Here is a 144,179-nt window from a genome sequence, read left to right on the forward strand (position 1 = left end):
TCATTTTCAGAGCTCCTAGACCTTCCTATAAGAAGTTAGCCAAAAATTAGCTTCGAAAAACGCTTAGGTTAAGTTTCAGAGTGGCTTCTAATGTACCAAAGCGGGACTTAGACATAATTTCACTCTCACAACATTATGGCTGGTTGGAGACAGTCCGAACCACAATTACCGGGTCCATGGTTCTGGGCGTATATTGGGGGGACGGGGACGACTCCCATTAACCCCTGACTATACCGGGGATACGCTTATCACAATGCCTTTCTGGTCTGTGCTGAAGCAGGGCATTCTGGCAGCCAAGTGGCTTGACCTTTATTAGTGAGCCTGGTTACCCCCTCTCGGAACCACAGACTTAGAAATCGCCAGCTCATATACAGTGCATAAAATATATTTATATACATACCCTTATACACCATTTTAATAAAAAATATCACAAAATTCTTCTAAGTCCCTCGGGAAGAGTGAAAGACGCGCACGTTCATTTTTAGAGCTCCTAGACCTTCCTATAAGAAGTTAGCCAAAAGTAGCTTCGAAAAACGGTTAGATTAAGTTTCAGAGTTGCTTCTAATGTACCGTAGCTGGAATTAGACATAATTTCACTCTCACAACATTATGGCTGGTTGGAGACGGTCCGAACCACAAGTACTGGGTCCATGGTTCTGGGCGTATACTGGGGGGACGGGGACGACTCCCATTAACCCCTGACTATACCGGGGATACGCTTATCACAATGCCTTTCTGGTCTGTGCTGAAGCAGGGCATTCTGGCAGCCAATTGGCTTGACTTTTATTAGTGAGCCTGGTTACCCCCTCTCGGAACCACAGACTTAGAAATCGCCAGCTCATATACAGTGCATAAAATAAATTTATATATATATACCCTTATACACCATTTTAATAAAAAATATCAGAAAATTCTTCTAAGTCCCTCGGGAAGAGTGAAAGACGCGCACGTTCATTTTCAGAGCTCCTAGACCTTCCTATAAGAAGTTAGCCAAAAAGTAGCTTCGAAAAACGCTTAGGTTAAGTTTCAGAGTTGCTTCTAATGTACCAAAGCTGGACTTAGACATAATTTCACTCTCACAACATTATGGCTGGTTGGAGACAGTCCGAACCACAAGTACCGGGTCCATGGTTCTGGCCATATACTGGGGGGACGGGGACGACTCCCATTAACCCCTGACTATACCGGGGATACGCTTATCACAATGCCTTACTGGTTTGTGCTGAAGCAGGGCATTCTGGCAGCCAAGTGGCTTGACCTTTATTAGTGAGCATGGTTACCCCCTCTCGGTACCACAGACTTAGAAATCGCCAGCTCATATACAGTGCATAAAATAAATTTATATATATATACCCTTATACACCATTTTAATAAAAAATATCAGAAAATTCTTCTAAGTCCCTCGGGAAGAGTGAAAGACGCGCACATTCATTTTCAGAGCTCCTAGACGTTCCTATAAGAAGTTAGCCAAAAAGTAGCTTCGAAAAACGCTTAGGTTAAGTTTCAGAGTTGCTTCTAATGTACCAAAGCTGGACTTAGACATAATTTCACTCTCACAACATTATGGCTGGTTGGAGAAAGTCCGAACCACAAATACCGGGTCCATGGTTCTGGCCATATACTGGGGGGACGGGGGGGACTCCCATTAACCCCTGACTATACCGGGGATACGCGTATCACAATGCCTTACTGGTCTGTGCTGAAGCAGGGCATTCTGGCAGCCAAGTGGCTTGACCTTTATTAGTGAGCCTGGTTACCCCCTCTCGGAACCACAGACTTAGAAATCGCCAGCTCATATACAGTGCATAAAATATATTTATATACAGTATATACCCTTATACACCATTTAAATAAAAAATATCACAAAATTCTTCTAAGTCCCTCGGGAAGAGTGAAAGACGCCTACGTTCATTTTCAGAGCTCCTAGACCTTCCTATAAGAAGTTAGCCAAAAAGTAGCTTCGAAAAACGCTTAGGTTAAGTTTCAGAGTTGCTTCTAATGTACCAAAGCTGGACTTAGACATAATTTCACTCTCACAACATTATGGCTGGTTGGAGACAGTCCGAACCACAATTACCGGGTCCATGGTTCTGGGCGTATACTGGGGGGACGGGGACGACTCCCATTAACCCCTGACTATACCGGGGATACGCTTATCACAATGCCTTACTGGTCTGTGCTGAAGCAGGGCATTCTGGCAGCCAAGTTGCTTAACCTTTATTAGTTAGCCTGGTTACCCCCTCTCGGAACCACAGACTTAGAAATCGCCAGCTCATATACAGTGCATAAAATATATTTATATATATACCCTTATACACCATTTTAATAAAAAATATCACAAAATTCTTCTAAGTCCCTCGGGAAGAGTGAAAGACGCGCACGTTCATTTTCAGAGCTCCTAGACCTTCCTATAAGAAGTTAGCCAAAAAGTAGCTTCGAAAAATGGTTAGATTAAGTTTCAGAGTTGCTTCTAATGTACCGAAGCTGGAATTAGACATAATTTCACTCTCACAACATTATGGCTGGTTGGAGACAGTCCGAACCACAAGTACTGGGTCCATGGTTCTGGGCGTATACTGGGGGGACGGGGACGACTCCCATTAACCCCTGACTATACCGGGGATACGCTTATCACAATGCCTTACTGGTCTGTGCTGAAGCAGGGCATTCTGGCAGCCAAGTGGCTTGACCTTTATTAGTGAGCCTGGTTACCCCCTCTCGGAACCACAGACTTAGAAATCGCCAGCTCATATACAGTGCATAAAATAAATTTATATATATATACCCTTATACACCATTTTAATAAAAAATATCAGAAAATTCTTCTAAGTCCCTCGGGAAGAGTGAAAGACGCGCACGTTCATTTTCAGAGCTCCTAGACCTTCCTATAAGAAGTTAGCCAAAAAGTAGCTTCGAAAAACGCTTAGGTTAAGTTTCAGAGTGGCTTCTAATGTACCAAAGCGGGACTTAGACATAATTTCACTCTCACAACATTATGGCTGGTTGGAGACAGTCCGAACCACAATTACCGGGTCCATGGTTCTGGGCGTATACTGGGGGGACGGGGGGGACTCCCATTAACCCCTGACTATACCGGGGATACGCTTATCACAATGCCTTTCTGGTCTGTGCTGAAGCAGGGCATTCTGGCAGCCAAGTGGCTTGACCTTTATTAGTGAGCCTGGTTACCCCCTCTCGGAACCACAGACTTAGAAATCGCCAGCTCATATACAGTGCATAAAATATATTTATATATATACCCTTATACACCATTTTAATAAAAAATATCACAAAATTCTTCTAAGTCCCTCGGGAAGAGTGAAAGACGCGCACGTTCATTTTCAGAGCTCCTAGACCTTCCTATAAGAAGTTAGCCAAAAAGTAGCTTCGAAAAACGCTTAGGTTAAGTTTCAGAGTTGCTTCTAATGTACCAAAGCTGGACTTAGACATAATTTCACTCTCACAACATTATGGCTGGTTGGAGAAAGTCCGAACCACAAATACCGGGTCCATGGTTCTGGCCATATACTGGGGGGACGGGGGGGACTCCCATTAACCCCTGACTATACCGGGGATACGCGTATCACAATGCCTTACTGGTCTGTGCTGAAGCAGGGCATTCTGGCAGCCAAGTGGCTTGACCTTTATTAGTGAGCCTGGTTACCCCCTCTCGGAACCACAGACTTAGAAATCGCCAGCTCATATACAGTGCATAAAATATATTTATATACAGTATATACCCTTATACACCATTTAAATAAAAAATATCACAAAATTCTTCTAAGTCCCTCGGGAAGAGTGAAAGACGCCTACGTTCATTTTCAGAGCTCCTAGACCTTCCTATAAGAAGTTAGCCAAAAAGTAGCTTCGAAAAACGCTTAGGTTAAGTTTCAGAGTTGCTTCTAATGTACCAAAGCTGGACTTAGACATAATTTCACTCTCACAACATTATGGCTGGTTGGAGACAGTCCGAACCACAATTACCGGGTCCATGGTTCTGGGCGTATACTGGGGGGACGGGGACGACTCCCATTAACCCCTGACTATACCGGGGATACGCTTATCACAATGCCTTACTGGTCTGTGCTGAAGCAGGGCATTCTGGCAGCCAAGTTGCTTAACCTTTATTAGTTAGCCTGGTTACCCCCTCTCGGAACCACAGACTTAGAAATCGCCAGCTCATATACAGTGCATAAAATATATTTATATATATACCCTTATACACCATTTTAATAAAAAATATCACAAAATTCTTCTAAGTCCCTCGGGAAGAGTGAAAGACGCGCACGTTCATTTTCAGAGCTCCTAGACCTTCCTATAAGAAGTTAGCCAAAAAGTAGCTTCGAAAAATGGTTAGATTAAGTTTCAGAGTTGCTTCTAATGTACCGAAGCTGGAATTAGACATAATTTCACTCTCACAACATTATGGCTGGTTGGAGACAGTCCGAACCACAAGTACTGGGTCCATGGTTCTGGGCGTATACTGGGGGGACGGGGACGACTCCCATTAACCCCTGACTATACCGGGGATACGCTTATCACAATGCCTTACTGGTCTGTGCTGAAGCAGGGCATTCTGGCAGCCAAGTGGCTTGACCTTTATTAGTGAGCCTGGTTACCCCCTCTCGGAACCACAGACTTAGAAATCGCCAGCTCATATACAGTGCATAAAATAAATTTATATATATATACCCTTATACACCATTTTAATAAAAAATATCAGAAAATTCTTCTAAGTCCCTCGGGAAGAGTGAAAGACGCGCACGTTCATTTTCAGAGCTCCTAGACCTTCCTATAAGAAGTTAGCCAAAAAGTAGCTTCGAAAAACGCTTAGGTTAAGTTTCAGAGTGGCTTCTAATGTACCAAAGCGGGACTTAGACATAATTTCACTCTCACAACATTATGGCTGGTTGGAGACAGTCCGAACCACAATTACCGGGTCCATGGTTCTGGGCGTATACTGGGGGGACGGGGGGGACTCCCATTAACCCCTGACTATACCGGGGATACGCTTATCACAATGCCTTTCTGGTCTGTGCTGAAGCAGGGCATTCTGGCAGCCAAGTGGCTTGACCTTTATTAGTGAGCCTGGTTACCCCCTCTCGGAACCACAGACTTAGAAATCGCCAGCTCATATACAGTGCATAAAATATATTTATATATATACCCTTATACACCATTTTAATAAAAAATATCACAAAATTCTTCTAAGTCCCTCGGGAAGAGTGAAAGACGCGCACGTTCATTTTCAGAGCTCCTAGACCTTCCTATAAGAAGTTAGCCAAAAAGTAGCTTCGAAAAACGCTTAGGTTAAGTTTCAGAGTTGCTTCTAATGTACCAAAGCTGGACTTAGACATAATTTCACTCTCACAACATTATGGCTGGTTGGAGAAAGTCCGAACCACAAATACCGGGTCCATGGTTCTGGCCATATACTGGGGGGACGGGGGGGACTCCCATTAACCCCTGACTATACCGGGGATACGCGTATCACAATGCCTTACTGGTCTGTGCTGAAGCAGGGCATTCTGGCAGCCAAGTGGCTTGACCTTTATTAGTGAGCCTGGTTACCCCCTCTCGGAACCACAGACTTAGAAATCGCCAGCTCATATACAGTGCATAAAATATATTTATATACAGTATATACCCTTATACACCATTTAAATAAAAAATATCACAAAATTCTTCTAAGTCCCTCGGGAAGAGTGAAAGACGCCTACGTTCATTTTCAGAGCTCCTAGACCTTCCTATAAGAAGTTAGCCAAAAAGTAGCTTCGAAAAACGCTTAGGTTAAGTTTCAGAGTTGCTTCTAATGTACCAAAGCTGGACTTAGACATAATTTCACTCTCACAACATTATGGCTGGTTGGAGACAGTCCGAACCACAATTACCGGGTCCATGGTTCTGGGCGTATACTGGGGGGACGGGGACGACTCCCATTAACCCCTGACTATACCGGGGATACGCTTATCACAATGCCTTACTGGTCTGTGCTGAAGCAGGGCATTCTGGCAGCCAAGTTGCTTAACCTTTATTAGTTAGCCTGGTTACCCCCTCTCGGAACCACAGACTTAGAAATCGCCAGCTCATATACAGTGCATAAAATATATTTATATATATACCCTTATACACCATTTTAATAAAAAATATCACAAAATTCTTCTAAGTCCCTCGGGAAGAGTGAAAGACGCGCACGTTCATTTTCAGAGCTCCTAGACCTTCCTATAAGAAGTTAGCCAAAAAGTAGCTTCGAAAAATGGTTAGATTAAGTTTCAGAGTTGCTTCTAATGTACCGAAGCTGGAATTAGACATAATTTCACTCTCACAACATTATGGCTGGTTGGAGACAGTCCGAACCACAAGTACTGGGTCCATGGTTCTGGGCGTATACTGGGGGGACGGGGACGACTCCCATTAACCCCTGACTATACCGGGGATACGCTTATCACAATGCCTTACTGGTCTGTGCTGAAGCAGGGCATTCTGGCAGCCAAGTGGCTTGACCTTTATTAGTGAGCCTGGTTACCCCCTCTCGGAACCACAGACTTAGAAATCGCCAGCTCATATACAGTGCATAAAATAAATTTATATATATATACCCTTATACACCATTTTAATAAAAAATATCAGAAAATTCTTCTAAGTCCCTCGGGAAGAGTGAAAGACGCGCACGTTCATTTTCAGAGCTCCTAGACCTTCCTATAAGAAGTTAGCCAAAAAGTAGCTTCGAAAAACGCTTAGGTTAAGTTTCAGAGTGGCTTCTAATGTACCAAAGCGGGACTTAGACATAATTTCACTCTCACAACATTATGGCTGGTTGGAGACAGTCCGAACCACAATTACCGGGTCCATGGTTCTGGGCGTATACTGGGGGGACGGGGGGGACTCCCATTAACCCCTGACTATACCGGGGATACGCTTATCACAATGCCTTTCTGGTCTGTGCTGAAGCAGGGCATTCTGGCAGCCAAGTGGCTTGACCTTTATTAGTGAGCCTGGTTACCCCCTCTCGGAACCACAGACTTAGAAATCGCCAGCTCATATACAGTGCATAAAATATATTTATATATATACCCTTATACACCATTTTAATAAAAAATATCACAAAATTCTTCTAAGTCCCTCGGGAAGAGTGAAAGACGCGCACGTTCATTTTCAGAGCTCCTAGACCTTCCTATAAGAAGTTAGCCAAAAAGTAGCTTCGAAAAACGCTTAGGTTAAGTTTCAGAGTTGCTTCTAATGTACCAAAGCTGGACTTAGACATAATTTCACTCTCACAACATTATGGCTGGTTGGAGACAGTCCGAACCACAAGTACCGTGTCCATGGTTCTGGCCATATACTGGGGGGACGGGGACGACTCCCATTAACCCCTGACTATACCGGGGATACGCTTATCACAATGCCTTACTGGTCTGTGCTGAAGCAGGGCATTCTGGCAGCCAAGTGGCTTGACCTTTATTAGTGAGCATGGTTACCCCCTCTCGGAACCACAGACTTAGAAATCGCCAGCTCATATACAGTGCATAAAATAAATTTATATATATATACCCTTATACACCATTTTAATAAAAAATATCAGAAAATTCTTCTAAGTCCCTCGGGAAGAGTGAAAGACGCGCACATTCATTTTCAGAGCTCCTAGACGTTCCTATAAGAAGTTAGCCAAAAAGTAGCTTCGAAAAACGCTTAGGTTAAGTTTCAGAGTTGCTTCTAATGTACCAAAGCTGGACTTAGACATAATTTCACTCTCACAACATTATGGCTGGTTGGAGAAAGTCCGAACCACAAATACCGGGTCCATGGTTCTGGCCATATACTGGGGGGACGGGGGGGACTCCCATTAACCCCTGACTATACCGGGGATACGCGTATCACAATGCCTTACTGGTCTGTGCTGAAGCAGGGCATTCTGGCAGCCAAGTGGCTTGACCTTTATTAGTGAGCCTGGTTACCCCCTCTCGGAACCACAGACTTAGAAATCGCCAGCTCATATACAGTGCATAAAATATATTTATATACAGTATATACCCTTATACACCATTTAAATAAAAAATATCACAAAATTCTTCTAAGTCCCTCGGGAAGAGTGAAAGACGCGCACGTTCATTTTCAGAGCTCCTAGACCTTCCTATAAGAAGTTAGCCAAAAAGTAGCTTCGAAAAACGCTTAGGTTAAGTTTCAGAGTGGCTTCTAATGTACAAAAGCGGGACTTAGACATAATTTCACTCTCACAACATTATGGCTGGTTGGAGACAGTCCGAACCACAATTACCGGGTCCATGGTTCTGGGCGTATACTGGGGGGACGGGGACGACTCCCATTAACCCCTGACTATACCGGGGATACGCTTATCACAATGCCTTTCTGGTCTGTGCTGAAGCAGGGCATTCTGGCAGCCAAGTGGCTTGACCTTTATTAGTGAGCCTGGTTACCCCCTCTCGGAACCACAGACTTAGAAATCGCCAGCTCATATACAGTGCATAAAATATATTTATATATATACACTTATACACCATTTTAATAAAAAATATCACAAAATTCTTCTAAGTCCCTCGGGAAGAGTAAAAGACGCGCACGTTCATTTTCAGAGCTCCTAGACATTCCTATAAGAAGTTAGCCAAAAAGTAGCTTCGAAAAACGCTTAGGTTAAGTTTCAGAGTTGCTTCTAATGTACCAAAGCTGGACTTAGACATAATTTCACTCTCACAACATTATGGCTGGTTGGAGACAGTCCGAACCACAAGTACCGGGTCCATGGTTTTGGCCATATACTGGGGGGACGGGGACTACTCCCATTAACCCCTGACTATACCGGGGATACGCTTATCACAATGCCTTACTGGTCTGTGCTGAAGCAGGGCATTCTGGCAGCCAAGTGGCTTGACCTTTATTAGTGAGCATGGTTACCCCCTCTCGGTACCACAGACTTAGAAATCGCCAGCTCATATACAGTGCATAAAATAAATTTATATATATATACCCTTATACACCATTTTAATAAAAAATATCAGAAAATTCTTCTAAGTCCCTCGGGAAGAGTGAAAGACGCGCACATTCATTTTCAGAGCTCCTAGACGTTCCTATAAGAAGTTAGCCAAAAAGTAGCTTCGAAAAACGCTTAGGTTAAGTTTCAGAGTTGCTTCTAATGTACCAAAGCTGGACTTAGACATAATTTCACTCTCACAACATTATGGCTGGTTGGAGAAAGTCCGAACCACAAATACCGGGTCCATGGTTCTGGCCATATACTGGGGGGACGGGGGGGACTCCCATTAACCCCTGACTATACCGGGGATACGCGTATCACAATGCCTTACTGGTCTGTGCTGAAGCAGGGCATTCTGGCAGCCAAGTGGCTTGACCTTTATTAGTGAGCCTGGTTACCCCCTCTCGGAACCACAGACTTAGAAATCGCCAGCTCATATACAGTGCATAAAATATATTTATATACAGTATATACCCTTATACACCATTTAAATAAAAAATATCACAAAATTCTTCTAAGTCCCTCGGGAAGAGTGAAAGACGCCTACGTTCATTTTCAGAGCTCCTAGACCTTCCTATAAGAAGTTAGCCAAAAAGTAGCTTCGAAAAACGCTTAGGTTAAGTTTCAGAGTTGCTTCTAATGTACCAAAGCTGGACTTAGACATAATTTCACTCTCACAACATTATGGCTGGTTGGAGACAGTCCGAACCACAATTACCGGGTCCATGGTTCTGGGCGTATACTGGGGGGACGGGGACGACTCCCATTAACCCCTGACTATACCGGGGATACGCTTATCACAATGCCTTTCTGGTCTGTGCTGAAGCAGGGCATTCTGGCAGCCAATTGGCTTGACTTTTATTAGTGAGCCTGGTTACCCCCTCTCGTAACCACAGACTTAAAAATCGCCAGCTCATATACAGTGCATAAAATATATTTATATATATACCCTTATACACCATTTTAATAAAAAATATCACAAAATTCTTCTAAGTCCCTCGGGAAGAGTTAAAGACACGCACGTTCATTTTCAGAGCTCCTAGACCTTCCTATAAGAAGTTAGTCAAAAAGTAGCTTCGAAAAACGCTTAGGTTAAGTTTCAGAGTTGCATCTAATGTACCGAAGCTGGACTTAGACATAATTTCACTCTCACAACATTATGGCTGGTTGGAGACAGTCCGAACCACAAATACCGGGTCCATGGTTCTGGCCATATACTGGGGGGACGGGGGGGACTCCCATTAACCCCTGACTATACCGGGAATACGCTTATCACAATGCCTTACTGGTCTGTGCTGAAGCAGGGAATTCTGGCAGCCAAGTGGCTTGACCTTTATTAGTGAGCCTGGTTACCCCCTCTCGGAACCACAGACTTAGAAATCGCCAGCTCATATACAGTGCATAAAATAAATTTATATATATATACCCTTATACACCATTTTAATAAAAAATATCAGAAAATACTTCTAAGTCCCTCGGGAAGAGTGAAAGACGCGCACGTTCATTTTCAGAGCTCCTAGACCTTCCTATAAGAAGTTAGCCAAAAAGTAGCTTCGAAAAACGCTTAGCTTAAGTTTCAGAGTGGCTTCTAATGTACAAAAGCGGGACTTAGACATAATTTCACTCTCACAACATTATGGCTGGTTGGAGACAGTCCGAACCACAATTACCGGGTCCATGGTTCTGGGCGTATACTGGGGGGACGGGGACGACTCCCATTAACCCCTGACTATACCGGGGATACGCTTATCACAATGCCTTACTGGTCTGTGCTGAAGCAGGGCATTCTGGCAGCCAAGTGGCTTGACCTTTATTAGTGAGCATGGTTACCCCCTCTCGGTACCACAGACTTAGAAATCGCCAGCTCATATACAGTGCATAAAATAAATTTATATATATATACCCTTATACACCATTTTAATAAAAAATATCAGAAAATTCTTCTAAGTCCCTCGGGAAGAGTGAAAGACGCGCACATTCATTTTCAGAGCTCCTAGACGTTCCTATAAGAAGTTAGCCAAAAAGTAGCTTCGAAAAACGCTTAGGTTAAGTTTCAGAGTTGCTTCTAATGTACCAAAGCTGGACTTAGACATCATTTCACTCTCACAACATTATGGCTGGTTGGAGAAAGTCCGAACCACAAATACCGGGTCCATGGTTCTGGCCATATACTGGGGGGACGGGGGGGACTCCCATTAACCCCTGACTATACCGGGGATACGCGTATCACAATGCCTTACTGGTCTGTGCTGAAGCAGGGCATTCTGGCAGCCAAGTGGCTTGACCTTTATTAGTGAGCCTGGTTACCCCCTCTCGGAACCACAGACTTAGAAATCGCCAGCTCATATACAGTGCATAAAATATATTTATATACAGTATATACCCTTATACACCATTTAAATAAAAAATATCACAAAATTCTTCTAAGTCCCTCGGAAAGAGTGAAAGACGCCTACGTTCATTTTCAGAGCTCCTAGACCTTCCTATAAGAAGTTAGCCAAAAAGTAGCTTCGAAAAACGCTTAGGTTAAGTTTCAGAGTTGCTTCTAATGTACCAAAGCTGGACTTAGACATAATTTCACTCTCACAACATTATGGCTGGTTGGAGACAGTCCGAACCACAATTACCGGGTCCATGGTTCTGGGCGTATACTGGGGGGACGGGGACGACTCCCATTAACCCCTGACTATACCGGGGATACGCTTATCACAATGCCTTTCTGGTCTGTGCTGAAGCAGGGCATTCTGGCAGCCAATTGGCTTGACTTTTATTAGTGAGCCTGGTTACCCCCTCTCGTAACCACAGACTTAAAAATCGCCAGCTCATATACAGTGCATAAAATATATTTATATATATACCCTTATACACCATTTTAATAAAAAATATCACAAAATTCTTCTAAGTCCCTCGGGAAGAGTTAAAGACACGCACGTTCATTTTCAGAGCTCCTAGACCTTCCTATAAGAAGTTAGTCAAAAAGTAGCTTCGAAAAACGCTTAGGTTAAGTTTCAGAGTTGCATCTAATGTACCGAAGCTGGACTTAGACATAATTTCACTCTCACAACATTATGGCTGGTTGGAGACAGTCCGAACCACAAATACCGGGTCCATGGTTCTGGCCATATACTGGGGGGACGGGGACGACTCCCATTAACCCCTGACTATACCGGGAATACGCTTATCACAATGCCTTACTGGTCTGTGCTGAAGCAGGGAATTCTGGCAGCCAAGTGGCTTGACCTTTATTAGTGAGCCTGGTTACCCCCTCTCGGAACCACAGACTTAGAAATCGCCAGCTCATATACAGTGCATAAAATAAATTTATATATATATACCCTTATACACCATTTTAATAAAAAATATCAGAAAATACTTCTAAGTCCCTCGGGAAGAGTGAAAGACGCGCACGTTCATTTTCAGAGCTCCTAGACCTTCCTATAAGAAGTTAGCCAAAAAGTAGCTTCGAAAAACGCTTAGCTTAAGTTTCAGAGTGGCTTCTAATGTACAAAAGCGGGACTTAGACATAATTTCACTCTCACAACATTATGGCTGGTTGGAGACAGTCCGAACCACAATTACCGGGTCCATGGTTCTGGGCGTATACTGGGGGGACGGGGACGACTCCCATTAACCCCTGACTATACCGGGGATACGCTTATCACAATGCCTTTCTGGTCTGTGCTGAAGCAGGGCATTCTGGCAGCCAAGTGGCTTGACCTTTATTAGTGAGCCTGGTTACCCCCTCTCGGAACCACAGACTTAGAAATCGCCAGCTCATATACAGTGCATAAAATATATTTATATATATACACTTATACACCATTTTAATAAAAAATATCACAAAATTCTTCTAAGTCCCTCGGGAAGAGTTAAAGACACGCACGTTCATTTTCAGAGCTCCTAGACCTTCCTATAAGAAGTTAGTCAAAAAGTAGCTTCGAAAAACGCTTAGGTTAAGTTTCAGAGTTGCATCTAATGTACCGAAGCTGGACTTAGACATAATTTCACTCTCACAACATTATGGCTGGTTGGAGACAGTCCGAACCACAAATACCGGGTCCATGGTTCTGGCCATATACTGGGGGGACGGGGACGACTCCCATTAACCCCTGACTATACCGGGAATACGCTTATCACAATGCCTTACTGGTCTGTGCTGAAGCAGGGAATTCTGGCAGCCAAGTGGCTTGACCTTTATTAGTGAGCCTGGTTACCCCCTCTCGGAACCACAGACTTAGAAATCGCCAGCTCATATACAGTGCATAAAATAAATTTATATATATATACCCTTATACACCATTTTAATAAAAAATATCAGAAAATACTTCTAAGTCCCTCGGGAAGAGTGAAAGACGCGCACGTTCATTTTCAGAGCTCCTAGACCTTCCTATAAGAAGTTAGCCAAAAAGTAGCTTCGAAAAACGCTTAGCTTAAGTTTCAGAGTGGCTTCTAATGTACAAAAGCGGGACTTAGACATAATTTCACTCTCACAACATTATGGCTGGTTGGAGACAGTCCGAACCACAATTACCGGGTCCATGGTTCTGGGCGTATACTGGGGGGACGGGGACGACTCCCATTAACCCCTGACTATACCGGGGATACGCTTATCACAATGCCTTTCTGGTCTGTGCTGAAGCAGGGCATTCTGGCAGCCAAGTGGCTTGACCTTTATTAGTGAGCCTGGTTACCCCCTCTCGGAACCACAGACTTAGAAATCGCCAGCTCATATACAGTGCATAAAATATATTTATATATATACACTTATACACCATTTTAATAAAAAATATCACAAAATTCTTCTAAGTCCCTCGGGAAGAGTGAAAGACGCGCACGTTCATTTTTAGAGCTCCTAGACCTTCCTATAAGAAGTTAGCCAAAAAGTAGCTTCGAAAAACGGTTAGATTAAGTTTCAGAGTTGCTTCTAATGTACCGAAGCTGGAATTAGACATAATTTCACTCTCACAACATTATGGCTGGTTGGAAACAGTCCGAACCACAAGTACTGGGTCCATGGTTCTGGGCGTATACTGGGGGGACGGGGACGACTCCCATTAACCCCTGACTATACCGGGGATACGCTTATCACAATGCCTTACTGGTCTGTGCTGAAGCAGGGCATTCTGGCAGCCAAGTGGCTTGACCTTTATTAGTGAGCCTGGTTACCCCCTATCGGAACCACAGACTTAGAAATCGCCAGCTCATATACAGTGCATAAAATAAATTTATATATATATACCCTTATACACCATTTTAATAAAAAATATCAGAAAATTCTTCTAAGTCCCTCGGAAAGAGTGAAAGACGCGCACGTTCATTTTCAGAGCTCCTAGACCTTCCTATAAGAAGTTAGCCAAAAAGTAGCTTCGAAAAACGCTTAGGTTAAGTTTCAGAGTTGCTTCTAATGTACCAAAGCTGGACTTAGACATAATTTCACTCTCACAACATTATGGCTGGTTGGAGACAGTCCGAACCACAAGTACCGGGTCCATGGTTCTGGCCATATACTGGGGGGACGGGGACGACTCCCATTAACCCCTGACTATACCGGGGATACGCTTATCACAATGCCTTACTGGTCTGTGCTGAAGCAGGGCATTCTGGCAGCCAAGTGGCTTGACCTTTATTAGTGAGCATGGTTACCCCCTCTCGGTACCACAGACTTAGAAATCGCCAGCTCATATACAGTGCATAAAATAAATTTATATATATATACCCTTATACACCATTTTAATAAAAAATATCAGAAAATACTTCTAAGTCCCTCGGGAAGAGTGAAAGACGCGCACGTTCATTTTCAGAGCTCCTAGACCTTCCTATAAGAAGTTAGCCAAAAAGTAGCTTCGAAAAACGCTTAGCTTAAGTTTCAGAGTGGCTTCTAATGTACAAAAGCGGGACTTAGACATAATTTCACTCTCACAACATTATGGCTGGTTGGAGACAGTCCGAACCACAATTACCGGGTCCATGGTTCTGGGCGTATACTGGGGGGACGGGGACGACTCCCATTAACCCCTGACTATACCGGGGATACGCTTATCACAATGCCTTACTGGTCTGTGCTGAAGCAGGGCATTCTGGCAGCCAAGTGGCTTGACCTTTATTAGTGAGCATGGTTACCCCCTCTCGGTACCACAGACTTAGAAATCGCCAGCTCATATACAGTGCATAAAATAAATTTATATATATATACCCTTATACACCATTTTAATAAAAAATATCAGAAAATTCTTCTAAGTCCCTCGGGAAGAGTGAAAGACGCGCACATTCATTTTCAGAGCTCCTAGACGTTCCTATAAGAAGTTAGCCAAAAAGTAGCTTCGAAAAACGCTTAGGTTAAGTTTCAGAGTTGCTTCTAATGTACCAAAGCTGGACTTAGACATAATTTCACTCTCACAACATTATGGCTGGTTGGAGAAAGTCCGAACCACAAATACCGGGTCCATGGTTCTGGCCATATACTGGGGGGACGGGGGGGACTCCCATTAACCCCTGACTATACCGGGGATACGCGTATCACAATGCCTTACTGGTCTGTGCTGAAGCAGGGCATTCTGGCAGCCAAGTGGCTTGACCTTTATTAGTGAGCCTGGTTACCCCCTCTCGGAACCACAGACTTAGAAATCGCCAGCTCATATACAGTGCATAAAATATATTTATATACAGTATATACCCTTATACACCATTTAAATAAAAAATATCACAAAATTCTTCTAAGTCCCTCGGGAAGAGTGAAAGACGCCTACGTTCATTTTCAGAGCTCCTAGACCTTCCTATAAGAAGTTAGCCAAAAAGTAGCTTCGAAAAACGCTTAGGTTAAGTTTCAGAGTTGCTTCTAATGTACCAAAGCTGGACTTAGACATAATTTCACTCTCACAACATTATGGCTGGTTGGAGACAGTCCGAACCACAATTACCGGGTCCATGGTTCTGGGCGTATACTGGGGGGACGGGGACGACTCCCATTAACCCCTGACTATACCGGGGATACGCTTATCACAATGCCTTTCTGGTCTGTGCTGAAGCAGGGCATTCTGGCAGCCAATTGGCTTGACTTTTATTAGTGAGCCTGGTTACCCCCTCTCGTAACCACAGACTTAAAAATCGCCAGCTCATATACAGTGCATAAAATATATTTATATATATACCCTTATACACCATTTTAATAAAAAATATCACAAAATTCTTCTAAGTCCCTCGGGAAGAGTTAAAGACACGCACGTTCATTTTCAGAGCTCCTAGACCTTCCTATAAGAAGTTAGTCAAAAAGTAGCTTCGAAAAACGCTTAGGTTAAGTTTCAGAGTTGCATCTAATGTACCGAAGCTGGACTTAGACATAATTTCACTCTCACAACATTATGGCTGGTTGGAGACAGTCCGAACCACAAATACCGGGTCCATGGTTCTGGCCATATACTGGGGGGACGGGGACGACTCCCATTAACCCCTGACTATACCGGGAATACGCTTATCACAATGCCTTACTGGTCTGTGCTGAAGCAGGGAATTCTGGCAGCCAAGTGGCTTGACCTTTATTAGTGAGCCTGGTTACCCCCTCTCGGAACCACAGACTTAGAAATCGCCAGCTCATATACAGTGCATAAAATAAATTTATATATATATACCCTTATACACCATTTTAATAAAAAATATCAGAAAATACTTCTAAGTCCCTCGGGAAGAGTGAAAGACGCGCACGTTCATTTTCAGAGCTCCTAGACCTTCCTATAAGAAGTTAGCCAAAAAGTAGCTTCGAAAAACGCTTAGCTTAAGTTTCAGAGTGGCTTCTAATGTACAAAAGCGGGACTTAGACATAATTTCACTCTCACAACATTATGGCTGGTTGGAGACAGTCCGAACCACAATTACCGGGTCCATGGTTCTGGGCGTATACTGGGGGGACGGGGACGACTCCCATTAACCCCTGACTATACCGGGGATACGCTTATCACAATGCCTTACTGGTCTGTGCTGAAGCAGGGCATTCTGGCAGCCAAGTGGCTTGACCTTTATTAGTGAGCCTGGTTACCCCCTATCGGAACAACAGACTTAGAAATCGCCAGCTCATATACAGTGCATAAAATAAATTTATATATATATACCCTTATACACCATTTTAATAAAAAATATCAGAAAATTCTTCTAAGTCCCTCGGGAAGAGTAAAAGACGCGCACGTTTATTTTCAGAGCTCCTAGACATTCCTATAAGAAGTTAGCCAAAAAGTAGCTTCGAAAAACGCTTAGGTTAAGTTTCAGAGTTGCTTCTAATGTACCAAAGCTGGACTTAGACATAATTTCACTCTCACAACATTATGGCTGGTTGGAGACAGTCCGAACTAAAAGTACCGGGTCCCTGGTTCTGGCCATATACTGGGGGGACGGGGACTACTCCCATTAACCCCTGACTATACCGGGGATACGCTTATCACAATGCCTTACTGGTCTGTGCTGAAGCAGGGCATTCTGGCAGCCAAGTGGCTTGACCTTTATTAGTGAGCATGGTTACCCCCTCTCGGTACCACAGACTTAGAAATCGCCAGCTCATATACAGTGCATAAAATAAATTTATATATATATATACCCTTATACACCATTTTAATAAAAAATATCAGAAAATTCTTCTAAGTCCCTCGGGAAGAGTGAAAGACGCGCACATTCATTTTCAGAGCTCCTAGACGTTCCTATAAGAAGTTAGCCAAAAAGTAGCTTCGAAAAACGCTTAGGTTAAGTTTCAGAGTTGCTTCTAATGTACCAAAGCTGGACTTAGACATAATTTCACTCTCACAACATTATGGCTGTTTGGAGAAAGTCCGAACCACAAATACCGGGTCCATGGTTCTGGCCATATACTGGGGGGACGGGGGGGACTCCCATTAACCCCTGACTATACCGGGGATACGCGTATCACAATGCCTTACTGGTCTGTGCTGAAGCAGGGCATTCTGGCAGCCAAGTGGCTTGACCTTTATTAGTGAGCCTGGTTACCCCCTCTCGGAACCACAGACTTAGAAATCGCCAGCTCATATACAGTGCATAAAATATATTTATATACAGTATATACCCTTATACACCATTTAAATAAAAAATATCACAAAATTCTTCTAAGTCCCTCGGGAAGAGTGAAAGACGCCTACGTTCATTTTCAGAGCTCCTAGACCTTCCTATAAGAAGTTAGCCAAAAAGTAGCTTCGAAAAACGCTTAGGTTAAGTTTCAGAGTTGCTTCTAATGTACCAAAGCTGGACTTAGACATAATTTCACTCTCACAACATTATGGCTGGTTGGAGAAAGTCCGAACCACAAATACCGGGTCCATGGTTCTGGCCATATACTGGGGGGACGGGGGGGACTCCCATTAACCCCTGACTATACCGGGGATACGCGTATCACAATGCCTTACTGGTCTGTGCTGAAGCAGGGCATTCTGGCAGCCAAGTGGCTTGACCTTTATTAGTGAGCCTGGTTACCCCCTCTCGGAACCACAGACTTAGAAATCGCCAGCTCATATACAGTGCATAAAATATATTTATATACAGTATATACCCTTATACACCATTTAAATAAAAAATATCACAAAATTCTTCTAAGTCCCTCGGGAAGAGTGAAAGACGCCTACGTTCATTTTCAGAGCTCCTAGACCTTCCTATAAGAAGTTAGCCAAAAAGTAGCTTCGAAAAACGCTTAGGTTAAGTTTCAGAGTGGCTTCTAATGTACCAAAGCGGGACTTAGACATAATTTCACTCATACACAACATTATGGCTGGTTGGAGACAGTCCGAACCACAATTACCGGGTCCATGGTTCTGGGCGTATACTGGGGGGACGGGGACGACTCCCATTAACCCCTGACTATACCGGGGATACGCTTATCACAATGCCTTTCTGGTCTGTGCTGAAGCAGGGCATTCTGGCAGCCAATTGGCTTGACTTTTATTAGTGAGCCTGGTTACCCCCTCTCGGAACCACAGACTTAAAAATCGCCAGCTCATATACAGTGCATAAAATATATTTATATATATACCCTTATACACCATTTTAATAAAAAATATCACAAAATTCTTCTAAGTCCCTCGGGAAGAGTTAAAGACGCGCACGTTCATTTTCAGAGCTCCTAGACCTTCCTATAAGAAGTTAGCCAAAAAGTAGCTTCGAAAAACGCTTAGGTTAAGTTTCAGAGTTGCATCTAATGTACCGAAGCTGGACTTAGACATAATTTCACTCTCACAACATTATGGCTGGTTGGAGACAGTCCGAACCACAAATACCGGGTCCATGGTTCTGGCCATATACTGGGGGGACGGGGACGACTCCCATTAACCCCTGACTATACCGGGAATACGCTTATCACAATGCCTTACTGGTCTGTGCTGAAGCAGGGCATTCTGGCAGCCAAGTGGCTTGACCTTTATTAGTGAGCCTGGTTACCCCCTCTCGGAACCACAGACTTAGAAATCGCCAGCTCATATACAGTGCATAAAATAAATTTATATATATATACCCTTATACACCATTTTAATAAAAAATATCAGAAAATTCTTCTACGTCCCTCGGGAAGAGTGAAAGACGCGCACGTTTATTTTCAGAGCTCCTAGACCTTCCTATAAGAAGTTAGCCAAAAAGTAGCTTCGAAAAACGCTTAGGTTAAGTTTCAGAGTGGCTTCTAATGTACCAAAGCGGGACTTAGACATAATTTCACTCTCACAACATTATGGCTGGTTGGAGACAGTCCGAACCACAATTACCGGGTCCATGGTTCTGGGCGTATACTGGGGGGACGGGGACGACTCCCATTAACCCCTGACTATACCGGGGATACGCTTATCACAATGCCTTTCTGGTCTGTGCTGAAGCAGGGCATTCTGGCAGCCAAGTGGCTTGACCTTTATTAGTGAGCCTGGTTACCCCCTCTCGGAACCACAGACTTAGAAATCGCCAGCTCATATACAGTGCATAAAATATATTTATATATATATACCCTTATACACCATTTTAATAAAAAATATCACAAAATTCTTCTAAGTCCCTCGGGAAGAGTGAAAGACGCGCACGTTCATTTTTAGAGCTCCTAGACCTTCCTATAAGAAGTTAGCCAAAAAGTAGCTTCGAAAAACGGTTAGATTAAGTTTCAGAGTTGCTTCTAATGTACCGAAGCTGGAATTAGACATAATTTCACTCTCACAACATTATGGCTGGTTGGAAACAGTCCGAACCACAAGTACTGGGTCCATGGTTCTGGGCGTATACTGGGGGGACGGGGACGACTCCCATTAACCCCTGACTATACCGGGGATACGCTTATCACAATGCCTTTCTGGTCTGTGCTGAAGCAGGGCATTCTGGCAGCCAATTGGCTTGACTTTTATTAGTGAGCCTGGTTACCCCCTCTCGGAACCACAGACTTAGAAATCGCCAGCTCATATACAGTGCATACAATAAATTTATATATATATACCCTTATACACCATTTTAATAAAAAATATCAGAAAATTCTTCTAAGTCCCTTGGGAAGAGTGAAAGACGCGCACGTTCATTTTCAGAGCTCCTAGACCTTCCTATAAGAAGTTAGCCAAAAATTACAGTAGCTTCGAAAAACGCTTAGGTTAAGTTTCAGAGTTGCTTCTAATGTACCGAAGCTGGACTTAGACATAATTTCACTCTCACAACATTATGGCTGGTTGGAGACAGTCCGAACCACAAATACCGGGTCCATGGTTCTGGCCATATACTGGGGGGACGGGGACGACTCCCATTAACCCCTGACTATACCGGGGATATGCTTATCACAATGCCTTACTGGTCTGTGCTGAAGCAGGGCATTCTGGCAGCCAAGTGGCTTGACCTTTATTAGTGAGCCTGGTTACCCCCTCTCGGAACCACAGACTTAGAAATCGCCAGCTCATATACAGTGCATAAAATATATTTATATATATACCCTTATACACCATTTTAATAAAAAATATCACAAAATTCTTCTAAGTCCCTCGGGAAGAGTGAAAGACGCGCACGTTCATTTTCAGAGCTCATAGACCTTCCTATAAGAAGTTAGCCAAAAAGTAGCTTCGAAAAACGCTTAGGTTAAGTTTCAGAGTTGCATCTAATGTACCGAAGCTGGACTTAGACATAATTTCACTCTCACAACATTATGGCTGGTTGGAGACAGTCCGAACCACAAATACCGGGTCCATGGTTCTGGCCATATACTGGGGGGACGGGGACGACTCCCATTAACCCCTGACTATACCGGGGATATGCTTATCACAATGCCTTACTGGTCTGTGCTGAAGCAGGGCATTCTGGCAGCCAAGTGGCTTGACCTTTATTAGTGAGCCTGGTTACCCCCTCTCGGAACCACAGACTTAGAAATCGCCAGCTCATATACAGTGCATAAAATATATTTATATATATACCCTTATACACCATTTTAATAAAAAATATCACAAAATTCTTCTAAGTCCCTCGGGAAGAGTGAAAGACGCGCACGTTCATTTTCAGAGCTCCAAGACCTTCCTATAAGAAGTTAGCCAAAAAGTAGCTTCGAAAAACGCTTAGGTTAAGTTTCAGAGTTGCTTCTAATGTACCAAAGCTGGACTTAGACATAATTTCACTCTCACAACATTATGGCTGGTTGGAGACAGTCCGAACCACAAGTACCGGGTCCATGGTTCTGGCCATATACTGGGGGGACGGGGACGACTCCCATTAAGCCCTGACTATACCGGAGATACGCTTATCACAATGCCTTACTGGTCTGTGCTGAAGCAGGGCATTCTGGCAGCCAAGTGGCTTGACCTTTATTAGTGAGCCTGGTTACCCCCTCTCGGAACCACAGACTTAGAAATTGCCAGCTCATATACAGTGCATAAAATATATTTATATATATACCCTTATACACCATTTTAATAAAAAAATATCACAAAATTCTTCTAAGTCCCTCGGGAAGAGTGAAAGACGCGCACGTACATTTTCAGAGCTCCTAGACCTTTCTATAAGAAGTTAGCCAAAAAGTATCTTCGAAAAACGCTTAGGTTAAGTTTCAGAGTTGCTTCTAATGTACCAAAGCTGGACTTAGACATAATTTCACTCTCACAACATTATGGCTGGTTGGAGACAGTCCGAACCACAATTACCGGGTCCATGGTTCTGGGCGTATACTGGGGGGACGGGGACGACTCCCATTAACCCCTGACTATACCGGGGATACGCTTATCACAATGCCTTTCTGGTCTGTGCTGAAGCAGGGCATTCTGGCAGCCAATTGTCTTGACTTTTATTAGTGAGCCTGGTTACCCCCTCTCGGAACCACATACTTAGAAATCGCCAGCTCATATACAGTGCATAAAATATATTTATATATATACCCTTATACACCATTTTAATAAAAAATATCACAAAATTCTTCTAAGTCCCTCGGGAAGAGTGAAAGACGCGCACATTCATTTTCAGAGCTCCTAGACCTTCCTATAAGAAGTTAGCCAAAAAGTAGCTTCGAAAAACGCTTAGGTTAAGTTTCAGAGTTGTTTCTAATGTACTGAAGCTGGACTTAGACATAATTTCACTCTCACAACATTATGGCTGGTTGGAGACAGTCCGAACCACAAATACCGGGTCCATGGTTCTGGCCATATACTGGGGGGGGGGGACGACTCCCATTAACCCCTGACTATACCGGGGATACGCTTATCACAATGCCTTTCTGGTCTGTGCTGAAGCAGGGCATTCTTTCAGCCAATTGGCTTGACTTTTATTAGTGAGCCTGGTTACCCCCTCTCGGAACCACAGACTTAGAAATCGCCAGCTCATATACAGTGCATAAAATATATTTATATATATACCATTATACATCATTTTAATAAAAAATATCACAAAATTCTTCTAAGTCCCTCGGGAAGAGTGAAAGACGCGCACGTTCATTTTCAGAGCTCCTAGACCTTCCTATAAGAAGTTAGCCAAAAAGTAGCTTCGAAAAACGCTTAGGTTAAGTTTCAGAGTTGTTTCTAATGTACTGAAGCTGGACTTAGACATAATTTCACTCTCACAACATTATGGCTGGTTGGAGACAGTCCGAACCACAAATACCGGGGCCATGGTTCTGGCCATATACTGGGGGGGGGGACGACTCCCATTAACCCCTGACTATACCGGGGATACGCTTATCACAATGCCTTACTGGTCTGTGCTGAAGCAGGGCATTCTGGCAGCCAAGTGGCTTGACCTTTATTAGTGAGCCTGGTTACCCCCTCTCGGAACCACAGACTTAGAAATCGCCAGCTCATATACAGTGCATAAAATATATTTATATATATACCATTATACATCATTTTAATAAAAAATATCACAAAATTCTTCTAAGTCCCTCGGGAAGAGTGAAAGACGCGCACGTTCATTTTCAGAGCTCTTAGACCTTCCTATAAAAAGTTAGCCAAAAAGTAGCTTCGAAAAACGCTTAGGTTAAGTTTCAGAGTTGCTTCTAATGTACCAAAGCTGGACTTAGACATAATTTCACTCTCACAACATTATGGCTGGTTGGAGACAGTACGAACCACAAGTACCGGGTCCATGGTTCTGGCCATATACTGGGGGGGACGGGGACGACTCCCATTAACCCCTGACCATACCGGGGATACGCGTATCACAATGCCTTACTGGTCTGTGCTGAAACAGGGCATTCTGGCAGTCAAGTGGCTTGACCTTTATTAGTGAGCCTGGTTACCCCCTCTCGGAACCACAGACTTAGAAATCGCCAGCTCATATACAGTGCATAAAATATATTTATATATATACCCTTATACACCATTTTAATAAAAAATATCACAAAATTCTTCTAAGTCCCTCGGGAAGAGTGAAAGACGCGCACGTTCATTTTCAGAGCTCATAGACCTTCCTATAAGAAGTTAGCCAAAAAGTAGCTTCGAAAAACGCTTAGGTTAAGTTTCAGAGTTGCATCTAATGTACCGAAGCTGGACTTAGACATAATTTCACTCTCACAACATTATGGCTGGTTGGAGACAGTCCGAACCACAAATACCGGGTCCATGGTTCTGGCCATATACTGGGGGGACGGGGACGACTCCCATTAACCCCTGACTATACCGGGGATATGCTTATCACAATGCCTTACTGGTCTGTGCTGAAGCAGGGCATTCTGGCAGCCAAGTGGCTTGACCTTTATTAGTGAGCCTGGTTACCCCCTCTCGGAACCACAGACTTAGAAATCGCCAGCTCATATACAGTGCATAAAATATATTTATATATATACCCTTATACACCATTTTAATAAAAAATATCACAAAATTCTTCTAAGTCCCTCGGGAAGAGTGAAAGACGCGCACGTTCATTTTCAGAGCTCCAAGACCTTCCTATAAGAAGTTAGCCAAAAAGTAGCTTCGAAAAACGCTTAGGTTAAGTTTCAGAGTTGCTTCTAATGTACCAAAGCTGGACTTAGACATAATTTCACTCTCACAACATTATGGCTGGTTGGAGACAGTCCGAACCACAAGTACCGGGTCCATGGTTCTGGCCATATACTGGGGGGACGGGGACGACTCCCATTAAGCCCTGACTATACCGGAGATACGCTTATCACAATGCCTTACTGGTCTGTGCTGAAGCAGGGCATTCTGGCAGCCAAGTGGCTTGACCTTTATTAGTGAGCCTGGTTACCCCCTCTCGGAACCACAGACTTAGAAATTGCCAGCTCATATACAGTGCATAAAATATATTTATATATATACCCTTATACACCATTTTAATAAAAAAATATCACAAAATTCTTCTAAGTCCCTCGGGAAGAGTGAAAGACGCGCACGTACATTTTCAGAGCTCCTAGACCTTTCTATAAGAAGTTAGCCAAAAAGTATCTTCGAAAAACGCTTAGGTTAAGTTTCAGAGTTGCTTCTAATGTACCAAAGCTGGACTTAGACATAATTTCACTCTCACAACATTATGGCTGGTTGGAGACAGTCCGAACCACAATTACCGGGTCCATGGTTCTGGGCGTATACTGGGGGGACGGGGACGACTCCCATTAACCCCTGACTATACCGGGGATACGCTTATCACAATGCCTTTCTGGTCTGTGCTGAAGCAGGGCATTCTGGCAGCCAATTGTCTTGACTTTTATTAGTGAGCCTGGTTACCCCCTCTCGGAACCACATACTTAGAAATCGCCAGCTCATATACAGTGCATAAAATATATTTATATATATACCCTTATACACCATTTTAATAAAAAATATCACAAAATTCTTCTAAGTCCCTCGGGAAGAGTGAAAGACGCGCACATTCATTTTCAGAGCTCCTAGACCTTCCTATAAGAAGTTAGCCAAAAAGTAGCTTCGAAAAACGCTTAGGTTAAGTTTCAGAGTTGTTTCTAATGTACTGAAGCTGGACTTAGACATAATTTCACTCTCACAACATTATGGCTGGTTGGAGACAGTCCGAACCACAAATACCGGGTCCATGGTTCTGGCCATATACTGGGGGGGGGGGACGACTCCCATTAACCCCTGACTATACCGGGGATACGCTTATCACAATGCCTTTCTGGTCTGTGCTGAAGCAGGGCATTCTTTCAGCCAATTGGCTTGACTTTTATTAGTGAGCCTGGTTACCCCCTCTCGGAACCACAGACTTAGAAATCGCCAGCTCATATACAGTGCATAAAATATATTTATATATATACCATTATACATCATTTTAATAAAAAATATCACAAAATTCTTCTAAGTCCCTCGGGAAGAGTGAAAGACGCGCACGTTCATTTTCAGAGCTCCTAGACCTTCCTATAAGAAGTTAGCCAAAAAGTAGCTTCGAAAAACGCTTAGGTTAAGTTTCAGAGTTGTTTCTAATGTACTGAAGCTGGACTTAGACATAATTTCACTCTCACAACATTATGGCTGGTTGGAGACAGTCCGAACCACAAATACCGGGGCCATGGTTCTGGCCATATACTGGGGGGGGGGACGACTCCCATTAACCCCTGACTATACCGGGGATACGCTTATCACAATGCCTTACTGGTCTGTGCTGAAGCAGGGCATTCTGGCAGCCAAGTGGCTTGACCTTTATTAGTGAGCCTGGTTACCCCCTCTCGGAACCACAGACTTAGAAATCGCCAGCTCATATACAGTGCATAAAATATATTTATATATATACCATTATACATCATTTTAATAAAAAATATCACAAAATTCTTCTAAGTCCCTCGGGAAGAGTGAAAGACGCGCACGTTCATTTTCAGAGCTCTTAGACCTTCCTATAAAAAGTTAGCCAAAAAGTAGCTTCGAAAAACGCTTAGGTTAAGTTTCAGAGTTGCTTCTAATGTACCAAAGCTGGACTTAGACATAATTTCACTCTCACAACATTATGGCTGGTTGGAGACAGTACGAACCACAAGTACCGGGTCCATGGTTCTGGCCATATACTGGGGGGGACGGGGACGACTCCCATTAACCCCTGACCATACCGGGGATACGCGTATCACAATGCCTTACTGGTCTGTGCTGAAACAGGGCATTCTGGCAGTCAAGTGGCTTGACCTTTATTAGTGAGCCTGGTTACCCCCTCTCGGAACCACAGACTTAGAAATCGCCAGCTCATATACAGTGCATAAAATATATTTATATATATACCATTATACATCATTTTAATAAAAAATATCACAAAATTCTTCTAAGTCCCTCGGGAAGAGTGAAAGACGCGCACGTTCATTTTCAGAGCTCCTAGACCTTCCTATAAGAAGTTAGCCAAAAAGTAGCTTCGAAAAACGCTTAGGTTAAGTTTCAGAGTTGTTTCTAATGTACTGAAGCTGGACTTAGACATAATTTCACTCTCACAACATTATGGCTGGTTGGAGACAGTCCGAACCACAAATACCGGGTCCATGGTTCTGGCCATATACTGGGGGGGGGGGACGACTCCCATTAACCCCTGACTATACCGGGGATACGCTTATCACAATGCCTTTCTGGTCTGTGCTGAAGCAGGGCATTCTGGCAGCCAATTGGCTTGACTTTTATTAGTGAGCCTGGTTACCCCCTCTCGGAACCACAGACTTAGAAATCGCCAGCTCATATACAGTGCATAAAATATATTTATATATATACCCTTATACACCATTTTAATAAAAAATATCACAAAATTCTTCTAAGTCCCTCGGGAAGAGTGAAAGACGCGCACGTTCATTTTCAGAGCTCCTAGACCTTCCTATAAGAAGTTAGCCAAAAAGTAGCTTCGAAAAAAGCTTAGGTTAAGTTTCAGATTTGCATCTAATGTACCGAAGCTGGACTTAGACATAATTTCACTCTCACAACATTATGGCTGGTTGGAGACAGTCCGAACCACAAATACCGGGTCCATGGTTCTGGCCATATACTGGGGGGACGGGGACGACTCCCATTAACCCCTGACTATACCGGGGATACGCTTATCACAATGCCTTACTGGTCTGTGCTGAAGCAGGGCATTCTGGCAGCCAAGTGGCTTGACCTTTATTAGTGAGCCTGGTTACCCCCTCTCGGAACCACAGACTTAGAAATCGCCAGCTCATATACAGTGCATAAAATAAATTTATATATATATACCCTTATACTGTACACCATTTTAATAAAAAATATCACAAAATTCTTCTAAGTCCCTCGGGAAGAGTAAAAGACGCGCACGTTCATTTTCAGAGCTCTTAGACCTTCCTATAAGAAGTTAGCCAAAAAGTAGCTTCGAAAAACGCTTAGGTTAAGTTTCAGAGTTGCTTCTAATGTACCAAAGCTGGACTTAGACATAATTTCACTCTCACAACATTATGGCTGGTTGGAGACAGTCCGAACCACAAGTACAGGGTCCATGGTTCTGGCCATATACTGGGGGGACGGGGACGACTCCCATTAAGCCCTGACTATACCAGAGATACGCTTATCACAATGCCTTACTGGTCTGTGCTGAAGCAGGGCATTCTGGCAGCCAAGTGGCTTGACCTTTATTAGTGAGCCTGGTTACCCCCTCTCGGAACCACAGACTTAGAAATTGCCAGCTCATATACAGTGCATAAAATATATTTATATATATACCCTTATACACCATTTTAATAAAAAAATATCACAAAATTCTTCTAAGTCCCTCGGGAAGAGTGAAAGACGCGCACGTTCATTTTCAGAGCTCCTAGACCTTCCTATAAGAAGTTAGCCAAAAAGTAGCTTCGAAAAACGCTTAGGTTAAGTTTCAGAGTTGTTTCTAATGTACTGAAGCTGGACTTAGACATAATTTCACTCTCACAACATTATGGCTGGTTGGAGACAGTCCGAACCACAATTACCGGGTCCATGGTTCTGGCCATATACTGGGGGGGGGGGGGGACGACTCCCATTAACCCCTGACTATACCGGGGATACGCTTATCACAATGCCTTTCTGGTCTGTGCTGAAGCAGGGCATTCTTTCAGCCAATTGGCTTGACTTTTATTAGTGAGCCTGGTTACCCCCTCTCGGAACCACAGACTTAGAAATCGCCAGCTCATATACAGTGCATAAAATATATTTATATATATACCATTATACATCATTTTAATAAAAAATATCACAAAATTCTTCTAAGTCCCTCGGGAAGAGTGAAAGACGCGCACGTTCATTTTCAGAGCTCCTAGACCTTCCTATAAGAAGTTAGCCAAAAAGTTGCTTCGAAAAACGCTTAGGTTAAGTTTCAGAGTTGTTTCTAATGTACTGAAGCTGGACTTAGACATAATTTCACTCTCACAACATTATGGCTGGTTGGAGACAGTCCGAACCACAAATACCGGGTCCATGGTTCTGGCCATATACTGGGGGGGGGACGACGACTCCCATTAACCCCTGACTATACCGGGGATACGCTTATCACAATGCCTTTCTGGTCTGTGCTGAAGCAGGGCATTCTGGCAGCCAATTGGCTTGACTTTTATTAGTGAGCCTGGTTACCCCCTCTCGGAACCACAGACTTAGAAATCGCCGGCTCATATACAGTGCATAAAATATATTTATATATATACCCTTATACACCATTTTAATAAAAAATATCACAAAATTCTTCTAAGTCCCTCGGGAAGAGTGAAAGACGCGCACGTTCATTTTCAGAGCTCCTGGACCTTCCTATAAGAAGTTAGCCAAAAAGTAGCTTCGAAAAAAGCTTAGGTTAAGTTTCAGATTTGCATCTAATGTACCGAAGCTGGACTTACTGTAGACATAATTTCACTCTCACAACATTATGGCTGGTTGGAGACAGTCCGAACCACAAATACCGGGTCCATGGTTCTGGCCATATACTGGGGGGACGGGGACGACTCCCATTAACCCCTGACTATACCGGGGATACGCTTATCACAATGCCTTACTGGTCTGTGCTGAAGCAGGGCATTCTGGCAGCCAAGTGGCTTGACCTTTATTAGTGAGCCTGGTTACCCCCTCTCGGAACCACAGACTTAGAAATCGCCAGCTCATATACAGTGCATAAAATAAATTTATATATATATACCCTTATACTGTACACCATTTTAATAAAAAATATCACAAAATTCTTCTAAGTCCCTCGGGAAGAGTGAAAGACGCGCACGTTCATTTTCAGAGCTCTTAGACCTTCCTATAAGAAGTTAGCCAAAAAGTAGCTTCGAAAAACGCTTAGGTTAAGTTTCAGAGTTGCTTCTAATGTACCAAAGCTGGACTTAGACATAATTTCACTCTCACAACATTATGGCTGGTTGGAGACAGTCCGAACCACAAGTACCGGGTCCATGGTTCTGGCCATATACTGGGGGGACGGGGACGACTCCCATTAACCCCTGACTATACCGGAGATACGCTTATCACAATGCCTTACTGGTCTGTGCTGAAGCAGGGCATTCTGGCAGCCAAGTGGCTTGACCTTTATTAGTGAGCCTGGTTACCCCCTCTCGGAACCACAGACTTAGAAATCGCCAGCTCATATACAGTGCATAAAATATATTTATATATATACCCTTATACACCATTTTAATAAAAAATATCACAAAATTCTTCTAAGTCCCTCGGGATGAGAGAAAGACGCGCACGTTCATTTTCAGAGCTCCTAGACCTTCCTATAAGAAGTTAGCCAAAAAGTAGCTTCGAAAAAAGCTTAGGTTAAGTTTCAGATTTGCATCTAATGTACCGAAGCTGGACTTAGACATAATTTCACTCTCACAACATTATGGCTGGTTGGAGACAGTCCGAACCACAATTACCGGGTCCATGGTTCTGGGCGTATACTGGGGGGACGGGGACGACTCCCATTAACCCCTGACTATACCGGGGATACGCTTATCACAATGCCTTTCTGGTCTGTGCTGAAGCAGGGCATTCTGGCAGCCAATTGTCTTGACTTTTATTAGTGAGCCTGGTTACCCCCTCTCGGAACCACAGACTTAGAAATCGCCAGCTCATATACAGTGCATAAAATATATTTATATATATACCCTTATACACCATTTTAATAAAAAATATCACAAAATTCTTCTAAGTCCCTCGGGAAGAGTGAAAGACGCGCACATTCATTTTCAGAGCTCCTAGACCTTCCTATAAGAAGTTAGCCAAAAAGTAGCTTCGAAAAACGCTTAGGTTAAGTTTCAGAGTTGTTTCTAATGTACTGAAGCTGGACTTAGACATAATTTCACTCTCACAACATTATGGCTGGTTGGAGACAGTCCGAACCACAAATACCGGGTCCATGGTTCTGGCCATATACTGGGGGGGGGGGGACGACTCCCATTAACCCCTGACTATACCGGGGATACGCTTATCACAATGCCTTTCTGGTCTGTGCTGAAGCAGGGCATTCTTTCAGCCAATTGGCTTGACTTTTATTAGTGAGCCTGGTTACCCCCTCTCGGAACCACAGACTTAGAAATCGCCAGCTCATATACAGTGCATAAAATATATTTATATATATACCATTATACATCATTTTAATAAAAAATATCACAAAATTCTTCTAAGTCCCTCGGGAAGAGTGAAAGACGCGCACGTTCATTTTCAGAGCTCCTAGACCTTCCTATAAGAAGTTAGCCAAAAAGTAGCTTCGAAAACCGCTTAGGTTAAGTTTCAGAGTTGTTTCTAATGTACTGAAGCTGGACTTAGACATAATTTCACTCTCACAACATTATGGCTGGTTGGAGACAGTCCGAACCACAAATACCGGGGCCATGGTTCTGGCCATATACTGGGGGGGGGGGACGACTCCCATTAACCCCTGACTATACCGGGGATACGCTTATCACAATGCCTTACTGGTCTGTGCTGAAGCAGGGCATTCTGGCAGCCAAGTGGCTTGACCTTTATTAGTGAGCCTGGTTACCCCCTCTCGGAACCACAGACTTAGAAATCGCCAGCTCATATACAGTGCATAAAATATATTTATATATATACCATTATACATCATTTTAATAAAAAATATCACAAAATTCTTCTAAGTCCCTCGGGAAGAGTGAAAGACGCGCACGTTCATTTTCAGATCTCCTAGACCTTCCTATAAGAAGTTAGCCAAAAAGTAGCTTCGAAAAACGCTTAGGTTAAGTTTCAGAGTTGTTTCTAATGTACTGAAGCTGGACTTAGACATAATTTCACTCTCACAACATTATGGCTGGTTGGAGACAGTCCGAACCACAAATACCGGGTCCATGGTTCTGGACATATACTGGGGGGGGGGGACGACTCCCATTAACCCCTGACTATACCGGGGATACGCTTATCACAATGCCTTACTGGTCTGTGCTGAAGCAGGGCATTCTGGCAGCCAAGTGGCTTGACCTTTATTAGTGAGCCTGGTTACCCCCTCTCGGAACCACAGACTTAGAAATCGCCAGCTCATATACAGTGCATAAAATATATTTATATATATACCATTATACATCATTTTAATAAAAAATATCACAAAATTCTTCTAAGTCCCTCGGGAAGAGTGAAAGACGCGCACGTTCATTTTCAGAGCTCTTAGACCTTCCTATAAAAAGTTAGCCAAAAAGTAGCTTCGAAAAACGCTTAGGTTAAGTTTCAGAGTTGCTTCTAATGTACCAAAGCTGGACTTAGACATAATTTCACTCTCACAACATTATGGCTGGTTGGAGACAGTACGAACCACAAGTACCGGGTCCATGGTTCTGGCCATATACTGGGGGGGACGGGGACGACTCCCATTAACCCCTGACCATACCGGGGATACGCGTATCACAATGCCTTACTGGTCTGTGCTGAAACAGGGCATTCTGGCAGTCAAGTGGCTTGACCTTTATTAGTGAGCCTGGTTACCCCCTCTCGGAACCACAGACTTAGAAATCGCCAGCTCATATACAGTGCATAAAATATATTTATATATATACCATTATACATCATTTTAATAAAAAATATCACAAAATTCTTCTAAGTCCCTCGGGAAGAGTGAAAGACGCGCACGTTCATTTTCAGAGCTCCTAGACCTTCCTATAAGAAGTTAGCCAAAAAGTAGCTTCGAAAAACGCTTAGATTAAGTTTCAGAGTTGTTTCTAATGTACTGAAGCTGGACTTAGACATAATTTCACTCTCACAACATTATGGCTGGTTGGAGACAGTCCGAACCACAAATACCGGGTCCCTGGTTCTGGCCATATACTGGGGGGGGGGGACGACTCCCATTAACCCCTGACTATACCGGGGATACGCTTATCACAATGCCTTTCTGGTCTGTGCTGAAGCAGGGCATTCTGGCAGCCAATTGGCTTGACTTTTATTAGTGAGCCTGGTTACCCCCTCTCGGAACCACAGACTTAGAAATCGCCAGCTCATATACAGTGCATAAAATATATTTATATATATACCCTTATACACCATTTTAATAAAAAATATCACAAAATTCTTCTAAGTCCCTCGGGAAGAGTGAAAGACGCGCACGTTCATTTTCAGAGCTCCTAGACCTTCCTATAAGAAGTTAGCCAAAAAGTAGCTTCGAAAAAAGCTTAGGTTAAGTTTCAGATTTGCATCTAATGTACCGAAGCTGGACTTAGACATAATTTCACTCTCACAACATTATGGCTGGTTGGAGACAGTCCGAACCACAAATACCGGGTCCATGGTTCTGGCCATATACTGGGGGGACGGGGACGACTCCCATTAACCCCTGACTATACCGGGGATACGCTTATCACAATGCCTTACTGGTCTGTGCTGAAGCAGGGCATTCTGGCAGCCAAGTGGCTTGACCTTTATTAGTGAGCCTGGTTACCCCCTCTCGGAACCACAGACTTAGAAATCGCCAGCTCATATACAGTGCATAAAATAAATTTATATATATATACCCTTATACTGTACACCATTTTAATAAAAAATATCACAAAATTCTTCTAAGTCCCTCGGGAAGAGTAAAAGACGCGCACGTTCATTTTCAGAGCTCTTAGACCTTCCTATAAGAAGTTAGCCAAAAAGTAGCTTCGAAAAACGCTTAGGTTAAGTTTCAGAGTTGCTTCTAATGTACCAAAGCTGGACTTAGACATAATTTCACTCTCACAACATTATGGCTGGTTGGAGACAGTCCGAACCACAAGTACCGGGTCCATGGTTCTGGCCATATACTGGGGGGACGGGGACGACTCCCATTAAGCCCTGACTATACCGGAGATACGCTTATCACAATGCCTTACTGGTCTGTGCTGAAGCAGGGCATTCTGGCAGCCAAGTGGCTTGACCTTTATTAGTGAGCCTGGTTACCCCCTCTCGGAACCACAGACTTAGAAATTGCCAGCTCATATACAGTGCATAAAATATATTTATATATATACCCTTATACACCATTTTAATAAAAAAATATCACAAAATTCTTCTAAGTCCCTCGGGAAGAGTGAAAGACGCGCACGTTCATTTTCAGAGCTCCTAGACCTTCCTATAAGAAGTTAGCCAAAAAGTAGCTTCGAAAAACGCTTAGGTTAAGTTTCAGAGTTGTTTCTAATGTACTGAAGCTGGACTTAGACATAATTTCACTCTCACAACATTATGGCTGGTTGGAGACAGTCCGAACCACAATTACCGGGTCCATGGTTCTGGCCATATACTGGGGGGGGGGGGACGACTCCCATTAACCCCTGACTATACCGGGGATACGCTTATCACAATGCCTTTCTGGTCTGTGCTGAAGCAGGGCATTCTTTCAGCCAATTGGCTTGACTTTTATTAGTGAGCCTGGTTACCCCCTCTCGGAACCACAGACTTAGAAATCGCCAGCTCATATACAGTGCATAAAATATATTTATATATATACCATTATACATCATTTTAATAAAAAATATCACAAAATTCTTCTAAGTCCCTCGGGAAGAGTGAAAGACGCGCACGTTCATTTTCAGAGCTCCTAGACCTTCCTATAAGAAGTTAGCCAAAAAGTTGATTCGAAAAACGCTTAGGTTAAGTTTCAGAGTTGTTTCTAATGTACTGAAGCTGGACTTAGACATAATTTCACTCTCACAACATTATGGCTGGTTGGAGACAGTCCGAACCACAAATACCGGGTCCATGGTTCTGGCCATATACTGGGGGGGGGACGACGACTCCCATTAACCCCTGACTATACCGGGGATACGCTTATCACAATGCCTTTCTGGTCTGTGCTGAAGCAGGGCATTCTGGCAGCCAATTGGCTTGACTTTTATTAGTGAGCCTGGTTACCCCCTCTCGGAACCACAGACTTAGAAATCGCCGGCTCATATACAGTGCATAAAATATATTTATATATATACCCTTATACACCATTTTAATAAAAAATATCACAAAATTCTTCTAAGTCCCTCGGGAAGAGTGAAAGACGCGCACGTTCATTTTCAGAGCTCCTAGACCTTCCTATAAGAAGTTAGCCAAAAAGTAGCTTCGAAAAAAGCTTAGGTTAAGTTTCAGATTTGCATCTAATGTACCGAAGCTGGACTTACTGTAGACATAATTTCACTCTCACAACATTATGGCTGGTTGGAGACAGTCCGAACCACAAATACCGGGTCCATGGTTCTGGCCATATACTGGGGGGACGGGGACGACTCCCATTAACCCCTGACTATACCGGGGATACGCTTATCACAATGCCTTACTGGTCTGTGCTGAAGCAGGGCATTCTGGCAGCCAAGTGGCTTGACCTTTATTAGTGAGCCTGGTTACCCCCTCTCGGAACCACAGACTTAGAAATCGCCAGCTCATATACAGTGCATAAAATATATTTATATATATACCCTTATACACCATTTTAATAAAAAATATCACAAAATTCTTCTAAGTCCCTCGGGAAGAGAGAAAGACGCGCACGTTCATTTTCAGAGCTCCTAGACCTTCCTATAAGAAGTTAGCCAAAAAGTAGCTTCGAAAAAAGCTTAGGTTAAGTTTCAGATTTGCATCTAATGTACCGAAGCTGGACTTAGACATAATTTCACTCTCACAACATTATGGCTGGTTGGAGACAGTCCGAACCACAAATACCGGGTCCATGGTTCTGGCCATATACTGGGGGGACGGGGACGACTCCCATTAACCCCTGACTATACCGGGGATACGCTTATCACAATGCCTTACTGGTCTGTGCTGAAGCAGGGCATTCTGGCAGCCAAGTGGCTTGACCTTTATTAGTGAGCCTGGTTACCCCCTCTCGGAACCACAGACTTAGAAATCGCCAGCTCATATACAGTGCATAAAATAAATTTATATATATATACCCTTATACTGTACATCATTTTAATAAAAAATATCACAAAATTCTTCTAAGTCCCTCGGGAAGAGTGAAAGACGCGCACGTTCATTTTCAGAGCTCCTAGACCTTCCTATAAGAAGTTAGCCAAAAAGTAGCTTCGAAAAAAGCTTAGGTTAAGTTTCAGATTTGCATCTAATGTACCGAAGCTGGACTTACTGTAGACATAATTTCACTCTCACAACATTATGGCTGGTTGTAGACAGTACGAACCACAAGTACCGGGTCCATGGTTCTGGCCATATACTGTGGGGACGGGGACGACTCCCATTAAGCCCTGACTATACCGGAGATACGCTTATCACAATGCCTTACTGGTCTGTGCTGAAGCAGGGCATTCTGGCAGCCAAGTGGCTTGACCTTTATTAGTGAGCCTGGTTACCCCCTCTCGGAACCACAGACTTAGAAATTGCCAGCTCATATACAGTGCATAAAATATTTTTATATATATACCATTATACATCATTTTAATAAAAAATATCACAAAATTCTTCTAAGTCCCTCGGGAAGAGTGAAAGACGCGCACGTTCATTTTCAGAGCTCCTAGACCTTCCTATAAGAAGTTAGCCAAAAAGTAGCTTCGAAAAACGCTTAGGTTAAGTTTCAGAGTTGTTTCAAATGTACTGAAGCTGGACTTAGACATAATTTCACTCTCACAACATTATGGCTGGTTGGAGACAGTCCGAACCACAAATACCGGGTCCATGGTTCTGGCCATATACTTGGGGGGGGGGAACGACTCCCATTAACCCCTGACTATACCGGGGATACGCTTATCACAATGCCTTTCTGGTCTGTGCTGAAGCAGGGCATTCTGGCAGCCAATTGGCTTGACTTTTATTAGTGAGCCTGGTTACCCCCTCTCGGAACCACAGACTTAGAAATCGCCAGCTCATATACAGTGCATAAAATATATTTATATATATACCCTTATACACCATTTTAATAAAAAATATCACAAAATTCTTCTAAGTCCCTCGGGAAGAGTGAAAGACGCGCACGTTCATTTTCAGAGCTCCTAGACCTTCCTATAAGAAGTTAGCCAAAAAGTAGCTTCGAAAAAAGCTTAGGTTAAGTTTCAGATTTGCATCTAATGTACCGAAGCTGGACTTACTGTAGACATAATTTCAATCTCACAACATTATGGCTGGTTGGAGACAGTCCGAACCACAAATACCGGGTCCATGGTTCTGGCCATATACTGGGGGGACGGGGACGACTCCCTTTAATCCCTGACTATACCGGGGATACGCTTATCACAATGCCTTACTGGTCTGTGCTGAAGCAGGGCATTCTGGCAGCCAAGTGGCTTGACCTTTATTAGTGAGCCTGGTTACCCCCTCTCGGAACCACAGACTTAGAAATCGCCAGCTCATATACTGTACAGTGCATAAAATAAATTTATATATATATACCCTTATACTGTACACCATTTTAATAAAAAATATCACAAAATTCTTCTAAGTCCCTCGGGAAGAGTGAAAGACGCGCACGTTCATTTTCAGAGCTCTTAGACCTTCCTATAAGAAGTTAGCCAAAAAGTAGCTTCGAAAAACGCTTAGGTTAAGTTTCAGAGTTGCTTCTAATGTACCAAAGCTGGACTTAGACATAATTTCACTCTCACAACATTATGGCTGGTTGGAGACAGTCCGAACCACAAATACCGGGTCCATGGTTCTGGCCATATACTGGGGGGACGGGGACGACTCCCATTAACCCCTGACTATACCGGGGATACGCTTATCACAATGCCTTACTGGTCTGTGCTGAAGCAGGGCATTCTGGCAGCCAAGTGGCTTGACCTTTATTAGTGAGCCTGGTTACCCCCTCTCGGAACCACAGACTTAGAAATCGCCAGCTCATATACAGTGCATAAAATAAATTTATATATATATACCCTTATACTGTACATCATTTTAATAAAAAATATCACAAAATTCTTCTAAGTCCCTCGGGAAGAGTGAAAGACGCGCACGTTCATTTTCAGAGCTCCTAGACCTTCCTATAAGAAGTTAGCCAAAAAGTAGCTTCGAAAAAAGCTTAGTTTAAGTTTCAGATTTGCATCTAATGTACCGAAGCTGGACTTACTGTAGACATAATTTCACTCTCACAACATTATGGCTGGTTGTAGACAGTACGAACCACAAGTACCGGGTCCATGGTTCTGGCCATATACTGTTGGGACGGGGACGACTCCCATTAAGCCCTGACTATACCGGAGATACGCTTATCACAATGCCTTACTGGTCTGTGCTGAAGCAGGGCATTCTGGCAGCCAAGTGGCTTGACCTTTATTAGTGAGCCTGGTTACCCCCTCTCGGAACCACAGACTTAGAAATTGCCAGCTCATATACAGTGCATAAAATATTTTTATATATATACCATTATACATCATTTTAATAAAAAATATCACAAAATTCTTCTAAGTCCCTCGGGAAGAGTGAAAGACGCGCACGTTCATTTTCAGAGCTCCTAGACCTTCCTATAAGAAGTTAGCCAAAAAGTAGCTTCGAAAAACGCTTAGGTTAAGTTTCAGAGTTGTTTCAAATGTACTGAAGCTGGACTTAGACATAATTTCACTCTCACAACATTATGGCTGGTTGGAGACAGTCCGAACCACAAATACCGGGTCCATGGTTCTGGCCATATACTTGGGGGGGGGAACGACTCCCATTAACCCCTGACTATACCGGGGATACGCTTATCACAATGCCTTTCTGGTCTGTGCTGAAGCAGGGCATTCTGGCAGCCAATTGGCTTGACTTTTATTAGTGAGCCTGGTTACCCCCTCTCGGAACCACAGACTTAGAAATCGCCAGCTCATATACAGTGCATAAAATATATTTATATATATACCCTTATACACCATTTTAATAAAAAATATCACAAAATTCTTCTAAGTCCCTCGGGAAGAGTGAAAGACGCGCACGTTCATTTTCAGAGCTCCTAGACCTTCCTATAAGAAGTTAGCCAAAAAGTAGCTTCGAAAAAAGCTTAGGTTAAGTTTCAGATTTGCATCTAATGTACCGAAGCTGGACTTACTGTAGACATAATTTCAATCTCACAACATTATGGCTGGTTGGAGACAGTCCGAACCACAAATACCGGGTCCATGGTTCTGGCCATATACTGGGGGGACGGGGACGACTCCCTTTAATCCCTGACTATACCGGGGATACGCTTATCACAATGCCTTACTGGTCTGTGCTGAAGCAGGGCATTCTGGCAGCCAAGTGGCTTGACCTTTATTAGTGAGCCTGGTTACCCCCTCTCGGAACCACAGACTTAGAAATCGCCAGCTCATATACTGTACAGTGCATAAAATAAATTTATATATATATACCCTTATACTGTACACCATTTTAATAAAAAATATCACAAAATTCTTCTAAGTCCCTCGGGAAGAGTGAAAGACGCGCACGTTCATTTTCAGAGCTCTTAGACCTTCCTATAAGAAGTTAGCCAAAAAGTAGCTTCGAAAAACGCTTAGGTTAAGTTTCAGAGTTGCTTCTAATGTACCAAAGCTGGACTTAGACATAATTTCACTCTCACAACATTATGGCTGGTTGGAGACAGTCCAAACCACAAGTACCGGGTCCATGGTTCTGGCCATATACTGGGGGGACGGGGACGACTCCCATTAATCCCTGACTATACCGGAGATACGCTTATCACAATGCCTTACTGGTCTGTGCTGAAGCAGGGCATTCTGGCAGCCAAGTGGCTTGACCTTTATTAGTGAGCCTGGTTACCCCCTCTCGGAACCACAGACTTAGAAATCGCCAGCTCATATACAGTGCATAAAATATATTTATATATATACCCTTATACACCATTTTAATAAAAAATATCAGAAAATTCTTCTAAGTCCCTCGGGAAGAGTGAAAGACGCGCACGTTCATTTTCAGAGCTCCTAGACCTTCCTATAAGAAGTTAGCCAAAAAGTAGCTTCGAAAAAAGCTTAGGTTAAGTTTCAGATTTGCATCTAATGTACCGAAGCTGGACTTAGACATAATTTCACTCTCACAACATTATGGCTGGTTGGAGACAGTCCGAACCACAAATACCGGGTCCATGGTTCTGGCCATATACTGGGGGGACGGGGACGACTCCCATTAACCCCTGACTATACCGGGGATACGCTTATCACAATGCCTTACTGGTCTGTGCTGAAGCAGGGCATTCTGGCAGCCAAGTGGCTTGACCTTTATTAGTGAGCCTGGTTACCCCCTCTCGGAACCACAGACTTAGAAATCGCCAGCTCATATACAGTGCATAAAATAAATTTATATATATATACCCTTATACTGTACACCATTTTAATAAAAAATATCACAAAATTCTTCTAAGTCCCTCGGGAAGAGTGAAAGACGCGCACGTTCATTTTCAGAGCTCTTAGACCTTCCTATAAGAAGTTAGCCAAAAAGTAGCTTCGAAAAACACTTAGGTTAAGTTTCAGAGTTGCTTCTATTGTACCAAAGCTGGACTTAGACATAATTTCACTCTCACAACATTATGGCTGGTTGGAGACAGTCCGAACCACAAGTACCGGGTCCATGGTTCTGGCCATATACTGGGGGGACGGGGACGACTCCCATTAAGCCCTGACTATACCGGAGATACGCTTATCACAATGCCTTACTGGTCTGTGCTGAAGCAGGGCATTCTGGCAGCCAAGTGGCTTGACCTTTATTAGTGAGCCTGGTTACCCCCTCTCGGAACCACAGACTTAGAAATTGCCAGCTCATATACAGTGCATAAAATATATTTATATATATACCCTTATAAACCATTTTAATAAAAAATATCACAAAATTCTTCTAAGTCCCTCGGGAAGAGTGAAAGACGCGCACGTACATTTTCAGAGCTCCTAGACCTTTCTATAAGAAGTTAGCCAAAAAGTATCTTCGAAAAACGCTTAGGTTAAGTTTCAGAGTTGCTTCTAATGTACCGAAGCTGGACTTACTGTAGACATAATTTCACTCTCACAACATTATGGCTGGTTGGAGACAGTCCGAACCACAAATACCGGGTCCATGGTTCTGGCCATATACTGGGGGGACGGGGACGACTCCCATTAACCCCTGACTATACCGGGGATACGCTTATCACAATGCCTTACTGGTCTGTGCTGAAGCAGGGCATTCTGGCAGCCAAGTGGCTTGACCTTTATTAGTGAGCCTGGTTACCCCCTCTCGGAACCACAGACTTAGAAATTGCCAGCTCATATACAGTGCATAAAATATTTTTATATATATACCATTATACATCATTTTAATAAAAAATATCACAAAATTCTTCTAAGTCCCTCGGGAAGAGTGAAAGACGCGCACGTTCATTTTCAGAGCTCCTAGACCTTCCTATAAGAAGTTAGCCAAAAAGAAGCTTCGAAAAACGCTTAGGTTAAGTTTCAGAGTTGTTTCAAATGTACTGAAGCTGGACTTAGACATAATTTCACTCTCACAACATTATGGCTGGTTGGAGACAGTCCGAACCACAAATACCGGGTCCATGGTTCTGGCCATATACTTGGGGGGGGGGGAACGACTCCCATTAACCCCTGACTATACCGGGGATACGCTTATCACAATGCCTTTCTGGTCTGTGCTGAAGCAGGGCATTCTGGCAGCCAATTGGCTTGACTTTTATTAGTGAGCCTGGTTACCCCCTCTCGGAACCACAGACTTAGAAATCGCCAGCTCATATACAGTGCATAAAATATATTTATATATATACCCTTATACACCATTTTAATAAAAAATATCACAAAATTCTTCTAAGTCCCTCGGGAAGAGTGAAAGACGCGCACGTTCATTTTCAGAGCTCCTAGACCTTCCTATAAGAAGTTAGCCAAAAAGTAGCTTCGAAAAAAGCTTAGGTTAAGTTTCAGATTTGCATCTAATGTACCGAAGCTGGACTTACTGTAGACATAATTTCAATCTCACAACATTATGGCTGGTTGGAGACAGTCCGAACCACAAATACCGGGTCCATGGTTCTGGCCATATACTGGGGGGACGGGGACGACTCCCTTTAATCCCTGACTATACCGGGGATACGCTTATCACAATGCCTTACTGGTCTGTGCTGAAGCAGGGCATTCTGGCAGCCAAGTGGCTTGACCTTTATTAGTGAGCCTGGTTACCCCCTCTCGGAACCACAGACTTAGAAATCGCCAGCTCATATACAGTGCATAAAATATATTTATATATATACCCTTATACACCATTTTAATAAAAAATATCAGAAAATTCTTCTAAGTCCCTCGGGAAGAGTGAAAGACGCGCACTTCATTTTCAGAGCTCCTAGACCTTCCTATAAGAAGTTAGCCAAAAAGTAGCTTCGAAAAAAGCTTAGGTTAAGTTTCAGATTTGCATCTAATGTACCGAAGCTGGACTTAGACATAATTTCACTCTCACAACATTATGGCTGGTTGGAGACAGTCCGAACCACAAATACCGGGTCCATGGTTCTGGCCATATACTGGGGGGACGGGGACGACTCCCATTAACCCCTGACTATACCGGGGATACGCTTATCACAATGCCTTACTGGTCTGTGCTGAAGCAGGGCATTCTGGCAGCCAAGTGGCTTGACCTTTATTAGTGAGCCTGGTTACCCCCTCTCGGAACCACAGACTTAGAAATCGCCAGCTCATATACAGTGCATAAAATAAATTTATATATATATACCCTTATACTGTACACCATTTTAATAAAAAATATCACAAAATTCTTCTAAGTCCCTCGGGAAGAGTGAAAGACGCGCACGTTCATTTTCAGAGCTCTTAGACCTTCCTATAAGAAGTTAGCCAAAAAGTAGCTTCGAAAAACACTTAGGTTAAGTTTCAGAGTTGCTTCTAATGTACCAAAGCTGGACTTAGACATAATTTCACTCTCACAACATTATGGCTGGTTGGAGACAGTCCGAACCACAAGTACCGGGTCCATGGTTCTGGCCATATACTGGGGGGACGGGGACGACTCCCATTAATCCCTGACTATACCGGAGATACGCTTATCACAATGCCTTACTGGTCTGTGCTGAAGCAGGGCATTCTGGCAGCCAAGTGGCTTGACCTTTATTAGTGAGCCTGGTTACCCCCTCTCGGAACCACAGACTTAGAAATCGCCAGCTCATATACAGTGCATAAAATATATTTATATATATACCCTTATACACCATTTTAATAAAAAATATCAGAAAATTCTTCTAAGTCCCTCGGGAAGAGTGAAAGACGCGCACGTTCATTTTCAGAGCTCCTAGACCTTCCTATAAGAAGTTAGCCAAAAAGTAGCTTCGAAAAAAGCTTAGGTTAAGTTTCAGATTTGCATCTAATGTACCGAAGCTGGACTTAGACATAATTTCACTCTCACAACATTATGGCTGGTTGGAGACAGTCCGAACCACAAATACCGGGTCCATGGTTCTGGCCATATACTGGGGGGACGGGGACGACTCCCATTAACCCCTGACTATACCGGGGATACGCTTATCACAATGCCTTACTGGTCTGTGCTGAAGCAGGGCATTCTGGCAGCCAAGTGGCTTGACCTTTATTAGTGAGCCTGGTTACCCCCTCTCGGAACCACAGACTTAGAAATCGCCAGCTCATATACAGTGCATAAAATAAATTTATATATATATACCCTTATACTGTACACCATTTTAATAAAAAATATCACAAAATTCTTCTAAGTCCCTCGGGAAGAGTGAAAGACGCGCACGTTCATTTTCAGAGCTCTTAGACCTTCCTATAAGAAGTTAGCCAAAAAGTAGCTTCGAAAAACACTTAGGTTAAGTTTCAGAGTTGCTTCTATTGTACCAAAGCTGGACTTAGACATAATTTCACTCTCACAACATTATGGCTGGTTGGAGACAGTCCGAACCACAAGTACCGGGTCCATGGTTCTGGCCATATACTGGGGGGACGGGGACGACTCCCATTAAGCCCTGACTATACCGGAGATACGCTTATCACAATGCCTTACTGGTCTGTGCTGAAGCAGGGCATTCTGGCAGCCAAGTGGCTTGACCTTTATTAGTGAGCCTGGTTACCCCCTCTCGGAACCACAGACTTAGAAATTGCCAGCTCATATACAGTGCATAAAATATATTTATATATATACCCTTATACACCATTTTAATAAAAAATATCACAAAATTCTTCTAAGTCCCTCGGGAAGAGTGAAAGACGCGCACGTACATTTTCAGAGCTCCTAGACCTTTCTATAAGAAGTTAGCCAAAAAGTAGCTTCGAAAAACGCTTAGGTTAAGTTTCAGAGTTGCTTCTAATGTACCGAAGCTGGACTTACTGTAGACATAATTTCACTCTCACAACATTATGGCTGGTTGGAGACAGTCCGAACCACAAATACCGGGTCCATGGTTCTGGCCATATACTGGGGGGACGGGGACGACTCCCATTAACCCCTGACTATACCGGGGATACGCTTATCACAATGCCTTACTGGTCTGTGCTGAAGCAGGGCATTCTGGCAGCCAAGTGGCTTGACCTTTATTAGTGAGCCTGGTTACCCCCTCTCGGAACCACAGACTTAGAAATTGCCAGCTCATATACAGTGCATAAAATATTTTTATATATATACCATTATACATCATTTTAATAAAAAATATCACAAAATTCTTCTAAGTCCCTCGGGAAGAGTGAAAGACGCGCACGTTCATTTTCAGAGCTCCTAGACCTTCCTATAAGAAGTTAGCCAAAAAGTAGCTTCGAAAAACGCTTAGGTTAAGTTTCAGAGTTGTTTCAAATGTACTGAAGCTGGACTTAGACATAATTTCACTCTCACAACATTATGGCTGGTTGGAGACAGTCCGAACCACAAATACCGGGTCCATGGTTCTGGCCATATACTTGGGGGGGGGGAACGACTCCCATTAACCCCTGACTATACCGGGGATACGCTTATCACAATGCCTTTCTGGTCTGTGCTGAAGCAGGGCATTCTGGCAGCCAATTGGCTTGACTTTTATTAGTGAGCCTGGTTACCCCCTCTCGGAACCACAGACTTAGAAATCGCCAGCTCATATACAGTGCATAAAATATATTTATATATATACCCTTATACACCATTTTAATAAAAAATATCACAAAATTCTTCTAAGTCCCTCGGGAAGAGTGAAAGACGCGCACGTTCATTTTCAGAGCTCCTAGACCTTCCTATAAGAAGTTAGCCAAAAAGTAGCTTCGAAAAAAGCTTAGGTTAAGTTTCAGATTTGCATCTAATGTACCGAAGCTGGACTTACTGTAGACATAATTTCAATCTCACAACATTATGGCTGGTTGGAGACAGTCCGAACCACAAATACCGGTTCCATGGTTCTGGCCATATACTGGGGGGACGGGGACGACTCCCTTTAATCCCTGACTATACCGGGGATACGCTTATCACAATGCCTTACTGGTCTGTGCTGAAGCAGGGCATTCTGGCAGCCAAGTGGCTTGACCTTTATTAGTGAGCCTGGTTACCCCCTCTCGGAACCACAGACTTAGAAATCGCCAGCTCATATACTGTACAGTGCATAAAATAAATTTATATATATATACCCTTATACTGTACACCATTTTAATAAAAAATATCACAAAATTCTTCTAAGTCCCTCGGGAAGAGTGAAAGACGCGCACGTTCATTTTCAGAGCTCTTAGACCTTCCTATAAGAAGTTAGCCAAAAAGTAGCTTCGAAAAACGCTTAGGTTAAGTTTCAGAGTTGCTTCTAATGTACCAAAGCTGGACTTAGACATAATTTCACTCTCACAACATTATGGCTGGTTGGAGACAGTCCGAACCACAAGTACCGGGTCCATGGTTCTGGCCATATACTGGGGGGACGGGGACGACTCCCATTAATCCCTGACTATACCGGAGATACGCTTATCACAATGCCTTACTGGTCTGTGCTGAAGCAGGGCATTCTGGCAGCCAAGTGGCTTGACCTTTATTAGTGAGCCTGGTTACCCCCTCTCGGAACCACAGACTTAGAAATCGCCAGCTCATATACAGTGCATAAAATATATTTATATATATACCCTTATACACCATTTTAATAAAAAATATCAGAAAATTCTTCTAAGTCCCTCGGGAAGAGTGAAAGACGCGCACGTTCATTTTCAGAGCTCCTAGACCTTCCTATAAGAAGTTAGCCAAAAAGTAGCTTCGAAAAAAGCTTAGGTTAAGTTTCAGATTTGCATCTAATGTACCGAAGCTGGACTTAGACATAATTTCACTCTCACAACATTATGGCTGGTTGGAGACAGTCCGAACCACAAATACCGGGTCCATGGTTCTGGCCATATACTGGGGGGACGGGGACGACTCCCATTAACCCCTGACTATACCGGGGATACGCTTATCACAATGCCTTACTGGTCTGTGCTGAAGCAGGGCATTCTGGCAGCCAAGTGGCTTGACCTTTATTAGTGAGCCTGGTTACCCCCTCTCGGAACCACAGACTTAGAAATCGCCAGCTCATATACAGTGCATAAAATAAATTTATATATATATACCCTTATACTGTACACCATTTTAATAAAAAATATCACAAAATTCTTCTAAGTCCCTCGGGAAGAGTGAAAGACGCGCACGTTCATTTTCAGAGCTCTTAGACCTTCCTATAAGAAGTTAGCCAAAAAGTAGCATCGAAAAACACTTAGGTTAAGTTTCAGAGTTGCTTCTATTGTACCAAAGCTGGACTTAGACATAATTTCACTCTCACAACATTATGGCTGGTTGGAGACAGTCCGAACCACAAGTACCGGGTCCATGGTTCTGGCCATATACTGGGGGGACGGGGACGACTCCCATTAAGCCCTGACTATACCGGAGATACGCTTATCACAATGCCTTACTGGTCTGTGCTGAAGCAGGGCATTCTGGCAGCCAAGTGGCTTGACCTTTATTAGTGAGCCTGGTTACCCCCTCTCGGAACCACAGACTTAGAAATTGCCAGCTCATATACAGTGCATAAAATATATTTATATATATACCCTTATACACCATTTTAATAAAAAATATCACAAAATTCTTCTAAGTCCCTCGGGAAGAGTGAAAGACGCGCACGTACATTTTCAGAGCTCCTAGACCTTTCTATAAGAAGTTAGCCAAAAAGTATCTTCGAAAAACGCTTAGGTTAAGTTTCAGAGTTGCTTCTAATGTACCGAAGCTGGACTTACTGTAGACATAATTTCACTCTCACAACATTATGGCTGGTTGGAGACAGTCCGAACCACAAATACCGGGTCCATGGTTCTGGCCATATACTGGGGGGACGGGGACGACTCCCATTAACCCCTGACTATACCGGGGATACGCTTATCACAATGCCTTACTGGTCTGTGCTGAAGCAGGGCATTCTGGCAGCCAAGTGGCTTGACCTTTATTAGTGAGCCTGGTTACCCCCTCTCGGAACCACAGACTTAGAAATCGCAAGCTCCTATACAGTGCATAAAATAAATTTATATATATATACCCTTATACTGTACACCATTTTAATAAAAAATATCACAAAATTCCTCTAAGTCCCTCGGGAAGAGTGAAAGACGCGCACGTTCATTTTCTGAGCTCTTAGACCTTCCTATAAGAAGTTAGCCAAAAAGTAGCTTCGAAAAACGCTTAGGTTAAGTTTCAGAGTTGCTTCTAATGTACCAAAGCTGGACTTAGACATAATTTCACTCTCACAACATTATGGCTGGTTGGAGACAGTCCGAACCACAAGTACCGGGTCCATGGTTCTGGCCATATACTGGGGGGACGGGGACGACTCCCATTAACCCCTGACTATACCGGAGATACGCTTATCACAATGCCTTACTGGTCTGTGCTGAAGCAGGGCATTCTGGCAGCCAAGTGGCTTGACCTTTATTAGTGAGCCTGGTTACCCCCTCTCGGAACCACAGACTTAGAAATCGCCAGCTCATATACAGTGCATAAAATAAATTTATATATATATACCCTTATACTGTACACCATTTTAATAAAAAATATCACAAAATTCTTCTAAGTCCCTCGGGAAGAGTGAAAGACGCGCACGTACATTTTCAGAGCTCTTAGACCTTCCTATAAGAAGTTAGCCAAAAAGTAGCTTCGAAAAACACTTAGGTTAAGTTTCAGAGTTGCTTCTAATGTACCAAAGCTGGACTTAGACATAATTTCACTCTCACAACATTATGGCTGGTTGGAGACAGTCCGAACCACAAGTACCGGGTCCATGGTTCTGGCCATATACTGAGGGGACAAGGACGACTCCCATTAAGCCCTGACTATACCGGAGATACGCTTATCACAATGCCTTACTGGTCTGTGCTGAAGCAGGGCATTCTGGCAGCCAAGTGGCTTGACCTTTATTAGTGAGCCTGGTTACCCCCTCTCGGAACCACAGACTTAGAAATCGCCAAATCATATACAGTGCATAAAATATATTTATATATATACCCTTATACACCATTTTAATAAAAAATATCACAAAATTCTTCTAAGTCCCTCGGGAAGAGTGAAAGACGCGCACGTTCATTTTCAGAGCTCCTAGACCTTCCTATAAGAAGTTAGCCAAAAAGTAGCTTCGAAAAAAGCTTAGGTTAAGTTTCAGATTTGCATCTAATGTACCGAAGCTGGACTTACTGTAGACATAATTTCACTCTCACAACATTATGGCTGGTTGGAGACAGTCCGAACCACAAATACCGGGTCCATGGTTCTGGCCATATACTGGGGGGACGGGGACGACTCCCATTAACCCCTGACTATACCGGGGATACGCTTATCACAATGCCTTACTGGTCTGTGCTGAAGCAGGGCATTCTGGCAGCCAAGTGGCTTGACCTTTATTAGTGAGCCTGGTTACCCCCTCTCGGAACCACAGACTTAGAAATCGCCAGCTCATATACAGTGCATAAAATAAATTTATATATATATACCCTTATACTGTACACCATTTTAATAAAAAATATCACAAAATTCCTCTAAGTCCCTCGGGAAGAGTGAAAGACGCGCACGTTCATTTTCAGAGCTCTTAGACCTTCCTATAAGAAGTTAGCCAAAAAGTAGCTTCGAAAAACGCTTAGGTTAAGTTTCAGAGTTGCTTCTAATGTACCAAAGCTGGACTTAGACATAATTTCACTCTCACAACATTATGGCTGGTTGGAGACAGTCCGAACCACAAGTACCGGGTCCATGGTTCTGGCCATATACTGGGGGGACGGGGACGACTCCCATTAACCCCTGACTATACCGGAGATACGCTTATCACAATGCCTTACTGGTCTGTGCTGAAGCAGGGCATTCTGGCAGCCAAGTGGCTTGACCTTTATTAGTGAGCCTGGTTACCCCCTCTCGGAACCACAGACTTAGAAATCGCCAGCTCATATACAGTGCATAAAATATATTTATATATATACCCTTATACACCATTTTAATAAAAAATATCACAAAATTCTTCTAAGTCCCTCGGGAAGAGTGAAAGACGCGCACGTTCATTTTCAGAGCTCCTAGACCTTCCTATAAGAAGTTAGCCAAAAAGTAGCTTCGAAAAAAGCTTAGGTTAAGTTTCAGATTTGCTTCTAATGTACCAAAGCTGGACTTAGACATAATTTCACTCTCACAACATTATGGCTGGTTGGAGACAGTCCGAACCACAAGTACCGGGTCCATGGTTCTGGCCATATACTGAGGGGACAAGGACGACTCCCATTAAGCCCTGACTATACCGGAGATACGCTTATCACAATGCCTTACTGGTCTGTGCTGAAGCAGGGCATTCTGGCAGCCAAGTGGCTTGACCTTTATTAGTGAGCCTGGTTACCCCCTCTCGGAACCACAGACTTAGAAATTGCCAGCTCATATACAGTGCATAAAATATATTTATATATATACCATTATACATCATTTTAATAAAAAATATCACAAAATTCTTCTAAGTCCCTCGGGAAGAGTGAAAGACGCGCACGTTCATTTTCAGAGCTCCTAGACCTTCCTATAAGAAGTTAGCCAAAAAGTAGCTTCGAAAAACGCTTAGGTTAAGTTTCAGAGTTGTTTCTAATGTACTGAAGCTGGACTTAGACATAATTTCACTCTCACAACATTATGGCTGGTTGGAGACAGTCCGAACCACAAATACCGGGTCCATGGTTCTGGCCATATACTGGGGGGGGGGGGACGACTCCCATTAACCCCTGACTATACCGGGGATACGCTTATCACAATGCCTTTCTGGTCTGTGCTGAAGCAGGGCATTCTGGCAGCCAATTGGCTTGACTTTTATTAGTGAGCCTGGTTACCCCCTCTCGGAACCACAGACTTAGAAATCGCCAGCTCATATACAGTGCATAAAATATATTTATATATATACCCTTATACACCATTTTAATAAAAAATATCACAAAATTCTTCTAAGTCCCTCGGGAAGAGTGAAAGACGCGCACGTTCATTTTCAGAGCTCCTAGACCTTCCTATAAGAAGTTAGCCAAAAAGTAGCTTCGAAAAAAGCTTAGGTTAAGTTTCAGATTTGCATCTAATGTACCGAAGCTGGACTTACTGTAGACATAATTTCACTCTCACAACATTATGGCTGGTTGGAGACAGTCCGAACCACAAATACCGGGTCCATGGTTCTGGCCATATACTGGGGGGACGGGGACGACTCCCATTAATCCCTGACTATACCGGGGATACGCTTATCACAATGCCTTACTGGTCTGTGCTGAAGCAGGGCATTCTGGCAGCCAAGTGGCTTGACCTTTATTAGTGAGCCTGGTTACCCCCTCTCGGAACCACAGACTTAGAAATCGCCAGCTCATATACAGTGCATAAAATAAATTTATATATATATACCCTTATACTGTACACCATTTTAATAAAAAATATCACAAAATTCTTCTAAGTCCCTCGGGAAGAGTGAAAGACGCGCACGTTCATTTTCAGAGCTCTTAGACCTTCCTATAAGAAGTTAGCCAAAAAGTAGCTTCGAAAAACGCTTAGGTTAAGTTTCAGAGTTGCTTCTAATGTACCAAAGCTGGACTTAGACATAATTTCACTCTCACAACATTATGGCTGGTTGGAGACAGTCCGAACCACAAGTACCGGGTCCATGGTTCTGGCCATATACTGGGGGGACGGGGGGTCTCCCATTAACCCCTGACTATACCGGAGATACGCTTATCACAATGCCTTACTGGTCTGTGCTGAAGCAGGGCATTCTGGCAGCCAAGTGGCTTGACCTTTATTAGTGAGCCTGGTTACCCCCTCTCGGAACCACAGACTTAGAAATCGCCAGCTCATATACAGTGCATAAAATATATTTATATATATACCCTTATACACCATTTTAATAAAAAATATCACAAAATTCTTCTAAGTCCCTCGGGAAGAGTGAAAGACGCGCACGTTCATTTTCAGAGCTCTTAGACCTTCCTATAAGAAGTTAGCCAAAAAGTAGCTTCGAAAAACACTTAGGTTAAGTTTCAGAGTTGCTTCTAATGTACCAAAGCTGGACTTAGACATAATTTCACTCTCACAACATTATGGCTGGTTGGAGACAGTCCGAACCACAAGTACCGGGTCCATGGTTCTGGCCATATACTGGGGGGACGGGGACGACTCCCATTAAGCCCTGACTATACCGGAGATAAGCTTATCACAATGCCTTACTGGTCTGTGCTGAAGCAGGGCATTCTGGCAGCCAAGTGGCTTGACCTTTATTAGTGAGCCTGGTTACCCCCTCTCGGAACCACAGACTTAGAAATTGCCAGCTCATATACAGTGCATAAAATATATTTATATATATACCCTTATACACCATTTTAATAAAAAATATCACAAAATTCTTCTAAGTCCCTCGGGAAGAGTGAAAGACGCGCACGTACATTTTCAGAGCTCCTAGACCTTTCTATAAGAAGTTAGCCAAAAAGTATCTTCGAAAAACGCTTAGGTTAAGTTTCAGAGTTGCTTCTAATGTACCAAAGCTGGACTTAGACATAATTTCACTCTCACAACATTATGGCTGGTTGGAGACACTCCGAACCACAAATACCGGGTCCATGGTTCTGGCCATATACTGGGGGGACGGGGACGACTCCCATTAACCCCTGACTATACCGGGGATACGCTTATCACAATGCCTTACTGGTCTGTGCTGAAGCAGGGCATTCTGGCAGCCAAGTGGCTTGACCTTTATTAGTGAGCCTGGTTACCCCCACTCGGAACCACAGACTTAGAAATCGCCAGCTCATATACAGTGCATAAAATAAATTTATATATATATACCCTTATACTGTACACCATTTTAATAAAAAATATCACAAAATTCTTCTAAGTCCCTCGGGAAGAGTGAAAGACGCGCACGTTCATTTTCAGAGCTCTTAGACCTTCCTATAAGAAGTTAGCCAAAAAGTAGCTTCGAAAAACACTTAGGTTAAGTTTCAGAGTTGCTTCTAATGTACCAAAGCTGGACTTAGACATAATTTCACTCTCACAACATTATGGCTGGTTGGAGACAGTCCGAACCACAAGTACCGGGTCCATGGTTCTGGCCATATACTGGGGGGACGGGGACGACTCCCATTAAGCCCTGACTATACCGGAGATAAGCTTATCACAATGCCTTACTGGTCTGTGCTGAAGCAGGGCATTCTGGCAGCCAAGTGGCTTGACCTTTATTAGTGATCCTGGTTACCCCCTCTCGGAACCACAGACTTAGAAATTGCCAGCTCATATACAGTGCATAAAATATATTTATATATATACCCTTATACACCATTTTAATAAAAAATATCACAAAATTCTTCTAAGTCCCTCGGGAAGAGTGAAAGACGCGCACGTACATTTTCAGAGCTCCTAGACCTTTCTATAAGAAGTTAGCCAAAAAGTATCTTCGAAAAACGCTTAGGTTAAGTTTCAGAGTTGCTTCTAATGTACCAAAGCTGGACTTAGACATAATTTCACTCTCACAACATTATGGCTGGTTGGAGACAGTCCGAACCACAATTACCGGGTCCATGGTTCTGGGCGTATACTGGGGGGACGGGGACGACTCCCATTAACCCCTGACTATACCGGGGATATGCTTATCACAATGCCTTTCTGGTCTGTGCTGAAGCAGGGCATTCTGGCAGCCAATATCTTGACTTTTATTAGTGAGCCGGGTTACCCCCTCTCGGAACCACAGACTTAGAAATCGCCAGCTCATATACAGTGCATAAAATATATTTATATATATACCCTTATACACCATTTTAATAAAAAATATCACAAAATTCTTCTAAGTCCCTCGGGAAGAGTGAAAGACGCGCACGTTCATTTTCAGAGCTCCTAGACCTTCCTATAAGAAGTTAGCCAAAAAGTAGCTTCGAAAAAAGCTTAGGTTAAGTTTCAGATTTGCATCTAATGTACCGAAGCTGGACTTACTGTAGACATAATTTCACTCTCACAACATTATGGCTGGTTGGAGACAGTCCGAACCACAAATACCGGGTCCATGGTTCTGGCCATATACTGGGGGGACGGGGACGACTCCCATTAATCCCTGACTATACCGGGGATACGCTTATCACAATGCCTTACTGGTCTGTGCTGAAGCAGGGCATTCTGGCAGCCAAGTGGCTTGACCTTTATTAGTGAGCCTGGTTACCCCCTCTCGGAACCACAGACTTAGAAATCGCCAGCTCATATACAGTGCATAAAATAAATTTATATATATATACCCTTATACTGTACACCATTTTAATAAAAAATATCACAAAATTCTTCTAAGTCCCTCGGGAAGAGTGAAAGACGCGCACGTTCATTTTCAGAGCTCTTAGACCTTCCTATAAGAAGTTAGCCAAAAAGTAGCTTCGAAAAACGCTTAGGTTAAGTTTCAGAGTTGCTTCTAATGTACCAAAGCTGGACTTAGACATAATTTCACTCTCACAACATTATGGCTGGTTGGAGACAGTCCGAACCACAAGTACCGGGTCCATGGTTCTGGCCATATACTGGGGGGACGGGGGGGACTCCCATTAACCCCTGACTATACCGGAGATACGCTTATCACAATGCCTTACTGGTCTGTGCTGAAGCAGGGCATTCTGGCAGCCAAGTGGCTTGACCTTTATTAGTGAGCCTGGTTACCCCCTCTCGGAACCACAGACTTAGAAATCGCCAGCTCATATACAGTGCATAAAATATATTTATATATATACCCTTATACACCATTTTAATAAAAAATATCACAAAATTCTTCTAAGTCCCTCGGGAAGAGTGAAAGACGCGCACGTTCATTTTCAGAGCTCTTAGACCTTCCTATAAGAAGTTAGCCAAAAAGTATCTTCGAAAAACGCTTAGGTTAAGTTTCAGAGTTGCTTCTAATGTACCAAAGCTGGACTTAGACATAATTTCACTCTCACAACATTATGGCTGGTTGGAGACAGTCCGAACCACAAGTACCGGGTCCATGGTTCTGGCCATATACTGGGGGGACGGGGACGACTCCCATTAACCCCTGAATATACCGGAGATACGCTTATCACAATGCCTTACTGGTCTGTGCTGAAGCAGGGCATTCTGGCAGCCAAGTGGCTTGACCTTTATTAGTGAGCCTGGTTACCCCCTCTCGGAACCACAGACTTAGAAATCGCCAAATCATATACAGTGCATAAAATAAATTTATATATATATACCCTTATACTGTACACCATTTTAATAAAAAATATCACAAAATTCTTCTAAGTCCCTCGGGAAGAGTGAAAGACGCGCACGTTCATTTTCAGAGCTCTTAGACCTTCCTATAAGAAGTTAGCCAAAAAGTAGCTTCGAAAAACACTTAGGTTAAGTTTCAGAGTTGCTTCTAATGTACCAAAGCTGGACTTAGACATAATTTCACTCTCACAACATTATGGCTGGTTGGAGACAGTCCGAACCACAAGTACCGGGTCCATGGTTCTGGCCATATACTGGGGGGACGGGGACGACTCCCATTAAGCCCTGACTATACCGGAGATAAGCTTATCACAATGCCTTACTGGTCTGTGCTGAAGCAGGGCATTCTGGCAGCCAAGTGGCTTGACCTTTATTAGTGAGCCTGGTTACCCCCTCTCGGAACCACAGACTTAGAAATTGCCAGCTCATATACAGTGCATAAAATATATTTATATATATACCCTTATACACCATTTTAATAAAAAATATCACAAAATTCTTCTAAGTCCCTCGGGAAGAGTGAAAGACGCGCACGTACATTTTCAGAGCTCCTAGACCTTTCTATAAGAAGTTAGCCAAAAAGTATCTTCGAAAAACGCTTAGGTTAAGTTTCAGAGTTGCTTCTAATGTACCAAAGCTGGACTTAGACATAATTTCACTCTCACAACATTATGGCTGGTTGGAGACACTCCGAACCACAAATACCGGGTCCATGGTTCTGGCCATATACTGGGGGGACGGGGACGACTCCCATTAACCCCTGACTATACCGGGGATACGCTTATCACAATGCCTTACTGGTCTGTGCTGAAGCAGGGCATTCTGGCAGCCAAGTGGCTTGACCTTTATTAGTGAGCCTGGTTACCCCCACTCGGAACCACAGACTTAGAAATCGCCAGCTCATATACAGTGCATAAAATAAATTTATATATATATACCCTTATACTGTACACCATTTTAATAAAAAATATCACAAAATTCTTCTAAGTCCCTCGGGAAGAGTGAAAGACGCGCACGTTCATTTTCAGAGCTCTTAGACCTTCCTATAAGAAGTTAGCCAAAAAGTAGCTTCGAAAAACACTTAGGTTAAGTTTCAGAGTTGCTTCTAATGTACCAAAGCTGGACTTAGACATAATTTCACTCTCACAACATTATGGCTGGTTGGAGACAGTCCGAACCACAAGTACCGGGTCCATGGTTCTGGCCATATACTGGGGGGACGGGGACGACTCCCATTAAGCCCTGACTATACCGGAGATAAGCTTATCACAATGCCTTACTGGTCTGTGCTGAAGCAGGGCATTCTGGCAGCCAAGTGGCTTGACCTTTATTAGTGATCCTGGTTACCCCCTCTCGGAACCACAGACTTAGAAATTGCCAGCTCATATACAGTGCATAAAATATATTTATATATATACCCTTATACACCATTTTAATAAAAAATATCACAAAATTCTTCTAAGTCCCTCGGGAAGAGTGAAAGACGCGCACGTACATTTTCAGAGCTCCTAGACCTTTCTATAAGAAGTTAGCCAAAAAGTATCTTCGAAAAACGCTTAGGTTAAGTTTCAGAGTTGCTTCTAATGTACCAAAGCTGGACTTAGACATAATTTCACTCTCACAACATTATGGCTGGTTGGAGACAGTCCGAACCACAATTACCGGGTCCATGGTTCTGGGCGTATACTGGGGGGACGGGGACGACTCCCATTAACCCCTGACTATACCGGGGATATGCTTATCACAATGCCTTTCTGGTCTGTGCTGAAGCAGGGCATTCTGGCAGCCAATATCTTGACTTTTATTAGTGAGCCGGGTTACCCCCTCTCGGAACCACAGACTTAGAAATCGCCAGCTCATATACAGTGCATAAAATATATTTATATATATACCCTTATACACCATTTTAATAAAAAATATCACAAAATTCTTCTAAGTCCCTCGGGAAGAGTGAAAGACGCGCACGTTCATTTTCAGAGCTCCTAGACCTTCCTATAAGAAGTTAGCCAAAAAGTAGCTTCGAAAAACGCTTAGGTTAAGTTTCAGATTTGCCTCTAATGTACCGAAGCTGGACTTAGACATAATTTCACTCTCACAACATTATGGCTGGTTGGAGACAGTCCGAACCACAAATACCGGGTCCATGGTTCTGGCCATATACTGGGGGGACGGGGACGACTCCCATTAACCCCTGACTATACCGGGGATACGCTTATCACAATGCCTTACTGGTCTGTGCTGAAGCAGGGCATTCTGGCAGCCAAGTGGCTTGACCTTTATTAGTGAGCCTGGTTACCCCCTCTCGGAACCACAGACTTAGAAATCGCCAGCTCATATACAGTGCATAAAATAAATTTATATATATATACCCTTATACTGTACACCATTTTAATAAAAAATATCACAAAATTCTTCTAAGTCCCTCGGGAAGAGTGAAAGACGCGCACGTTCATTTTCAGAGCTCTTAGACCTTCCTATAAGAAGTTAGCCAAAAAGTAGCTTCGAAAAACGCTTAGGTTAAGTTTCAGAGTTGCTTCTAATGTACCAAAGCTGGACTTAGACATAATTTCACTCTCACAACATTATGGCTGGTTGGAGACAGTCCGAACCACAAGTACCGGGTCCATGGTTCTGGCCATATACTGGGGGGACGGGGGGGACTCCCATTAACCCCTGACTATACCGGAGATACGCTTATCACAATGCCTTACTGGTCTGTGCTGAAGCAGGGCATTCTGGCAGCCAAGTGGCTTGACCTTTATTAGTGAGCCTGGTTACCCCCTCTCGGAACCACAGACTTAGAAATCGCCAGCTCATATACAGTGCATAAAATATATTTATATATATACCCTTATACACCATTTTAATAAAAAATATCACAAAATTCTTCTAAGTCCCTCGGGAAGAGTGAAAGACGCGCACGTTCATTTTCAGAGCTCTTAGACCTTCCTATAAGAAGTTAGCCAAAAAGTATCTTCGAAAAACGCTTAGGTTAAGTTTCAGAGTTGCTTCTAATGTACCAAAGCTGGACTTAGACATAATTTCACTCTCACAACATTATGGCTGGTTGGAGACAGTCCGAACCACAAGTACCGGGTCCATGGTTCTGGCCATATACTGGGGGGACGGGGACGACTCCCATTAACCCCTGACTATACCGGAGATACGCTTATCACAATGCCTTACTGGTCTGTGCTGAAGCAGGGCATTCTGGCAGCCAAGTGGCTTGACCTTTATTAGTGAGCCTGGTTACCCCCTCTCGGAACCACAGACTTAGAAATCGCCAAATCATATACAGTGCATAAAATATATTTATATATATACCCTTATACACCATTTTAATAAAAAATATCACAAAATTCTTCTAAGTCCCTCGGGAAGAGTGAAAGACGCGCACGTACATTTTCAGAGCTCCTAGACCTTTCTATAAGAAGTTAGCCAAAAAGTATCTTCGAAAAACGCTTAGGTTAAGTTTCAGAGTTGCTTCTAATGTACCAAAGCTGGACTTAGACATAATTTCACTCTCACAACATTATGGCTGGTTGGAGACACTCCGAACCACAAATACCGGGTCCATGGTTCTGGCCATATACTGGGGGGACGGGGACGACTCCCATTAACCCCTGACTATACCGGGGATACGCTTATCACAATGCCTTACTGGTCTGTGCTGAAGCAGGGCATTCTGGCAGCCAAGTGGCTTGACCTTTATTAGTGAGCCTGGTTACCCCCACTCGGAACCACAGACTTAGAAATCGCCAGCTCATATACAGTGCATAAAATAAATTTATATATATATACCCTTATACTGTACACCATTTTAATAAAAAATATCACAAAATTCTTCTAAGTCCCTCGGGAAGAGTGAAAGACGCGCACGTTCATTTTCAGAGCTCTTAGACCTTCCTATAAGAAGTTAGCCAAAAAGTAGCTTCGAAAAACACTTAGGTTAAGTTTCAGAGTTGCTTCTAATGTACCAAAGCTGGACTTAGACATAATTTCACTCTCACAACATTATGGCTGGTTGGAGACAGTCCGAACCACAAGTACCGGGTCCATGGTTCTGGCCATATACTGGGGGGACGGGGACGACTCCCATTAAGCCCTGACTATACCGGAGATAAGCTTATCACAATGCCTTACTGGTCTGTGCTGAAGCAGGGCATTCTGGCAGCCAAGTGGCTTGACCTTTATTAGTGAGCCTGGTTACCCCCTCTCGGAACCACAGACTTAGAAATTGCCAGCTCATATACAGTGCATAAAATATATTTATATATATACCCTTATACACCATTTTAATAAAAAATATCACAAAATTCTTCTAAGTCCCTCGGGAAGAGTGAAAGACGCGCACGTACATTTTCAGAGCTCCTAGACCTTTCTATAAGAAGTTAGCCAAAAAGTATCTTCGAAAAACGCTTAGGTTAAGTTTCAGAGTTGCTTCTAATGTACCAAAGCTGGACTTAGACATAATTTCACTCTCACAACATTATGGCTGGTTGGAGACAGTCCGAACCACAATTACCGGGTCCATGGTTCTGGGCGTATACTGGGGGGACGGGGACGACTCCCATTAACCCCTGACTATACCGGGGATATGCTTATCACAATGCCTTTCTGGTCTGTGCTGAAGCAGGGCATTCTGGCAGCCAATTGTCTTGACTTTTATTAGTGAGCCGGGTTACCCCCTCTCGGAACCACAGACTTAGAAATCGCCAGCTCATATACAGTGCATAAAATATATTTATATATATACCCTTATACACCATTTTAATAAAAAATATCACAAAATTCTTCTAAGTCCCTCGGGAAGAGTGAAAGACGCGCACGTTCATTTTCAGAGCTCCTAGACCTTCCTATAAGAAGTTAGCCAAAAAGTAGCTTCGAAAAACGCTTAGGTTAAGTTTCAGATTTGCCTCTAATGTACCGAAGCTGGACTTAGACATAATTTCACTCTCACAACATTATGGCTGGTTGGAGACAGTCCGAACCACAAATACCGGGTCCATGGTTCTGGCCATATACTGGGGGGACGGGGACGACTCCCATTAACCCCTGACTATACCGGGGATACGCTTATCACAATGCCTTACTGGTCTGTGCTGAAGCAGGGCATTCTGGCAGCCAAGTGGCTTGACCTTTATTAGTGAGCCTGGTTACCCCCTCTCGGAACCACAGACTTAGAAATCGCCAGCTCATATACAGTGCATAAAATAAATTTATATATATATACCCTTATACTGTACACCATTTTAATAAAAAATATCACAAAATTCTTCTAAGTCCCTCGGGAAGAGTGAAAGACGCGCACGTTCATTTTCAGAGCTCTTAGACCTTCCTATAAGAAGTTAGCCAAAAAGTAGCTTCGAAAAACGCTTAGGTTAAGTTTCAGAGTTGCTTCTAATGTACCAAAGCTGGACTTAGACATAATTTCACTCTCACAACATTATGGCTGGTTGGAGACAGTCCGAACCACAAGTACCGGGTCCATGGTTCTGGCCATATACTGGGGGGACGGGGGGGACTCCCATTAACCCCTGACTATACCGGAGATACGCTTATCACAATGCCTTACTGGTCTGTGCTGAAGCAGGGCATTCTGGCAGCCAAGTGGCTTGACCTTTATTAGTGAGCCTGGTTACCCCCTCTCGGAACCACAGACTTAGAAATCGCCAGCTCATATACAGTGCATAAAATATATTTATATATATACCCTTATACACCATTTTAATAAAAAATATCACAAAATTCTTCTAAGTCCCTCGGGAAGAGTGAAAGACGCGCACGTTCATTTTCAGAGCTCTTAGACCTTCCTATAAGAAGTTAGCCAAAAAGTATCTTCGAAAAACGCTTAGGTTAAGTTTCAGAGTTGCTTCTAATGTACCAAAGCTGGACTTAGACATAATTTCACTCTCACAACATTATGGCTGGTTGGAGACAGTCCGAACCACAAGTACCGGGTCCATGGTTCTGGCCATATACTGGGGGGACGGGGACGACTCCCATTAACCCCTGACTATACCGGAGATACGCTTATCACAATGCCTTACTGGTCTGTGCTGAAGCAGGGCATTCTGGCAGCCAAGTGGCTTGACCTTTATTAGTGAGCCTGGTTACCCCCTCTCGGAACCACAGACTTAGAAATCGCCAAATCATATACAGTGCATAAAATATATTTATATATATACCCTTATACACCATTTTAATAAAAAATATCACAAAATTCTTCTAAGTCCCTCGGGAAGAGAGAAAGACGCGCACGTTCATTTTCAGAGCTCCTAGACCTTCCTATAAGAAGTTAGCCAAAAAGTAGCTTCGAAAAAAGCTTAGGTTAAGTTTCAGATTTGCATCTAATGTACCGAAGCTGGACTTAGACATAATTTCACTCTCACAACATTATGGCTGGTTGGAGACAGTCCGAACCACAAATACCGGGTCCATGGTTCTGGCCATATACTGGGGGGACGGGGACGACTCCCATTAAGCCCTGACTATACCAGAGATACGCTTATCACAATGGCTTACTGGTCTGTGCTGAAGCAGGGCATTCTGGCAGCCAAGTGGCTTGACCTTTATTAGTGAGCCTGGTTACCCCCTCTCGGAACCACAGACTTAGAAATCGCCAAATCATATACAGTGCATAAAATATATTTATATATATACCCTTATACACCATTTTAATAAAAAATATCACAAAATTCTTCTAAGTCCCTCGGGAAGAGTGAAAGACGCGCACGTTCATTTTCAGAGCTCCTAGACCTTCCTATAAGAAGTTAGCCAAAAAGTAGCTTCGAAAAAAGCTTAGGTTAAGTTTCAGATTTGCATCTAATGTACCGAAGCTGGACTTAGACATAATTTCACTCTCACAACATTATGGCTGGTTGGAGACACTCCGAACCACAAATACCGGGTCCATGGTTCTGGCCATATACTGGGGGGACGGGGACGACTCCCATTAACCCCTGACTATACCGGGGATACGCTTATCACAATGCCTTACTGGTCTGTGCTGAAGCAGGGCATTCTGGCAGCCAAGTGGCTTGACCTTTATTAGTGAGCCTGGTTACCCCCACTCGGAACCACAGACTTAGAAATCGCCAGCTCATATACAGTGCATAAAATAAATTTATATATATATACCCTTATACTGTACACCATTTTAATAAAAAATATCACAAAATTATTCTAAGTCCCTCGGGAAGAGTGAAAGACGCGCACGTTCATTTTCAGAGCTCTTAGACCTTCCTATAAGAAGTTAGCCAAAAAGTAGCTTCGAAAAACACAGGTTAAGTTTCAGAGTTGCTTCTAATGTACCAAAGCTGGACTTAGACATAATTTCACTCTCACAACATTATGGCTGGTTGGAGACAGTCCGAACCACAAGTACCGGGTCCATGGTTCTGGCCATATACTGGGGGGACGGGGACGACTCCCATTAAGCCCTGACTATACCGGAGATAAGCTTATCACAATGCCTTACTGGTCTGTGCTGAAGCAGGGCATTCTGGCAGCCAAGTGGCTTGACCTTTATTAGTGAGCCTGGTTACCCCCTCTCGGAACCACAGACTTAGAAATTGCCAGCTCATATACAGTGCATAAAATATATTTATATATATACCCTTATACACCATTTTAATAAAAAATATCACAAAATTCTTCTAAGTCCCTCGGGAAGAGTGAAAGACGCGCACGTACATTTTCAGAGCTCCTAGACCTTTCTATAAGAAGTTAGCCAAAAAGTATCTTCGAAAAACGCTTAGGTTAAGTTTCAGAGTTGCTTCTAATGTACCAAAGCTGGACTTAGACATAATTTCACTCTCACAACATTATGGCTGGTTGGAGACAGTCCGAACCACAATTACCGGGTCCATGGTTCTGGGCGTATACTGGGGGGACGGGGACGACTCCCATTAACCCCTGACTATACCGGGGATATGCTTATCACAATGCCTTTCTGGTCTGTGCTGAAGCAGGGCATTCTGGCAGCCAATTGTCTTGACTTTTATTAGTGAGCCGGGTTACCCCCTCTCGGAACCACAGACTTAGAAATCGCCAGCTCATATACAGTGCATAAAATATATTTATATATATACCCTTATACACCATTTTAATAAAAAATATCACAAAATTCTTCTAAGTCCCTCGGGAAGAGTGAAAGACGCGCACGTTTATTTTCAGAGCTCCTAGACCTTCCTATAAGAAGTTAGCCAAAAAGTAGCTTCGAAAAACGCTTAGGTTAAGTTTCAGATTTGCCTCTAATGTACCGAAGCTGGACTTAGACATAATTTCACTCTCACAACATTATGGCTGGTTGGAGACAGTCCGAACCACAAATACCGGGTCCATGGTTCTGGCCATATACTGGGGGGACGGGGACGACTCCCATTAACCCCTGACTATACCGGGGATACGCTTATCACAATGCCTTACTGGTCTGTGCTGAAGCAGGGCATTCTGGCAGCCAATTGGCTTGACTTTTATTAGTGAGCCTGGTTACCCCCTCTCGGAACCACAGACTTAGAAATCGCCAGCTCATATACAGTGCATAAAATATATTTATATATATACCATTATACACCATTTTAATAAAAAATATCACAAAATTCTTCTAAGTCCCTCGGGAAGAGTGAAAGATGCGCACGTTCATTTTCAGAGCTCTTAGACCTTCCTATAAGAAGTTAGCCAAAAAGTAGCTTCGAAAAACACAGGTTAAGTTTCAGAGTTGCTTCTAATGTACCAAAGCTGGACTTAGACATAATTTCACTCTCACAACATTATGGCTGGTTGGAGACAGTCCGAACCACAAGTACCGGGTCCATGGTTCTGGCCATATACTGGGGGGACGGGGACGACTCCCATTAAGCCCTGACTATACCGGAGATAAGCTTATCACAATGCCTTACTGGTCTGTGCTGAAGCAGGGCATTCTGGCAGCCAAGTGGCTTGACCTTTATTAGTGAGCCTGGTTACCCCCTCTCGGAACCACAGACTTAGAAATCGCCAAATCATATACAGTGCATAAAATATATTTATATATATACCCTTATACACCATTTTAATAAAAAATATCACAAAATTCTTCTAAGTCCCTCGGGAAGAGTGAAAGACGCGCACGTTCATTTTCAGAGCTCCTAGACCTTCCTATAAGAAGTTAGCCAAAAAGTAGCTTCGAAAAAAGCTTAGGTTAAGTTTCAGATTTGCATCTAATGTACCGAAGCTGGACTTAGACATAATTTCACTCTCACAACATTATGGCTGGTTGGAGACAGTCCGAACCACAAATACCGGGTCCATGGTTCTGGCCATATACTGGGGGGACGGGGACGACTCACATTAACCCCTGACTATACCGGGGATACGCTTATCACAATGCCTTACTGGTCTGTGCTGAAGCAGGGCATTCTGGCAGCCAAGTGGCTTGACCTTTATTAGTGAGCCTGGTTACCCCCTCTCGGAACCACAGACTTAGAAATCGCCAGCTCATATACAGTGCATAAAATATATTTATATATATACCATTATACATCATTTTAATAAAAAATATCACAAAATTCTTCTAAGTCCCTCGGGAAGAGTGAAAGACGCGCACGTTCATTTTCAGAGCTCCTAGACCTTCCTATAAGAAGTTAGCCAAAAAGTAGCTTCGAAAAACGCTTAGGTTAAGTTTCAGAGTTGTTTCTAATGTACTGAAGCTGGACTTAGACATAATTTCACTCTCACAACATTATGGCTGGTTGGAGACAGTCCGAACCACAAATACCGGGTCCATGGTTCTGGCCATATACTGGGGGGACGGGGACGACTCCCATTATCCCATGACTATACCGGGGATACGCTTATCACAATGCCTGTGCTGGTCTGTGCTGAAGCAGGGCATTCTGGCAGCCAATTGGCTTGACTTTTATTAGTGAGCCTGGTCACCCCCTCTCGGAACCACAGACTTAGAAATCGCCAGCTCATATACAGTGCATAAAATATATTTATATATATACCATTATACATCATTTTAATAAAAAATATCACAAAATTCTTCTAAGTCCCTCGGGAAGAGTGAAAGACGCGCACGTTCATTTTCAGAGCTCCTAGACCTTCCTATAAGAAGTTAGCCAAAAAGTAGCTTCGAAAAACGCTTAGGTTAAGTTTCAGATTTGCCTCTAATGTACCGAAGCTGGACTTAGACATAATTTCACTCTCACAACATTATGGCTGGTTGGAGACAGTCCGAACCACAAATACCGGGTCCATGGTTCTGGCCATATACTGGGGGGACGGGGACGACTCCCATTAACCCATGACTATACCGGGGATACGCTTATCACAATGCCTGTGCTGGTCTGTGCTGAAGCAGGGCATTCTGGCAGCCAATTGGCTTGACTTTTATTAGTGAGCCTGGTCACCCCCTCTCGGAACCACAGACTTAGAAATCGCCAGCTCATATACAGTGCATAAAATATATTTATATATATACCATTATACATCATTTTAATAAAAAATATCACAAAATTCTTCTAAGTCCCTCGGGAAGAGTGAAAGACGCGCACGTTCATTTTCAGAGCTCCTAGACCTTCCTATAAGAAGTTAGCCAAAAAGTAGCTTCGAAAAACGCTTAGGTTAAGTTTCAGATTTGCCTCTAATGTACCGAAGCTGGACTTAGACATAATTTCACTCTCACAACATTATGGCTGGTTGGAGACAGTCCGAACCACAAATACCGGGTCCATGGTTCTGGCCATATACTGGGGGGACGGGGACGACTCCCATTAACCCCTGACTATACCGGGGATACGCTTATCACAATGCCTTACTGGTCTGTGCTGAAGCAGGGCATTCTGGCAGCCAATTGGCTTGACTTTTATTAGTGAGCCTGGTTACCCCCTCTCGGAACCACAGACTTAGAAATCGCCAGCTCATATACAGTGCATAAAATATATTTATATATATACCATTATACACCATTTTAATAAAAAATATCACAAAATTCTTCTAAGTCCCTCGGGAAGAGTGAAAGACGCGCACGTTCATTTTCAGAGCTCTTAGACCTTCCTATAAGAAGTTAGCCAAAAAGTAGCTTCGAAAAACACAGGTTAAGTTTCAGAGTTGCTTCTAATGTACCAAAGCTGGACTTAGACATAATTTCACTCTCACAACATTATGGCTGGTTGGAGACAGTCCGAACCACAAGTACCGGGTCCATGGTTCTGGCCATATACTGGGGGGACGGGGACGACTCCCATTAAGCCCTGACTATACCGGAGATAAGCTTATCACAATGCCTTACTGGTCTGTGCTGAAGCAGGGCATTCTGGCAGCCAAGTGGCTTGACCTTTATTAGTGAGCCTGGTTACCCCCTCTCGGAACCACAGACTTAGAAATCGCCAGCTCATATACAGTGCATAAAATAAATTTATATATATATACCCTTATACTGTACACCATTTTAATAAAAAATATCACAAAATTCTTCTAAGTCCCTCGGGAAGAGTGAAAGACGCGCACGTTCATTTTCAGAGCTCTTAGACCTTCCTATAAGAAGTTAGCCAAAAAGTAGCTTCGAAAAACGCTTAGGTTAAGTTTCAGAGTTGCTTCTAATGTACCAAAGCTGGACTTAGACATAATTTCACTCTCACAACATTATGGCTGGTTGGAGACAGTCCGAACCACAAGTACCGGGTCCATGGTTCTGGCCAATATACTGGGGGGACGGGGACGACTCCCATTAACCCCTGACTATACCGGAGATACGCTTATCACAATGCCTTACTGGTCTGTGCTGAAGCAGGGCATTCTGGCAGCCAAGTGGCTTGACCTTTATTAGTGAGCCTGGTTACCCCCTCTCGGAACCACAGACTTAGAAATCGCCAAATCATATACAGTGCATAAAATATATTTATATATATACCCTTATACACCATTTTAATAAAAAATATCACAAAATTCTTCTAAGTCCCTCGGGAAGAGTGAAAGACGCGCACGTTCATTTTCAGAGCTCCTAGACCTTCCTATAAGAAGTTAGCCAAAAAGTAGCTTCGAAAAAAGCTTAGGTTAAGTTTCAGATTTGCATCTAATGTACCGAAGCTGGACTTAGACATAATTTCACTCTCACAACATTATGGCTGGTTGGAGACAGTCCGAACCACAAATACCGGGTCCATGGTTCTGGCCATATACTGGGGGGACGGGGACGACTCACATTAACCCCTGACTATACCGGGGATACGCTTATCACAATGCCTTACTGGTCTGTGCTGAAGCAGGGCATTCTGGCAGCCAAGTGGCTTGACCTTTATTAGTGAGCCTGGTTACCCCCTCTCGGAACCACAGACTTAGAAATCGCCAGCTCATATACAGTGCATAAAATATATTTATATATATACCATTATACATCATTTTAATAAAAAATATCACAAAATTCTTCTAAGTCCCTCGGGAAGAGTGAAAGACGCGCACGTTCATTTTCAGAGCTCCTAGACCTTCCTATAAGAAGTTAGCCAAAAAGTAGCTTCGAAAAACGCTTAGGTTAAGTTTCAGAGTTGTTTCTAATGTACTGAAGCTGGACTTAGACATAATTTCACTCTCACAACATTATGGCTGGTTGGAGACAGTCCGAACCACAAATACCGGGTCCATGGTTCTGGCCATATACTGGGGGGACGGGGACGACTCCCATTAACCCATGACTATACCGGGGATACGCTTATCACAATGCCTGTGCTGGTCTGTGCTGAAGCAGGGCATTCTGGCAGCCAATTGGCTTGACTTTTATTAGTGAGCCTGGTCACCCCCTCTCGGAACCACAGACTTAGAAATCGCCAGCTCATATACAGTGCATAAAATATATTTATATATATACCATTATACATCATTTTAATAAAAAATATCACAAAATTCTTCTAAGTCCCTCGGGAAGAGTGAAAGACGCGCACGTTCATTTTCAGAGCTCCTAGACCTTCCTATAAGAAGTTAGCCAAAAAGTAGCTTCGAAAAACGCTTAGGTTAAGTTTCAGAGTTGTTTCTAATGTACTGAAGCTGGACTTAGACATAATTTCACTCTCACAACATTATGGCTGGTTGGAGACAGTCCGAACCACAAATACCGGGTCCATGGTTCTGGCCATATACTGGGGGGGGGGCGACGACTCCCATTAACCCCTGACTATACCGGGGATACGCTTATCACAATGCCTTTCTGGTCTGTGCTGAAGCAGGGCATTCTGGCAGCCAATTGGCTTGACTTTTATTAGTGAGCCTGGTTACCCCCTCTCGGAACCACAGACTTAGAAATCGCCAGCTCATATACAGTGCATAAAATATATTTATATATATACCCTTATACACCATTTTAATAAAAAATATCACAAAATTCTTCTAAGTCCCTCGGGAAGAGTGAAAGACGCGCACGTTCATTTTCAGAGCTCCTAGACCTTCCTATAAGAAGTTAGCCAAAAAGTAGCTTCGAAAAAAGCTTAGGTTAAGTTTCAGATTTGCATCTAATGTACCGAAGCTGGACTTAGACATAATTTCACTCTCACAACATTATGGCTGGTTGGAGACAGTCCGAACCACAAATACCGGGTCCATGGTTCTGGCCATATACTGGGGGGACGGGGACGACTCCCATTAACCCCTGACTATACCGGGGATACGCTTATCACAATGCCTTACTGGTCTGTGCTGAAGCAGGGCATTCTGGCAGCCAAGTGGCTTGACCTTTATTAGTGAGCCTGGTTACCCCCTCTCGGAACCACAGACTTAGAAATCGCCAGCTCATATACAGTGCATAAAATAAATTTATATATATATACCCTTATACTGTACACCATTTTAATAAAAAATATCACAAAATTCTTCTAAGTCCCTCGGGAAGAGTGAAAGACGCGCACGTTCATTTTCAGAGCTCTTATACCTTCCTATAAGAAGTTAGCCAAAAAGTAGCTTCGAAAAACGCTTAGGTTAAGTTTCAGAGTTGCTTCTAATGTACCAAAGCTGGACTTAGACATAATTTCACTCTCACAACATTATGGCTGGTTGGAGACAGTCCGAACCACAAGTACCGGGTCCATGGTTCTGGCCATATACTGGGGGGACGGGACGACTCCCATTAAGCCCTGACTATACCGGAGATACGCTTATCACAATGCCTTACTGGTCTGTGCTGAAGCAGGGCATTCTGGCAGCCAAGTGGCTTGACCTTTATTAGTGAGCCTGGTTACCCCCTCTCGGAACCACAGACTTAGAAATTGCCAGCTCATATACAGTGCATAAAATATATTTATATATATACCCTTATACACCATTTTAATAAAAAATATCACAAAATTCTTCTAAGTCCCTCGGGAAGAGTGAAAGACGCGCACGTACATTTTCAGAGCTCCTAGACCTTTCTATAAGAAGTTAGCCAAAAAGTATCTTCGAAAAACGCTTAGGTTAAGTTTCAGAGTTGCTTCTAATGTACCAAAGCTGGACTTAGACATAATTTCACTCTCACAACATTATGGCTGGTTGGAGACAGTCCGAACCACAATTACCGGGTCCATGGTTCTGGGCGTATACTGGGGGGACGGGGACGACTCCCATTAACCCCTGACTATACCGGGGATACGCTTATCACAATGCCTTACTGGTCTGTGCTGAAGCAGGGCATTCTGGCAGCAAATTGGCTTGACTTTTATTAGTGAGCCTGGTTACCCCCTCTCGGAACCACAGACTTAGAAATCGCCAGCTCATATACAGTGCATAAAATATATTTATATATATACCCTTATACACCATTTTAATAAAAAATATCACAAAATTCTTCTAAGTCCCTCGGGAAGAGTGAAAGACGCGCACGTTCATTTTCAGAGCTCTTAAACCTTCCTATAAGAAGTTAGCCAAAAAGTAGCTTCGAAAAACACTTAGGTTAAGTTTCAGAGTTGCTTCTAATGTACCGAAGCTGGACTTAGACATAATTTCACTCTCACAACATTATGGCTGGTTGGAGACAGTCCGAAACACAAATACCGGGTCCATGGTTCTGGCCATATACTGGGGGGGGGACGACGACTCCCATTAACCCCTGACTATACCGGGGATACGCTTATCACAATGCCTTTCTGGTCTGTGCTGAAGCAGGGCATTCTGGCAGCCAATTGGCTTGACTTTTATTCGTGAGCCTGGTTACCCCCTCTCGGAACCACAGACTTAGAAATCGCCAGCTCATATACAGTGCATAAAATATATTTATATATATACCCTTATACACCATTTTAATAAAAAATATCACAAAATTCTTCTAAGTCCCTCGGGAAGAGTGAAAGACGCGCACGTTCATTTTCAGAGCTCCTAGACCTTCCTATAAGAAGTTAGCCAAAAAGTAGCTTCGAAAAACGCTTAGGTTAAGTTTCAGAGTTGTTTCTAATGTACTGAAGCTGGACTTAGACATAATTTCACTCTCACAACATTATGGCTGGTTGGAGACAGTCCGAACCACAAATACCGGGTCCATGGTTCTGGCCATATACTGGGGGGGGGACGACGACTCCCATTAACCCCTGACTATACCGGGGATACGCTTATCACAATGCCTTTCTGGTCTGTGCTGAAGCAGGGCATTCTGGCAGCCAATTGGCTTGACTTTTATTAGTGAGCCTGGTTACCCCCTCTCGGAACCACAGACTTAGAAATCGCCAGCTCATATACAGTGCATAAAATATATTTATATATATACCCTTATACACCATTTTAATAAAAAATATCACAAAATTCTTCTAAGTCCCTCGGGAAGAGTGAAAGACGCGCACGTTCATTTTCAGAGCTCCTAGACCTTCCTATAAGAAGTTAGCCAAAAAGTAGCTTCGAAAAAAGCTTAGGTTAAGTTTCAGATTTGCATCTAATGTACCGAAGCTGGACTTAGACATAATTTCACTCTCACAACATTATGGCTGGTTGGAGACAGTCCGAACCACAAATACCGGGTCCATGGTTCTGGCCATATACTGGGGGGACGGGGACGACTCCCATTAACCCCTGACTATACCGGGGATACGCTTATCACAATGCCTTACTGGTCTGTGCTGAAGCAGGGCATTCTGGCAGCCAAGTGGCTTGACCTTTATTAGTGAGCCTGGTTACCCCCTCTCGGAACCACAGACTTAGAAATCGCCAGCTCATATACAGTGCATAAAATAAATTTATATATATATACCCTTATACTGTACACCATTTTAATAAAAAATATCACAAAATTCTTCTAAGTCCCTCGGGAAGAGTGAAAGACGCGCACGTTCATTTTCAGAGCTCTTATACCTTCCTATAAGAAGTTAGCCAAAAAGTAGCTTCGAAAAACGCTTAGGTTAAGTTTCACAGTTGCTTCTAATGTACCAAAGCTGGACTTAGACATAATTTCACTCTCACAACATTATGGCTGGTTGGAGACAGTCCGAACCACAAGTACCGGGTCCATGGTTCTGGCCATATACTGGGGGGACGGGACGACTCCCATTAAGCCCTGACTATACCGGAGATACGCTTATCACAATGCCTTACTGGTCTGTGCTGAAGCAGGGCATTCTGGCAGCCAAGTGGCTTGACCTTTATTAGTGAGCCTGGTTACCCCCTCTCGGAACCACAGACTTAGAAATTGCCAGCTCATATACAGTGCATAAAATATATTTATATATATACCCTTATACACCATTTTAATAAAAAATATCACAAAATTCTTCTAAGTCCCTCGGGAAGAGTGAAAGACGCGCACGTACATTTTCAGAGCTCCTAGACCTTTCTATAAGAAGTTAGCCAAAAAGTATCTTCGAAAAACGCTTAGGTTAAGTTTCAGAGTTGCTTCTAATGTACCAAAGCTGGACTTAGACATAATTTCACTCTCACAACATTATGGCTGGTTGGAGACAGTCCGAACCACAATTACCGGGTCCATGGTTCTGGGCGTATACTGGGGGGACGGGGACGACTCCCATTAACCCCTGACTATACCGGGGATACGCTTATCACAATGCCTTACTGGTCTGTGCTGAAGCAGGGCATTCTGGCAGCCAATTGGCTTGACTTTTATTAGTGAGCCTGGTTACCCCCTCTCGGAACCACAGACTTAGAAATCGCCAGCTCATATACAGTGCATAAAATATATTTATATATATACCCTTATACACCATTTTAATAAAAAATATCACAAAATTCTTCTAAGTCCCTCGGGAAGAGTGAAAGACGCGCACGTTCATTTTCAGAGCTCCTAGACCTTCCTATAAGAAGTTAGCCAAAAAGTAGCTTCGAAAAAAGCTTAGGTTAAGTTTCAGATTTGCATCTAATGTACCGAAGCTGGACTTAGACATAATTTCACTCTCACAACATTATGGCTGGTTGGAGACAGTCCGTACCACAAATACCGGGTCCATGGTTCTGGCCATATACTGGGGGGACGGGGACGACTCCCATTAACCCCTGACTATACCGGGGATACGCTTATCACAATGCCTTACTGGTCTGTGCTGAAGCAGGGCATTCTGGCAGCCAAGTGGCTTGACCTTTATTAGTGAGCCTGGTTACCCCCTCTCGGAACCACAGACTTAGAAATCGCCAGCTCATATACAGTGCATAAAATAAATGTATATATATATACCCTTATACTGTACACCATTTTAATGAAAAATATCACAAAATTCTTCTAAGTCCCTCGGGAAGAGTGAAAGACGCGCACGTTCATTTTCAGAGCTCTTAGACCTTCCTATAAGAAGTTAGCCAAAAAGTAGCTTCGAAAAACGCTTAGGTTAAGTTTCAGAGTTGCTTCTAATGTACCAAAGCTGGACTTAGACATAATTTCACTCTCACAACATTATGGCTGGTTGGAGACAGTCCGAACCACAAGTACCGGGTCCATGGTTCTGGCCATATACTGGGGGGACGGGACGACTCCCATTAAGCCCTGACTATACCGGAGATACGCTTATCACAATGCCTTACTGGTCTGTGCTGAAGCAGGGCATTCTGGCAGCCAAGTGGCTTGACCTTTATAAGTGAGCCTGGTTACCCCCTCTCGGAACCACAGACTTAGAAATTGCCAGCTCATATACAGTGCATAAAATATATTTATATATATACCCTTATACACCATTTTAATAAAAAATATCACAAAATTCTTCTAAGTCCCTCGGGAAGAGTGAAAGACGCGCACGTTCATTTTCAGAGCTCCTAGACCTTCCTATAAGAAGTTAGCCAAAAAGTAGCTTCGAAAAACGCTTAGGTTAAGTTTCAGAGTTGTTTCTAATGTACTGAAGCTGGACTTAGACATAATTTCACTCTCACAACATTATGGCTGGTTGGAGACAGTCCGAACCACAAATACCGGGTCCATGGTTCTGGCCATATACTGGGGGGACGGGGACGACTCCCATTAAGCCCTGACTATACCGGAGATAAGCTTATCACAATGCCTTACTGGTCTGTGCTGAAGCAGGGCATTCTGGCAGCCAAGTGGCTTGACCTTTATTAGTGAGCCTGGTTACCCCCTCTCGGAACCACAGACTTAGAAATTGCCAGCTCATATACAGTGCATAAAATATATTTATATATATACCCTTATACACCATTTTAATAAAAAATATCACAAAATTCTTCTAAGTCCCTCGGGAAGAGTGAAAGACGCGCACGTACATTTTCAGAGCTCCTAGACCTTTCTATAAGAAGTTAGCCAAAAAGTATCTTCGAAAAACGCTTAGGTTAAGTTTCAGAGTTGCTTCTAATGTACCAAAGCTGGACTTAGACATAATTTCACTCTCACAACATTATGGCTGGTTGGAGACAGTCCGAACCACAATTACCGGGTCCATGGTTCTGGGCGTATACTGGGGGGACGGGGACGACTCCCATTAACCCCTGACTATACCGGGGATATGCTTATCACAATGCCTTTCTGGTCTGTGCTGAAGCAGGGCATTCTGGCAGCCAATTGTCTTGACTTTTATTAGTGAGCCGGGTTACCCCCTCTCGGAACCACAGACTTAGAAATCGCCAGCTCATATACAGTGCATAAAATATATTTATATATATACCCTTATACACCATTTTAATAAAAAATATCACAAAATTCTTCTAAGTCCCTCGGGAAGAGTGAAAGACGCGCACGTTCATTTTCAGAGCTCCTAGACCTTCCTATAAGAAGTTAGCCAAAAAGTAGCTTCGAAAAACGCTTAGGTTAAGTTTCAGATTTGCCTCTAATGTACCGAAGCTGGACTTAGACATAATTTCACTCTCACAACATTATGGCTGGTTGGAGACAGTCCGTACCACAAATACCGGGTCCATGGTTCTGGCCATATACTGGGGGGACGGGGACGACTCCCATTAACCCCTGACTATACCGGGGATACGCTTATCACAATGCCTTACTGGTCTGTGCTGAAGCAGGGCATTCTGGCAGCCAAGTGGCTTGACCTTTATTAGTGAGCCTGGTTACCCCCTCTCGGAACCACAGACTTAGAAATCGCCAGCTCATATACAGTGCATAAAATAAATGTATATATATATACCCTTATACTGTACACCATTTTAATGAAAAATATCACAAAATTCTTCTAAGTCCCTCGGGAAGAGTGAAAGACGCGCACGTTCATTTTCAGAGCTCTTAGACCTTCCTATAAGAAGTTAGCCAAAAAGTAGCTTCGAAAAACGCTTAGGTTAAGTTTCAGAGTTGCTTCTAATGTACCAAAGCTGGACTTAGACATAATTTCACTCTCACAACATTATGGCTGGTTGGAGACAGTCCGAACCACAAGTACCGGGTCCATGGTTCTGGCCATATACTGGGGGGACGGGACGACTCCCATTAAGCCCTGACTATACCGGAGATACGCTTATCACAATGCCTTACTGGTCTGTGCTGAAGCAGGGCATTCTGGCAGCCAAGTGGCTTGACCTTTATAAGTGAGCCTGGTTACCCCCTCTCGGAACCACAGACTTAGAAATTGCCAGCTCATATACAGTGCATAAAATATATTTATATATATACCCTTATACACCATTTTAATAAAAAATATCACAAAATTCTTCTAAGTCCCTCGGGAAGAGTGAAAGACGCGCACGTTCATTTTCAGAGCTCCTAGACCTTCCTATAAGAAGTTAGCCAAAAAGTAGCTTCGAAAAACGCTTAGGTTAAGTTTCAGAGTTGTTTCTAATGTACTGAAGCTGGACTTAGACATAATTTCACTCTCACAACATTATGGCTGGTTGGAGACAGTCCGAACCACAAATACCGGGTCCATGGTTCTGGCCATATACTGGGGGGACGGGGACGACTCCCATTAAGCCCTGACTATACCGGAGATAAGCTTATCACAATGCCTTACTGGTCTGTGCTGAAGCAGGGCATTCTGGCAGCCAAGTGGCTTGACCTTTATTAGTGAGCCTGGTTACCCCCTCTCGGAACCACAGACTTAGAAATTGCCAGCTCATATACAGTGCATAAAATATATTTATATATATACCCTTATACACCATTTTAATAAAAAATATCACAAAATTCTTCTAAGTCCCTCGGGAAGAGTGAAAGACGCGCACGTACATTTTCAGAGCTCCTAGACCTTTCTATAAGAAGTTAGCCAAAAAGTATCTTCGAAAAACGCTTAGGTTAAGTTTCAGAGTTGCTTCTAATGTACCAAAGCTGGACTTAGACATAATTTCACTCTCACAACATTATGGCTGGTTGGAGACAGTCCGAACCACAATTACCGGGTCCATGGTTCTGGGCGTATACTGGGGGGACGGGGACGACTCCCATTAACCCCTGACTATACCGGGGATATGCTTATCACAATGCCTTTCTGGTCTGTGCTGAAGCAGGGCATTCTGGCAGCCAATTGTCTTGACTTTTATTAGTGAGCCGGGTTACCCCCTCTCGGAACCACAGACTTAGAAATCGCCAGCTCATATACAGTGCATAAAATATATTTATATATATACCCTTATACACCATTTTAATAAAAAATATCACAAAATTCTTCTAAGTCCCTCGGGAAGAGTGAAAGACGCGCACGTTCATTTTCAGAGCTCCTAGACCTTCCTATAAGAAGTTAGCCAAAAAGTAGCTTCGAAAAACGCTTAGGTTAAGTTTCAGATTTGCCTCTAATGTACCGAAGCTGGACTTAGACATAATTTCACTCTCACAACATTATGGCTGGTTGGAGACAGTCCGAACCACAAATACCGGGTCCATGGTTCTGGCCATATACTGGGGGGACGGGGACGACTCCCATTAACCCCTGACTATACCGGGGATACGCTTATCACAATGCCTTACTGGTCTGTGCTGAAGCAGGGCATTCTGGCAGCCAAGTGGCTTGACCTTTATTAGTGAGCCTGGTTACCCCCTCTCGGAACCACAGACTTAGAAATCGCCAGCTCATATACAGTGCATAAAATAAATTTATATATATATACCCTTATACTGTACACCATTTTAATAAAAAATATCACAAAATTCTTCTAAGTCCCTCGGGAAGAGTGAAAGACGCGCACGTTCATTTTCAGAGCTCTTAGACCTTCCTATAAGAAGTTAGCCAAAAAGTAGCTTCGAAAAACGCTTAGGTTAAGTTTCAGAGTTGCTTCTAATGTACCAAAGCTGGACTTAGACATAATTTCACTCTCACAACATTATGGCTGGTTGGAGACAGTCCGAACCACAAGTACCGGGTCCATGGTTCTGGCCATATACTGGGGGGACGGGGGGGACTCCCATTAACCCCTGACTATACCGGAGATACGCTTATCACAATGCCTTACTGGTCTGTGCTGAAGCAGGGCATTCTGGCAGCCAAGTGGCTTGACCTTTATTAGTGAGCCTGGTTACCCCCTCTCGGAACCACAGACTTAGAAATCGCCAGCTCATATACAGTGCATAAAATATATTTATATATATACCCTTATACACCATTTTAATAAAAAATATCACAAAATTCTTCTAAGTCCCTCGGGAAGAGTGAAAGACGCGCACGTTCATTTTCAGAGCTCTTAGACCTTCCTATAAGAAGTTAGCCAAAAAGTATCTTCGAAAAACGCTTAGGTTAAGTTTCAGAGTTGCTTCTAATGTACTGAAGCTGGACTTAGACATAATTTCACTCTCACAACATTATGGCTGGTTGGAGACAGTCCGAACCACAAATACCGGGTCCATGGTTCTGGCCATATACTGGGGGGACGGGGACGACTCCCATTAAGCCCTGACTATACCGGAGATAAGCTTATCACAATGCCTTACTGGTCTGTGCTGAAGCAGGGCATTCTGGCAGCCAAGTGGCTTGACCTTTATTAGTGAGCCTGGTTACCCCCTCTCGGAACCACAGACTTAGAAATTGCCAGCTCATATACAGTGCATAAAATATATTTATATATATACCCTTATACACCATTTTAATAAAAAATATCACAAAATTCTTCTAAGTCCCTCGGGAAGAGTGAAAGACGCGCACGTACATTTTCAGAGCTCCTAGACCTTTCTATAAGAAGTTAGCCAAAAAGTATCTTCGAAAAACGCTTAGGTTAAGTTTCAGAGTTGCTTCTAATGTACCAAAGCTGGACTTAGACATAATTTCACTCTCACAACATTATGGCTGGTTGGAGACAGTCCGAACCACAATTACCGGGTCCATGGTTCTGGGCGTATACTGGGGGGACGGGGACGACTCCCATTAACCCCTGACTATACCGGGGATATGCTTATCACAATGCCTTTCTGGTCTGTGCTGAAGCAGGGCATTCTGGCAGCCAATTGTCTTGACTTTTATTAGTGAGCCGGGTTACCCCCTCTCGGAACCACAGACTTAGAAATCGCCAGCTCATATACAGTGCATAAAATATATTTATATATATACCCTTATACACCATTTTAATAAAAAATATCACAAAATTCTTCTAAGTCCCTCGGGAAGAGTGAAAGACGCGCACGTTCATTTTCAGAGCTCCTAGACCTTCCTATAAGAAGTTAGCCAAAAAGTAGCTTCGAAAAACGCTTAGGTTAAGTTTCAGATTTGCCTCTAATGTACCGAAGCTGGACTTAGACATAATTTCACTCTCACAACATTATGGCTGGTTGGAGACAGTCCGAACCACAAATACCGGGTCCATGGTTCTGGCCATATACTGGGGGGACGGGGACGACTCCCATTAACCCCTGACTATACCGGGGATACGCTTATCACAATGCCTTACTGGTCTGTGCTGAAGCAGGGCATTCTGGCAGCCAAGTGGCTTGACCTTTATTAGTGAGCCTGGTTACCCCCTCTCGGAACCACAGACTTAGAAATCGCCAGCTCATATACAGTGCATAAAATAAATTTATATATATATACCCTTATACTGTACACCATTTTAATAAAAAATATCACAAAATTCTTCTAAGTCCCTCGGGAAGAGTGAAAGACGCGCACGTTCATTTTCAGAGCTCTTAGACCTTCCTATAAGAAGTTAGCCAAAAAGTAGCTTCGAAAAACGCTTAGGTTAAGTTTCAGAGTTGCTTCTAATGTACCAAAGCTGGACTTAGACATAATTTCACTCTCACAACATTATGGCTGGTTGGAGACAGTCCGAACCACAAGTACCGGGTCCATGGTTCTGGCCATATACTGGGGGGACGGGGGGGACTCCCATTAACCCCTGACTATACCGGAGATACGCTTATCACAATGCCTTACTGGTCTGTGCTGAAGCAGGGCATTCTGGCAGCCAAGTGGCTTGACCTTTATTAGTGAGCCTGGTTACCCCCTCTCGGAACCACAGACTTAGAAATCGCCAGCTCATATACAGTGCATAAAATATATTTATATATATACCCTTATACACCATTTTAATAAAAAATATCACAAAATTCTTCTAAGTCCCTCGGGAAGAGTGAAAGACGCGCACGTTCATTTTCAGAGCTCTTAGACCTTCCTATAAGAAGTTAGCCAAAAAGTATCTTCGAAAAACGCTTAGGTTAAGTTTCAGAGTTGCTTCTAATGTACCAAAGCTGGACTTAGACATAATTTCACTCTCACAACATTATGGCTGGTTGGAGACAGTCCGAACCACAAGTACCGGGTCCATGGTTCTGGCCATATACTGGGGGGACGGGGACGACTCCCATTAACCCCTGACTATACCGGAGATACGCTTATCACAATGCCTTACTGGTCTGTGCTGAAGCAGGGCATTCTGGCAGCCAAGTGGCTTGACCTTTATTAGTGAGCCTGGTTACCCCCTCTCGGAACCACAGACTTAGAAATCGCCAAATCATATACAGTGCATAAAATATATTTATATATATACCCTTATACACCATTTTAATAAAAAATATCACAAAATTCTTCTAAGTCCCTCGGGAAGAGAGAAAGACGCGCACGTTCATTTTCAGAGCTCCTAGACCTTCCTATAAGAAGTTAGCCAAAAAGTAGCTTCGAAAAAAGCTTAGGTTAAGTTTCAGATTTGCATCTAATGTACCGAAGCTGGACTTAGACATAATTTCACTCTCACAACATTATGGCTGGTTGGAGACAGTCCGAACCACAAATACCGGGTCCATGGTTCTGGCCATATACTGGGGGGACGGGGACGACTCCCATTAAGCCCTGACTATACCAGAGATACGCTTATCACAATGGCTTACTGGTCTGTGCTGAAGCAGGGCATTCTGGCAGCCAAGTGGCTTGACCTTTATTAGTGAGCCTGGTTACCCCCTCTCGGAACCACAGACTTAGAAATCGCCAAATCATATACAGTGCATAAAATATATTTATATATATACCCTTATACACCATTTTAATAAAAAATATCACAAAATTCTTCTAAGTCCCTCGGGAAGAGTGAAAGACGCGCACGTTCATTTTCAGAGCTCCTAGACCTTCCTATAAGAAGTTAGCCAAAAAGTAGCTTCGAAAAAAGCTTAGGTTAAGTTTCAGATTTGCATCTAATGTACCGAAGCTGGACTTAGACATAATTTCACTCTCACAACATTATGGCTGGTTGGAGACACTCCGAACCACAAATACCGGGTCCATGGTTCTGGCCATATACTGGGGGGACGGGGACGACTCCCATTAACCCCTGACTATACCGGGGATACGCTTATCACAATGCCTTACTGGTCTGTGCTGAAGCAGGGCATTCTGGCAGCCAAGTGGCTTGACCTTTATTAGTGAGCCTGGTTACCCCCACTCGGAACCACAGACTTAGAAATCGCCAGCTCATATACAGTGCATAAAATAAATTTATATATATATACCCTTATACTGTACACCATTTTAATAAAAAAATATCACAAAATTATTCTAAGTCCCTCGGGAAGAGTGAAAGACGCGCACGTTCATTTTCAGAGCTCTTAGACCTTCCTATAAGAAGTTAGCCAAAAAGTAGCTTCGAAAAACACAGGTTAAGTTTCAGAGTTGCTTCTAATGTACCAAAGCTGGACTTAGACATAATTTCACTCTCACAACATTATGGCTGGTTGGAGACAGTCCGAACCACAAGTACCGGGTCCATGGTTCTGGCCATATACTGGGGGGACGGGGACGACTCCCATTAAGCCCTGACTATACCGGAGATAAGCTTATCACAATGCCTTACTGGTCTGTGCTGAAGCAGGGCATTCTGGCAGCCAAGTGGCTTGACCTTTATTAGTGAGCCTGGTTACCCCCTCTCGGAACCACAGACTTAGAAATTGCCAGCTCATATACAGTGCATAAAATATATTTATATATATACCCTTATACACCATTTTAATAAAAAATATCACAAAATTCTTCTAAGTCCCTCGGGAAGAGTGAAAGACGCGCACGTACATTTTCAGAGCTCCTAGACCTTTCTATAAGAAGTTAGCCAAAAAGTATCTTCGAAAAACGCTTAGGTTAAGTTTCAGAGTTGCTTCTAATGTACCAAAGCTGGACTTAGACATAATTTCACTCTCACAACATTATGGCTGGTTGGAGACAGTCCGAACCACAATTACCGGGTCCATGGTTCTGGGCGTATACTGGGGGGACGGGGACGACTCCCATTAACCCCTGACTATACCGGGGATATGCTTATCACAATGCCTTTCTGGTCTGTGCTGAAGCAGGGCATTCTGGCAGCCAATTGTCTTGACTTTTATTAGTGAGCCGGGTTACCCCCTCTCGGAACCACAGACTTAGAAATCGCCAGCTCATATACAGTGCATAAAATATATTTATATATATACCCTTATACACCATTTTAATAAAAAATATCACAAAATTCTTCTAAGTCCCTCGGGAAGAGTGAAAGACGCGCACGTTCATTTTCAGAGCTCCTAGACCTTCCTATAAGAAGTTAGCCAAAAAGTAGCTTCGAAAAACGCTTAGGTTAAGTTTCAGATTTGCCTCTAATGTACCGAAGCTGGACTTAGACATAATTTCACTCTCACAACATTATGGCTGGTTGGAGACAGTCCGAACCACAAATACCGGGTCCATGGTTCTGGCCATATACTGGGGGGACGGGGACGACTCCCATTAACCCCTGACTATACCGGGGATACGCTTATCACAATGCCTTACTGGTCTGTGCTGAAGCAGGGCATTCTGGCAGCCAATTGGCTTGACTTTTATTAGTGAGCCTGGTTACCCCCTCTCGGAACCACAGACTTAGAAATCGCCAGCTCATATACAGTGCATAAAATATATTTATATATATACCATTATACACCATTTTAATAAAAAATATCACAAAATTCTTCTAAGTCCCTCGGGAAGAGTGAAAGATGCGCACGTTCATTTTCAGAGCTCTTAGACCTTCCTATAAGAAGTTAGCCAAAAAGTAGCTTCGAAAAACACAGGTTAAGTTTCAGAGTTGCTTCTAATGTACCAAAGCTGGACTTAGACATAATTTCACTCTCACAACATTATGGCTGGTTGGAGACAGTCCGAACCACAAGTACCGGGTCCATGGTTCTGGCCATATACTGGGGGGACGGGGACGACTCCCATTAAGCCCTGACTATACCGGAGATAAGCTTATCACAATGCCTTACTGGTCTGTGCTGAAGCAGGGCATTCTGGCAGCCAAGTGGCTTGAACTTTATTAGTGAGCCTGGTTACCCCCTCTCGGAACCACAGACTTAGAAATCGCCAAATCATATACAGTGCATAAAATATATTTATATATATACCCTTATACACCATTTTAATAAAAAATATCACAAAATTCTTCTAAGTCCCTCGGGAAGAGTGAAAGACGCGCACGTTCATTTTCAGAGCTCCTAGACCTTCCTATAAGAAGTTAGCCAAAAAGTAGCTTCGAAAAAAGCTTAGGTTAAGTTTCAGATTTGCATCTAATGTACCGAAGCTGGACTTAGACATAATTTCACTCTCACAACATTATGGCTGGTTGGAGACAGTCCGAACCACAAATACCGGGTCCATGGTTCTGGCCATATACTGGGGGGACGGGGACGACTCACATTAACCCCTGACTATACCGGGGATACGCTTATCACAATGCCTTACTGGTCTGTGCTGAAGCAGGGCATTCTGGCAGCCAAGTGGCTTGACCTTTATTAGTGAGCCTGGTTACCCCCTCTCGGAACCACAGACTTAGAAATCGCCAGCTCATATACAGTGCATAAAATATATTTATATATATACCATTATACATCATTTTAATAAAAAATATCACAAAATTCTTCTAAGTCCCTCGGGAAGAGTGAAAGACGCGCACGTTCATTTTCAGAGCTCCTAGACCTTCCTATAAGAAGTTAGCCAAAAAGTAGCTTCGAAAAACGCTTAGGTTAAGTTTCAGAGTTGTTTCTAATGTACTGAAGCTGGACTTAGACATAATTTCACTCTCACAACATTATGGCTGGTTGGAGACAGTCCGAACCACAAATACCGGGTCCATGGTTCTGGCCATATACTGGGGGGACGGGGACGACTCCCATTAACCCATGACTATACCGGGGATACGCTTATCACAATGCCTGTGCTGGTCTGTGCTGAAGCAGGGCATTCTGGCAGCCAATTGGCTTGACTTTTATTAGTGAGCCTGGTCACCCCCTCTCGGAACCACAGACTTAGAAATCGCCAGCTCATATACAGTGCATAAAATATATTTATATATATACCATTATACATCATTTTAATAAAAAATATCACAAAATTCTTCTAAGTCCCTCGGGAAGAGTGAAAGACGCGCACGTTCATTTTCAGAGCTCCTAGACCTTCCTATAAGAAGTTAGCCAAAAAGTAGCTTCGAAAAACGCTTAGGTTAAGTTTCAGATTTGCCTCTAATGTACCGAAGCTGGACTTAGACATAATTTCACTCTCACAACATTATGGCTGGTTGGAGACAGTCCGAACCACAAATACCGGGTCCATGGTTCTGGCCATATACTGGGGGGACGGGGACGACTCCCATTAACCCATGACTATACCGGGGATACGCTTATCACAATGCCTGTGCTGGTCTGTGCTGAAGCAGGGCATTCTGGCAGCCAATTGGCTTGACTTTTATTAGTGAGCCTGGTCACCCCCTCTCGGAACCACAGACTTAGAAATCGCCAGCTCATATACAGTGCATAAAATATATTTATATATATACCATTATACATCATTTTAATAAAAAATATCACAAAATTCTTCTAAGTCCCTCGGGAAGAGTGAAAGACGCGCACGTTCATTTTCAGAGCTCCTAGACCTTCCTATAAGAAGTTAGCCAAAAAGTAGCTTCGAAAAACGCTTAGGTTAAGTTTCAGATTTGCCTCTAATGTACCGAAGCTGGACTTAGACATAATTTCACTCTCACAACATTATGGCTGGTTGGAGACAGTCCGAACCACAAATACCGGGTCCATGGTTCTGGCCATATACTGGGGGGACGGGGACGACTCCCATTAACCCCTGACTATACCGGGGATACGCTTATCACAATGCCTTACTGGTCTGTGCTGAAGCAGGGCATTCTGGCAGCCAATTGGCTTGACTTTTATTAGTGAGCCTGGTTACCCCCTCTCGGAACCACAGACTTAGAAATCGCCAGCTCATATACAGTGCATAAAATATATTTATATATATACCATTATACACCATTTTAATAAAAAATATCACAAAATTCTTCTAAGTCCCTCGGGAAGAGTGAAAGACGCGCACGTTCATTTTCAGAGCTCTTAGACCTTCCTATAAGAAGTTAGCCAAAAAGTAGCTTCGAAAAACACAGGTTAAGTTTCAGAGTTGCTTCTAATGTACCAAAGCTGGACTTAGACATAATTTCACTCTCACAACATTATGGCTGGTTGGAGACAGTCCGAACCACAAGTACCGGGTCCATGGTTCTGGCCATATACTGGGGGGACGGGGACGACTCCCATTAAGCCCTGACTATACCGGAGATAAGCTTATCACAATGCCTTACTGGTCTGTGCTGAAGCAGGGCATTCTGGCAGCCAAGTGGCTTGACCTTTATTAGTGAGCCTGGTTACCCCCTCTCGGAACCACAGACTTAGAAATCGCCAGCTCATATACAGTGCATAAAATAAATTTATATATATATACCCTTATACTGTACACCATTTTAATAAAAAATATCACAAAATTCTTCTAAGTCCCTCGGGAAGAGTGAAAGACGCGCACGTTCATTTTCAGAGCTCTTAGACCTTCCTATAAGAAGTTAGCCAAAAAGTAGCTTCGAAAAACGCTTAGGTTAAGTTTCAGAGTTGCTTCTAATGTACCAAAGCTGGACTTAGACATAATTTCACTCTCACAACATTATGGCTGGTTGGAGACAGTCCGAACCACAAGTACCGGGTCCATGGTTCTGGCCAATATACTGGGGGGACGGGGACGACTCCCATTAACCCCTGACTATACCGGAGATACGCTTATCACAATGCCTTACTGGTCTGTGCTGAAGCAGGGCATTCTGGCAGCCAAGTGGCTTGACCTTTATTAGTGAGCCTGGTTACCCCCTCTCGGAACCACAGACTTAGAAATCGCCAAATCATATACAGTGCATAAAATATATTTATATATATACCCTTATACACCATTTTAATAAAAAATATCACAAAATTCTTCTAAGTCCCTCGGGAAGAGTGAAAGACGCGCACGTTCATTTTCAGAGCTCCTAGACCTTCCTATAAGAAGTTAGCCAAAAAGTAGCTTCGAAAAAAGCTTAGGTTAAGTTTCAGATTTGCATCTAATGTACCGAAGCTGGACTTAGACATAATTTCACTCTCACAACATTATGGCTGGTTGGAGACAGTCCGAACCACAAATACCGGGTCCATGGTTCTGGCCATATACTGGGGGGACGGGGACGACTCACATTAACCCCTGACTATACCGGGGATACGCTTATCACAATGCCTTACTGGTCTGTGCTGAAGCAGGGCATTCTGGCAGCCAAGTGGCTTGACCTTTATTAGTGAGCCTGGTTACCCCCTCTCGGAACCACAGACTTAGAAATCGCCAGCTCATATACAGTGCATAAAATATATTTATATATATACCATTATACATCATTTTAATAAAAAATATCACAAAATTCTTCTAAGTCCCTCGGGAAGAGTGAAAGACGCGCACGTTCATTTTCAGAGCTCCTAGACCTTCCTATAAGAAGTTAGCCAAAAAGTAGCTTCGAAAAACGCTTAGGTTAAGTTTCAGAGTTGTTTCTAATGTACTGAAGCTGGACTTAGACATAATTTCACTCTCACAACATTATGGCTGGTTGGAGACAGTCCGAACCACAAATACCGGGTCCATGGTTCTGGCCATATACTGGGGGGACGGGGACGACTCCCATTAACCCATGACTATACCGGGGATACGCTTATCACAATGCCTGTGCTGGTCTGTGCTGAAGCAGGGCATTCTGGCAGCCAATTGGCTTGACTTTTATTAGTGAGCCTGGTCACCCCCTCTCGGAACCACAGACTTAGAAATCGCCAGCTCATATACAGTGCATAAAATATATTTATATATATACCATTATACATCATTTTAATAAAAAATATCACAAAATTCTTCTAAGTCCCTCGGGAAGAGTGAAAGACGCGCACGTTCATTTTCAGAGCTCCTAGACCTTCCTATAAGAAGTTAGCCAAAAAGTAGCTTCGAAAAACGCTTAGGTTAAGTTTCAGAGTTGTTTCTAATGTACTGAAGCTGGACTTAGACATAATTTCACTCTCACAACATTATGGCTGGTTGGAGACAGTCCGAACCACAAATACCGGGTCCATGGTTCTGGCCATATACTGGGGGGGGGGCGACGACTCCCATTAACCCCTGACTATACCGGGGATACGCTTATCACAATGCCTTTCTGGTCTGTGCTGAAGCAGGGCATTCTGGCAGCCAATTGGCTTGACTTTTATTAGTGAGCCTGGTTACCCCCTCTCGGAACCACAGACTTAGAAATCGCCAGCTCATATACAGTGCATAAAATATATTTATATATATACCCTTATACACCATTTTAATAAAAAATATCACAAAATTCTTCTAAGTCCCTCGGGAAGAGTGAAAGACGCGCACGTTCATTTTCAGAGCTCCTAGACCTTCCTATAAGAAGTTAGCCAAAAAGTAGCTTCGAAAAAAGCTTAGGTTAAGTTTCAGATTTGCATCTAATGTACCGAAGCTGGACTTAGACATAATTTCACTCTCACAACATTATGGCTGGTTGGAGACAGTCCGAACCACAAATACCGGGTCCATGGTTCTGGCCATATACTGGGGGGACGGGGACGACTCCCATTAACCCCTGACTATACCGGGGATACGCTTATCACAATGCCTTACTGGTCTGTGCTGAAGCAGGGCATTCTGGCAGCCAAGTGGCTTGACCTTTATTAGTGAGCCTGGTTACCCCCTCTCGGAACCACAGACTTAGAAATCGCCAGCTCATATACAGTGCATAAAATAAATTTATATATATATACCCTTATACTGTACACCATTTTAATAAAAAATATCACAAAATTCTTCTAAGTCCCTCGGGAAGAGTGAAAGACGCGCACGTTCATTTTCAGAGCTCTTATACCTTCCTATAAGAAGTTAGCCAAAAAGTAGCTTCGAAAAACGCTTAGGTTAAGTTTCAGAGTTGCTTCTAATGTACCAAAGCTGGACTTAGACATAATTTCACTCTCACAACATTATGGCTGGTTGGAGACAGTCCGAACCACAAGTACCGGGTCCATGGTTCTGGCCATATACTGGGGGGACGGGACGACTCCCATTAAGCCCTGACTATACCGGAGATACGCTTATCACAATGCCTTACTGGTCTGTGCTGAAGCAGGGCATTCTGGCAGCCAAGTGGCTTGACCTTTATTAGTGAGCCTGGTTACCCCCTCTCGGAACCACAGACTTAGAAATTGCCAGCTCATATACAGTGCATAAAATATATTTATATATATACCCTTATACACCATTTTAATAAAAAATATCACAAAATTCTTCTAAGTCCCTCGGGAAGAGTGAAAGACGCGCACGTACATTTTCAGAGCTCCTAGACCTTTCTATAAGAAGTTAGCCAAAAAGTATCTTCGAAAAACGCTTAGGTTAAGTTTCAGAGTTGCTTCTAATGTACCAAAGCTGGACTTAGACATAATTTCACTCTCACAACATTATGGCTGGTTGGAGACAGTCCGAACCACAATTACCGGGTCCATGGTTCTGGGCGTATACTGGGGGGACGGGGACGACTCCCATTAACCCCTGACTATACCGGGGATACGCTTATCACAATGCCTTACTGGTCTGTGCTGAAGCAGGGCATTCTGGCAGCAAATTGGCTTGACTTTTATTAGTGAGCCTGGTTACCCCCTCTCGGAACCACAGACTTAGAAATCGCCAGCTCATATACAGTGCATAAAATATATTTATATATATACCCTTATACACCATTTTAATAAAAAATATCACAAAATTCTTCTAAGTCCCTCGGGAAGAGTGAAAGACGCGCACGTTCATTTTCAGAGCTCTTAAACCTTCCTATAAGAAGTTAGCCAAAAAGTAGCTTCGAAAAACACTTAGGTTAAGTTTCAGAGTTGCTTCTAATGTACCGAAGCTGGACTTAGACATAATTTCACTCTCACAACATTATGGCTGGTTGGAGACAGTCCGAAACACAAATACCGGGTCCATGGTTCTGGCCATATACTGGGGGGGGGACGACGACTCCCATTAACCCCTGACTATACCGGGGATACGCTTATCACAATGCCTTTCTGGTCTGTGCTGAAGCAGGGCATTCTGGCAGCCAATTGGCTTGACTTTTATTCGTGAGCCTGGTTACCCCCTCTCGGAACCACAGACTTAGAAATCGCCAGCTCATATACAGTGCATAAAATATATTTATATATATACCCTTATACACCATTTTAATAAAAAATATCACAAAATTCTTCTAAGTCCCTCGGGAAGAGTGAAAGACGCGCACGTTCATTTTCAGAGCTCCTAGACCTTCCTATAAGAAGTTAGCCAAAAAGTAGCTTCGAAAAACGCTTAGGTTAAGTTTCAGAGTTGTTTCTAATGTACTGAAGCTGGACTTAGACATAATTTCACTCTCACAACATTATGGCTGGTTGGAGACAGTCCGAACCACAAATACCGGGTCCATGGTTCTGGCCATATACTGGGGGGGGGACGACGACTCCCATTAACCCCTGACTATACCGGGGATACGCTTATCACAATGCCTTTCTGGTCTGTGCTGAAGCAGGGCATTCTGGCAGCCAATTGGCTTGACTTTTATTAGTGAGCCTGGTTACCCCCTCTCGGAACCACAGACTTAGAAATCGCCAGCTCATATACAGTGCATAAAATATATTTATATATATACCCTTATACACCATTTTAATAAAAAATATCACAAAATTCTTCTAAGTACCTCGGGAAGAGTGAAAGACGCGCACGTTCATTTTCAGAGCTCCTAGACCTTCCTATAAGAAGTTAGCCAAAAAGTAGCTTCGAAAAAAGCTTAGGTTAAGTTTCAGATTTGCATCTAATGTACCGAAGCTGGACTTAGACATAATTTCACTCTCACAACATTATGGCTGGTTGGAGACAGTCCGAACCACAAATACCGGGTCCATGGTTCTGGCCATATACTGGGGGGACGGGGACGACTCCCATTAACCCCTGACTATACCGGGGATACGCTTATCACAATGCCTTACTGGTCTGTGCTGAAGCAGGGCATTCTGGCAGCCAAGTGGCTTGACCTTTATTAGTGAGCCTGGTTACCCCCTCTCGGAACCACAGACTTAGAAATCGCCAGCTCATATACAGTGCATAAAATAAATTTATATATATATACCCTTATACTGTACACCATTTTAATAAAAAATATCACAAAATTCTTCTAAGTCCCTCGGGAAGAGTGAAAGACGCGCACGTTCATTTTCAGAGCTCTTATACCTTCCTATAAGAAGTTAGCCAAAAAGTAGCTTCGAAAAACGCTTAGGTTAAGTTTCACAGTTGCTTCTAATGTACCAAAGCTGGACTTAGACATAATTTCACTCTCACAACATTATGGCTGGTTGGAGACAGTCCGAACCACAAGTACCGGGTCCATGGTTCTGGCCATATACTGGGGGGACGGGACGACTCCCATTAAGCCCTGACTATACCGGAGATACGCTTATCACAATGCCTTACTGGTCTGTGCTGAAGCAGGGCATTCTGGCAGCCAAGTGGCTTGACCTTTATTAGTGAGCCTGGTTACCCCCTCTCGGAACCACAGACTTAGAAATTGCCAGCTCATATACAGTGCATAAAATATATTTATATATATACCCTTATACACCATTTTAATAAAAAATATCACAAAATTCTTCTAAGTCCCTCGGGAAGAGTGAAAGACGCGCACGTACATTTTCAGAGCTCCTAGACCTTTCTATAAGAAGTTAGCCAAAAAGTATCTTCGAAAAACGCTTAGGTTAAGTTTCAGAGTTGCTTCTAATGTACCAAAGCTGGACTTAGACATAATTTCACTCTCACAACATTATGGCTGGTTGGAGACAGTCCGAACCACAATTACCGGGTCCATGGTTCTGGGCGTATACTGGGGGGACGGGGACGACTCCCATTAACCCCTGACTATACCGGGGATACGCTTATCACAATGCCTTACTGGTCTGTGCTGAAGCAGGGCATTCTGGCAGCCAATTGGCTTGACTTTTATTAGTGAGCCTGGTTACCCCCTCTCGGAACCACAGACTTAGAAATCGCCAGCTCATATACAGTGCATAAAATATATTTATATATATACCCTTATACACCATTTTAATAAAAAATATCACAAAATTCTTCTAAGTCCCTCGGGAAGAGTGAAAGACGCGCACGTTCATTTTCAGAGCTCCTAGACCTTCCTATAAGAAGTTAGCCAAAAAGTAGCTTCGAAAAAAGCTTAGGTTAAGTTTCAGATTTGCATCTAATGTACCGAAGCTGGACTTAGACATAATTTCACTCTCACAACATTATGGCTGGTTGGAGACAGTCCGTACCACAAATACCGGGTCCATGGTTCTGGCCATATACTGGGGGGACGGGGACGACTCCCATTAACCCCTGACTATACCGGGGATACGCTTATCACAATGCCTTACTGGTCTGTGCTGAAGCAGGGCATTCTGGCAGCCAAGTGGCTTGACCTTTATTAGTGAGCCTGGTTACCCCCTCTCGGAACCACAGACTTAGAAATCGCCAGCTCATATACAGTGCATAAAATAAATGTATATATATATACCCTTATACTGTACACCATTTTAATGAAAAATATCACAAAATTCTTCTAAGTCCCTCGGGAAGAGTGAAAGACGCGCACGTTCATTTTCAGAGCTCTTAGACCTTCCTATAAGAAGTTAGCCAAAAAGTAGCTTCGAAAAACGCTTAGGTTAAGTTTCAGAGTTGCTTCTAATGTACCAAAGCTGGACTTAGACATAATTTCACTCTCACAACATTATGGCTGGTTGGAGACAGTCCGAACCACAAGTACCGGGTCCATGGTTCTGGCCATATACTGGGGGGACGGGACGACTCCCATTAAGCCCTGACTATACCGGAGATACGCTTATCACAATGCCTTACTGGTCTGTGCTGAAGCAGGGCATTCTGGCAGCCAAGTGGCTTGACCTTTATAAGTGAGCCTGGTTACCCCCTCTCGGAACCACAGACTTAGAAATTGCCAGCTCATATACAGTGCATAAAATATATTTATATATATACCCTTATACACCATTTTAATAAAAAATATCACAAAATTCTTCTAAGTCCCTCGGGAAGAGTGAAAGACGCGCACGTTCATTTTCAGAGCTCCTAGACCTTCCTATAAGAAGTTAGCCAAAAAGTAGCTTCGAAAAACGCTTAGGTTAAGTTTCAGAGTTGTTTCTAATGTACTGAAGCTGGACTTAGACATAATTTCACTCTCACAACATTATGGCTGGTTGGAGACAGTCCGAACCACAAATACCGGGTCCATGGTTCTGGCCATATACTGGGGGGACGGGGACGACTCCCATTAACCCCTGACTATACCGGGGATACGCTTATCACAATGCCTGTGCTGGTCTGTGCTGAAGCAGGGCATTCTGGCAGCCAATTGGCTTGACTTTTATTAGTGAGCCTGGTTACCCCCTCTCGGAACCACAGACTTAGAAATCGCCAGCTCATATACAGTGCATAAAATATATTTATATATATACCATTATACATCATTTTAATAAAAAATATCACAAAATTCTTCTAAGTCCCTCGGGAAGAGTGAAAGACGCGCACGTTCATTTTCAGAGCTCCTAGACCTTCCTATAAGAAGTTAGCCAAAAAGTAGCTTCGAAAAACGCTTAGGTTAAGTTTCAGAGTTGTTTCTAATGTACTGAAGCTGGACTTAGACATAATTTCACTCTCACAACATTATGGCTGGTTGGAGACAGTCCGAACCACAAATACCGGGTCCATGGTTCTGGCCATATACTGGGGGGGGACGACGACTCCCATTAACCCCTGACTATACCGGGGATACGCTTATCACAATGCCTTTCTGGTCTGTGCTGAAGCAGGGCATTCTGGCAGCCAATTGGCTTGACTTTTATTAGTGAGCCTGGTTACCCCCTCTCGGAATCACAGACTTAGAAATCGCCAGCTCATATACAGTGCATAAAATATATTTATATATATACCCTTATACACCATTTTAATAAAAAATATCACAAAATTCTTCTAAGTCCCTCGGGAAGAGTGAAAGACGCGCACGTTCATTTTCAGAGCTCCTAGACCTTCCTATAAGAAGTTAGCCAAAAAGTAGCTTCGAAAAAAGCTTAGGTTAAGTTTCAGATTTGCATCTAATGTACCGAAGCTGGACTTAGACATAATTTCACTCTCACAACATTATGGCTGGTTGGAGACAGTCCGAACCACAAATACCGGGTCCATGGTTCTGGCCATATACTGGGGGGACGGGGACGACTCCCATTAACCCCTGACTATACCGGGGATACGCTTATCACAATGCCTTACTGGTCTGTGCTGAAGCAGGGCATTCTGGCAGCCAAGTGGCTTGACCTTTATTAGTGAGCCTGGTTACCCCCTCTCGGAACCACAGACTTAGAAATCGCCAGCTCATATACAGTGCATAAAATAAATTTATATATATATACCCTTATACTGTACACCATTTTAATAAAAAATATCACAAAATTCTTCTAAGTCCCTCGGGAAGAGTGAAAGACGCGCACGTTCATTTTCAGAGCTCTTATACCTTCCTATAAGAAGTTAGCCAAAAAGTAGCTTCGAAAAACGCTTAGGTTAAGTTTCAGAGTTGCTTCTAATGTACCAAAGCTGGACTTAGACATAATTTCACTCTCACAACATTATGGCTGGTTGGAGACAGTCCGAACCACAAGTACCGGGTCCATGGTTCTGGCCATATACTGGGGGGACGGAACGACTCCCATTAAGCCCTGACTATACCGGAGATACGCTTATCACAATGCCTTACTGGTCTGTGCTGAAGCAGGGCATTCTGGCAGCCAAGTGGCTTGACCTTTATTAGTGAGCCTGGTTACCCCCTCTCGGAACCACAGACTTAGAAATTGCCAGCTCATATACAGTGCATAAAATATATTTATATATATACCCTTATACACCATTTTAATAAAAAATATCACAAAATTCTTCTAAGTCCCTCGGGAAGAGTGAAAGACGCGCACGTACATTTTCAGAGCTCCTAGACCTTTCTATAAGAAGTTAGCCAAAAAGTATCTTCGAAAAACGCTTAGGTTAAGTTTCAGAGTTGCTTCTAATGTACCAAAGCTGGACTTAGACATAATTTCACTCTCACAACATTATGGCTGGTTGGAGACAGTCCGAACCACAATTACCGGGTCCATGGTTCTGGGCGTATACTGGGGGGACGGGGACGACTCCCATTAACCCCTGACTATACCGGGGATACGCTTATCACAATGCCTTACTGGTCTGTGCTGAAGCAGGGCATTCTGGCAGCCAATTGGCTTGACTTTTATTAGTGAGCCTGGTTACCCCCTCTCGGAACCACAGACTTAGAAATCGCCAGCTCATATACAGTGCATAAAATATATTTATATATATACCCTTATACACCATTTTAATAAAAAATATCACAAAATTCTTCTAAGTCCCTCGGGAAGAGTGAAAGACGCGCACGTTCATTTTCAGAGCTCCTAGACCTTCCTATAAGAAGTTAGCCAAAAAGTAGCTTCGAAAAAAGCTTAGGTTAAGTTTCAGATTTGCATCTAATGTACCGAAGCTGGACTTAGACATAATTTCACTCTCACAACATTATGGCTGGTTGGAGACAGTCCGAACCACAAATACCGGGTCCATGGTTCTGGCCATATACTGGGGGGACGGGGACGACTCCCATTAACCCCTGACTATACCGGGGATACGCTTATCACAATGCCTTACTGGTCTGTGCTGAAGCAGGGCATTCTGGCAGCCAAGTGGCTTGACCTTTATTAGTGAGCCTGGTTACCCCCTCTCGGAACCACAGACTTAGAAATCGCCAGCTCATATACAGTGCATAAAATAAATTTATATATATATACCCTTATACTGTACACCATTTTAATAAAAAATATCACAAAATTCTTCTAAGTCCCTCGGGAAGAGTGAAAGACGCGCACGTTCATTTTCAGAGCTCTTATACCTTCCTATAAGAAGTTAGCCAAAAAGTAGCTTCGAAAAACGCTTAGGTTAAGTTTCACAGTTGCTTCTAATGTACCAAAGCTGGACTTAGACATAATTTCACTCTCACAACATTATGGCTGGTTGGAGACAGTCCGAACCACAAGTACCGGGTCCATGGTTCTGGCCATATACTGGGGGGACGGGACGACTCCCATTAAGCCCTGACTATACCGGAGATACGCTTATCACAATGCCTTACTGGTCTGTGCTGAAGCAGGGCATTCTGGCAGCCAAGTGGCTTGACCTTTATTAGTGAGCCTGGTTACCCCCTCTCGGAACCACAGACTTAGAAATTGCCAGCTCATATACAGTGCATAAAATATATTTATATATATACCCTTATACACCATTTTAATAAAAAATATCACAAAATTCTTCTAAGTCCCTCGGGAAGAGTGAAAGACGCGCACGTACATTTTCAGAGCTCCTAGACCTTTCTATAAGAAGTTAGCCAAAAAGTATCTTCGAAAAACGCTTAGGTTAAGTTTCAGAGTTGCTTCTAATGTACCAAAGCTGGACTTAGACATAATTTCACTCTCACAACATTATGGCTGGTTGGAGACAGTCCGAACCACAATTACCGGGTCCATGGTTCTGGGCGTATACTGGGGGGACGGGGACGACTCCCATTAACCCCTGACTATACCGGGGATACGCTTATCACAATGCCTTACGGGTCTGTGCTGAAGCAGGGCATTCTGGCAGCCAATTGGCTTGACTTTTATTAGTGAGCCTGGTTACCCCCTCTCGGAACCACAGACTTAGAAATTGCCAGCTCATATACAGTGCATAAAATATATTTATATATATACCCTTATACACCATTTTAATAAAAAATATCACAAAATTCTTCTAAGTCCCTCGGGAAGAGTGAAAGACGCGCACGTTCATTTTCAGAGCTCCTAGACCTTCCTATAAGAAGTTAGCCAAAAAGTAGCTTCGAAAAACGCTTAGGTTAAGTTTCAGAGTTGTTTCTAATGTACTGAAGCTGGACTTAGACATAATTTCACTCTCACAACATTATGGCTGGTTGGAGACAGTCCGAACCACAAATACCGGGTCCATGGTTCTGGCCATATACTGGGGGGACGGGGACGACTCCCATTAACCCCTGACTATACCGGGGATACGCTTATCACAATGCCTGTGCTGGTCTGTGCTGAAGCAGGGCATTCTGGCAGCCAATTGGCTTGACTTTTATTAGTGAGCCTGGTTACCCCCTCTCGGAACCACAGACTTAGAAATCGCCAGCTCATATACAGTGCATAAAATATATTTATATATATACCATTATACATCATTTTAATAAAAAATATCACAAAATTCTTCTAAGTCCCTCGGGAAGAGTGAAAGACGCGCACGTTCATTTTCAGAGCTCCTAGACCTTCCTATAAGAAGTTAGCCAAAAAGTAGCTTCGAAAAACGCTTAGGTTAAGTTTCAGAGTTGTTTCTAATGTACTGAAGCTGGACTTAGACATAATTTCACTCTCACAACATTATGGCTGGTTGGAGACAGTCCGAACCACAAATACCGGGTCCATGGTTCTGGCCATATACTGGGGGGGGGACGACGACTCCCATTAACCCGTGACTATACCGGGGATACGCTTATCACAATGCCTTTCTGGTCTGTGCTGAAGCAGGGCATTCTGGCAGCCAATTGGCTTGACTTTTATTAGTGATCCTGGTTACCCCCTCTCGGAACCACAGACTTAGAAATCGCCAGCTCATATACAGTGCATAAAATATATTTATATATATACCCTTATACACCATTTTAATAAAAAATATCACAAAATTCTTCTAAGTCCCTCGGGAAGAGTGAAAGACGCGCACGTTCATTTTCAGAGCTCCTAGACCTTCCTATAAGAAGTTAGCCAAAAAGTAGCTTCGAAAAAAGCTTAGGTTAAGTTTCAGATTTGCATCTAATGTACCGAAGCTGGACTTAGACATAATTTCACTCTCACAACATTATGGCTGGTTGGAGACAGTCCGAACCACAAATACCGGGTCCATGGTTCTGGCCATATACTGGGGGGACGGGGACGACTCCCATTAACCCCTGACTATACCGGGGATACGCTTATCACAATGCCTTACTGGTCTGTGCTGAAGCAGGGCATTCTGGCAGCCAAGTGGCTTGACCTTTATTAGTGAGCCTGGTTACCCCCTCTCGGAACCACAGACTTAGAAATCGCCAGCTCATATACAGTGCATAAAATAAATTTATATATATATACCCTTATACTGTACACCATTTTAATAAAAAATATCACAAAATTCTTCTAAGTCCCTCGGGAAGAGTGAAAGACGCGCACGTTCATTTTCAGAGCTCTTATACCTTCCTATAAGAAGTTAGCCAAAAAGTAGCTTCGAAAAACGCTTAGGTTAAGTTTCACAGTTGCTTCTAATGTACCAAAGCTGGACTTAGACATAATTTCACTCTCACAACATTATGGCTGGTTGGAGACAGTCCGAACCACAAGTACCGGGTCCATGGTTCTGGCCATATACTGGGGGGACGGGACGACTCCCATTAAGCCCTGACTATACCGGAGATACGCTTATCACAATGCCTTACTGGTCTGTGCTGAAGCAGGGCATTCTGGCAGCCAAGTGGCTTGACCTTTATTAGTGAGCCTGGTTACCCCCTCTCGGAACCACAGACTTAGAAATTGCCAGCTCATATACAGTGCATAAAATATATTTATATATATACCCTTATACACCATTTTAATAAAAAATATCACAAAATTCTTCTAAGTCCCTCGGGAAGAGTGAAAGACGCGCACGTACATTTTCAGAGCTCCTAGACCTTTCTATAAGAAGTTAGCCAAAAAGTATCTTCGAAAAACGCTTAGGTTAAGTTTCAGAGTTGCTTCTAATGTACCAAAGCTGGACTTAGACATAATTTCACTCTCACAACATTATGGCTGGTTGGAGACAGTCCGAACCACAATTACCGGGTCCATGGTTCTGGGCGTATACTGGGGGGACGGGGACGACTCCCATTAACCCCTGACTATACCGGGGATACGCTTATCACAATGCCTTACGGGTCTGTGCTGAAGCAGGGCATTCTGGCAGCCAATTGGCTTGACTTTTATTAGTGAGCCTGGTTACCCCCTCTCGGAACCACAGACTTAGAAATTGCCAGCTCATATACAGTGCATAAAATATATTTATATATATACCCTTATACACCATTTTAATAAAAAATATCACAAAATTCTTCTAAGTCCCTCGGGAAGAGTGAAAGACGCGCACGTTCATTTTCAGAGCTCCTAGACCTTCCTATAAGAAGTTAGCCAAAAAGTAGCTTCGAAAAACGCTTAGGTTAAGTTTCAGAGTTGTTTCTAATGTACTGAAGCTGGACTTAGACATAATTTCACTCTCACAACATTATGGCTGGTTGGAGACAGTCCGAACCACAAATACCGGGTCCATGGTTCTGGCCATATACTGGGGGGACGGGGACGACTCCCATTAACCCCTGACTATACCGGGGATACGCTTATCACAATGCCTGTGCTGGTCTGTGCTGAAGCAGGGCATTCTGGCAGCCAATTGGCTTGACTTTTATTAGTGAGCCTGGTTACCCCCTCTCGGAACCACAGACTTAGAAATCGCCAGCTCATATACAGTGCATAAAATATATTTATATATATACCATTATACATCATTTTAATAAAAAATATCACAAAATTCTTCTAAGTCCCTCGGGAAGAGTGAAAGACGCGCACGTTCATTTTCAGAGCTCCTAGACCTTCCTATAAGAAGTTAGCCAAAAAGTAGCTTCGAAAAACGCTTAGGTTAAGTTTCAGAGTTGTTTCTAATGTACTGAAGCTGGACTTAGACATAATTTCACTCTCACAACATTATGGCTGGTTGGAGACAGTCCGAACCACAAATACCGGGTCCATGGTTCTGGCCATATACTGGGGGGGGGACGACGACTCCCATTAACCCGTGACTATACCGGGGATACGCTTATCACAATGCCTTTCTGGTCTGTGCTGAAGCAGGGCATTCTGGCAGCCAATTGGCTTGACTTTTATTAGTGATCCTGGTTACCCCCTCTCGGAACCACAGACTTAGAAATCGCCAGCTCATATACAGTGCATAAAATATATTTATATATATACCCTTATACACCATTTTAATAAAAAATATCACAAAATTCTTCTAAGTCCCTCGGGAAGAGTGAAAGACGCGCACGTTCATTTTCAGAGCTCCTAGACCTTCCTATAAGAAGTTAGCCAAAAAGTAGCTTCGAAAAAAGCTTAGGTTAAGTTTCAGATTTGCATCTAATGTACCGAAGCTGGACTTAGACATAATTTCACTCTCACAACATTATGGCTGGTTGGAGACAGTCCGAACCACAAATACCGGGTCCATGGTTCTGGCCATATACTGGGGGGACGGGGACGACTCCCATTAACCCCTGACTATACCGGGGATACGCTTATCACAATGCCTTACTGGTCTGTGCTGAAGCAGGGCATTCTGGCAGCCAAGTGGCTTGACCTTTATTAGTGAGCCTGGTTACCCCCTCTCGGAACCACAGACTTAGAAATCGCCAGCTCATATACAGTGCATAAAATAAATTTATATATATATACCCTTATACTGTACACCATTTTAATAAAAAATATCACAAAATTCTTCTAAGTCCCTCGGGAAGAGTGAAAGACGCGCACGTTCATTTTCAGAGCTCTTATACCTTCCTATAAGAAGTTAGCCAAAAAGTAGCTTCGAAAAACGCTTAGGTTAAGTTTCAGAGTTGCTTCTAATGTACCAAAGCTGGACTTAGACATAATTTCACTCTCACAACATTATGGCTGGTTGGAGACAGTCCGAACCACAAGTACCGGGTCCATGGTTCTGGCCATATACTGGGGGGACGGGACGACTCCCATTAAGCCCTGACTATACCGGAGATACGCTTATCACAATGCCTTACTGGTCTGTGCTGAAGCAGGGCATTCTGGCAGCCAAGTGGCTTGACCTTTATTAGTGAGCCTGGTTACCCCCTCTCGGAACCACAGACTTAGAAATTGCCAGCTCATATACAGTGCATAAAATATATTTATATATATACCCTTATACACCATTTTAATAAAAAATATCACAAAATTCTTCTAAGTCCCTCGGGAAGAGTGAAAGACGCGCACGTACATTTTCAGAGCTCCTAGACCTTTCTATAAGAAGTTAGCCAAAAAGTATCTTCGAAAAACGCTTAGGTTAAGTTTCAGAGTTGCTTCTAATGTACCAAAGCTGGACTTAGACATAATTTCACTCTCACAACATTATGGCTGGTTGGAGACAGTCCGAACCACAAATACCGGGTCCATGGTTCTGGCCATATACTGGGGGGACGGGGACGACTCCCATTAACCCCTGACTATACCGGGGATACGCTTATCACAATGCCTTACTGGTCTGTGCTGAAGCAGGGCATTCTGGCAGCCAAGTGGCTTGACCTTTATTAGTGAGCCTGGTTACCCCCTCTCGGAACCACAGACTTAGAAATCGCCAGCTCATATACAGTGCATAAAATAAATTTATATATATATACCCTTATACTGTACACCATTTTAATGAAAAATATCACAAAATTCTTCTAAGTCCCTCGGGAAGAGTGAAAGACGCGCACGTTCATTTTCAGAGCTCTTAGACCTTCCTATAAGAAGTTAGCCAAAAAGTAGCTTCGAAAAACGCTTAGGTTAAGTTTCAGAGTTGCTTCTAATGTACCAAAGCTGGACTTAGACATAATTTCACTCTCACAACATTATGGCTGGTTGGAGACAGTCCGAACCACAAGTACCGGGTCCATGGTTCTGGCCATATACTGGGGGGACGGGACGACTCCCATTAAGCCCTGACTATACCGGAGATACGCTTATCACAATGCCTTACTGGTCTGTGCTGAAGCAGGGCATTCTGGCAGCCAAGTGGCTTGACCTTTATTAGTGAGCCTGGTTACCCCCTCTCGGAACCACAGACTTAGAAATTGCCAGCTCATATACAGTGCATAAAATATATTTATATATATACCCTTATACACCATTTTAATAAAAAATATCACAAAATTCTTCTAAGTCCCTCGGGAAGAGTGAAAGACGCGCACGTACATTTTCAGAGCTCCTAGACCTTTCTATAAGAAGTTAGCCAAAAAGTATCTTCGAAAAACGCTTAGGTTAAGTTTCAGAGTTGCTTCTAATGTACCAAAGCTGGACTTAGACATAATTTCACTCTCACAACATTATGGCTGGTTGGAGACAGTCCGAACCACAATTACCGGGTCCATGGTTCTGGGCGTATACTGGGGGGACGGGGACGACTCCCATTAACCCCTGACTATACCGGGGATACGCTTATCACAATGCCTTACTGGTCTGTGCTGAAGCAGGGCATTCTGGCAGCCAATTGGCTTGACTTTTATTAGTGAGCCTGGTTACCCCCTCTCGGTACCACAGACTTAGAAATCGCCAGCTCATATACAGTGCATAAAATATATTTATATATATACCATTATACATCATTTTAATAAAAAATATCACAAAATTCTTCTAAGTCCCTCGGGAAGAGTGAAAGACGCGCACGTTCATTTTCAGAGCTCCTAGACCTTCCTATAAGAAGTTAGCCAAAAAGTAGCTTCGAAAAACGCTTAGGTTAAGTTTCAGAGTTGTTTCTAATGTACTGAAGCTGGACTTAGACATAATTTCACTCTCACAACATTATGGCTGGTTGGAGACAGTCCGAACCACAAATACCGGGTCCATGGTTCTGGCCATATACTGGGGGGGGGGGGACGACTCCCATTAACCCCTGACTATACCGGGGATACGCTTATCACAATGACTTTCTGGTCTGTGCTGAAGCAGGGCATTCTGGCAGCCAATTGGCTTGACTTTTATTAGTGAGCCTGGTTACCCCCTCTCGGAACCACAGACTTAGAAATCGCCAGCTCATATACAGTGCATAAAATAAATTTATATATATATACCCTTATACTGTACACCATTTTAATAAAAAATATCACAAAATTCTTCTAAGTCCCTCGGGAAGAGTGAAAGACGCGCACGTACATTTTCAGAGCTCCTAGACCTTTCTATAAGAAGTTAGCCAAAAAGTATCTTCGAAAAACGCTTAGGTTAAGTTTCAGAGTTGCTTCTAATGTACCAAAGCTGGACTTAGACATAATTTCACTCTCACAACATTATGGCTGGTTGGAGACAGTCCGAACCACAATTACCGGGTCCATGGTTCTGGGCGTATACTGGGGGGACGGGGACGACTCCCATTAACCCCTGACTATACCGGGGATACGCTTATCACAATGCCTTTCTGGTCTGTGCTGAAGCAGGGCATTCTGGCAGCCAATTGTCTTGACTTTTATTAGTGAGCCTGGTTACCCCCTCTCGGAACCACAGACTTAGAAATCGCCAGCTCATATACAGTGCATAAAATATATTTATATATATACCCTTATACACCATTTTAATAAAAAATATCACAAAATTCTTCTAAGTCCCTCGGGAAGAGTGAAAGACGCGCACGTTCATTTTCAGAGCTCCTAGACCTTCCTATAAGAAGTTAGCCAAAAAGTAGCTTCGAAAAACGCTTAGGTTAAGTTTCAGAGTTGTTTCTAATGTACTGAAGCTGGACTTAGACATAATTTCACTCTCACAACATTATGGCTGGTTGGAGACAGTCCGAACCACAAATACCGGGTCCATGGTTCTGGCCATATACTGGGGGGACGGGGGACGACTCCCATTAACCCCTGACTATACCGGGGATACGCTTATCACAATGCCTTTCTGGTCTGTGCTGAAGCAGGGCATTCTTTCAGCCAATTTTCTTGACTTTTATTAGTGAGCCTGGTTACCCCCTCTCGGAACCACAGACTTAGAAATCGCCAGCTCATATACAGTGCATAAAATATATTTATATATATACCATTATACATCATTTTAATAAAAAATATCACAAAATTCTTCTAAGTCCCTCGGGAAGAGTGAAAGACGCGCACGTTCATTTTCAGAGCTCCTAGACCTTCCTATAAGAAGTTAGCCAAAAAGTAGCTTCGAAAAACGCTTAGGTTAAGTTTCAGAGTTGTTTCTAATGTACTGAAGCTGGACTTAGACATAATTTCACTCTCACAACATTATGGCTGGTTGGAGACAGTCCGAACCACAAATACCGGGTCCATGGTTCTGGCCATATACTGGGGGGGGTGGGGGACGACTCCCATTAACCCCTGACTATACCGGGGATACGCTTATCACAATGCCTTACTGGTCTGTGCTGAAGCAGGGCATTCTGGCAGCCAAGTGGCTTGACCTTTATTAGTGAGCCTGGTTACCCCCTCTCGGAACCACAGACTTAGAAATCGCCAGCTCATATACAGTGCATAAAATATATTTATATATATACCATTATACATCATTTTAATAAAAAATATCACAAAATTCTTCTAAGTCCCTCGGGAAGAGTGAAAGACGCGCACATTCATTTTCAGAGCTCTTAGACCTTCCTATAAAAAGTTAGCCAAAAAGTAGCTTCGAAAAACGATTAGGTTAAGTTTCAGAGTTGCTTCTAATGTACCAAAGCTGGACTTAGACATAATTTCACTCTCACAACATTATGGCTGGTTGGAGACAGTACGAACCACAAGTACCGGGTCCATGGTTCTGGCCATATACTGGGGGGGACGGGGACGACTCCCATTAACCCCTGACCATACCGGGGATACGCGTATCACAATGCCTTACTGGTCTGTGCTGAAACAGGGCATTCTGGCAGTCAAGTGGCTTGACCTTTATTAGTGAGCCTGGTTACCCCCTCTCGGAACCACAGACTTAGAAATCGCCAGCTCATATACAGTGCATAAAATATATTTATATATATACCATTATACATCATTTTAATAAAAAATATCACAAAATTCTTCTAAGTCCCTCGGGAAGAGTGAAAGACGCGCACGTTCATTTTCAGAGCTCCTAGACCTTCCTATAAGAAGTTAGCCAAAAAGTAGCTTCGAAAAACGCTTAGGTTAAGTTTCAGAGTTGTTTCTAATGTACTGAAGCTGGACTTAGACATAATTTCACTCTCACAACATTATGGCTGGTTGGAGACAGTCCGAACCACAAATACCGGGTCCATGGTTCTGGCCATATACTGGGGGGGGGGGGACGACTCCCATTAACCCCTGACTATACCGGGGATACGCTTATCACAATGCCTTTCTGGTCTGTGCTGAAGCAGGGCATTCTGGCAGCCAATTGGCTTGACTTTTCTTAGTGAGCCTGGTTACCCCCTCTCGGAACCACAGACTTAGAAATCGCCAGCTCATATACAGTGCATAAAATATATTTATATATATACCCTTATACACCATTTTAATAAAAAATATCACAAAATTCTTCTAAGTCCCTCGGGAAGAGTGAAAGACGCGCACGTTCATTTTCAGAGCTCCTAGACCTTCCTATAAGAAGTTAGCCAAAAAGTAGCTTCGAAAAAAGCTTAGGTTAAGTTTCAGATTTGCATCTAATGTACCGAAGCTGGACTTAGACATAATTTCACTCTCACAACATTATGGCTGGTTGGAGACAGTCCGAACCACAAATACCGGGTCCATGGTTCTGGCCATATACTGGGGGGACGGGGACGACTCCCATTAACCCCTGACTATACCGGGGATACGCTTATCACAATACCTTACTGGTCTGTGCTGAAGCAGGGCATTCTGGCAGCCAAGTGGCTTGACATTTATTAGTGAGCCTGGTTACCCCCTCTCGGAACCACAGACTTAGAAATCGCCAGCTCATATACAGTGCATAAAATAAATTTATATATATATACCCTTATACTGTACACCATTTTAATAAAAAATATCACAAAATTCTTCTAAGTCCCTCGGGAAGAGTGAAAGACGCGCACGTACATTTTCAGAGCTCCTAGACCTTTCTATAAGAAGTTAGCCAAAAAGTATCTTCGAAAAACGCTTAGGTTAAGTTTCAGAGTTGCTTCTAATGTACCAAAGCTGGACTTAGACATAATTTCACTCTCACAACATTATGGCTGGTTGGAGACAGTCCGAACCACAATTACCGGGTCCATGGTTCTGGGCGTATACTGGGGGGACGGGGACGACTCCCATTAACCCCTGACTATACCGGGGATACGCTTATCACAATGCCTTTCTGGTCTGTGCTGAAGCAGGGCATTCTGGCAGCCAATTGTCTTGACTTTTATTAGTGAGCCTGGTAACCCCCTCTCGGAACCACAGACTTAGAAATCGCCAGCTCATATACAGTGCATAAAATATATTTATATATATACCCTTATACACCATTTTAATAAAAAATATCACAAAATTCTTCTAAGTCCCTCGGGAAGAGTGAAAGACGCGCACGTTCATTTTCAGAGCTCCTAGACCTTCCTATAAGAAGTTAGCCAAAAAGTAGCTTCGAAAAACGCTTAGGTTAAGTTTCAGAGTTGTTTCTAATGTACTGAAGCTGGACTTAGACATAATTTCACTCTCACAACATTATGGCTGGTTGGAGACAGTCCGAACCACAAATACCGGGTCCATGGTTCTGGCCATATACTGGGGGGGGGGGGGGGGACTCCCATTAACCCCTGACTATACCGGGGATACGCTTATCACAATGCCTTTCTGGTCTGTGCTGAAGCAGGGCATTCTTTCAGCCAATTGGCTTGACTTTTATTAGTGAGCCTGGTTACCCCCTCTCGGAACCACAGACTTAGAAATCGCCAGCTCATATACAGTGCATAAAATATATTTATATATATACCATTATACATCATTTTAATAAAAAATATCACAAAATTCTTCTAAGTCCCTCGGGAAGAGTGAAAGACGCGCACGTTCATTTTCAGAGCTCCTAGACCTTCCTATAAGAAGTTAGCCAAAAAGTAGCTTCGAAAAACGCTTAGGTTAAGTTTCAGAGTTGTTTCTAATGTACTGAAGCTGGACTTAGACATAATTTCACTCTCACAACATTATGGCTGGTTGGAGACAGTCCGAACCACAAATACCGGGTCCATGGTTCTGGCCATATACTGGGGGGGGGGGGGGACGACTCCCATTAACCCCTGACTATACCGGGGATACGCTTATCACAATGCCTTACTGGTCTGTGCTGAAGCAGGGCATTCTGGCAGCCAAGTGGCTTGACCTTTATTAGTGAGCCTGGTTACCCCCTCTCGGAACCACAGACTTAGAAATCGCCAGCTCATATACAGTGCATAAAATATATTTATATACAGTATATACCATTATACATCATTTTAATAAAAAATATCACAAAATTCTTCTAAGTCCCTCGGGAAGAGTGAAAGACGCGCACGTTCATTTTCAGAGCTCCTAGACCTTCCTATAAGAAGTTAGCCAAAAAGTAGCTTCGAAAAACGCTTAGGTTAAGTTTCAGAGTTGTTTCTAATGTACTGAAGCTGGACTTAGACATAATTTCACTCTCACAACATTATGGCTGGTTGGAGACAGTCCGAACCACAAATACCGGGTCCATGGTTCTGGCCATATACTGGGGGGGGGGGGACGACTCCCATTAACCCCTGACTATACCGGGGATACGCTTATCACAATGCCTTTCTGGTCTGTGCTGAAGCAGGGCATTCTTTCAGCCAATTGGCTTGACTTTTATTAGTGAGCCTGGTTACCCCCTCTCGGAACCACAGACTTAGAAATCGCCAGCTCATATACAGTGCATAAAATATATTTATATATATACCATTATACATCATTTTAATAAAAAATATCACAAAATTCTTCTAAGTCCCTCGGGAAGAGTGAAAGACGCGCACGTTCATTTTCAGAGCTCCTAGACCTTCCTATAAGAAGTTAGCCAACAAGTAGCTTCGAAAAACGCTTAGGTTAAGTTTCAGAGTTGTTTCTAATGTACTGAAGCTGGACTTAGACATAATTTCACTCTCACAACATTATGGCTGGTTGGAGACAGTCCGAACCACAAATACCGGGTCCATGGTTCTGGCCATATACTGGGGGGGGGGGGACGACTCCCATTAACCCCTGACTATACCGGGGATACGCTTATCACAATGCCTTACTGGTCTGTGCTGAAGCAGGGCATTCTGGCAGCCAAGTGGCTTGACCTTTATTAGTGAGCCTGGTTACCCCCTCTCGGAACCACAGACTTAGAAATCGCCAGCTCATATACAGTGCATAAAATATATTTATATACAGTATATACCATTATACATCATTTTAATAAAAAATATCACAAAATTCTTCTAAGTCCCTCGGGAAGAGTGAAAGACGCGCACGTTCATTTTCAGAGCTCCTAGACCTTCCTATAAGAAGTTAGCCAAAAAGTAGCTTCGAAAAACGCTTAGGTTAAGTTTCAGAGTTGTTTCTAATGTACTGAAGCTGGACTTAGACATAATTTCACTCTCACAACATTATGGCTGGTTGGAGACAGTCCGAACCACAAATACCGGGTCCATGGTTCTGGCCATATACTGGGGGGGGGGGGGGACGACTCCCATTAACCCCTGACTATACCGGGGATACGCTTATCACAATGCCTTTCTGGTCTGTGCTGAAGCAGGGCATTCTTTCAGCCAATTGGCTTGACTTTTATTAGTGAGCCTGGTTACCCCCTCTCGGAACCACAGACTTAGAAATCGCCAGCTCATATACAGTGCATAAAATATATTTATATATATACCATTATACATCATTTTAATAAAAAATATCACAAAATTCTTCTAAGTCCCTCGGGAAGAGTGAAAGACGCGCACATTCATTTTCAGAGCTCTTAGACCTTCCTATAAAAAGTTAGCCAAAAAGTAGCTTCGAAAAACGATTAGGTTAAGTTTCAGAGTTGCTTCTAATGTACCAAAGCTGGACTTAGACATAATTTCACTCTCACAACATTATGGCTGGTTGGAGACAGTACGAACCACAAGTACCGGGTCCATGGTTCTGGCCATATACTGGGGGGGACGGGGACGACTCCCATTAACCCCTGACCATACCGGGGATACGCGTATCACAATGCCTTACTGGTCTGTGCTGAAACAGGGCATTCTGGCAGTCAAGTGGCTTGACCTTTATTAGTGAGCCTGGTTACCCCCTCTCGGAACCACAGACTTAGAAATCGCCAGCTCATATACAGTGCATAAAATATATTTATATATATACCATTATACATCATTTTAATAAAAAATATCACAAAATTCTTCTAAGTCCCTCGGGAAGAGTGAAAGACGCGCACGTTCATTTTCAGAGCTCCTAGACCTTCCTATAAGAAGTTAGCCAAAAAGTAGCTTCGAAAAACGCTTAGGTTAAGTTTCAGAGTTGTTTCTAATGTACTGAAGCTGGACTTAGACATAATTTCACTCTCACAACATTATGGCTGGTTGGAGACAGTCCGAACCACAAATACCGGGTCCATGGTTCTGGCCATATACTGGGGGGGGGGGGACGACTCCCATTAACCCCTGACTATACCGGGGATACGCTTATCACAATGCCTTTCTGGTCTGTGCTGAAGCAGGGCATTCTGGCAGCCAATTGGCTTGACTTTTCTTAGTGAGCCTGGTTACCCCCTCTCGGAACCACAGACTTAGAAATCGCCAGCTCATATACAGTGCATAAAATATATTTATATATATACCCTTATACACCATTTTAATAAAAAATATCACAAAATTCTTCTAAGTCCCTCGGGAAGAGTGAAAGACGCGCACGTTCATTTTCAGAGCTCCTAGACCTTCCTATAAGAAGTTAGCCAAAAAGTAGCTTCGAAAAAAGCTTAGGTTAAGTTTCAGATTTGCATCTAATGTACCGAAGCTGGACTTAGACATAATTTCACTCTCACAACATTATGGCTGGTTGGAGACAGTCCGAACCACAAATACCGGGTCCATGGTTCTGGCCATATACTGGGGGGACGGGGACGACTCCCATTAACCCCTGACTATACCGGGGATACGCTTATCACAATACCTTACTGGTCTGTGCTGAAGCAGGGCATTCTGGCAGCCAAGTGGCTTGACATTTATTAGTGAGCCTGGTTACCCCCTCTCGGAACCACAGACTTAGAAATCGCCAGCTCATATACAGTGCATAAAATAAATTTATATATATATACCCTTATACTGTACACCATTTTAATAAAAAATATCACAAAATTCTTCTAAGTCCCTCGGGAAGAGTGAAAGACGCGCACGTACATTTTCAGAGCTCCTAGACCTTTCTATAAGAAGTTAGCCAAAAAGTATCTTCGAAAAACGCTTAGGTTAAGTTTCAGAGTTGCTTCTAATGTACCAAAGCTGGACTTAGACATAATTTCACTCTCACAACATTATGGCTGGTTGGAGACAGTCCGAACCACAATTACCGGGTCCATGGTTCTGGGCGTATACTGGGGGGACGGGGACGACTCCCATTAACCCCTGACTATACCGGGGATACGCTTATCACAATGCCTTTCTGGTCTGTGCTGAAGCAGGGCATTCTGGCAGCCAATTGTCTTGACTTTTATTAGTGAGCCTGGTTACCCCCTCTCGGAACCACAGACTTAGAAATCGCCAGCTCATATACAGTGCATAAAATATATTTATATATATACCCTTATACACCATTTTAATAAAAAATATCACAAAATTCTTCTAAGTCCCTCGGGAAGAGTGAAAGACGCGCACGTTCATTTTCAGAGCTCCTAGACCTTCCTATAAGAAGTTAGCCAAAAAGTAGCTTCGAAAAACGCTTAGGTTAAGTTTCAGAGTTGTTTCTAATGTACTGAAGCTGGACTTAGACATAATTTCACTCTCACAACATTATGGCTGGTTGGAGACAGTCCGAACCACAAATACCGGGTCCATGGTTCTGGCCATATACTGGGGGGGGGGGGGACGACTCCCATTAACCCCTGACTATACCGGGGATACGCTTATCACAATGCCTTTCTGGTCTGTGCTGAAGCAGGGCATTCTTTCAGCCAATTGGCTTGACTTTTATTAGTGAGCCTGGTTACCCCCTCTCGGAACCACAGACTTAGAAATCGCCAGCTCATATACAGTGCATAAAATATATTTATATATATACCATTATACATCATTTTAATAAAAAATATCACAAAATTCTTCTAAGTCCCTCGGGAAGAGTGAAAGACGCGCACGTTCATTTTCAGAGCTCCTAGACCTTCCTATAAGAAGTTAGCCAAAAAGTAGCTTCGAAAAACGCTTAGGTTAAGTTTCAGAGTTGTTTCTAATGTACTGAAGCTGGACTTAGACATAATTTCACTCTCACAACATTATGGCTGGTTGGAGACAGTCCGAACCACAAATACCGGGTCCATGGTTCTGGCCATATACTGGGGGGGGGGGGACGACTCCCATTAACCCCTGACTATACCGGGGATACGCTTATCACAATGCCTTACTGGTCTGTGCTGAAGCAGGGCATTCTGGCAGCCAAGTGGCTTGACCTTTATTAGTGAGCCTGGTTACCCCCTCTCGGAACCACAGACTTAGAAATCGCCAGCTCATATACAGTGCATAAAATATATTTATATACAGTATATACCATTATACATCATTTTAATAAAAAATATCACAAAATTCTTCTAAGTCCCTCGGGAAGAGTGAAAGACGCGCACGTTCATTTTCAGAGCTCCTAGACCTTCCTATAAGAAGTTAGCCAAAAAGTAGCTTCGAAAAACGCTTAGGTTAAGTTTCAGAGTTGTTTCTAATGTACTGAAGCTGGACTTAGACATAATTTCACTCTCACAACATTATGGCTGGTTGGAGACAGTCCGAACCACAAATACCGGGTCCATGGTTCTGGCCATATACTGGGGGGGGGGGGGACGACTCCCATTAACCCCTGACTATACCGGGGATACGCTTATCACAATGCCTTTCTGGTCTGTGCTGAAGCAGGGCATTCTTTCAGCCAATTGGCTTGACTTTTATTAGTGAGCCTGGTTACCCCCTCTCGGAACCACAGACTTAGAAATCGCCAGCTCATATACAGTGCATAAAATATATTTATATATATACCATTATACATCATTTTAATAAAAAATATCACAAAATTCTTCTAAGTCCCTCGGGAAGAGTGAAAGACGCGCACGTTCATTTTCAGAGCTCCTAGACCTTCCTATAAGAAGTTAGCCAACAAGTAGCTTCGAAAAACGCTTAGGTTAAGTTTCAGAGTTGTTTCTAATGTACTGAAGCTGGACTTAGACATAATTTCACTCTCACAACATTATGGCTGGTTGGAGACAGTCCGAACCACAAATACCGGGTCCATGGTTCTGGCCATATACTGGGGGGGGGGGGGGACGACTCCCATTAACCCCTGACTATACCGGGGATACGCTTATCACAATGCCTTACTGGTCTGTGCTGAAGCAGGGCATTCTGGCAGCCAAGTGTCTTGACCTTTATTAGTGAGCCTGGTTACCCCCTCTCGGAACCACAGACTTAGAAATCGCCAGCTCATATACAGTGCATAAAATATATTTATATACAGTATATACCATTATACATCATTTTAATAAAAAATATCACAAAATTCTTCTAAGTCCCTCGGGAAGAGTGAAAGACGCGCACGTTCATTTTCAGAGCTCCTAGACCTTCCTATAAGAAGTTAGCCAAAAAGTAGCTTCGAAAAACGCTTAGGTTAAGTTTCAGAGTTGTTTCTAATGTACTGAAGCTGGACTTAGACATAATTTCACTCTCACAACATTATGGCTGGTTGGAGACAGTCCGAACCACAAATACCGGGTCCATGGTTCTGGCCATATACTGGGGGGGGGGGGGACGACTCCCATTAACCCCTGACTATACCGGGGATACGCTTATCACAATGCCTTTCTGGTCTGTGCTGAAGCAGGGCATTCTTTCAGCCAATTGGCTTGACTTTTATTAGTGAGCCTGGTTACCCCCTCTCGGAACCACAGACTTAGAAATCGCCAGCTCATATACAGTGCATAAAATATATTTATATATATACCATTATACATCATTTTAATAAAAAATATCACAAAATTCTTCTAAGTCCCTCGGGAAGAGTGAAAGACGCGCACATTCATTTTCAGAGCTCTTAGACCTTCCTATAAAAAGTTAGCCAAAAAGTAGCTTCGAAAAACGCTTAGGTTAAGTTTCAGAGTTGCTTCTAATGTACCAAAGCTGGACTTAGACATAATTTCACTCTCACAACATTATGGCTGGTTGGAGACAGTCCGAACCACAAATACCGGGTCCATGGTTCTGGCCATATACTGGGGGGACGGGGACGACTCCCATTAACCCCTGACTATACCGGGGATACGCTTATCACAATGCCTTACTGGTCTGTGCTGAAGCAGGGCATTCTGGCAGCCAAGTGGCTTGACCTTTATTAGTGAGCCTGGTTACCCCCTCTCGGAACCACAGACTTAGAAATCGCCAGCTCATATACAGTGCATAAAATATATTTATATATATACCCTTATACATCATTTTAATAAAAAATATCACAAAATTCTTCTAAGTCCCTCAGGAAGAGTGAAAGACGCGCACGTTCATTTTCAGAGCTCCTAGACCTTCCTATAAGAAGTTAGCCAAAAAGTAGCTTCGAAAAACGCTTAGGTTAAGTTTCAGAGTTGCTTCTAATGTACTGAAGCTGGACTTAGACATAATTTCACTCTCACAACATTATGGCTGGTTGGAGACAGTCCGAACCACAAATACCGGGTCCATGGTTCTGGCCATATACTGGGGGGGGGGACGACGACTCCCATTAACCCCTGACTATACCGGGGATACGCTTATCACAATGCCTTACTGGTCTGTGCTGAAGCAGGGCATTCTGGCAGCCAAGTGGCTTGACCTTTATTAGTGAGCCTGGTTACCCCCTCTCGGAACCACAGACTTAGAAATCGCCAGCTCATATACAGTGCATAAAATAAATTTATATATATATACCCTTATACACCATTTTAATAAAAAATATCACAAAATTCTTCTAAGTCCCTCGGGAAGAGTGAAAGACGCGCACATTCATTTTCAGAGCTCTTAGACCTTCCTATAAAAAGTTAGCCAAAAAGTAGCTTCGAAAAACGCTTAGGTTAAGTTTCAGAGTTGCTTCTAATGTACCAAAGCTGGACTTAGACATAATTTCACTCTCACAACATTATGGCTGGTTGGAGACAGTACGAACCACAAGTACCGGGTCCATGGTTCTGGCCATATACTGGGGGGGACGGGGACGACTCCCATTAACCCCTGACCATACCGGAGATACGCTTATCACAATGCCTTACTGGTCTGTGCTGAAGCAGGGCATTCTGGCAGCCAAGTGGCTTGACCTTTATTAGTGAGCCTGGTTACCCCCTCTCGGAACCACAGACTTAGAAATCGCCAGCTCATATACAGTGCATAAAATATATTTATATATATACCCTTATACACCATTTTAATAAAAAATATCACAAAATTCTTCTAAGTCCCTCGGGAAGAGTGAAAGACGCGCACGTTCATTTTCAGAGCTCCTAGACATTCCTATAAGAAGTTAGCCAAAAAGTAGCTTCGAAAAAAGCTTAGGTTAAGTTTCAGATTTGCATCTAATGTACCGAAGCTGGACTTAGACATAATTTCACTCTCACAACATTATGGCTGGTTGGAGACAGTCCGAACCACAAATACCGGGTCCATGGTTCTGGCCATATACTGGGGGGACGGGGACGACTCCCATTAACCCCTGACTATACCGGGGATACGCTTATCACAATGCCTTACTGGTCTGTGCTGAAGCAGGGCATTCTGGCAGCCAAGTGGCTTGACCTTTATTAGTGAGCCTGGTTACCCCCTCTCGGAACCACAGACTTAGAAATCGCCAGCTCATATACAGTGCATAAAATATATTTATATATATACCCTTATACATCATTTTAATAAAAAATATCACAAAATTCTTCTAAGTCCCTCAGGAAGAGTGAAAGACACGCACGTTCATTTTCAGAGCTCCTAGACCTTCCTATAAGAAGTTAGCCAAAAAGTAGCTTCGAAAAACGCTTAGGTTAAGTTTCAGAGTTGCTTCTAATGTACCAAAGCTGGACTTACAGTAGACATAATTTCACTCTCACAACATTATGGCTGGTTGGAGACAGTCCGAACCACAAGTACTGGGTCCATGGTTCTGGGCGTATACTGGGGGGACGGGGACGACTCCCATTAACCCCTGACTATACCGGGGATACGCTTATCACAATGCCTTTCTGGTCTGTGCTGAAGCAGGGCATTCTGGCAACCAATTGGCTTGACTTTTATTAGTGAGCCTGGTTACCCCCTCTCGGAACCACAGACTTAGAAATCGCAAGCTCATATACAGTGCATAAAATATATTTATATATATACCCTTATACACCATTTAAATAAAAAATATCACAAAATTCTTCTACGTCACTCGGGAAGAGTGAAAGACGCGCACGTTCATTTTCAGAGCTCCTAGACCTTCCTATAAGAAGTTAGCCAAAAAGTAGCTTCGAAAAACGCTTAGGTTAAGTTTCAGAGTTGCTTCTAATGTACCAAAGCTGGACTTAGACATAATTTCACTCTCACAACATTATGGCTGGTTGGAGACAGTCCGAACCACAAGTACCGGATCCATGGTTCTGGCCATATACTGGGGGGACGGGGACGACTCCCATTAAGCCCTGACTATACCGGAGATACGCTTATCACAATGCCTTACTGGTCTGTGCTGAAGCAGGGAATTCTGGCAGCAAAGTGGCTTGACCTTTATTAGTGAGCCTGGTTACCCCCTCTCGGAACCACAGACTTAGAAATTGCCAGCTCATATACAGTGCATAAAATATATTTATATATATACCCTTATACACCATTTTAATAAAAAAATATCACAAAATTCTTCTAAGTCCCTCGGGAAGAGTGAAAGACGCGTACGTACATTTTCAGAGCTCCTAGACCTTTCTATAAGAAGTTAGCCAAAAAGTATCTTCGAAAAACGCTTAGGTTAAGTTTCAGAGTTGCTTCTAATGTACCAAAGCTGGACTTAGACATAATTTCACTCTCACAACATTATGGCTGGTTGGAGACAGTCCGAACCACAATTACCGGGTCCATGGTTCTGGGCGTATACTGGGGGGACGGGGACGACTCCCATTAACCCCTGACTATACCGGGGATACGCTTATCACAATGCCTTTCTGGTCTGTGCTGAAGCAGGGCATTCTGGCAGCCAATTGTCTTGACTTTTATTAGTGAGCCTGGTTACCCCCTCTCGGAACCACAGACTTAGAAATCGCCAGCTCATATACAGTGCATAAAATATATTTATATATATACCCTTATACACCATTTTAATAAAAAATATCACAAAATTCTTCTAAGTCCCTCGGGAAGAGTGAAAGACGCGCACATTCATTTTCAGAGCTCCTAGACCTTCCTATAAGAAGTTAGCCAAAAAGTAGCTTCGAAAAACGCTTAGGTTAAGTTTCAGATTTGCATCTAATGTACCGAAGTTGGACTTAGACATAATTTCACTCTCACAACATTATGGCTGGTTGGAGACAGTCCGAACCACAAATACCGGGTCCATGGTTCTGGCCATATACTGGGGGGACGGGGACGACTCCCATTAACCCCTGACTATACCGGGGATACGCTTATCACAATGCCTTACTGGTCTGTGCTGAAGCAGGGCATTCTGGCAGCCAATTGGCTTGACTTTTATTAGTGAGCCTGGTTACCCCCTCTCGGAACCACAGACTTAGAAATCGCCAGCTCATATACAGTGCATAAAATATATTTATATATATACCATTATACATCATTTTAATAAAAAATATCACAAAATTCTTCTAAGTCCCTCGGGAAGAGTGAAAGACGCGCACGTTCATTTTCAGAGCTCCTAGACCTTCCTATAAGAAGTTAGCCAAAAAGTAGCTTCGAAAAACGCTTAGGTTAAGTTTCAGAGTTGTTTCTAATGTACTGAAGCTGGACTTAGACATAAGTTCACTCTCACAACATTATGGCTGGTTGGAGACAGTCCGAACCACAAATACCGGGTCCATGGTTCTGGCCATATACTGGGGGGGGGGGACGACTCCCATTAACCCCTGACTATACCGGGGATACGCTTATCACAATGCCTTACTGGTCTGTGCTGAAGCAGGGCATTCTGGCAGCCAAGTGGCTTGACCTTTATTAGTGAGCCTGGTTACCCCCTCTCGGAACCACAGACTTAGAAATCGCCAGCTCATATACAGTGCATAAAATAAATGTATATATATATACCCTTATACTGTACACCATTTTAATAAAAAATATCACAAAATTCTTCTAAGTCCCTCGGGAAGAGTGAAAGACGCGCACATTCATTTTCAGAGCTCTTAGACCTTCCTATAAGAAGTTAGCCAAAAAGTAGCTTCGAAAAACGCTTAGGTTAAGTTTCAGAGTTGCTTCTAATGTACCAAAGCTGGACTTAGACATAATTTCACTCTCACAACATTATGGCTGGTTGGAGAAAGTCCGAACCACAAGTACCGGGTCCATGGTTCTGGCCATATACTGGGGGGACGGGGACGACTCCCATTAACCCCTGACCATACCGGAGATACGCTTATCACAATGCCTTACTGGTCTGTGCTGAAGCAGGGCATTCTGGCAGCCAAGTGGCTTGACCTTTATTAGTGAGCCTGGTTACCCCCTCTCGGAACCACAGACTTAGAAATCGCCAGCTCATATACAGTGCATAAAATATATTTATATATATACCCTTATACATCATTTTAATAAAAAATATCACAAAATTCTTCTAAGTCCCTCAGGAAGAGTGAAAGACGCGCACGTTCATTTTCAGAGCTCCTAGACCTTCCTATAAGAAGTTAGCCAAAAAGTAGCTTCGAAAAACGCTTAGGTTAAGTTTCAGAGTTGCTTCTAATGTACCGAAGCTGGACTTAGACATGCTGTAATTTCACTCTCACAACATTATGGCTGGTTGGAGACAGTCCGAACCACAAATACCGGGTCCATGGTTCTGGCCATATACTGGGGGGACGGGGACTACTCCCATTAACCCCTGACTATACCGGGGATACGCGTATCACACTGCCTTACTGGTCTGTGCTGAAGCAGGGCATTCTGGCAGCCAAGTGGCTTGACCTTTATTAGTGAGCCTGGTTACCCCCTCTCGGAACCACAGACTTAGAAATCGCCAGCTCATATACAGTGCATAAAATATATTTATATATATACCCTTATACATAATTTTAATAAAAAATATCACAAAATTCTTCTAAGTCCCTCAGGAAGAGTGAAAGACGCGCACGTTCATTTTCAGAGTTCCTAGACCTTCCTATAAGAAGTTAGCCAAAAAGTAGCTTCGAAAAACGCTTAGGTTAAGTTTCAGAGTTGCTTCTAATGTACCGAAGCTGGACTTAGACATGCTGTAATTTCACTCTCACAACATTATGGCTGGTTGGAGACAGTCCGAACCACAAATACCGGGTCCATGGTTCTTGCCATATACTGGGGGGACGGGGACTACTCCCATTAACCCCTGACTATACCGGGGATACGCGTATCACACTGCCTTACTGGTCTGTGCTGAAGCAGGGCATTCTGGCAGCCAAGTGGCTTGACCTTTATTAGTGAGCCTGGTTACCCCCTCTCGGAACCACAGACTTAGAAATCGCCAGCTCATATACAGTGCATAAAATATATTTATATATATACCCTTATACACCATTTTAATAAAAAATATCACAAAATTCTTCTAAGTCCCTCTGGAAGAGTGAAAGACGCGCACGTTCATTTTCAGAGCTCCTAGACCTTCCTATAAGAAGTTAGCCAAAAAGTAGCTTCGAAAAACGCTTAGATTAAGTTTCAGAGTTGCTTCTAATGTACCAAAGCTGGACTTACAGTAGACATAATTTCACTCTCACAACATTATGGCTGGTTGGAGACAGTCCGAACCACAAGTACTGGGTCCATGGTTCTGGGCGTATACTGGGGGGACGGGGACGACTCCCATTAACCCCTGACTATACCGGGGATACGCTTATCACAATGCCTTTCTGGTCTGTGCTGAAGCAGGGCATTCTGGCAACCAATTGACTTGACTTTTATTAGTGAGCCTGGTTACCCCCTCTCGGAACCACAGACTAAGAAATCGCCAGCTCATATACAGTGCATAAAATATATTTATATATATACCCTTATACACCATTTAAATAAAAAATATCACAAAATTCTTCTACGTCACTCGGGAAGAGTGAAAGACGCGCACGTTCATTTTCAGAGCTCCTAGACCTTCCTATAAGAAGTTAGCCAAAAAGTAGCTTCGAAAAACGCTTAGGTTAAGTTTCAGAGTTGCTTCTAATGTACCAAAGCTGGACTTAGACATAATTTCACTCTCACAACATTATGGCTGGTTGGAGACAGTCCGAACCACAAGTACCGGATCCATGGTTCTGGCCATATACTGGGGGGACGGGGACGACTCCCATTAAGCCCTGACTATACCGGAGATACGCTTATCACAATGCCTTACTGGTCTGTGCTGAAGCAGGGCATTCTGGCAGCCAAGTGGCTTGACCTTTATTAGTGAGCCTGGTTACCCCCTCTCGGAACCACAGACTTAGAAATTGCCAGCTCATATACAGTGCATAAAATATATTTATATATATACCCTTATACACCATTTTAATAAAAAAATATCACAAAATTCTTCTAAGTCCCTCGGGAAGAGTGAAAGACGCGCACGTACATTTTCAGAGCTCCTAGACCTTTCTATAAGAAGTTAGCCAAAAAGTATCTTCGAAAAACGCTTAGGTTAAGTTTCAGAGTTGCTTCTAATGTACCAAAGCTGGACTTAGACATAATTTCACTCTCACAACATTATGGCTGGTTGGAGACAGTCCGAACCACAATTACCGGGTCCATGGTTCTGGGCGTATACTGGGGGGACGGGGACGACTCCCATTAACCCCTGACTATACCGGGGATACGCTTATCACAATGCCTTACTGGTCTGTGCTGAAGCAGGGCATTCTGGCAGCCGATTGGCTTGACTTTTATTAGTGAGCCTGGTTACCCCCTCTCGGAACCACAGACTTAGAAATCGCCAGCTCATATACAGTGCATAAAATATATTTATATATATACCATTATACATCATTTTAATAAAAAATATCACAAAATTCTTCTAAGTCCCTCGGGAAGAGTGAAAGACGCGCACGTTCATTTTCAGAGCTCCTAGACCTTCCTATAAGAAGTTAGCCAAAAAGTAGCTTCGAAAAACGCTTAGGTTAAGTTTCAGAGTTGCTTCTAATGTACCGAAGCTGGACTTAGACATGCTGTAATTTCACTCTCACAACATTATGGCTGGTTGGAGACAGTCCGAACCACAAATACCGGGTCCATGGTTCTGGCCATATACTGGGGGGACGGGGACTACTCCCATTAACCCCTGACTATACCGGGGATACGCGTATCACACTGCCTTACTGGTCTGTGCTGAAGCAGGGCATTCTGGCAGCCAAGTGGCTTGACCTTTATTAGTGAGCCTGGTTACCCCCTCTCGGAACCACAGACTTAGAAATCGCCAGCTCATATACAGTGCATAAAATATATTTATATATATACCCTTATACATAATTTTAATAAAAAATATCACAAAATTCTTCTAAGTCCCTCAGGAAGAGTGAAAGACGCGCACGTTCATTTTCAGAGTTCCTAGACCTTCCTATAAGAAGTTAGCCAAAAAGTAGCTTCGAAAAACGCTTAGGTTAAGTTTCAGAGTTGCTTCTAATGTACCGAAGCTGGACTTAGACATGCTGTAATTTCACTCTCACAACATTATGGCTGGTTGGAGACAGTCCGAACCACAAATACCGGGTCCATGGTTCTTGCCATATACTGGGGGGACGGGGACTACTCCCATTAACCCCTGACTATACCGGGGATACGCGTATCACACTGCCTTACTGGTCTGTGCTGAAGCAGGGCATTCTGGCAGCCAAGTGGCTTGACCTTTATTAGTGAGCCTGGTTACCCCCTCTCGGAACCACAGACTTAGAAATCGCCAGCTCATATACAGTGCATAAAATATATTTATATATATACCCTTATACACCATTTTAATAAAAAATATCACAAAATTCTTCTAAGTCCCTCTGGAAGAGTGAAAGACGCGCACGTTCATTTTCAGAGCTCCTAGACCTTCCTATAAGAAGTTAGCCAAAAAGTAGCTTCGAAAAACGCTTAGATTAAGTTTCAGAGTTGCTTCTAATGTACCAAAGCTGGACTTACAGTAGACATAATTTCACTCTCACAACATTATGGCTGGTTGGAGACAGTCCGAACCACAAGTACTGGGTCCATGGTTCTGGGCGTATACTGGGGGGACGGGGACGACTCCCATTAACCCCTGACTATACCGGGGATACGCTTATCACAATGCCTTTCTGGTCTGTGCTGAAGCAGGGCATTCTGGCAACCAATTGACTTGACTTTTATTAGTGAGCCTGGTTACCCCCTCTCGGAACCACAGACTAAGAAATCGCCAGCTCATATACAGTGCATAAAATATATTTATATATATACCCTTATACACCATTTAAATAAAAAATATCACAAAATTCTTCTACGTCACTCGGGAAGAGTGAAAGACGCGCACGTTCATTTTCAGAGCTCCTAGACCTTCCTATAAGAAGTTAGCCAAAAAGTAGCTTCGAAAAACGCTTAGGTTAAGTTTCAGAGTTGCTTCTAATGTACCAAAGCTGGACTTAGACATAATTTCACTCTCACAACATTATGGCTGGTTGGAGACAGTCCGAACCACAAGTACCGGATCCATGGTTCTGGCCATATACTGGGGGGACGGGGACGACTCCCATTAAGCCCTGACTATACCGGAGATACGCTTATCACAATGCCTTACTGGTCTGTGCTGAAGCAGGGCATTCTGGCAGCCAAGTGGCTTGACCTTTATTAGTGAGCCTGGTTACCCCCTCTCGGAACCACAGACTTAGAAATTGCCAGCTCATATACAGTGCATAAAATATATTTATATATATACCCTTATACACCATTTTAATAAAAAAATATCACAAAATTCTTCTAAGTCCCTCGGGAAGAGTGAAAGACGCGCACGTACATTTTCAGAGCTCCTAGACCTTTCTATAAGAAGTTAGCCAAAAAGTATCTTCGAAAAACGCTTAGGTTAAGTTTCAGAGTTGCTTCTAATGTACCAAAGCTGGACTTAGACATAATTTCACTCTCACAACATTATGGCTGGTTGGAGACAGTCCGAACCACAATTACCGGGTCCATGGTTCTGGGCGTATACTGGGGGGACGGGGACGACTCCCATTAACCCCTGACTATACCGGGGATACGCTTATCACAATGCCTTACTGGTCTGTGCTGAAGCAGGGCATTCTGGCAGCCGATTGGCTTGACTTTTATTAGTGAGCCTGGTTACCCCCTCTCGGAACCACAGACTTAGAAATCGCCAGCTCATATACAGTGCATAAAATATATTTATATATATACCATTATACATCATTTTAATAAAAAATATCACAAAATTCTTCTAAGTCCCTCGGGAAGAGTGAAAGACGCGCACGTTCATTTTCAGAGCTCCTAGACCTTCCTATAAGAAGTTAGCCAACAAGTAGCTTCGAAAAACGCTTAGGTTAAGTTTCAGAGTTGTTTCTAATGTACTGAAGCTGGACTTAGACATAATTTCACTCTCACAACATTATGGCTGGTTGGAGACAGTCCGAACCACAAATACCGGGTCCATGGTTCTGGCCATATACTGGGGGGGGACGACGACTCCCATTAACCCCTGACTATACCGGGGATACGCTTATCACAATGCCTTTCTGGTCTGTGCTGAAGCAGGGCATTCTGGCAGCCAATTGGCTTGACTTTTATTAGTGAGCCTGGTTACCCCCTCTCGGAACCACAGACTTAGAAATCGCCAGCTCATATACAGTGCATAAAATATATTTATATATATACCATTATACATAATTTTAATAAAAAATATCACAAAATTCTTCTAAGTCCCTCGGGAAGAGTGAAAGACGCGCACGTTCATTTTCAGAGCTCCTAGACCTTTCTATAAGAAGTTAGCCAAAAAGTAGCTTCGAAAAACGCTTAGGTTAAGTTTCAGAGTTGTTTCTAATGTACTGAAGCTGGACTTAGACATAATTTCACTCTCACAACATTATGGCTGGTTGGAGACAGTCCGAACCACAAATACCGGGTCCATGGTTCTGGCCATATACTGGGGGGACGGGGACGACTCCCATTAACCCCTGACTATACCGGGGATACGCTTATCACAATGCCTTACTGGTCTGTGCTGAAGCAGAGCATTCTGGCAGCCAAGTGGCTTGACCTTTATTAGTGAGCCTGGTTACCCCCTCTCGGAACCACAGACTTAGAAATCGCCAGCTCATATACAGTGCATAAAATAAATGTATATATATATACCCTTATACTGTACACCATTTTAATAAAAAATATCACAAAATTCTTCTAAGTCCCTCGGGAAGAGTGAAAGACGCGCACATTCATTTTCAGAGCTCTTAGACCTTCCTATAAGAAGTTAGCCAAAAAGTAGCTTCGAAAAACGCTTAGGTAAAGTTTCAGAGTTGCTTCTAATGTACCAAAGCTGGACTTAGACATAATTTCACTCTCACAACATTATGGCTGGTTGGAGACAGTCCGAACCACAAGTACCGGGTCCATGGTTCTGGCCATATACTGGGGGGACGGGGACGACTCCCATTAACCCCTGACCATACCGGAGATACGCTTATCACAATGACTTACTGGTCTGTGCTGAAGCAGGGCATTCTGGCAGCCAAGTGGCTTGACCTTTATTAGTGAGCCTGGTTACCCCCTCTCGGAACCACAGACTTAGAAATCGCCAGCTCATATACAGTGCATAAAATATATTTATATATATACCCTTATACACCATTTTAATAAAAAATATCACAAAATTCTTCTAAGTCCCTCGGGAAGAGTGAAAGACGCGCACGTTCATTTTCAGAGCTCCTAGACATTCCTATAAGAAGTTAGCCAAAAAGTAGCTTCGAAAAAAGCTTAGGTTAAGTTTCAGATTTGCATCTAATGTACCGAAGCTGGACTTAGACATAATTTCACTCTCACAACATTATGGCTGGTTGGAGACAGTCCGAACCACAAATACCGGGTCCATGGTTCTGGCCATATACTGGGGGGACGGGGACGACTCCCATTAACCCCTGACTATACCGGGGATACGCTTATCACAATGCCTTACTGGTCTGTGCTGAAGCAGGTCATTCTGGCAGCCAAGTGGCTTGACCTTTATTAGTGAGCCTGGTTACCCTCTCTCGGAACCACAGACTTAGAAATCGCCAGCTCATATACAGTGCATAAAATATATTTATATATATACCATTATACATCATTTTAATAAAAAATATCACAAAATTCTTCTAAGTCCCTCGGGAAGAGTGAAAGACGCGCACGTTCATTTTCAGAGCTCCTAGACCTTCCTATACGAAGTTAGCCAAAAAGTAGCTTCGAAAAACGCTTAGGTTAAGTTTCAGAGTTGTTTCTAATGTACTGAAGCTGGACTTAGACATAATTTCACTCTCACAACATTATGGCTGGTTGGAGACTGTCCGAACCACAAATACCGGGTCCATGGTTCTGGCCATATACTGGGGGGGGGGACGACTCCCATTAACCCCTGACTATACCGGGGATACGCTTATCACAATGCCTTACTGGTCTGTGCTGAAGCAGGGCATTCTGGCAGCCAAGTGGCTTGACCTTTATTAGTGAGCCTGGTTACCCCCTCTCGGAACCACAGACTTAGAAATCGCCAGCTCATATACAGTGCATAAAATAAATGTATATATATATACCCTTATACTGTACACCATTTTAATAAAAAATATCACAAAATTCTTCTAAGTCCCTCGGGAAGAGTGAAAGACGCGCACATTCATTTTCAGAGCTCTTAGACCTTCCTATAAGAAGTTAGCCAAAAAGTAGCTTCGAAAAACGCTTAGGTTAAGTTTCAGAGTTGCTTCTAATGTACCAAAGCTGGACTTAGACATAATTTCACTCTCACAACATTATGGCTGGTTGGAGACAGTCCGAACCACAAGTACCGGGTCCATGGTTCTGGCCATATACTGGGGGGACGGGGACGACTCCCATTAACCCCTGACCATACCGGAGATACGCTTATCACAATGCCTTACTGGTCTGTGCTGAAGCAGGGCATTCTGGCAGCCAAGTGGCTTGACCTTTATTAGTGAGCCTGGTTACCCCCTCTCGGAACCACAGACTTAGAAATCGCCAGCTCATATACAGTGCATAAAATATATTTATATATATACCCTTATACATCATTTTAATAAAAAATATCACAAAATTCTTCTAAGTACCTCAGGAAGAGTGAAAGACGCGCACGTTCATTTTCAGAGCTCCTAGACCTTCCTATAAGAAGTTAGCCAAAAAGTAGCTTCGAAAAACGCTTAGGTTAAGTTTCAGAGTTGCTTCTAATGTACCGAAGCTGGACTTAGACATGCTGTAATTTCACTCTCACAACATTATGGCTGGTTGGAGACAGTCCGAACCACAAATACCGGGTCCATGGTTCTGGCCATATACTGGGGGGACGGGGACTACTCCCATTAACCCCTGACTATACCGGGGATACGCGTATCACACTGCCTTACTGGTCTGTGCTGAAGCAGGGCATTCTGGCAGCCAAGTGGCTTGACCTTTATTAGTGAGCCTGGTTACCCCCTCTCGGAACCACAGACTTAGAAATCGCCAGCTCATATACAGTGCATAAAATATATTTATATATATACCCTTATACATCATTTTAATAAAAAATATCACAAAATTCTTCTAAGTCCCTCAGGAAGAGTGAAAGACGCGCACGTTCATTTTCAGAGCTCCTAGACCTTCCTATAAGAAGTTAGCCAAAAAGTAGCTTCGAAAAACGCTTAGGTTAAGTTTCAGAGTTGCTTCTAATGTACCGAAGCTGGACTTAGACATGCTGTAATTTCACTCTCACAACATTATGGCTGGTTGGAGACAGTCCGAACCACAAATACCGGGTCCATGGTTCTTGCCATATACTGGGGGGACGGGGACTACTCCCATTAACCCCTGACTATACCGGGGATACGCGTATCACACTGCCTTACTGGTCTGTGCTGAAGCAGGGCATTCTGGCAGCCAAGTGGCTTGACCTTTATTAGTGAGCCTGGTTACCCCCTCTCGGAACCACAGACTTAGAAATCGCCAGCTCATATACAGTGCATAAAATATATTTATATATATACCCTTATACACCATTTTAATAAAAAATATCACAAAATTCTTCTAAGTCCCTCTGGAAGAGTGAAAGACGCGCACGTTCATTTTCAGAGCTCCTAGACCTTCCTATAAGAAGTTAGCCAAAAAGTAGCTTCGAAAAACGCTTAGGTTAAGTTTCAGAGTTGCTTCTAATGTACCAAAGCTGGACTTACAGTAGACATAATTTCACTCTCACAACATTATGGCTGGTTGGAGACAGTCCGAACCACAAGTACTGGGTCCATGGTTCTGGGCGTATACTGGGGGGACGGGGACGACTCCCATTAACCCCTGACTATACCGGGGATACGCTTATCACAATGCCTTTCTGGTCTGTGCTGAAGCAGGGCATTCTGGCAACCAATTGGCTTGACTTTTATTAGTGAGCCTGGTTACCCCCTCTCGGAACCACAGACTTAGAAATCGCCAGCTCATATACAGTGCATAAAATATATTTATATATATACCCTTATACACCATTTAAATAAAAAATATCACAAAATTCTTCTACGTCACTCGGGAAGAGTGAAAGACGCGCACGTTCATTTTCAGAGCTCCTAGACCTTCCTATAAGAAGTTAGCCAAAAAGTAGCTTCGAAAAACGCTTAGGTTAAGTTTCAGAGTTGCTTCTAATGTACCAAAGCTGGACTTAGACATAATTTCACTCTCACAACATTATGGCTGGTTGGAGACAGTCCGAACCACAAATACCGGGTCCATGGTTCTGGCCATATACTGGGGGGACGGGGACGACTCCCATTAACCCCTGACTATACCGGGGATACGCTTATCACAATGCCTTACTGGTCTGTGCTGAAGCAGGGCATTCTGGCAGCCAATTGGCTTGACTTTTATTAGTGAGCCTGGTTACCCCCTCTCGGAACCACAGACTTAGAAATCGCCAGCTCATATACAGTGCATAAAATATATTTATATATATACCATTATACATCATTTTAATAAAAAATATCACAAAATTCTTCTAAGTCCCTCGGGAAGAGTGAAAGACGCGCACGTTCATTTTCAGAGCTCCTAGACCTTCCTATAAGAAGTTAGCCAACAAGTAGCTTCGAAAAACGCTTAGGTTAAGTTTCAGAGTTGTTTCTAATGTACTGAAGCTGGACTTAGACATAATTTCACTCTCACAACATTATGGCTGGTTGGAGACAGTCCGAACCACAAATACCGGGTCCATGGTTCTGGCCATATACTGGGGGGGGACGACGACTCCCATTAACCCCTGACTATACCGGGGATACGCTTATCACAATGCCTTTCTGGTCTGTGCTGAAGCAGGGCATTCTGGCAGCCAATTGGCTTGACTTTTATTAGTGAGCCTGGTTACCCCCTCTCGGAACCACAGACTTAGAAATCGCCAGCTCATATACAGTGCATAAAATATATTTATATATATACCATTATACATAATTTTAATAAAAAATATCACAAAATTCTTCTAAGTCCCTCGGGAAGAGTGAAAGACGCGCACGTTCATTTTCAGAGCTCCTAGACCTTTCTATAAGAAGTTAGCCAAAAAGTAGCTTCGAAAAACGCTTAGGTTAAGTTTCAGAGTTGTTTCTAATGTACTGAAGCTGGACTTAGACATAATTTCACTCTCACAACATTATGGCTGGTTGGAGACAGTCCGAACCACAAATACCGGGTCCATGGTTCTGGCCATATACTGGGGGGACGGGGACGACTCCCATTAACCCCTGACTATACCGGGGATACGCTTATCACAATGCCTTACTGGTCTGTGCTGAAGCAGAGCATTCTGGCAGCCAAGTGGCTTGACCTTTATTAGTGAGCCTGGTTACCCCCTCTCGGAACCACAGACTTAGAAATCGCCAGCTCATATACAGTGCATAAAATAAATGTATATATATATACCCTTATACTGTACACCATTTTAATAAAAAATATCACAAAATTCTTCTAAGTCCCTCGGGAAGAGTGAAAGACGCGCACATTCATTTTCAGAGCTCTTAGACCTTCCTATAAGAAGTTAGCCAAAAAGTAGCTTCGAAAAACGCTTAGGTAAAGTTTCAGAGTTGCTTCTAATGTACCAAAGCTGGACTTAGACATAATTTCACTCTCACAACATTATGGCTGGTTGGAGACAGTCCGAACCACAAGTACCGGGTCCATGGTTCTGGCCATATACTGGGGGGACGGGGACGACTCCCATTAACCCCTGACCATACCGGAGATACGCTTATCACAATGACTTACTGGTCTGTGCTGAAGCAGGGCATTCTGGCAGCCAAGTGGCTTGACCTTTATTAGTGAGCCTGGTTACCCCCTCTCGGAACCACAGACTTAGAAATCGCCAGCTCATATACAGTGCATAAAATATATTTATATATATACCCTTATACACCATTTTAATAAAAAATATCACAAAATTCTTCTAAGTCCCTCGGGAAGAGTGAAAGACGCGCACGTTCATTTTCAGAGCTCCTAGACATTCCTATAAGAAGTTAGCCAAAAAGTAGCTTCGAAAAAAGCTTAGGTTAAGTTTCAGATTTGCATCTAATGTACCGAAGCTGGACTTAGACATAATTTCACTCTCACAACATTATGGCTGGTTGGAGACAGTCCGAACCACAAATACCGGGTCCATGGTTCTGGCCATATACTGGGGGGACGGGGACGACTCCCATTAACCCCTGACTATACCGGGGATACGCTTATCACAATGCCTTACTGGTCTGTGCTGAAGCAGGTCATTCTGGCAGCCAAGTGGCTTGACCTTTATTAGTGAGCCTGGTTACCCCCTCTCGGAACCACAGACTTAGAAATCGCCAGCTCATATACAGTGCATAAAATATATTTATATATATACCCTTATACACCATTTTAATAAAAAATATCACAAAATTCTTCTAAGTCCCTCGGGAAGAGTGAAAGACGCGCACGTTCATTTTCAGAGCTCCTAGACCTTCCTATACGAAGTTAGCCAAAAAGTAGCTTCGAAAAACGCTTAGGTTAAGTTTCAGAGTTGTTTCTAATGTACTGAAGCTGGACTTAGACATAATTTCACTCTCACAACATTATGGCTGGTTGGAGACAGTCCGAACCACAAATACCGGGTCCATGGTTCTGGCCATATACTGGGGGGGGGGGGGGGGGGACGACTCCCATTAACCCCTGACTATACCGGGGATACGCTTATCACAATGCCTTTCTGGTCTGTGCTGAAGCAGGGCATTCTGGCAGCCAATTGGCTTGACTTTTATTAGTGAGCCTGGTTACCCCCTCTCGGAACCACAGACTTAGAAATCGCCAGCTCATATACAGTGCATAAAATAAATGTATATATATATACCCTTATACTGTACACCATTTTAATAAAAAATATCACAAAATTCTTCTAAGTCCCTCGGGAAGAGTGAAAGACGCGCACATTCATTTTCAGAGCTCTTAGACCTTCCTATAAGAAGTTAGCCAAAAAGTAGCTTCGAAAAACGCTTAGGTTAAGTTTCAGAGTTGCTTCTAATGTACCAAAGCTGGACTTAGACATAATTTCACTCTCACAACATTATGGCTGGTTGGAGACAGTCCGAACCACAAGTACCGGGTCCATGGTTCTGGCCATATACTGGGGGGACGGGGACGACTCCCATTAACCCCTGACCATACCGGAGATACGCTTATCACAATGCCTTACTGGTCTGTGCTGAAGCAGGGCATTCTGGCAGCCAAGTGGCTTGACCTTTATTAGTGAGCCTGGTTACCCCCTCTCGGAACCACAGACTTAGAAATCGCCAGCTCATATACAGTGCATAAAATATATTTATATATATACCCTTATACATCATTTTAATAAAAAATATCACAAAATTCTTCTAAGTCCCTCAGGAAGAGTGAAAGACGCGCACGTTCATTTTCAGAGCTCCTAGACCTTCCTATAAGAAGTTAGCCAAAAAGTAGCTTCGAAAAACGCTTAGGTTAAGTTTCAGAGTTGCTTCTAATGTACCGAAGCTGGACTTAGACATGCTGTAATTTCACTCTCACAACATTATGGCTGGTTGGAGACAGTCCGAACCACAAATACCGGGTCCATGGTTCTGGCCATATACTGGGGGGACGGGGACTACTCCCATTAACCCCTGACTATACCGGGGATACGCGTATCACACTGCCTTACTGGTCTGTGCTGAAGCAGGGCATTCTGGCAGCCAAGTGGCTTGACCTTTATTAGTGAGCCTGGTTACCCCCTCTCGGAACCACAGACTTAGAAATCGCCAGCTCATATACAGTGCATAAAATATATTTATATATATACCCTTATACATCATTTTAATAAAAAATATCACAAAATTCTTCTAAGTCCCTCAGGAAGAGTGAAAGACGCGCACGTTCATTTTCAGAGCTCCTAGACCTTCCTATAAGAAGTTAGCCAAAAAGTAGCTTCGAAAAACGCTTAGGTTAAGTTTCAGAGTTGCTTCTAATGTACCGAAGCTGGACTTAGACATGCTGTAATTTCACTCTCACAACATTATGGCTGGTTGGAGACAGTCCGAACCACAAATACCGGGTCCATGGTTCTTGCCATATACTGGGGGGACGGGGACTACTCCCATTAACCCCTGACTATACCGGGGATACGCGTATCACACTGCCTTACTGGTCTGTGCTGAAGCAGGGCATTCTGGCAGCCAAGTGGCTTGACCTTTATTAGTGAGCCTGGTTACCCCCTCTCGGAACCACAGACTTAGAAATCGCCAGCTCATATACAGTGCATAAAATATATTTATATATATACCCTTATACACCATTTTAATAAAAAATATCACAAAATTCTTCTAAGTCCCTCTGGAAGAGTGAAAGACGCGCACGTTCATTTTCAGAGCTCCTAGACCTTCCTATAAGAAGTTAGCCAAAAAGTAGCTTCGAAAAACGCTTAGGTTAAGTTTCAGAGTTGCTTCTAATGTACCAAAGCTGGACTTACAGTAGACATAATTTCACTCTCACAACATTATGGCTGGTTGGAGACAGTCCGAACCACAAGTACCGGGTCCATGGTTCTGGCCATATACTGGGGGGACGGGGACGACTCCCATTAACCCCTGACCATACCGGAGATACGCTTATCACAATGACTTACTGGTCTGTGCTGAAGCAGGGCATTCTGGCAGCCAAGTGGCTTGACCTTTATTAGTGAGCCTGGTTACCCCCTCTCGGAACCACAGACTTAGAAATCGCCAGCTCATATACAGTGCATAAAATATATTTATATATATACCCTTATACACCATTTTAATAAAAAATATCACAAAATTCTTCTAAGTCCCTCGGGAAGAGTGAAAGACGCGCACGTTCATTTTCAGAGCTCCTAGACATTCCTATAAGAAGTTAGCCAAAAAGTAGCTTCGAAAAAAGCTTAGGTTAAGTTTCAGATTTGCATCTAATGTACCGAAGCTGGACTTAGACATAATTTCACTCTCACAACATTATGGCTGGTTGGAGACAGTCCGAACCACAAATACCGGGTCCATGGTTCTGGCCATATACTGGGGGGACGGGGACGACTCCCATTAACCCCTGACTATACCGGGGATACGCTTATCACAATGCCTTACTGGTCTGTGCTGAAGCAGGTCATTCTGGCAGCCAAGTGGCTTGACCTTTATTAGTGAGCCTGGTTACCCCCTCTCGGAACCACAGACTTAGAAATCGCCAGCTCATATACAGTGCATAAAATATATTTATATATATACCCTTATACACCATTTTAATAAAAAATATCACAAAATTCTTCTAAGTCCCTCGGGAAGAGTGAAAGACGCGCACGTTCATTTTCAGAGCTCCTAGACCTTCCTATACGAAGTTAGCCAAAAAGTAGCTTCGAAAAACGCTTAGGTTAAGTTTCAGAGTTGTTTCTAATGTACTGAAGCTGGACTTAGACATAATTTCACTCTCACAACATTATGGCTGGTTGGAGACAGTCCGAACCACAAATACCGGGTCCATGGTTCTGGCCATATACTGGGGGGGGGGGGGGGGGACGACTCCCATTAACCCCTGACTATACCGGGGATACGCTTATCACAATGCCTTTCTGGTCTGTGCTGAAGCAGGGCATTCTGGCAGCCAATTGGCTTGACTTTTATTAGTGAGCCTGGTTACCCCCTCTCGGAACCACAGACTTAGAAATCGCCAGCTCATATACAGTGCATAAAATAAATGTATATATATATACCCTTATACTGTACACCATTTTAATAAAAAATATCACAAAATTCTTCTAAGTCCCTCGGGAAGAGTGAAAGACGCGCACATTCATTTTCAGAGCTCTTAGACCTTCCTATAAGAAGTTAGCCAAAAAGTAGCTTCGAAAAACGCTTAGGTTAAGTTTCAGAGTTGCTTCTAATGTACCAAAGCTGGACTTAGACATAATTTCACTCTCACAACATTATGGCTGGTTGGAGACAGTCCGAACCACAAGTACCGGGTCCATGGTTCTGGCCATATACTGGGGGGACGGGGACGACTCCCATTAACCCCTGACCATACCGGAGATACGCTTATCACAATGCCTTACTGGTCTGTGCTGAAGCAGGGCATTCTGGCAGCCAAGTGGCTTGACCTTTATTAGTGAGCCTGGTTACCCCCTCTCGGAACCACAGACTTAGAAATCGCCAGCTCATATACAGTGCATAAAATATATTTATATATATACCCTTATACATCATTTTAATAAAAAATATCACAAAATTCTTCTAAGTCCCTCAGGAAGAGTGAAAGACGCGCACGTTCATTTTCAGAGCTCCTAGACCTTCCTATAAGAAGTTAGCCAAAAAGTAGCTTCGAAAAACGCTTAGGTTAAGTTTCAGAGTTGCTTCTAATGTACCGAAGCTGGACTTAGACATGCTGTAATTTCACTCTCACAACATTATGGCTGGTTGGAGACAGTCCGAACCACAAATACCGGGTCCATGGTTCTGGCCATATACTGGGGGGACGGGGACTACTCCCATTAACCCCTGACTATACCGGGGATACGCGTATCACACTGCCTTACTGGTCTGTGCTGAAGCAGGGCATTCTGGCAGCCAAGTGGCTTGACCTTTATTAGTGAGCCTGGTTACCCCCTCTCGGAACCACAGACTTAGAAATCGCCAGCTCATATACAGTGCATAAAATATATTTATATATATACCCTTATACACCATTTTAATAAAAAATATCACAAAATTCTTCTAAGTCCCTCTGGAAGAGTGAAAGACGCGCACGTTCATTTTCAGAGCTCCTAGACCTTCCTATAAGAAGTTAGCCAAAAAGTAGCTTCGAAAAACGCTTAGGTTAAGTTTCAGAGTTGCTTCTAATGTACCAAAGCTGGACTTACAGTAGACATAATTTCACTCTCACAACATTATGGCTGGTTGGAGACAGTCCGAACCACAAGTACTGGGTCCATGGTTGTGGGCGTATACTGGGGGGACGGGGACGACTCCCATTAACCCCTGACTATACCGGGGATACGCTTATCACAATGCCTTTCTGGTCTGTGCTGAAGCAGGGCATTCTGGCAACCAATTGGCTTGACTTTTATTAGTGAGCCTGGTTACCCCCTCTCGGAACCACAGACTTAGAAATCGCCAGCTCATATACAGTGCATAAAATATATTTATATATATACCCTTATACACCATTTATATAAAAAATATCACAAAATTCTTCTACGTCACTCGGGAAGAGTGAAAGACGCGCACGTTCATTTTCAGAGCTCCTAGACCTTCCTATAAGAAGTTAGCCAAAAAGTAGCTTCGAAAAACGCTTAGGTTAAGTTTCAGAGTTGCTTCTAATGTACCAAAGCTGGACTTAGACATAATTTCACTCTCACAACATTATGGCTGGTTGGAGACAGTCCGAACCACAAGTACCGGATCCATGGTTCTGGCCATATACTGGGGGGACGGGGACGACTCCCATTAAGCCCTGACTATACCGGAGATACGCTTATCACAATGCCTTACTGGTCTGTGCTGAAGCAGGGCATTCTGGCAGCCAAGTGGCTTGACCTTTATTAGTGAGCCTGGTTACCCCCTCTCGGAACCACAGACTTAGAAATTGCCAGCTCATATACAGTGCATAAAATATATTTATATATATACCCTTATACACCATTTTAATAAAAAAATATCACAAAATTCTTCTAAGTCCCTCGGGAAGAGTGAAAGACGCGCACGTACATTTTCAGAGCTCCTAGACCTTTCTATAAGAAGTTAGCCAAAAAGTATCTTCGAAAAACGCTTAGGTTAAGTTTCAGAGTTGCTTCTAATGTACCAAAGCTGGACTTAGACATAATTTCACTCTCACAACATTATGGCTGGTTGGAGACAGTCCGAACCACAATTACCGGGTCCATGGTTCTGGGCGTATACTGGGGGGACGGGGACGACTCCCATTAACCCCTGACTATACCGGGGATACGCTTATCACAATGCCTTTCTGGTCTGTGCTGAAGCAGGGCATTCTGGCAGCCAATTGTCTTGACTTTTATTAGTGAGCCTGGTTACCCCCTCTCGGAACCACAGACTTAGAAATCGCCAGCTCATATACAGTGCATAAAATATATTTATATATATACCCTTATACACCATTTTAATAAAAAATATCACAAAATTCTTTTTAGTCCCTCGGGAAGAGTGAAAGACGCGCACGTTCATTTTCAGAGCTCCTAGACCTTCCTATAAGAAGTTAGCCAAAAAGTAGCTTCGAAAAACGCTTAGGTTAAGTTTCAGATTTGCATCTAATGTACCGAAGTTGGACTTAGACATAATTTCACTCTCACAACATTATGGCTGGTTGGAGACAGTCCGAACCACAAATACCGGGTCCATGGTTCTGGCCATATACTGGGGGGACGGGGACGACTCCCATTAACCCCTGACTATACCGGGGATACGCTTATCACAATGCCTTACTGGTCTGTGCTGAAGCAGGGCATTCTGGCAGCCAATTGGCTTGACTTTTATTAGTGAGCCTGGTTACCCCCTCTCGGAACCACAGACTTAGAAATCGCCAGCTCATATACAGTGCATAAAATATATTTATATATATACCATTATACATCATTTTAATAAAAAATATCACAAAATTCTTCTAAGTCCCTCGGGAAGAGTGAAAGACGCGCACGTTCATTTTCAGAGCTCCTAGACCTTCCTATAAGAAGTTAGCCAACAAGTAGCTTCGAAAAACGCTTAGGTTAAGTTTCAGAGTTGTTTCTAATGTACTGAAGCTGGACTTAGACATAATTTCACTCTCACAACATTATGGCTGGTTGGAGACAGTCCGAACCACAAATACCGGGTCCATGGTTCTGGCCATATACTGGGGGGGGGGGGACGACTCCCATTAACCCCTGACTATACCGGGGATACGCTTATCACAATGCCTTTCTGGTCTGTGCTGAAGCAGGGCATTCTGGCAGCCAATTGGCTTGACTTTTATTAGTGAGCCTGGTTACCCCCTCTCGGAACCACAGACTTAGAAATCGCCAGCTCATATACAGTGCATAAAATATATTTATATATATACCATTATACATCATTTTAATAAAAAATATCACAAAATTCTTCTAAGTCCCTCGGGAAGAGTGAAAGACGCGCACGTTCATTTTCAGAGCTCCTACAGTAGACCTTCCTATAAGAAGTTAGCCAAAAAGTAGCTTCGAAAAACGCTTAGGTTAAGTTTCAGAGTTGTTTCTAATGTACTGAAGCTGGACTTAGACATAATTTCACTCTCACAACATTATGGCTGGTTGGAGACAGTCCGAACCACAAATACCGGGTCCATGGTTCTGGCCATATACTGGGGGGGGGGGGACGACTCCCATTAACCCCTGACTATACCGGGGATACGCTTATCACAATGCCTTACTGGTCTGTGCTGAAGCAGAGCATTCTGGCAGCCAAGTGGCTTGACCTTTATTAGTGAGCCTGGTTACCCCCTCTCGGAACCACAGACTTAGAAATCGCCAGCTCATATACAGTGCATAAAATAAATGTATATATATATACCCTTATACTGTACACCATTTTAATAAAAAATATCACAAAATTCTTCTAAGTCCCTCGGGAAGAGTGAAAGACGCGCACATTCATTTTCAGAGCTCTTAGACCTTCCTATAAGAAGTTAGCCAAAAAGTAGCTTCGAAAAACGCTTAGGTAAAGTTTCAGAGTTGCTTCTAATGTACCAAAGCTGGACTTAGACATAATTTCACTCTCACAACATTATGGCTGGTTGGAGACAGTCCGAACCACAAGTACCGGGTCCATGGTTCTGGCCATATACTGGGGGCACGGGGACGACTCCCATTAACCCCTGACCATACCGGAGATACGCTTATCACAATGACTTACTGGTCTGTGCTGAAGCAGGGCATTCTGGCAGCCAAGTGGCTTGACCTTTATTAGTGAGCCTGGTTACCCCCTCTCGGAACCACAGACTTAGAAATCGCCAGCTCATATACAGTGCATAAAATATATTTATATATATACCCTTATACACCATTTTAATAAAAAATATCACAAAATTCTTCTAAGTCCCTCGGGAAGAGTGAAAGACGCGCACGTTCATTTTCAGAGCTCCTAGACATTCCTATAAGAAGTTAGCCAAAAAGTAGCTTCGAAAAAAGCTTAGGTTAAGTTTCAGATTTGCATCTAATGTACCGAAGCTGGACTTAGACATAATTTCACTCTCACAACATTATGGCTGGTTGGAGACAGTCCGAACCACAAATACCGGGTCCATGGTTCTGGCCATATACTGGGGGGACGGGGACGACTCCCATTAACCCCTGACTATACCGGGGATACGCTTATCACAATGCCTTACTGGTCTGTGCTGAAGCAGGTCATTCTGGCAGCCAAGTGGCTTGACCTTTATTAGTGAGCCTGGTTACCCCCTCTCGGAACCACAGACATAGAAATCGCCAGCTCATATACAGTGCATAAAATATATTTATATATATACCCTTATACATCATTTTAATAAAAAATATCACAAAATTCTTCTAAGTCCCTCAGGAAGAGTGAAAGACGCGCACGTTCATTTTCAGAGCTCCTAGACCTTCCTATAAGAAGTTAGCCAAAAAGTAGCTTCGAAAAACGCTTAGGTTAAGTTTCAGAGTTGCTTCTAATGTACCGAAGCTGGACTTAGACATGCTGTAATTTCACTCTCACAACATTATGGCTGGTTGGAGACAGTCCGAACCACAAATACCGGGTCCATGGTTCTGGCCATATACTGGGGGGACGGGGACTACTCCCATTAACCCCTGACTATACCGGGGATACGCGTATCACACTGCCTTACTGGTCTGTGCTGAAGCAGGGCATTCTGGCAGCCAAGTGGCTTGACCTTTATTAGTGAGCCTGGTTACCCCCTCTCGGAACCACAGACTTAGAAATCGCCAGCTCATATACAGTGCATAAAATATATTTATATATATACCCTTATACACCATTTTAATAAAAAATATCACAAAATTCTTCTAAGTCCCTCTGGAAGAGTGAAAGACGCGCACGTTCATTTTCAGAGCTCCTAGACCTTCCTATGAGAAGTTAGCCAAAAAGTAGCTTCGAAAAACGCTTAGGTTAAGTTTCAGAGTTGCTTCTAATGTACCAAAGCTGGACTTACAGTAGACATAATTTCACTCTCACAACATTATGGCTGGTTGGAGACAGTCCGAACCACAAGTACTGGGTCCATGGTTCTGGGCGTATACTGGGGGGACGGGGACGACTCCCATTAACCCCTGACTATACCGGGGATACGCTTATCACAATGCCTTTCTGGTCTGTGCTGAAGCAGGGCATTCTGGCAACCAATTGGCTTGACTTTTATTAGTGAGCCTGGTTACCCCCTCTCGGAACCACAGACTTAGAAATCGCCAGCTCATATACAGTGCATAAAATATATTTATATACAGTATATACCCTTATACACCATTTTAATAAAAAATATCACAAAATTCTTCTACGTCACTCGGGAAGAGTGAAAGACGCGCACGTTCATTTTCAGAGCTCCTAGACCTTCCTATAAGAAGTTAGCCAAAAAGTATCTTCGAAAAACGCTTAGGTTAAGTTTCAGAGTTGCTTCTAATGTACCAAAGCTGGACTAAGACATAATTTCACTCTCACAACATTATGGCTGGTTGGAGACAGTCCGAACCACAAATACCGGGTCCATGGTTCTGGCCATATACTGGGGGGGGGGGGGGACGACTCCCATTAACCCCTGACTATACCGGGGATACGCTTATCACAATGCCTTACTGGTCTGTGCTGAAGCAGAGCATTCTGGCAGCCAAGTGGCTTGACCTTTATTAGTGAGCCTGGTTACCCCCTCTCGGAACCACAGACTTAGAAATCGCCAGCTCATATACAGTGCATAAAATAAATGTATATACTGCACCGACACACTTTATTCGAGCAAATACCCGGTATGTACCTGGCAGATACCTGGAATGCGCCACTCCTAACCTCTGACAAGCCCCGTTGCATTTGCCTTCCCAGCCTGGGTTCATGCCTGGCTGATGGGCGGCTGATCTGTTAAATGTTAATGATTAGGATTTAATAGGCTGCAATGCTTCGCGTGTCTACCAGATGGCATAAATTCATGAATTGTAATGCAGTATATATATATACTGTGCAGTATTGCAGCCAGCAGGAATAAAATGCTTCAATCCCTGCTTGGAAAATAACTCAATGTACTCGGGCAGAAAACAGTCACAAACCTCAATACACCCGGGTATACCCGAATTCGTGGGACTAGCCAAGCTCGAATAAAGTGTGTCGCCAGTGTATATATACCCTTATACTGTACACCATTTTAATAAAAAATATCACAAAATTCTTCTAAGTCCCTCGGGAAGAGTGAAAGACGCGCACATTCATTTTCAGAGCTCTTAGACCTTCCTATAAGAAGTTAGCCAAAAAGTAGCTTCGAAAAACGCTTAGGTTAAGTTTCAGAGTTGCTTCTAATGTACCAAAGCTGGACTTAGACATAATTTCACTCTCACAACATTATGGCTGGTTGGAGACAGTCCGAACCACAAATACCGGGTCCATGGTTCTGGCCATATACTGGGGGGACGGGGACGACTCCCATTAACCCCTGACTATACCGGGGATACGCTTATCACAATGCCTTACTGGTCTGTGCTGAAGCAGGTCATTCTGGCAGCCAAGTGGCTTGACCTTTATTAGTGAGCCTGGTTACCCCCTCTCGGAACCACAGACATAGAAATCGCCAGCTCATATACAGTGCATAAAATATATTTATATATATACCCTTATACATCATTTTAATAAAAAATATCACAAAATTCTTCTAAGTCCCTCAGGAAGAGTGAAAGACGCGCACGTTCATTTTCAGAGCTCCTAGACCTTCCTATAAGAAGTTAGCCAAAAAGTAGCTTCGAAAAACGCTTAGGTTAAGTTTCAGAGTTGCTTCTAATGTACCGAAGCTGGACTTAGACATGCTGTAATTTCACTCTCACAACATTATGGCTGGTTGGAGACAGTCCGAACCACAAATACCGGGTCCATGGTTCTGGCCATATACTGGGGGGACGGGGACTACTCCCATTAACCCCTGACTATACCGGGGATACGCGTATCACACTGCCTTACTGGTCTGTGCTGAAGCAGGGCATTCTGGCAGCCAAGTGGCTTGACCTTTATTAGTGAGCCTGGTTACCCCCTCTCGGAACCACAGACTTAGAAATCGCCAGCTCATATACAGTGCATAAAATATATTTATATATATACCCTTATACACCATTTTAATAAAAAATATCACAAAATTCTTCTAAATCCCTCTGGAAGAGTGAAAGACGCGCACGTTCATTTTCAGAGCTCCTAGACCTTCCTATGAGAAGTTAGCCAAAAAGTAGCTTCGAAAAACGCTTAGGTTAAGTTTCAGAGTTGCTTCTAATGTACCAAAGCTGGACTTACAGTAGACATAATTTCACTCTCACAACATTATGGCTGGTTGGAGACAGTCCGAACCACAAGTACTGGGTCCATGGTTCTGGGCGTATACTGGGGGGACGGGGACGACTCCCATTAACCCCTGACTATACCGGGGATACGCTTATCACAATGCCTTTCTGGTCTGTGCTGAAGCAGGGCATTCTGGCAACCAATTGGCTTGACTTTTATTAGTGAGCCTGGTTACCCCCTCTCGGAACCACAGACTTAGAAATCGCCAGCTCATATACAGTGCATAAAATATATTTATATACAGTATATACCCTTATACACCATTTTAATAAAAAATATCACAAAATTCTTCTACGTCACTCGGGAAGAGTGAAAGACGCGCACGTTCATTTTCAGAGCTCCTAGACCTTCCTATAAGAAGTTAGCCAAAAAGTATCTTCGAAAAACGCTTAGGTTAAGTTTCAGAGTTGCTTCTAATGTACCAAAGCTGGACTAAGACATAATTTCACTCTCACAACATTATGGCTGGTTGGAGACAGTCCGAACCACAAATACCGGGTCCATGGTTCTGGCCATATACTGGGGGGGGGGGGGGGACGACTCCCATTAACCCCTGACTATACCGGGGATACGCTTATCACAATGCCTTACTGGTCTGTGCTGAAGCAGAGCATTCTGGCAGCCAAGTGGCTTGACCTTTATTAGTGAGCCTGGTTACCCCCTCTCGGAACCACAGACTTAGAAATCGCCAGCTCATATACAGTGCATAAAATAAATGTATATATATATACCCTTATACTGTACACCATTTTAATAAAAAATATCACAAAATTCTTCTAAGTCCCTCGGGAAGAGTGAAAGACGCGCACATTCATTTTCAGAGCTCTTAGACCTTCCTATAAGAAGTTAGCCAAAAAGTAGCTTCGAAAAACGCTTAGGTTAAGTTTCAGAGTTGCTTCTAATGTACCAAAGCTGGACTTAGACATAATTTCACTCTCACAACATTATGGCTGGTTGGAGACAGTCCGAACCACAAGTACCGGGTCCATGGTTCTGGCCATATACTGGGGGGACGGGGACGACTCCCATTAACCCCTGACCATACCGGAGATACGCTTATCACAATGACTTACTGGTCTATGCTGAAGCAGGGCATTCTGGCAGCCAAGTGGCTTGACCTTTATTAGTGAGCCTGGTTACCCCCTCTCGGAACCACAGACTTAGAAATCGCCAGCTCATATACAGTGCATAAAATATATTTATATATATACCCTTATACACCATTTTAATAAAAAATATCACAAAATTCTTCTACGTCACTCGGGAAGAGTGAAAGACGCGCACGTTCATTTTCAGAGCTCCTAGACCTTCCTATAAGAAGTTAGCCAAAAAGTATCTTCGAAAAACGCTTAGGTTAAGTTTCAGAGTTGCTTCTAATGTACCAAAGCTGGACTAAGACATAATTTCACTCTCACAACATTATGGCTGGTTGGAGACAGTCCGAACCACAAATACCGGGTCCATGGTTCTGGCCATATACTGGGGGGGGGGGGGGGGACGACTCCCATTAACCCCTGACTATACCGGGGATACGCTTATCACAATGCCTTACTGGTCTGTGCTGAAGCAGAGCATTCTGGCAGCCAAGTGGCTTGACCTTTATTAGTGAGCCTGGTTACCCCCTCTCGGAACCACAGACTTAGAAATCGCCAGCTCATATACAGTGCATAAAATAAATGTATATATATATACCCTTATACTGTACACCATTTTAATAAAAAATATCACAAAATTCTTCTAAGTCCCTCGGGAAGAGTGAAAGACGCGCACATTCATTTTCAGAGCTCTTAGACCTTCCTATAAGAAGTTAGCCAAAAAGTAGCTTCGAAAAACGCTTAGGTTAAGTTTCAGAGTTGCTTCTAATGTACCAAAGCTGGACTTAGACATAATTTCACTCTCACAACATTATGGCTGGTTGGAGACAGTCCGAACCACAAGTACCGGGTCCATGGTTCTGGCCATATACTGGGGGGACGGGGACGACTCCCATTAACCCCTGACCATACCGGAGATACGCTTATCACAATGACTTACTGGTCTATGCTGAAGCAGGGCATTCTGGCAGCCAAGTGGCTTGACCTTTATTAGTGAGCCTGGTTACCCCCTCTCGGAACCACAGACTTAGAAATCGCCAGCTCATATACAGTGCATAAAATATATTTATATATATACCCTTATACATCATTTTAATAAAAAATATCACAAAATTCTTCTAAGTCCCTCAGGAAGAGTGAAAGACGCGCACGTTCATTTTCAGAGCTCCTAGACCATCCTATAAGAAGTTAGCCAAAAAGTAGCTTCGAAAAACGCTTAGGTTAAGTTTCAGAGTTGCTTCTAATGTACCGAAGCTGGACTTAGAGATGCTGTAATTTCACTCTCACAACATTATGGCTGGTTGGAGACAGTCCGAACCACAAATACCGGGTCCATGGTTCTGGCCATAAACTGGGGGGACGGGGACTACTCCCATTAACCCCTGACTATACCGGGGATACGCGTATCACACTGCCTTACTGGTCTGTGCTGAAGCAGGGCATTCTGGCAGCCAAGTGGCTTGACCTTTATTAGTGAGCCTGGTTACCCCCTCTCGGAACCACAGACTTAGAAATCGCCAGCTCATATACAGTGCATAAAATATATTTATATATATACCCTTATACACCATTTTAATAAAAAATATCACAACATTCTTCTAAGTCCCTCTGGAAGAGTGAAAGACGCGCACGTTCATTTTCAGAGCTCCTAGACCTTCCTATAAGAAGTTAGCCAAAAAGTAGCTTCGAAAAACGCTTAGGTTAAGTTTCAGAGTTGCTTCTAATGTACCAAAGCTGGACTTACAGTAGACATAATTTCACTCCCACAACATTATGGCTGGTTGGAGACAGTCCGAACCACAAGTACTGGGTCCATGGTTCTGGGCGTATACTGGGGGGACGGGGACGACTCCCATTAACCCCTGACTATACCGGGGATACGCTTATCACAATGCCTTTCTGGTCTGTGCTGAAGCAGGGCATTCTGGCAACCAATTGGCTTGACTTTTATTAGTGAGCCTGGTTACCCCCTCTCGGAACCACAGACTTAGAAATCGCCAGCTCATATACAGTGCATAAAATATATTTATATATATACCCTTATACACCATTTAAATAAAAAATATCACAAAATTCTTCTACGTCACTCGGGAAGAGTGAAAGACGCGCACGTTCATTTTCAGAGCTCCTAGACCTTCCTATAAGAAGTTAGCCAAAAAGTAGCTTCGAAAAACGCTTAGGTTAAGTTTCAGAGTTGCTTCTAATGTACCAAAGCTGGACTTAGACATAATTTCACTCTCACAACATTATGGCTGGTTGGAGACAGTCCGAACCACAATTACCGGGTCCATGGTTCTGGGCGTATACTGGGGGGAAGGGGACGACTCCCATTAACCCCTGACTGTACCGGGGATACGCTTATCACAATGCCTTTCTGGTCTGTGCTGAAGCAGGGCATTCTGGCAGCCAATTGGCTTGACTTTTATTAGTGAGCCTGGTTACCCCCTCTCGGAACCACAGACTTAGAAATCGCCAGCTCATATACAGTGCATAAAATATATTTATATATATACCCTTATACACCATTTTAATAAAAAATATCACAAAATTCTTCTAAGTCCCTCGGGAAGAGTGAAAGACACGCACGTTCATTTCAGAGCTCCTAGACATTCCTATAAGAAGTTAGCCAAAAAGTAGCTTCGAAAAAAGCTTAGGTTAAGTTTCAGATTTGCATCTAATGTACCGAAGCTGGACTTAGACATAATTTCACTCTCACAACATTATGGCTGGTTGGAGACAGTCCGAACCACAAATACCGGGTCCATGGTTCTGGCCATATACTGGGGGGACGGGGACGACTCCCATTAACCCCTGACTATACCGGGGATACGCTTATCACAATGCCTTACTGGTCTGTGCTGAAGCAGGGCATTCTGGCAGCCAAGTGGCTTGACCTTTATTAGTGAGCCTGGTTACCCCCTCTCGGAACCACAGACTTAGAAATCGCCAGCTCATATACAGTGCATAAAATATATTTATATATATACCCTTATACATCATTTTAATAAAAAATATCACAAAATTCTTCTAAGTCCCTCAGGAAGAGTGAAAGACGCGCACGTTCATTTTCAGAGCTCCTAGACCTTCCTATAAGAAGTTAGCCAAAAAGTAGCTTCGAAAAACGCTTAGGTTAAGTTTCAGAGTTGCTTCTAATGTACCGAAGCTGGACTTAGAGATGCTGTAATTTCACTCTCACAACATTATGGCTGGTTGGAGACAGTCCGAACCACAAATACCGGGTCCATGGTTCTGGCCATAAACTGGGGGGACGGGGACTACTCCCATTAACCCCTGACTATACCGGGGATACGCGTATCACACTGCCTTACTGGTCTGTGCTGAAGCAGGGCATTCTGGCAGCCAAGTGGCTTGACCTTTATTAGTGAGCCTGGTTACCCCCTCTCGGAACCACAGACTTAGAAATCGCCAGCTCATATACAGTGCATAAAATATATTTATATATATACCCTTATACACCATTTTAATAAAAAATATCACAAAATTCTTCTAAGTCCCTCTGGAAGAGTGAAAGACGCGCACGTTCATTTTCAGAGCTCCTAGACCTTCCTATAAGAAGTTAGCCAAAAAGTAGCTTCGAAAAACGCTTAGGTTAAGTTTCAGAGTTGCTTCTAATGTACCAAAGCTGGACTTACAATAGACATAATTTCACTCTCACAACATTATGGCTGGTTGGAGACAGTCTGAACCACAAGTACTGGGTCCATGGTTCTGGGCGTATACTGGGGGGACGGGGACGACTCCCATTAACCCCTGACTATACCGGGGATACGCTTATCACAATGCCTTTCTGGTCTGTGCTGAAGCAGGGCATTCTGGCAACCAATTGGCTTGACTTTTATTAGTGAGCCTGGTTACCCCCTCTCGGAACCACAGACTTAGAAATCGCCAGCTCATATACAGTGCATAAAATATATTTATATATATACCCTTATACACCATTTAAATAAAAAATATCACAAAATTCTTCTACGTCACTCGGGAAGAGTGAAAGACGCGCACGTTCATTTTCAGAGCTCCTAGACCTTCCTATAAGAAGTTAGCCAAAAAGTAGCTTCGAAAAACGCTTAGGTTAAGTTTCAGAGTTGCTTCTAATGTACCAAAGCTGGACTTAGACATAATTTCACTCTCACAACATTATGGCTGGTTGGAGACAGTCCGAACCACAAATACCGAGTCCATGGTTCTGGCCATATACTGGGGGGGGGGGGACGACTCCCATTAACCCCTGACTATACCGGGGATACGCTTATCACAATGCCTTACTGGTCTGTGCTGAAGCAGAGCATTCTGGCAGCCAAGTGGCTTGACCTTTATTAGTGAGCCTGGTTACCCCCTCTCGGAACCACAGACTTAGAAATCGCCAGCTCATATACAGTGCATAAAATAAATGTATATATATATACCTTTATACTGTACACCATTTTAATAAAAAATATCACAAAATTCTTCTAAGTCCCTCGGGAAGAGTGAAAGACGCGCACATTCATTTTCAGAGCTCTTAGACCTTCCTATAAGAAGTTAGCCAAAAAGTAGCTTCGAAAAACGCTTAGGTTAAGTTTCAGAGTTGCTTCTAATGTACCAAAGCTGGACTTAGACATAATTTCACTCTCACAACATTATGGCTGGTTGGAGACAGTCCGAACCACAAGTACCGGGTCCATGGTTCTGGCCATATACTGGGGGGACGGGGACGACTCCCATTAACCCCTGACCATACCGGAGATACGCTTATCACAATGACTTACTGGTCTGTGCTGAAGCAGGGCATTCTGGCAGCCAAGTGGCTTGACCTTTATTAGTGAGCCTGGTTACCCCCTCTCGGAACCACAGACTTAGAAATCGCCAGCTCATATACAGTGCATAAAATATATTTATATATATACCCTTATACACCATTTTAATAAAAAATATCACAAAATTCTTCTACGTCACTCGGGAAGAGTGAAAGACGCGCACGTTCATTTTCAGAGCTCCTAGACATTCCTATAAGAAGTTAGCCAAAAAGTAGCTTCGAAAAAAGCTTAGGTTAAGTT

This window comes from Ascaphus truei, chromosome 2 (genome assembly GCF_040206685.1).
Source record: "Ascaphus truei isolate aAscTru1 chromosome 2, aAscTru1.hap1, whole genome shotgun sequence".
Taxonomy (NCBI): Eukaryota; Metazoa; Chordata; class Amphibia; order Anura; family Ascaphidae; genus Ascaphus; species Ascaphus truei.